Source organism: Podarcis filfolensis, assembly GCF_964270895.1.
Source record: "Podarcis filfolensis genome assembly, chromosome: 2".
Taxonomy (NCBI): domain Eukaryota; kingdom Metazoa; phylum Chordata; class Lepidosauria; order Squamata; family Lacertidae; genus Podarcis; species Podarcis filfolensis.
Window position 1 is genome coordinate 124,550,161 of NC_139605.1, and position 113,732 is coordinate 124,663,892.

General features: G+C 45.2%; 2 protein-coding genes and 3 long non-coding RNA genes across 9 annotated transcripts in view; 3 read left to right on the forward strand and 2 right to left on the reverse strand.

Annotated features, from left to right (window-relative positions):
• PBX4 (PBX homeobox 4) overlaps positions 1-15,975 on the reverse strand; it is a 40,811-nt gene extending 24,836 nt beyond the window's left edge. For all 4 annotated transcript variants that reach the window (XR_014544750.1, XR_014544751.1, XM_083599867.1 and 1 more), the window contains exons 1-2: positions 15,767-15,975; positions 2,211-2,284 (exon numbers count right to left, since the gene is read on the reverse strand). Coding sequence is in view for 2 of the 4 variants with exons in the window: in XM_083599867.1 (XP_083455993.1) it covers positions 2,211-2,284; positions 15,767-15,960 (268 nt within the window). In the remaining 2 variants the exon portion in view is untranslated. The remainder of the gene's footprint in view (positions 1-2,210; positions 2,285-15,766) is intronic.
• Positions 15,976-16,534: 559 nt separating this feature from the next.
• On the forward strand, positions 16,535-18,934 carry LOC310756191. The gene is made up of 2 exons (XR_014544752.1): positions 16,535-16,869; positions 18,283-18,934. It is a non-coding gene; the product is annotated as an uncharacterized lncRNA (long non-coding RNA).
• A 22,685-nt stretch (positions 18,935-41,619) lies between these two features.
• On the forward strand, positions 41,620-46,609 carry LOC310756193. The gene is made up of 3 exons (XR_014544754.1): positions 41,620-42,078; positions 46,131-46,213; positions 46,306-46,609. It is a non-coding gene; the product is annotated as an uncharacterized lncRNA (long non-coding RNA).
• A 4,287-nt stretch (positions 46,610-50,896) lies between these two features.
• LPAR2 (lysophosphatidic acid receptor 2) lies at positions 50,897-110,848 on the reverse strand. 2 transcript variants are annotated; one of them, XM_083599871.1, is made up of 5 exons: positions 109,894-110,848; positions 108,694-108,783; positions 99,804-99,915; positions 70,682-71,433; positions 50,897-55,161 (listed from the first exon to the last, which is right to left on the reverse strand). In XM_083599871.1, the coding sequence occupies exons 4-5, from the start codon at positions 71,412-71,414 to the stop codon at positions 54,860-54,862; spliced, it is 1,035 nt and encodes a 344-aa protein (XP_083455997.1). In that variant the 5' UTR covers positions 71,415-71,433; positions 99,804-99,915; positions 108,694-108,783; positions 109,894-110,848; the 3' UTR covers positions 50,897-54,859. The 2 variants fall into 2 exon arrangements, with proteins under 2 accessions (XP_083455997.1, XP_083455998.1); XM_083599872.1 differs by lacking the exons at positions 99,804-99,915; positions 108,694-108,783; positions 109,894-110,848 and adding an exon at positions 96,247-96,421.
• Positions 71,079-74,897, forward strand: LOC310756194. Its single transcript, XR_014544755.1, has 2 exons — positions 71,079-71,216; positions 74,592-74,897. It is a non-coding gene; the product is annotated as an uncharacterized lncRNA (long non-coding RNA).
• Positions 110,849-113,732: the final 2,884 nt, after the last annotated feature.

The following is a 113,732-nucleotide window of genomic DNA, read 5'->3' on the forward strand; positions in this document are numbered from 1 at the left end:
ATACAACTAACACATACACTCCAGCCTAAAAGAATAAACTGTCAGCTGAGAAGCTGCTGTGTCCCATCTCACCCCAGCCGTCAACAGGCAAGTTACTCTCTCTCACGGCCTCTGTCATACAGGGATAATAATGCTGGCTTACTTTACGTAGCTCGTGTAAGGATTAATGAATTACCGTGTAATGTAGAATGAACACAGTGCTATTACTAATTATTGTTAGGGAAAGACCTCTTTAAATATTATGTCTTTATTATTGTTTTCTCCACTATTATCATGTAAATAGGTGTGGCTTCATCGAACTTTAAGCTGCACTGAAGAAAGGAAAAGCTTCCCCACTTCAACTAAAAAAAGGTGTGTGGAAAAGAAATGGTTAAACTGGGCTGTAAAACTGTCACCATTGAGTGGAGATTACCACAGACTTCTGCGACACAGACAGAGAGCTGACCCACGAGGCACCATCAGTTTGCACCCATGCAAATTACACTGAAATGAACAGTGCCTGGGCAAGAAGAGCTCAGCCATACCCTTTCACCACTCCCCACAAATAAAGGCAGTCGAGTTTCCCGCATTTGGGGAAATCGCAGGGGTCAGCACACCCACAGTGCAGTGGAGGAGCCTCACCCTGGGAAAACCTCCTTCATGATCAAGGAATCTCCCCGGCCAGGTAAGGATACCACTCCTGTTCATCTGAGGGAGGCTTGTGCAGCACTGAAGCACAAGGATGTAGTGTCTGTGGGTCCAAGAGACTAAAGAGTCAAAATCAGAAACGATATCCATTATTGGGTGAGCAGGTGCAAAGAAGGACAAAGGCCCTGTACCTTTGGCCGTTGTGCAAAAGTGAGAGCTTCAGAAGGTACAGCTTCTCTCACTCCTGCATTACTAAACGCTCCTGCTAACATCCCCTCTTCTACACAATTATTTGAAGTAAAGAAGCCCTGGCTACTTTTGCATTTGGTCCATATACCAAGATCACTTGCATGTTAATCCTGTACAGATGGGAGACGATCCCAACCACAGTCCTAACCCTGCAGGGAGCCACTTGCTTGGGGGCAAACAAAAATTTATTCTAGGTGAGAGTTGGCCAGATCTACTGCTCATGCCTCGCTCTGGCATACAGGAATATGGAGACAGGCTGGAAAATATGTTGTACTCATCTGCAAGCATGCATGAATTATTTACTGAAAAGGCAAAGAACAGTGTAAGAGAAGTATAGTTCACATGAATTTTAGAAGACTGCCCGCCAGTCCAGGTTGACAGTCAACATTATCTGTCATTCACAGATCTTTGTGTCATGACATCTGCGATTGCTGTAATGGTTGCATGCCAGACCCAGCATAAAAAGCATCACCTGCCATTACCAAGCTGATTATGTTATTCTGAATATTATGCAAATTACATTCATTATGCAGAAATTAAATTATACAAATTAGCCACAGGTCTCTAGAGCAAGACATTTCCACTGTGGTCTTCCATGTTCAACAAGTTGCCTATCCCATAAAAGAGGTTTGTCTACAATCCAAATACAATCAACTCGGAAGAATAAATACAATATGGAGGTCATCAAAGTAGAAAGAAATATTGAGAAATGAATGGTGTTTGTCACCAAATAGCTGATAACACTGGGTGGCTTCAAGCAAAAGCCATTCACTTCTAGAAAGTTAGCATGAAGGGAGGATGATGTCTTGATATCTTGGCTAATGAGAAATGTAGCATACATGTAGCATAGGGGGTGTATGTGTTTAGATAGTCAAACAGCCATCCTTCATCTTTTTTTAGTACATACACTAGTTCAAACAACATACAAGTATTTTACAAGAATGCCTGGATATTTTCAATTTACTAATTTAGGTCACAAGCCTACACAGAAAGCTTGGCTGCTAAAATCCTAATGAAGTCAATGGGTTTAAACAGCGACTCTCTGAAGAGATGTACCCCAAAGTCTGTTCTGTTTTGTTTTCTAAATTGGTCCTATTTCTTTTCTCTTTTCCTCTTATTTGTGTGTCATCTTAACTCTGTGCACTTGTAATTATGTATTTTTTATCTTTCCATAAAGAAAGGACATGTACCCCAAAGTCTCACTGATATCAGCTTGTGGCTGGAAGGCTACAGTGAATTAATGGTAAATTTAGCACTTAAAGACAGTTGCAGCAGCCCATGTGCCAGAAAGATTAGTTTTCAGAAATGAATTTTGTATAAAAATACCAACACACCTGTTTTTTCTTTAATATCGCACAGCACACTGAAGAGAGCAGGTTTCATTCGGTGGCAATTCAAGGCATGTTTCCTGAAAAGGAGGAGGGGGAAACAGGATGAATGGCAAAGGAATATAACAGATAAGAAAAAGAAAAAGGTATAACAAAGAAACAGGCAAAACATTCCATTCAAAAGCCACAGTCCACATTGCACCAGAAAATTGCTCTGCAAGGTTCATTTACAGTCTGAAATGCCCTATTGCCTATACTAGCTAAGCACCAGGAAAGTTAAACTTGCATAATTATACAGATGCTTGTGTATTTTAAGAGCATATGGGAAGCCTCAAGGCTATATTCCACATTAGCATTCTTGCACTTCCTTTAACAAGGCAGCCTGCTTCAAAATGAGGAACGCTATGTAAAACCACAAAAGGAATATTTAAGCATCCTGCTGCTTAACTCTGCACCAGCAAAGCCACAGAACTGTCAGAATCCCAATCTATTATTCACTCACAAAACACAAGAGTGAAAGATCGCTCTACGAGTCTTAAAAAACAAACACTACAGTTGATATACAGCGGCTAAAGTCTTCACAGACCCTCTAACTCAAGGGTGTCAAATTCAATGGACAGGGGGAACAAATTCCACGTTCAGGGGATGCCCAGGAGGCCTGCTATTAGTTCTTCACTAATAAATGTCACTTCCACCCGAGTCCCCAATTTCACCGATGTTCTTCACCAAAATCAGTAAAATCAGAAGTTGTGTCAGCAGTTCTGGCAACTTACACAGCATTTATAGCCTGAATATGAGAGCACAATGGTGTTCTATTTTGCCATGCTGTGTCCTGGAGACCCCAGGAGCAAATGAATATATGAAACTGTCTTACATGGAGTAAGAGCATTGGGCTATGAACAGCCTTCTTACCTGCAAAGTGTTTTCTATTAAACAAGGATGTAAGCACCTATCACCAGGCACAGGCTCTTATGGAGTGGTGGCCTCCTGCACTGTTAGTCTCTGAAGGGCCTGACGATGTCTCTGAGCTGACGCTCATACACAAACTACAAAATAACTCACTCAACCACCACACTGGCCAAAAAACAAAGGTCATGTAGCCCAATGCCCTGCAATGCAGGAATCTTATCTACATCATCCATGACAGATGTCCATCTAAGCTCTGCTATAAACCCCCAAGAAAGGAGGGTTCACTACCTCTTGTGGTAGTCTGTTCCACTGTCAAATAGCTCTTACTGTCAGAAAGTTATTCCTGGTGTTTAGTCGGAATCTCCTTTCTTGCAACTTGACTCCATTGGTTTGGGTCCTCCTATCCAGAGCTGAAGAAAACAAGCATTTTCCCGCCTCCATGTGAACAGCCCTTCAGATATTGAAAAATGGCTCTCATATCTCCTCTCAGTCTCCTCTTAACCAGGTTAAACATATCCAGCTCCCTCAACTGCTCCTCATAAGCCTTAATCATTTTGTTTGCTCTCCTCTGCACACCTTCCAGCTTGTCAACATCCCTCTTAAATTGTGGTGCCCAGAATTGGTCACAGTATTCCAAGTGTGGTCTGACCATGGCACAAGACTATGAATTCCCTTGATCTGGACACTAGACTTCTGTTGATGCAGCCTAGAATAGTGTTTGCTTTTTTTTTTGCTGCTGCATCACACAGCTGACTCATGTTAAGCTTGTGGTCCACCAAGACCCCTAGATCCTTTTCACATGTACTGCTAGTAAGCCAAGTGTCCCCCATCCTATATTTGTGCATCTGGTTCTTTCTGCCTAAGCGCAGAACCGTACATTTGTCCCTACTGAAATTCATTTTGTTAGCCTGAGCCCAGTTCTCCAGTCTGTTTAGGTCATTTTGAATTCTGATTCTGTTTTCTGCAGCATTAGCCACCCCTCCCAGATTGGTGTCATCTGCAAAGTTGATTAGTATCCCCTCAATTCCTTCATCCAAGTCATTTATAAAGATGTTGAAGAACAACAGGCCCAGGACAGAACCCTGTGGCACCCCACTTGTCACTTTTTTCCAGGATGACAAGGAACCATTAATGAGTCCTCTTTGGGTTGGGTCAGCTACAAATTCACCTAACCGTTACCTCTTTCAACCCACATTTTACCAGCATCCTCACAAGAATATCATGGCGGACTTTGTCAAAATCCTTACTGAAATCAAGGTACACTATGTCCACAGCATTCCCCTGATCCACCCAGCTGGTAACACTATTTTAAAAAAGAAAGAAAGAAGAAAGAATAATAAAGATTTTTTTATTAACAAATTTTAAAAATCTGTTATGCAAAGTAGTGTGCTAGATAAGAACTTACATGTTTGGGGTGGGAAGGGGAGGCAAAGCAGCCCGTGGAAGGAAGCAGCCAGCAAACAGCTTCTGTACATGTGAGCGTCTTCTGCTGCTGCATGACTCAGCTGATTCGTGGGGCAGAGCAGCAGCAAAAGAGGCATGTCTTCGGCATCACAGCAGTGCCAGCCTGCCAGATGGAGATGTTAGGTGCTACCAGACAACTCCACTTGCTCGCAAAAGGCCGATTGCCGGTCATGAAATGTGACTGGTGCCTGGTTGGTTTTGAACACTGCCACCACCCTTATCTGCCCAACAGAAATGAGGAACCTGTAGCCGTTTAAAGGTTGTTGTACTGCAGCTACCACCAGTCCCAGGCAGCATGGTCAATGCTTAGGGATTATGGGAGTTGTGGTCCAGCAGCATGTGGCAACCAGTTTCCCATCACTGTCTTAAGCTACACCCAAATGCAAGTTTTCTTCTGAAGCAAGCATTAATATTTGCTTTCCGCTTCCCTGGACAAAGAATTCAGAAACCAAAACGCACTGTTCTGATGATATCTACCATCACTACAGCTGAGCTCCTGGCTGCGTGAACATGTCTCTCGAGAGCAGGAACTTCTGCATTCATATCAATATACAACATCCTAAGATATAAATGGAGGCTTTTTATATATTAGTCATGGCATATACAAGTACCTCTATTTATATCCATAGGCAAGGTGAGAAGACATGGATTCTAATGAAACAACCACCTGTCTAAGCACAAGCTATGAAAAATTTCTTCAAATACAAAATTAAACTGTACATGGATCATGTTCCTTCAAAACAGAGTATCCAAGAGTTACAAATAGACATGTGAAGACCTAGGGGGGAGGGGGAAATCTAGAAAAAATGGGGGGGTCTGCTTTTCCCAGGCCTTCACATCTCTAGATCCAAGTTAGCATTGTAATGTTTTCTCCAAAGATTCATTCCCCATGCAAAAGCCACGCAAGCACAAAAGCAGCCAAGAGAACAGACAAGCAATTGATTGGTCTCTGATGGTTACAAAAGCGCTTCCCCCATATTAAAATGCCCTTTCTCATACCCTGTATGTGCCATTTTTTGACAAATGCTTCACAAAGCACCTCGCTCCACCTGGTACCTGGCAACTTCAGCATCAGCTCAAAGCAGATCTCTTTTGAGGTCAACTCCACAGACCAGCAAGCAAGACTTTCATTTCCTTGGAACACCAGAGTCCCCAGAGAAACTGCAGGTGCGCCATTTGCATGGGTGATAAATACAACTTCCTGCCCTGGTCAATGGCCAGGCCTCACAGGCTCCTGGAATCTTGTTATCTATTGGCATGTGGGAAACAGGCAGTGTTTTCAAACTTTCAAGAAACAGCTTGTCTGTCAAAGAACTCCACGTTTCTGCCATGGTCTGCCTAACCACTACACTTGCAGAGGATTCTGGGACATTTCCTAGGGCAGACATTGCTTCTGAGATACTGGCCAAATCCATGGGGCCTCATGGTCACCAGCATGGTCACCTTCAGAGCAAGTGCATGCTCTGGAACCGACCCTTAATTACCGGGAAACACTAGCGATGGGCAAACTGTCTTTTCTGTTACTGAACATTTCATTGAGGAACCCCAGATAAGATTCTGGAAAAGAAATCTGAAGGTTGCCCAGAAAACAGTTTGAAAATCATGGGATTATTGTGTACACAAATTTCAGGTCAAACCAACAGCCCACTGCTAAATGTCTTATCTCCAACAGTAAGCCAGCCGAGAGTGCTTTAAAATATAATGCTACAGAACAAACAGGGCAATTTTTATTTTGCTATACAATATTTGTGGACTACTTTTCAATCATGCGGATTCTCAAAGTAGCTCATAATAATAAAATCAGATTCATAGTGGATTATACTGCCATCACAATTTTAGATTTGGAATACCACGAGCACTCAGAGGCACATGTGGCTGTGGCTCTTATGCTGCTTCGCTGTCAGTAATGTCCAGCCCCCGAGAATCCAGTGCATTTAGGGCCACCTTCATCATACTGTCTTGTCCACAGACTGTACAGTGGTACCTCGGCTGAAGTACTTAATTCGTTCCAGAGGTATGTTCTTAACCTGAAACTGTTCTTAACCGGAAGCACCACTTTAGCTAATGGGGCCTCCCGCTGCCGCCACAGCATGATTTCTGTTCTCATCCTGAAGTACTATTTCCGGGTTAGCGGAGTCTGTAACCTGAAGCGTATGTAACCTGAAGTGTATGTAACCCGAGGTACCACTGTAGCTATTTCTGCTAAGAATCTAACTTAATCTCCAGGCTCTCATGGATGGAATGTGAGGTTTCTCTTCTGTTATCTGATGTTGCATTCTTTACTTTTGCTTGGTATTTCATGCTTTTTGGTTTTAGATACCGGTACGTTTGTATTCTTATTGCACAACACTCTGGGACTTTTTGTGAAGGACAGGTAGCAAATATTATCTATGATAATTAAATTGCCTAACCTAATTGATGGACATGGGGAGTGGCTGGGGAAACCCAGCCAGATGGGCAGGGGAAATTATTATTATTATTATTATTATTATTATTATTATTATTATTACTACTACTACTACTACTACATTAAAACATTGGGCTCCACCATATTCCATGAATATAATAATGCAACAAACGGCAATACACCACCTTGTTTTTATATTGCTTTTCTATTAAGGCCAAAACTACATATCATGTGCAAATACAATCAGCTGTAGTCTGCTGCCTGGCAGCCCTTTTGTTTTAAGCACCACTTCAGGTGGGCACCATTCATACTGAATAAGCAAGGGGTGTTACCATGTCCCAGTCTAGCTGTTCTGCTCCAAATCTCCTTGCACTTAGAATACATCATACATTTTCAACCAGGAAGCGGGTCGTCATGGGGTGGAGTGGGAGGATTAATATTTAACTGGCACCACAACCTTCAGGATATGTCAGGTTGTAGCTCTAAGTGCAGCCTTGCACATCTCATTAAAAAAATTCCCAAGTTGGAGCAGTCACAGCAGATCAGTGACAATGCACCAAAATCAATGCAATTGAAAGCCAGCCTCTCTTTTATGCAGGGTAAGAATTTCAGACTGCACCACATGAGACTGCAGAAGAGCAAGGGAGTGATATTTCTGAAGGTTCTCATGTAGAGTATGTTCTCTGTATGGGAAACTAGCACAGCAGTGAGAATGTTTTAGTGTAGAATTCCTCTCCTTGGTCTAGTAGTTCCCCATTTGCAGGGAGCTTCTTACATAGAAAGTTTGAAGTGGTGGAGTCCAGTTGTACCACCAGTGTTGATATATTTAACAGAATCATATGCTGATACTTTTCATGGGCAGCGCTACTTCAGGCTGAAATTTGTGTTTTTCATGTCCCCCTCCCAAGAGCTTCCTATACAAACAAATCTAGCATGCCAGGAGGATGGATTCAGCAAAGCTTTCTCTAGGATTTATTTCAATATGTACAGAAGATGGGGAAAGTGGGGGCATTTAAGCAGGCACCCCTCCACCAACACTCTGAATATATAAATTGGCCCCAAGACTCTTGGAAGAAGAGACACAACAGTTAGAGCAACTGAGGCTGCAATCTTATACACACTTATCTGGAAGCAAGTCCCACTGAACTGAACTCAATGGGGGCTTCTTCTGAGCAGACATGTATAGAATTTCACTTTGAAAATACAAAGGAGAAACAGTGGGCCTTCATGCTACATGGTCCATCCCCAAAATCATTTGGCTAAATAAAATTATTACATTAAATGTTGCCTTAGTAAGCAATGACAAATACAAATAAACCATCGCTATCAGATTTCATAAAGTTCAAACTCAGTATAGAGATCCGTCAATGAATAATATTGAGCTCATAAATTAAACTCTCCAGAACTTGCTTAAATACTCAATGGTAGCCAAAGTTCATTACTCATTCTTGGGACAATACTCTTCCAGGACTTCTACATTAATCCCATAGTTCTACAATTTCCATAGCTGAAAGACTATACAGGAAGCCAGCCCACTTACTCCTGTTGCAAAATTTCTAAATGCAGGGCTGCTTTTGAAGACCGTCTGCAAACTACAGTTAATTCAAAATACAGCTGCAAGACTGTCAACTGGAATTAGGCGGCAGAACATCTCTCATTAGTGATTAAACAGCTGCATTGGCTTCCAACTCAGTTCTAGGCACAATCCATGGTGCCAGTTCTTAGCTTTTAAGGCCTTCATGGTTTAGGACTACAGAAGAATCATCTACAGTGGTACCTCAGGTTAAGAACTTAATTCGTTCTGGAGGTCTGTTCTGAACCTGAAACTGTTCTTAACCTGAGGTACCACTTTAGCTAATGGGGCCTCCCGCTGCCACTGCGCCACCACCACACGATTTCTGTTCTCATCCTGAAGCAAAGTTCTTATTTCTGGGTTAGCGGAGTCTGTAACCTGAAGTGTCTGTAACCCGAGGTACCACTGTATCTCCAGCCAAGTCTGCTGATACAGTACAATGACTGATATTTTGGGACCCTTCTGCAGCACTTGCAAGCAAGGACCACCTCACCCAGGGAGGTTTGACTGAGACCTACCTTGATATAATTTCTGCACTGAATATCTTTTTATTTTCACAGGTCTTTCAAATGTGAAACTGTACCCCTGATTATTGATTTTATGCTGGTCTTTTTACCTACTGCTTTTAGAGTTTATTGCTTTATTTTTATTGTGGTTTTATCTGCCCTTCTTCTGAAACCTGTCCTACTTTTTTCTTTAAACAGTTGAGTAAGTTAGGCTTCTTAATCAACAGATTTTAAACATTTTAAACAAATGCACGTTACAACGGGGGGGGGGGGTTTCAAACAGCCACCTCAGCTTTAGTTCAATGTCAAATCCATACTTGATTTTTGTGTATAGGGACTTTTGAAATTTAATGATGTTTTAAAAATATTATACACCAGAATACTTAGGTATCTGCCACCCTGGAAGGCAGACTCTTTAAACAAGAAAAAGAAAGAATCTTACATTAGAGTAAATTCATTCAACATTCCACAGCTCACAGCAGTCATCCAGCCCAGTCTAACCTAACAGACTTAACAAAACATGGCACAAATTGCCTGCTTCTATTGACATTCTGTTCCTCGAAGAGGTGGCACCCTGCTGAACACAAAAGGTAGTAGTTTGTGATTGCACAAAAAGTCAAATGCAAAGATCCAAGTACACAACATAACTTTACTTCCTCTGGCAGAGTGCAGGTCTCAAAGGGCAACACAAGCAGTAACATTCTGAATACAAGCAGAGGGTTCAGACTGCTACCAAGCAAGGTTCGCTCCAAGACTCAGATTAATAAGACTGGCCTTGACTGCTGTCAAAGAGGCAATAAGGCTGCCAAGTGGAACATAAAGATGCCGCCCCCCCCCCCAGTAGGAGAGTTCCTACTGACCAGGAAGTGCAAGAACCAATAACAGTAGATTTCTGGCTTTGTTTTAAGTGCTGAATTTCTTATTGCTAATACAGTGGCACCTCGGGTTACATACGCTTCAGGTTACAGACTCTGCTAACCCAGAAATAGTGCTTCAGGTTAAGAACTTTGCTTTAGGATAAGAACAAAAATCGTGTTCCAGCGGCGCGGCAGCAGCAGGAGGCCCCATTAGCTAAAGTGGTGTTTCAGGTTAAGAACAGTTTCAGGTTAAGAACGGACCTCAGGAATGAATTAAGTACTTAACCCGAGATACCACTGTACTCACAATACTTCATAGGGAACAGTAACAAACTGTTATGAGATGTAGCAGCACTGGAGCGTTCTAGTAACACTGAGACTTGTAGTAGTGTAGTCAGCCCACATTACATGGAGTGCTTGGATTTTGTTCCATAGGTACCTTTACACCCAGCATTGCAAACTTCAGGCCAGTACATGGCTCTCCTTTGACCAGCCAGGCTGAAGTTTTCCTTGCACAACTAAGAATAAATGTCAGTATATGCCTGTAAAAATCTTTAAAAGCAATCCTTGAGGACAGGTACCTGTCCGCATGCACCTGCTCATGTAGCTTTTCAAGTTACTGCACTAGTTGAGCATCCTGGTGTATTGCTGCACAAGTGTACACTACGACTCATGGTGCTGCACCTTGCAGTTAATCCTTTCTGCATTTCACCATGCACAGCAAATCAAAGGAATGTAGAAACTGGCACATGAATGAACTGAGGAGAAAAAGAAGGAACACACCACTGCACGAAGGAGGAGAGAACATCTAAATATGTATCCACGGATAATTTAGAATGTAAACTGGGAAATCGTTTTAGAGAGCAAATATACAGAGTGCTACTTTGTTTTACGGTGCCACAGATGAAGATTCTAAGCTGTCAAGATGAATAAATTAAAATTTAGTGTACCTTAGAGGTTCTCTTTTCATGTTTCTACATGAACAGAAATATTAACATAACCCAATACTTATACCTCAAATGTATCTGCTGTACACTGGCATTACCCCAGAGCTACTGCTGCAAATGCATAAAGGCTTCAGTCCTAAGGCCACTTATTAGGCCATAAGGCATACTAAGTTCAATAGCTTACTTCTGAGTAAGCATGGCAGAGGGTTACACCAAAAGAACAAATTACACACAGAGATGTACACACATATATACACCTAGGCATCCTAACCCAGCCTGGGTCCACAGTTGAATGTATGTGTTTTTGTTTATGGGTCCTCCTATCATTGGATGATTCCACCACATCAACAGGATGGGAATTTATTCTTGGGTTCAAGCAACACACTTCCACAGAATTCAATTCATGATGGAGCTGCACACTGCACAGAGCAAATATTTTGCTTCATGTGCACTGATGTTTCTTGCAGCAAACTCTCAAATTGGAATTTTGGCACCTGTGCTTAAATAATCAATGTGTTCTATTTTATTATCAATGCAGAAGAATTACTACCAAATCACATGCAGCATCAGGGCAAAGTGAATAACTGGAATGATGCTAATTCCTTTTGCTGTGCTCTTCCTATATCAAGCTTGTTACCTCCCATAATTAATTTTAGTCCCATGAGAAAAACACAAGAGAGGCCACTGCGCTCCTAAAAAGGATGCATTTCTCAAGCCAGCATCTCATTAAACAGAATCACCTTGGTTTTCTTGTGTTCATAACAATGGCATAAGTAAAGACAATAGGTTCTAAGATACTTTTTCACACAGAATTCTGCCATAAACGCACCCTCTTATTCAGGTCAAGATGTTTTTGTTTTCTACATCTGCACCTATCAAAGTGGTGGAGGCACAGAATATTGCCTCTGAAAAGCTGTGTTACAGATTGCTATGACTAGTTCATAACCTTACTTTTTAGACTGTTTACAAAATAAATGCTCAAAAATTCAGCATAGATAGTTAGCACCTTTTGTCTCCCAGCAGTAATGCAGTAATCCAGCCCTATATTACTATTTAGAGCAGGGGTCAGCAACCTTTTTCAGCCGTGGGCCGGTCCACCGTCCCTCAGACGGACTATATTTTTTTAGGAGGGAATGAACGAATTCCTATGCCCAGAGATGCATTTTAAATAAAAGCACACATTCTACTCATGTAAAAACACCAGGCAGGCCCCACAAATAACCCAGAGAGGCATTTTAAATAAAAGGACACATTCTACTCATGTAAAAACACGCTGATTCCTGGACCGTCCACGGGCCGGGTTGAGAAGGCAATTGGGCCGCATCCGGCCCACGGGCCTTAGGTTGCCTACCACCGACTTAGAGGGATAACAATACTAGACCATTATTGCAGAACATGTCATTCTGTTGAAAATTCAGTGGCATAAATGCTTAGAACCATAGAAGTGGAAGGGATCCCTAAGGGCCATCTAGTCCACAATGCAAGAATCTCAACTAAAGCATCCCTGACAGATGGCCATCCAATCTCTGCTTAAAAACTTCCAAGGAAGGAGTATCCATCACCTCCCGAGGGAGTCCCTTCCACTGTCCAGCAGCTCTTACTGTCAGAAAGTTCTTCCTAAAGTTTAGTTGGAATCTCCTTTCTTGTAACTCGAAGCCATTGGTTCAGGTCCTACCCTCCAGAGCAGGAGAAAACAAGCGGGCTCCCTCTTCTATGGGGCAGCCATTAAGATTCTATGGGGCAGCCGTTGAGATTTTTATATGTTTCATATCTCTGTTAGCCATTAATGCCTCAATTCAACACAGAATTAGACACACTTACAGCTCCTGCCAACCTAGCAGTTCGAAAGCACATCAAAGTGCAAGTAGATAAATAGGTACTGCTCCGCCGGGAAGGTAAACGGCGTTTCCTTGCACTGCTCTGGTTCGCCAGAAGCGGCTTAGTCATGCTGACCCAGAAGCTGTACACCGACTCCCTTGGCCAATAAAGCGAGATGAGCGCCACAACCCCAGAGTCAGCCACGACTGGACCTAATGGTCAGGGGTCCCTTTACCTTTAAGCTCAGTCCTGTGTGTGTTTATTCCAAAGTGTGTTGCCCTCTTCCATTGCACTCACATCCTAGTAAGTGTTCTTAGGGACTCAGCCTTAAGCTCATCAATCTCAGATAGCTTAAGGGCAACTAATTCTGTGCTGGCTTGTAGCCAGTGACTTTAAGGGTGATGTTCCCGTGAGCAGATAGGTTTAGGTAGTTCTCTAGGAATAACTAAGGAACAAGTGCCTTACTTCTGTATTGTTTATATGATCTTCATATACAGAAGTACACCCTCCACTTTCCCCCCCGCAAGGGAGATGTTCAGTTTAGTCCTGTTAGAAGATTAATCTGACTCACCAAAGGCTACCAAGGAAGTAGCTACAGCACTTACAAACCAACTCTTGGGTAAAGAGTTTCATCCTGGAACAGCCAGGAGTGGAGGGCAGATGCACACCTATATAAATAAATAGGAGCTTGCAATCCTGCTCCCTGATTTCTTTTAATTTCTCTGTCAACAAAACTAATGCAAGATAAAACTATATTATGAGTTTGTCCTATTGAATGTACATTGCTACAACTGTCCAACAAATATGGGCCACCTGAAGGAATTGTGAATTGCTGTTTCAAAGTAAAAAAGTTATGTATAACTTAGCAATATGCTTATTTTAGCCCCCAATGTACAGTATGGAGGAGCACAGCATTTTCTGTGGTGAGTAAACAGGAATTTGGTATTTGTATCAAATTGCAAGGAAACACATGATGGGGCAAAAATGTTCTTTTGAAGCTGCGGGACAATTTATATGAATTGCCACCACAGAGAAGACCAATTCTGACAGACAAAAGTGGATTGCTGACTTTTATATGCCCTGAATGAATTGTACATGGTTGCTTCAGCTTACAACTCAACCCACATTTACAATGCCACAACTCAATCCAGGATGGACAAATAGTTGATAGTCAGCAGATGCCACTTGACAGCACTTGTAAGCAGCCACTTGCCCAGTCACCTACAGCAAGTTAAGAATCAACTCCAGGCTACCAGGATGAGAAGTTGTTTCTTGTTGCCATTTGGCCACAAATGACTCACATAGGCAAGTGCAGACAAGGAAGTTAGTAAACATGTTTTGAGCCTAGTAACTTTTGTAAACTTATTTGCAAGGCAGCTGTATAGTTCTACCCAATTCACATTCTCAATGTACCAAGTTGGCTACATGAAGTGGGTCTTAGCAGAGTGGAGCAATGTTTGTGTTTATGGGCCATAATTTTGCTTGGGTTACAGATCAAACACTGCACAGAGGAACTAAGCAGGAATCCAAGAAGATGCAAGGGTTCCTCCCTCTCCTCTTTCAGACCAGTCTATTTGTGTGTCTTTACTAAGCAGAAAAATTATAATTTATGTTTTTAAACTCATTATTACACAGAAATTTCATTTAAATCAATGGAACTGCAAAATAATTTTCTGCAAACTCTTAAGGCAAAGACCATGCAACTTCATGGTCCTGTGCAGCACCCCAGCACATGACCTACATGACCAATGCAGAAATCAAAGTAATGTATTGAAAAAAACATAGGTATAAAAAGAAGTCAGTCACTATTCTCCCTACCTTATGCTGCCAGCCATTTGCAAAAAAATGCAGGTAATCTGTAAAATGGATGCAAATACAGTATGTTCCTCAATGTCAATGCATCACAGGCATAAACTAAGTAAAAACCATTCTCCTGGGATGACTCTTCAACAAGTTGCCAATTAATAGCTGTCTGGCCACAAATTCTTCACAAATGTGGGGCCACAGATAATCCACCATCTTATTTTGGTTCCTCACTCAACAAAGGCAAAAAGAACAACAAAATAAATGCAACCAGCAGGCTGCATCAAATCCCTGACCAGATTTTTCATTAGCGGGTATCTCAAGTAAGAAGCACAATATAAGGATCTGATCCAAAGCTATCAATCTTTTCCTTCTTGAACATACCATAGGCTTGTTTGCACTTACACAGAGTCCCTGTTCCTTGCAGACCTGCCCAGACTTGCTGCAAGTTCACTATTAGCCTTTGCTGTGATGCCTCATGGCCTGCCCACTGCAGCTACTGACCATGGTACCGTTTAAATAGCAAAACTATCTTCCCGCACCGCAATATATTATGCTAGAATTGCTTCTGCCTTAGTGAGCAATGGAGAAATAGCACCAATCCTCTGTAACTTGGGGTCTGACTCCTCCCTAACTAGGCTACACTCTTCCCCGACAAAGAATTATTCTCTCTTTCTTATACCATTTTACCAAGTCCCATTTAGTTCCCATCTTGCCTGCGAAACTAATTTACACATTGTTCGGGGCACTGGGACTCTTAGGTCACCTGGTGATCAACCTACCATGGGAGACCATTACAGATTATGGGATCCTTGACCAGATCCCAAGGGAAAGGCCATCTGTCACCAGACCAGGCTAGTCAGCAGCCCAAGACACTACAGAGATCACTGCATCAAGCTTCACACCTGACATTTTCAGGTGTGCACCTACAGATGCAGAGCATGAACGGAACAGGCTCGCGGTTCAGGACGTACCGAAGCGGAGACACAAACTGCCCGAGGAGTTTGGGGGCTTCGGGGCCGCGGTGCCTCTCCTGCTTTCCTCGGAGCTCAGGTGCTCCTGCCATAACCTCCCCCCCCCGGGAGGGGGGCTTCCCAGCCCTTTTGTCTATGGATTCCCCGCTGGATCTCGGGGGGGACCCTCGCGCAAAGGCAAAGTTTCCGTCTCGCTCCCCCCGCCCGGCCTGGGCCCGCCCCATCTCCCGCGCCCCCCGCCCGGCGCCCGTCCCAAGCCCGGCAGCCCTTCCCTCAGGCCAAGGCGGCGGCGCCCCCCCCTCACCTGGCCTGCGCCTCGTCCAGGCTCTGGTCGGTGATGGCCATGATCTGCTGCAAAATGTCCCCCGTGTCCTGGAGCCCCGGGGGCGCCTGCGGCGGGGGCGGGCCCGGCGGGGCGGGCAGCCGGTGCGGAGGGGGCTCTCCGGCGCCTCCCGGAGGGGGCTGCAGACCCGCCAGGAGCCGCGACGCCTCCTCCATGGCCGGCGGGCGGCGAGCGGAGGCGCCTCAGGCCGGCGGTTGTGCGGCCCGATCCCCCCCCCCCCGGTGGCGGCGGCGCTGGCTCTGGCGGACGCGCGACTGGCGGCGAGCAGGCCCCGCGACCCTGGCTCCTGGCGCGCGCCCCGCCCCGCCGCGCACGGGCTCCGCCTCCGCCGCCTCCTCGCCCGTCGCCCCGCCAAGCGGCAGCCCCAGCAGCAGCGGCGGCGGCGGCGCGTCTCCTCCCGCTCCCCCTCCCCTCGCGCGCCTGCCCTCCCAGCGTCCCGCCCCCTTCGGGGACAAAGCCAGTCTCTCGGCGGCCGCAGCGCCATCGCCGCCTCCCAGGGAGAAGGGGCGGGGCCGCGCCCAAGACGCCCTCGCTGACTGGCTGCCCGGCCCGCCCGCCCCCCGCCCCATCTTGGCCCTCCGGCGCCTCAGGCGGGGCAGTGGCGGGATCCCTTGGGCGCTTCTCCGCCCGGCGCCGCCCGCCCCGCCCCGCCTTCCTGGGTCTCCCGCGGCCCCTCCGGGGGTCGCCCGGCTGGTCTCCGGGCTTCGTGGAGGCGGCGGGCGAGCGGGCGAGCGAGCGAGGAGGGGAAGCAGCGGCCCCGAAGTCCCGGGGGGGCCCAAGAGAAGCGCCTGGCGGCGGGAGGCCGAGCCAGCCCTCGCTCCGCCTGGACCGAAGGCGCAGATGCAGGCAGGACGCTGCTTTCCTGTCCTCCTCAAGGGCCCGCAGGCCAGCCATGCAGGGCAGAATCGGGACCCGGGTCCATCCCTCACGAGGAACCCTGCAAAATGCACTCAGAACTCTGCATAAATGAGAGAACTTCCCGTGCCCAGTGAGGGAAGGCAGGATAACTTTTTGAAAATGAAAACAAATGGGAAATGCTCCTCATAATGGAAGATGTTTGATAGGTATGTGCCACATTCTGGATGATTTGATACTCCCTCTCTATTTGTTATTACTCTGCCTTCCTCACCCTGTGACAGATGGCTCCACAGAAGAAAGCCATCGTGGCCCGTCTTAGCATCTCTTGCAATATCACAGAGATTCATGCAACCACTTCTGCAACCAGGTTGTGACCATCACAATGGAAGTTGTGCTCCCTAAAATAAATAAAGTCATCATTTGTGTGCATGCATATATATTCTGGGAATCCATGCTTTGACCCATGCACCACATTTTTCTCTCTGCCTTTATTCACAAAACACAGAGTTTCCATCATTCTAAGCTTCAGTTACACTCTTCTCTGCACATGGTATTTTACCTCCCATACTGGTCACAGAAACATTGAATCTTCGAGTTGGAAGGGATCCCAAGGGTCATCTAGTCCAACCCTCTGCAGTGCAGGAATCTGAGCTAAAGTGACCATCCAACCTCTGCCTAAAAACCTCCAAAGAAGGAGAGTCCACCCCCTCTCGTGGGAATCTGTTCCACTGCTGAATAACTCTTAGAGTCAGAAAGTTTTTTCCAAACGTTTAGTCAGAATCTCGTTGCAACTTGAAGCCATTGGTTCGAATCCTACCTTCCAGAGCAGGAGAAAACAAGCATGCTCCCTCCCCCATGTGAGAGCCCTTAAGATATCTGAAGATGACCATCATATCTCCTCCCAGTCTCCTCTTTTCTGGGCTAAACATACCCAGCTCCTTCAAGGGCTCCTCATAAGACTTAGTTTCCAGACCTTTGATCATCTTGGTTGCCCTATTTACACTTTCCAACCTGTCAACATCCAGATCAAGGGAAGTCATAGAACATAGCAGTTCTATGACTTCCCTTGATCTGGACACTAGACTTCTGTTGATGCAGCCTAGAACAGCATTGGCTTTTTTTGCTGCTGCATCACACTGTTGACCAGGGGTTTGCAAGGTTTACCTCGCCTGGGCCAATTCACTTCAGCGGCGATCCCTCCGTGGGCCGGATCATGCGCGTGCATGCCCCCGATTTCTGGCAACTGCGTCTGCGCAGACACAATTTCCTGCACTGCGGAAGCAAGTCCCTGTGCCGCGCTGCGCCGGTTTAGCATACCATGTGGGATCTCGCCAAGAGGGAGGTTTGGGGGTGGCTTGTGGGCCAGTTAAATGACCCCCGTGGGCCGCTTGTGGCCCATGAGCCTTAGGTTGCCTACCCCTGCTGTTGACTCATGTTAAGTTTGTGGTCCACCAAGACCCCTAGATCCTTTTCACATGTACTACTAGTAAGCCAGGTGTCCCCCATTTTACATTTGCGCAGAACCTGACATTTGTCCCTTCAGAAATGCATTTTGTTAGCCTGAGCCCAGTTCTCCAATCTGTTAAGGTCATTTTGAATTCTGATTCTGTCTTCTGCAGCATTAGCCACCCCAATGGCTCAGGGAGAGGACAGAACCCTGAGGCACCCCACAAGTGAGAGCCCAGGAGTCTGAACACTCATCCCCCAATACCACTTTCTGAACACGGCCCAGGAGAAAGGAGCAGAACCTCAGCCCCTCTAGACAGTCCAGAAGGATGTCATGGTCGATGGTATCAAAAGCTGCTGAGAGATCCAGCAGAACTAGGAAACAGCTTTCATCTTTGTCCCTAGCCCACCGAAGATCATCGACCAGCACAAGCAAGGCAGTTTCAGTCCCATGGTGAGGCCTGAATCCCGATTAGATGGGATCCAAATGGTCCGCATCCTCCAGGTATGAGCAACCACCCGCCGGTTCAGCAACCACCCGCTCAATCACCTTGCCCAAGAATGGAAGATTTGAGCCGTTAGTTTATTTTGTTCAATTATTTTAGCATATTGTTATGGTTGAAATAAAAATAAAATAATAATAATAAATTGTCCAGTTAGTAGCTCCTTATAGACCAACTAAGTTTGTTCTGGTATAAGCTTTTGTGTACATACACACTTCTTCAGATACCTGTTGTAAGTCATTTGAGTGTCATATTTGGGCAGCAGAGGTGGGATAATTTTTTTTCATAAAGAAACAAAATTATACAAATATAGAATTGTAAAGATTTTCTAGTACCATTATTTATTAATGTGCTGCTCTTTGTAGTTCCAATGAAGGCTTGCTTGTTTTCATTGACTCTCAACTTCTGTCTTCTTGTTTCCTCTCTTTCTTTCCTTCCTCCATTTTGCCTAGATAGTCCGTGCAAATTTGAACCATGTTTTACAGCTCTCACGATTTTCAACCTATTAATTCTGTGCTGGATTAAATTTTGTACATTTTGTTGTTCAGTGTGGTTCAGTAACATTTGAATTCAGTCCCCCATCCCCATTTATAAATACACAGAAGCTCGCTCGTTTTCCTATCCATTCATACCAACTCAGACCCAGTTATTATAGTAGAAATGGAAAAAGCTAACTACTACATACATGAAGGTTTGATTGATTGAGAACATTACTTGTGGTTATTGTTTTCCCTGTAGATTTGAAGCTTGAGTCAGTTCAATCAATAAATGCACCAATATTAATAGGGAGGCACAGCGCTCTGCCTGGAAACCAAACATTATCCTCTGCAAGGAAGCCTGGGGAGTGCTGGGAACTCGCTCAACAACTGCATCTGCTGATTCCTTGAAATTTCCACAGATGAATATTCACAGATTTTTAGCTCAAAATGGTAAAGGCCACAGCGGCAGTCCTGCACACAGGCTGCTGACATCCCACTGAAAATGGAAGTTAAGCAAGCTGTGTTCATATTTAGACAATGAATGTTACAGTGATTCAGCAAAAGTACTCCATATATAAGATTTATGAGTATCACAAAGAGGAAACATTCTGAGTTAAATTGCTTTTTACATGGGAGTAGGAGAGAGAGCAATAGCCATAATTTCAAACTAAATGTATATATTCAATTGTGCTCACTGGATATAAGCAGAGAACCTGACACTCCTCGGTGCATTACAGCACCTGATATTAAGGCAATATGAAGTAGCAGCCGCAACACTGCCAAGAGCTACAGGAATCATGAACTAGACAGGGTGTTTAGCTGTCTGATAGGGGTAATCAGATGGGTTCTGTCACAGAACAGCTCTTAAAAGTATATTCTTCAAAGATGTTTCGTAAGCTTGATGACAGGCTGGACAGTCGATGTTAAAAATACCAAAAGGTTCATTTATATAATACCTATGCTGAAACCATTTCTAGATCAGAAGCTGCTTGCCTGTTGTTTGGGAGAATAATATTCTGCAAGTGAAAATAGGACCTGCTCTCTATATTTTGGATAGCTGAGGATACATAATGCTCACTGGTGATCAGTCCATACCCTGCCTTTCCCAACCTGGTGCCTTCCAGATATTGTTGGACTACAACTCTCATCTGTCCCAGCCAGTGTGGCCAATGCTGTGTGTGTGTGTGTGTGTGTGTGTGTGTGAGAGAGAGAGAGAGAGAGAGAGAGAGAGAGAGAGAGGGGTCACCAGGCTGGAGAAGGCTGTGCTAGACCCACGAAGACACCTGCCTGCCTGCAGTACCAGATTTACGGATAAGCTAAACAAGCTATAGCTTAGGGCCCCACTCACTTGGGGGCCCCCAAAAAACTCATAAAACAAAACAAAACTGGATGTACATTTCCAAAATATAAGATAAAAATAAAATAAAACCTACATACAGCAACAGTGTTTTGTGTTGTGTAGGCTCCTGTGATGTAAGTAATGGGCCCCACCTGCTAGCCTGCTCCCTAAAATACCGCTGGTTTGTTGTTGATAAAGCACAGCTGGACATATAAAGGGCCCCATTACCTTCAGTAGCTGAAGCAGGCTTCCTCAACCTCGGCCCTCCAGATGTTTTTGGCCTACAACTCCCATGATCCCTAGCTAGCAGGACCAGTGGTCAGGGATGATGGGAATTGTAGTCTCAAAACATCTGGAGGGCTGAGGTTCAGGAAGCCTGGCTTAGGGCCTCATCAAACCTAAATCCGGCCCTGCCTGCCTGGATGTGTCCATGGAAGAAGAATCTGGCCAGGGAGAGTGAGAGAAAGAACCAGGAGGTTTTGGAGCTAGCTGGCAAGAAGAAGGCTGCTCTACCCTGCCTCTTCTTAACACTTGGGGGAAGTCGCTGGGGCCGGGGGGGGGGGTGGAGCATGAAGCAATACATTTTAGGTTTCAACTAGATTGCTGTGGTTGGGGGAGGTTGCTGACACATTGCCTGAGCACCCGCTGCTGTGCCAGCACAGACATCTGATCCTATGAACTCTGTATAGATATTTCAGAAACCCATGCAGGCTGTGAGCCCATTCCTACCCTTGGGCTAGGGAGGGAGGGGAAGAAAAAGTCCAGGAAGAAACCTAGCTGTTTTCACATCTAACAGAGCAGCACACTGTTAAGCGGAAGATCAAAACTTGATTGCAGCAATGACTTGCTCTATTAAAATGTATCATAACCTCCTCCAAGGTAAGAAGGTTCAGAGCCCAGGGAGTGATGGTGGGACAATAATGAGTGGCCAGAGGGAAAAGAGGGAGAAGACTGGGAAGACTTTTTCGCTTGGAAAAAGCTCTGGAGAGGAGGGGACTTAGGCAGCTGTGCGGAGGCAGGGACTTTTAGTCTCAGCAACTGATGCATGGAGTAAGACCTACCAGGGATGAGCTGCTATGCTCATTAGGCCTGTCACTCTGCAAAATCTGTGAAGATCCTGGTTTTGCTAATAAAGAGTTGAGTCCAACTTTGAGCGGTGTGATTTACTGCTGGCTCTGCTGGACAGTAGGGGTTCCTGTGAGCAGGCTGCATGGACCCCAGAGGATTGGGGGGGGGTACAGACTCAGAAAAGAGGGAGATACAGACACACTCCCCAAGATGGCCAAGTACTTAGTCCCTTTCCTGGCCCAGTAACATTTTGTCTACACTCATATAACATTTCCTTTTAAATAAGTACGGCAGTTTTTTTCATATTTTTTTTAATGCTATACCCTTTTCACATAGTGGAGTGGGAATGATATACATAAACCACCTTTTCCCTGCTCACAGATAATCATGTCTCTACTGGATAATGAAATGAAAAGGAATTAAATTGTAGGGCAATAGTTCACATGGATACTGCTGAGGGAGCAGGGAGACCTATCTTCTAGTCCTGTGATGAATCACCTGCGCTTATACAAAATGGACAGGGGTATAATTAACAAGTGAATTCTTGCATGTCAGCACAACAGAAGAAAGTTCATTCTCAAGCTGAAGCCAGAAGCAGGCAACTGACCAAAGTACACAAACCTGTACATCTTGAATGCAGATCCACCCTCTTTCCTTGTGAACCACACCTTTCCTCCAAAAACCTCTATAAATTGAATTAATATTTAAGCCATAGGGAAAGATTTTTGATGCAGAAAATGAGTGTACTTGGATTATTCCAGTAGTCCATGGCTTTGTGCTGGGCCATGGGACTCATTCTTATTTTTTAAAAATAAATAAATACTACCTGCTGCTTAATTGCCCACTTTCTCTAGTTCCTTTTGTATGCTCCTGTTCCACGCAGGCAGTGTTAGTGTCACTATTGAATAGGGGCTTAACATCATCAGAGATGACGGGATGCAGGAGCTCCCTGTGCAGTTTGGGAATGTCTTCTGAAAATGTCTCTCCCCCATCTGGCAAAGGAAGATACCAGACACATCTGATCAGATGCAGCTGCATAAGTTAATGCTCATCTAATCCCACTGGACGTAATGAGCACATTGGATGCAGATGGGCTTGTCATTTCCCATTCAAGGCCACTAGGTGCCTGCAACAACTTGCAACTAGAGGTGGATCAAAGCACAGAGAGAGTGAAATTCAGCAAAGCAGGAATACCTGTGCTTTTGAGAATGTTCATGAAACTAAAAAATAAAATAAGATCCAGAACTTTAAAGCCAACATATTCCCACAATGACAATGCTTAACTATTCAAATAAACTTTTCTTACATTACAAAGTGTACACGGCATACGTTTAAAGCAAATTATTTCCTCCAAGAATCCTGGTAACTCTAGTTTTCCCCTCACAGAGCTACAATTTCCAGCACCCTTAACCTCTGTCAGGATTATTTGGAGAAATTCATGGGGGGAGTTCAATGTAGCGCTCAGCAGATGGCCCCATCAGCGCAATCATTTCTGCTCGCCTGACAAAAAAAATCTGCCTTCTCCTCCCTTGTTCTGTTGACCCCTTCCAGAGCCAATTTGGGAGGTGTGCAGGGGGAAATGGGGAAAGACGCTGTGCACTAGCAGAAGTCCTTGCATGGGCTTCTGTTGGCAGGACTAAGTAGTTGACCCCATCCCCATGTACTTTAAATGTGTGTTGTGTGTTCAGACTTTATTGGGGGGACTTCTCTCTACCTTTAGGACTGAACCTATCTGAAGCTGCCTTATACCAAGTCACCCTATAGTTCTTCATCTCGTCCAATATTGTCTGCTCTGTCTTGGCAGCGACTCTCAAAGGTTTCTGCGAGAGGTCTTTCATACCACCTTAGGACTACCTGGTCCTTTTAACTGAAGATGTCAGGAACTGACCTTGGGACTTTCTGTATACAGATAGTTCCTAAAGGGCCAAGATGCTATCCCCACTGTGACAATGTTTGCAGGGTTTTTAAACTAATGTTGCAGAATCAGGGGTAGCACTATCACAGCATAACGGGGACAAAGGTTAGAAAGCAATCCTCTGGGAAGGCTCTATGGATCCTTAGCTTTGGTGCCCAGAACTGATAAAAGAATGACCACATCTTTCCCATGTACTCATCCTCAAGAATGTGATGAAGGGTTCAGCTAAAGCATCCACAAACTCTCTTTAATTACTGAATGAGTGTCTGGCTTTAGAAGCAGAGAAATCTAGTTCTGTGTGCCCTTCCCAGATTATGTAAGACAAAAGCGTCATTTATTGAAAGAAAAATCAAGTAAGGTCAAAGGATTTTTATTTTTATTTTAAGTAATGCACGACAGCTCTTAGCTTCAACTTCTCTGTTTCTTAACAGGGGATGGGTTAGGGACAATCATTGGCAAGGCAGCAAAAGAAGAAACACACATTCACCAGAAAATTCCATGATCTAAAGCCATCATACCCTGAACTGGTCCAGTCATAGCTGCCCAGAGTAGAACTGCCAACATTTGATGCGAAAAACACTGTCCCTTAGGCAGGAACTGGAGGCAGAGAAAGGACAGGAAGAAGTATAACTGAGATAGCCTCCAGATGACCTGTTTACTGAGCCTTCACATTTAATTATTTGCACAATGTTTGCAGGGAGGTTGACGCTGCAGCCCGATTACTGATTTGTTTGAGGAGAGCCATTACGATGCTGTGTCACCCAGTTGTTATCCTGTACCTTTCAGTGCTTTGGCCCCTCACATTCTCATTGGAAAAAGTTGTGTTTGCTTGTTGTGCCCAGACTACTTTCAACTGTGCAACCTGAATGTACCAGTACAGTATGTGATTGAATCCCACCCGAAATACCAACAGTCCTGGAAGTGCCCAGAACCTGTCAAGTCAGGTGAAGCCAATATGGAATCTGGTGGGTTGAGGGCAGAAATGGGGAGAACCTGGGGGTGGAGCCCAGCACAATCTGGGAAGTCAGGGTGGAGCTTCCTGGCTTTTCAGATCCCAGCACTGGCTAGCAAATAGAACTGATTGCACAGAAAAAATACTGCCTGGTTTGCAGCTTTGAAGTCAGAGGTTTCCAGATGCATGCACGAAACAAGCTGGAGACTTTGAGCTCAGAATAAAAGAATATACTTAATGAGGAGACTGAAGCACAGAGATGGCTCCAGGAGGCAGAGAGGAGGAGTGTCCCCACAGGAGACCCACCACCCAATTTGCCACCCTAGCTTTCAGTCAAGTAATATTGAATGTTGATATTGGTATCTGTCTGTCTCGACAAACAGCGGAGTGAGCCTCTGTGTGCTGCTCCCGGGGGCTAACCGAGAGGCGAGGTCCGAGTCCAATCCGAGGTCGATGGTGCAATATGAAGGCAGTCCATAGAAGTTGAAGCTAGGTGCAGGGCAGGGCATCGGGTGAGGTCAGGAGCTCCGGCAGGGAAGCAGGTCAGGGATCAGGCTGGAACCAACAACCAACGATGTTGCCCACAACTTGGGACTGGGGCTGGGTGGCTTTTATCTCCCCCGAGGCATAGGGTGGACCCGATCATCAGGTGACTCGCCTCCCCTGGCCTGGAGGCAAGCACTCCTCCTGCGGGAACTTAGTTTCCTCCGCTTCTCTGCCCTGAGCCTCTGCAGCTCAGGAGAGGCTGGAGGGTTACTAGACCCAGAGGCAACCTCAACTTCCTCTGACATGGCTGAGGGTGGAGCACCTGCAGGCTATGGGTCCTCCATCCCCCCAGGAGCCAGAGCAGACTCAGCTGGTGCCTTCACCTGAGGATCCAGCACAGGTGAGGACCCTTCAGGCTCATGCCCCAGCCCCAGCTCAGCTGGTCCTGGAGGCGGGGAATCCTGTGCAGGCTGGGATTCCTCAGGTTCAGCCTCCGAATCTGATTCCCAGGCCATCACACTCTGGGGGTGAAGTTGAACTGCTATGTTAGCAGCACCAAAGTGACTTCCCTGGGGCACAAACCTGGGCAGTGTGTATGGAGCTCGTGGGCTGCCTAAACGACAAGGCTCTCCTCTTGGCCTCCTAAATGTGGTCCAGAGGAAAGGAAAGCAAGATATTGGGCACCAGCTTGGCTGCAGGAGTTGCCAGAAGGAGGCACACAAGGTGTCACCCAACCGCCTTAGGGACTTCACCCTGGATTTGTGTAGGTTAGCCTTTTCTTCTCCTGAAGATGTCCCACAAGGCAGCAGAGGTTTAGGATCAGAGTTTTCCTTCTCCTAGACGGGCTGCTTTCCCAGCTTGATGAACCCCATGTGCCCCTCACTTCCCTCTACAGCAAGTGCAGAAACCGCCTTCTTGACCCTTGGACCCACTCTTGGTCTCATCTGCTCGGACCGCCAGAGCTTGTCTTTGCACACAGGAAAAGTCCCTAACTCACTGAGGGTTTCAGACCCATTGGCTACCCTAACCTGGTTTAGCCAGCCAGTCAAAGCCATTTCCCGGAATTGTGGCTGCTATCTCATGCTGACAGCTTCTCATGGTGACAGATGAGAGCTGAGTGCAGGGCAGGGAGTACCAAAGTCAGACAAACTGCCCCAGAAGGAGCACAATGTGCCCCCCACCAAAGGTACTGCCTGTCCCCTCTGCTAACATTCCATGCACCCCTGAATGAATTTACTGCCCTAATAATAGTCTTTACCCTCTGCTTCACTCCCACAAACTAGTCCCCAGGTTGTCCCTAAAAATATGACAGACACCCCTGCATTGGTAGTTACTGTAAGATGAGAAAAATTAAGTGAAGTATTTACACTTTTTCAGAGTCACAACTAGTGGTCCAGCAACATCTGGTGGTTCCCCACCCCTAGACTAGCAACACTGCAATTACCTGGGGCCACACACAACTGGGAAACATTTCCAAGTGCAATGGATCTTCCTCTTCACTTCCTCATGAATTCATCCTCTGTGCCCCCAAAATCTGATCTGGAAGGTTGGAGGACCAAATTTGTGCTTGCACGGGGCGGGGGCAAAAAGGGATAGTTGTGTCACACAAAGAATCATAGAATCATAGAATCATAGAGTTGGAAGAGACCACAAGGGCCATCGAGTCCAACCCACTGCCAAGCAGGAAACACCATCAGAGCATTCCTGACATATGGTTGTCAAGCCTCTGCTTAAAGACCTCCAAAGAAGGAGACTCCACCACACTCCTTGGCAGCAAATTCCACTGTCGAACAGCTCTTACTGTCAGGAAGTTCTTCCTAATGTTTAGGTGGAATCTTCTTTCTTGCAGTTTGGATCCATTGCTCCGTGTCCGCTTCTCTGGAGCAGCAGAAAACAACCTTTCTCCCTCCTCTATGTGACATCCTTTTATATATTTGAACATGGCTATCATATCACCCCTTAACCTCCTCTTCTCCAGGCTAAACATGCCCAGCTCCCTTAGCCGTTCCTCATAAGGCATCGTTTCCAGGCCTTTGACCATTTTGGTTGCCCTCCTCTGGACACGTTCCAGTTTGTCAGTGTCCTTCTTGAACTGTGGTGCCCAGAACTGGACACAGTACTCCAGGTGAGGTCTGACCAGAGCAGAATACAGTGGCACTATTACTTCCCTTGATCTAGATGCTATACTCCTATTGATGCAGCCCAGAATTGCATTGGCTTTTTTAGCTGCCGCGTCACACTGTTGGCTCATGTCAAGTTTGTGGTCAACCAAGACTCCTAGATCCTTTTCACATGTAGTGCTCTCAAGCCAGGTGTCACCCATCTTGTATTTGTGCCTCTCATTTTTTTTGCCCAAGTGCAATACTTTACATTTCTCCCTGTTAAAATTCATCTTGTTTGTTTTGGCCCAGTTCTCTAATCTGTCAAGGTCGTTTTGAAGTGTGATCCTGTCCTCTGGGGTGTTAGCCACCCCTCCCAGTTTGGTGTCATCTGCAAATTTGATCAGGATGCCCTTGAGTCCATCATCCAAGTCGTTGATAAAGAAAGGTACATTGCATTTGCACATGGGCAGTGCTGGATTCAACCCCAAGTCTTAATCTGGAATCGATATGTGAAGTAGAACTGAAACTGAATTTGGAGAAACAATGAATTGGATCATAAATTTTCATCCTGCTGTGAAGTATGGACTACAGCAATATCAGGTAACTTGGATCGCCCACTTCATATGTTTCTGAGATCTCTTTCCGGTGTTCCGAGATGCGTCTCAGGTGCAGCCCTATGACTTGAGTTCGCCCAGCCCTCAATTGTAAAACGAGCATGGTGTCGAGCCATCTCCTATAGCTCCCACCTACTAGCATCGGATGCTCGAATTAGAGGTGGTTTTTCCAATCTGATTCTAAGAGATATTCATAATTCCCCTTGGAAAACTACAATTAACCTCAAACTCCGCTCTCTTTTTAATCTGAATTGCAAAACTGTTCTTAAATTAGAATGTATCAGTCTGGCGACCCTACCTTCAATTAAAAAGAAGCTACAGCAACTTGACTTCTCTAACACAGCCGCCGATGCAAGAGGGCCGTGTTCAGGCCTAGCCCTAGCTATTCCCCCCCCCCCCAAAGGAATCCCTCTATACTGCTTCACAATTTCTTCGGAGGCTAAGCGAAGGGCCTTTACTTGTGCCCGTCTCAACTGTTTTCCTACAGCAGTTCTGTCGGGTCGTTATTCCAGAGTCCCCATCGCAAACAGAACATGCACCTGTAATGACACGGCTCTGGAGACATTGGAACACGTAATGCTCTTCTGTCCTAACTGGTCAGATGAAAGATCTCGGTTTTTAACTCCTCTCATGAACAAGCTTCATCTCCCAATCCAGCCCTGGATAGTGTCCCTTTTTTTGCAGGATTCTGATTGTTGGATTACCGAGATGACAGCTAACTTCCTGCTCAGTGTGATGAAGAGGAAAGCGCCACTAACTTCTTTTTTAACACCACAGCTGCAGTCGATACGCTGCACAACCGAACGAAGTTCCAAGTAGCTTTATTGTACAAGGACAATGGAGCTAGGACAAATCTGAGGAGCTGAAGGACCTCTTTAACGATCCTCCTCCAGCCTCAGCAGTTTTTTGTCTTTTTGTTTCTGTTTTTTTTAAAAAAAAATATTTATTGGGATTTTACAAAAAACAGAGATTTACAGAATGAAAAAATCACAGAGAAATAAAAAATGAAAAAAGAAACAAAGAAAAATACAAAAATTCATAGAAAAACAAACAAGAAAAAAAATACAAAATACAAAAAACAAATAGTTAGGAAAAAATTAAAAAACAAATCCATTTTTTGATATCTTTAAGTTCATATGCTTGTTTCCTTGACCTCCTCACACCTCCCCCTTTTGTATTCCCATTTACATAATCAATTCAGCAAATTCTTACCCTTTTTCATTTATCTTAACTCTATATCATAGCATATTATAACTCAATATTTTCGTCCATTTATCAGTTCATTTTTTACATATTCTTGTTAACTTTTGTTGCTAATTACCACTTATTGCCAATCCAAACATAAATTTAACATTCATTAATTTTACAATATTTCTGAAGATATACTTCAAATTTCTTCCAGTCTTCCTCCACCGCCTCTTCTCCCAGGTCTCGGATTCTGCCAGTCATTTCCGCCAATTCCATATAGTCCATCATCTTCATCTGCCACTCTTCCAGGGTGGGTAGCTCTTGTGTCTTCCAGTACTTTGCGATGAGTATTCTTGCTGCTGTTGTTGCATACATAAAGAAAGTTCTATCCTTCTTTGGTACCAATTGGCCGACTATGCCCAAGAGAAAGGCCTCTGGCTTCTTCAGGAAGGTATATTTAAATACTTTTTTCATTTCATTATATATCATCTCCCAGAAAGCCTTAATCTTTGGGCACGTCCACCAAAGGTGAAAGAATGTACCTTCAACCTCCTTACATTTCCAACATTTATTATCGGGCAAATGATATATTTTTGCAAGCTTGACTGGTGTCATGTACCACCTGTATATCATTTTCATAATATTCTCTCTTAGGGCATTACATGCCATAAATTTCATACCTGTGGTCCACAACTGTTCCCAGTCAGCAAACATAATGTTATGACCAACATCTTGTGCCCATTTAATCATTGCAGATTTAACTGTTTCATCCTGCGTATTCCATTTTAGCAGCAGGTTATACATTCTTGAAAGTGTTTTAGTTTTGGGTTCTAACAATTCAGTTTCCAAATTATAGGCCTCTCTTATTTGATAATAATGAAGCCAATCTCGCACCTTTTGTCTTTTTGTTTCTGTACTATTCGGTCACTCGATGTTTTAAATCCTTTGTTGCTTCTGTTATCTCTTTTTTTTCTTTTTCTTTCTCCCTTTAAGTATTTGCCCAGGACGATATCTACCTTTATTTTCCCACCCCCATTTTATGTTGTTATTTCTATGTATATCATGCTATGGCCACACGGCTAATGCAATAAAATCTATTATTATCCTGCAAGTCAAACAATGCATAAAAGCAAGCTTTAATATCATCCATCCAAAATGTAGTTATGTAATCCTTCCCAGTGAAATGCAGATTTTGCAATGGGGGGAACTGAAGCCACCTGAAGAGAAATCTGAATTTAAGGTTTACATTTTCAATTTTGGAAAAAACTGAGAGACTTGTATTGTGTGACTCTTCCATTTGGCACTATGGTTATCCACCTGCTACTGGAGCAAGAATGGATTATTATGACCAAAAGTCATGGAGAGCAAATCCTAAACATTGTTTCTAATCTATCCTATCCACCCTGAGAGAATAAAGGCAGCTGCCTCTGGTTTATAGTTCAACAGTACTTGACTACCTTATCTACCAACAGGGTATCATTACGTTCCCCATAAAGTATGGAAAGATAACAGCTGCCAAAAGTAATTGTTCCCCCAACTGGTATTATAGTTCTTGTTTACTACTATGCATGCTTAGATGCTAGCACAGGGAAGGCCAGCAGGGTGAATGCAGGCTGGATCCAGCCCATGAAGCAAATTTGCCCAGCCTCTGGCAATCCTTCCAAATTGTAATCAACATAAACGTTTGCCTACAGCTTTGTTTTGTTTAAATAAAAATGTCTGTTTCAGCTTTACTTCGAATAAAAAAACCATTTTGCAAAAGTTGATAGCTGAAGATATTCCAAATTAGTGGTGTGTCTCTCTTTGTGGCCAAATTCATATGCTTACTGAACTGTAATACTCTTCCAGCTAAGCAACACCGACTATATTGTAGAATTTGAGACAGTTTCATATCAAACAAACCATGAACTGAAGCCAAGGTTTGGGAGAAACAAATCAGGAGCTGGGATGCGACACCAAGCTAGACACTTTGCGAATTGTCCTGCTGGAGGAAGGAGCAAAGTGGGAGTGTTTAAGCTTAGGGCACAGACTGACTGGAGCAGACACCTCACGGTGTGTGAGCATGGTCATTATCTCCCTATTCCTTACAGCAGCAATGCAAAGTAGGTTGGTCTTATTATTGCCATTATTGCAGGTGGAAGTGTGATAGGATACTAGCTTGCCTAAGGCGACTTATTTAATTCATGACAGAGGTGATATTTGAGGACTTCCTCATCCATGGCACACACTCCTAGGGGCTAACAAAATGTTATGGGGACAGACATGGCTGACAAGGAGCAGCGTCTCCTCAGTAAGTCTAGCAACAAAAATGCTTGCTGTGATGTCATTGTGTTTTGCATTTCTTGACTCCAGTTCATGGCTTCCCACTTGCACAGGGCAAGGGAAATACAAGATGCCTTGCTGTGTCATACAGCACATGATTATTTCACTAGACATTGCCAAGGGACCATGCAGAAGACATGCAGGGCAGCGGAAGCCACGCATTTCCCCGTAATGGCTAGTTAGGCCTACGCTGTACTAATTTTGGCCATCCTTGCTCTCATAAATGGAGGTTAAGTTATATATATATAGTTCTGAACGGAGCTACTCCTCTTTTATACCAACACCACTGGATGTTGGATTGTTTCCAGGCTCAATTCAAAATGCTGTTTAGGAACAGGATTGTTAAAGAATCGTCTCCTCCCTTAGGATTCTGACCATCCAGTGTGGCTGCGTACAGAGTAGTACCACTTTGGAAGCTGCAGCTAAACTGAAATGCATCCATTTCAGGGCAGCTGTTGTGAAGCTGTTGACAGCATCAGTGAATTGCAGTTTGGTGCTGGAAAACTAGCCAGGTACTGGGCATAGGGTGGAGACCTCCCCGTTGACACTACAAGAAGGCCTTCAACAGGGGGAGTAGCGGGCACAGCAGGAGCTGCTGCCTCACAGGTAAAATTAAAGGTTATGTCAACTGATGAACTTTTGGCCCAAGCATTGGGTAAGATTGATGCATCTTTGGAGAAGTTGGCCAACAAGGTGGAAGAGACAAATAGACAAGTAGCGGAGGCTTCTGCAAAAATTGATGTGAACACCTCAAGTATTAATTTGAATACTTCAAGTATCAACGAACTAGGGAAAAAGGTGAACTCTAATACACAGTCTATTGAAAGATTACTGGAAGAATCAGCTTCAACTAGAAAACTGGCTGAAGAGGCCAAGGAAATTGCAACTGCTGTTCAGGAACAGATTCCACCGGTATATAAAAAGTTAGAAGAGTATGATTTGACACTGTCCATGATAGACCTTGAAAGAAAGGCGAGAAATCTAAGAATAAGAGGTGTGCCAGAAAGTGAGAAAGATAATTTGGCAGAATTTCTCACAAAGGAATTGTCACAATTTTGGCAGAAGGATTTGGGGGAGGAAGAATTTACGATTGTGAGTGCTTTCAGACTCAGCAGAAGACAAGGAAAGAATAAAGCAAGAGATTGTCTGATTACCTTAAAAACAAAGGAAGAAAGGGATAAAATACTGAACCTACATTATCAAAGAACCTTGGAAATTGAGGATACCTTTGTGGAAATCTTCAAAGACATACCCAAACACATTCTGGAGGTAAGGGCCTACTACAGAGACCTGGTTGCCTTGCTGAGAAAAAACAAAATAATTTTCAGGTGGGAATTCCCCCAAGGCCTATCTTTTAAATATAGAGGAAAGAAAATAAGAATAAGGACAGTAAACGATAAGGACAAGTTTTTGAAAGATCACGAAGAGGACCTACAGAAGGAAGTGGAATCTGGTGAGGACTTATTGGTGCCAGGAAAAGGACTCTTGGAGATAGCAAATTTGATATCTGGACGCTCCGGCTTAAGGAGAGACAAGCCACCGACAGAAGAAGAACAACAACTTGGTGCAGTAGGAGGGAAAACTAACTAACTAATCATGTCTCTGCAACTTTTAAGTTGGAATTGTAATGGACTCAACTCTTCTAGAAAGAGAAAAGAGATTTTTCATATATTAAAGAAAGAACATTTGGACTTGATTTGCTTACAAGAAACACATGTTATGAGGCTACACAGGAAAATACTTGTTAATAAAAGATTAGGGCAAGAATTTATCTCGTCTTATAAAGTTAAAAAAAGAGGAGTGGTGATCTACGCAAAGGAGAAACTTTTACCGAAATTTATTCTCAAAGATGAACAAGGAAGATATTTGGCTATTGAAATTCAGTTTCAAGGAGAGAAATTTTTGATAGTAGGTGTGTATGCACCAAATGAGGGGAAGTCGGAATTTTTCAAGAAGTTGCATGAGACTTTGATGGACTTTATGGACTATAATATAATTTTGATGGGGGACATGAATGGAGTTGTATCCACCAATATGGACAAGGCGCAAAAACAGGTAGTCACCAAAGATGGTAGACTACCAAAAACTTTCTTTGAAATGACTGATAATATGGACTTGATCGATATTTGGAGAACTAAGAACCCCTTGGAGAGAGAGGGAACATTCTTCTCTGAAGCCAAGATGACATGGACCAGAATTGACCAAATTTGGATTACTAGAGGAATGGCACCAAAGATAAAAAAAGTGGAAATCTGCCCTAAAACTTGCTCCGACCATAATGCTGTAAAGATGGAGATGAAGCCAACAACAACCGGTACCTTCAGATGGAGGATGAATGACACCTTATTTAGAGATGAAGAAGTATACAACAAGGCCCAAAAGACTCTAAAAGACTACTTTGAATTAAATTTGCCAACAGATGTGGAGAAAAGAGTAATCTGGGATGCTAGTAAAGCCGTGATGAGAGGGTTTTTGATACAACAGAATGCATTAAAAAAGAGAAGGCAAAATGAGAAAAAAGATAAAATTTTGGAGAAAATTAAAGAAGGTGAGAAAAAATTGAGAGCCAAGCCAAAGTCACAAGAGATCCTGAGAGAAATAAAGGTCTATCAAATACAATATATGGAATTGATGAATCAGGAAATAGAATGGAAAATTAAACAAATGAGACAGAAGACATTTGAATCGGCGGACAAATGTGGGAAGTTACTGGCTTGGCAACTGAAAAAAAGACAAAAATTAAATACAATCACAAACCTGGAAGTAGAAGGGAAAGATATAAATAATCCAAATGAGATCAGAAACTGTTTCCAGAAGTATTTCAAGCAACTATACACACAAGGGCCACAGAACGAAAGGGACATTGATGGATTTTTGAAAACAAATGGATTACAAAAAATTTCACAGGAAAGTAAAGTACTCTTGAACTGTAAAATAACAGATCAGGAGATAGAAGGTGCCATTTCAAATATGCAATTGGGCAAATCTCCGGGACCGGATGGGTTGACTTCCAGATACTATAGATCTCTGAAGAACTGGTTAATCCAACCTCTAAAGGAAGTCTGCAACGAGATTCTAGAAGGGAAAAGGGCACCAGAATCGTGGAAAGAGGCCTACATTACACTTATACCGAAAACAGAGACTGAAAAGACCCAACTTAAAAACTACCGTCCCATATCCTTATTAAATGTGGATTACAAAATCTTTGCTGATATTTTGGCCAAGAGACTGAAAAGAGTACTGATTGAAGAGATACATAAGGACCAAGCGGGCTTTCTGCCGGGAAGACACATATCGGACAACTTGAGGAATGTAATTGATATTTTGGAAAAGTTAGATGTGAACATAAATACTAAAGCTGTTCTGATATTTGTGGACGCGGAGAAAGCCTTTGACAACATTTCTTGGAGTTTTATGAAAAAGAACTTACAGGGTATGGGGGTAGGCCAAGGTTTTGAAAATGGTATAAGTGCAATATATTCTGAACAAAAGGCCAAATTAATTGTAAAGAATGTAGTTACGGAGCAATTTAAGATTGAAAAAGGGACACGACAAGGGTGCCCAATTTCCCCTTTACTTTTTATATCGGTCCTGGAGGTTTTGCTGAATATGATTAGAAGGGACCGGTTGGTTAAAGGCATACAGGTCGGAGCTAAACAGTACAAATTGAGAGCATTTGCAGATGACCTAGTTTTGACGTTACAGGAGCCAGAATCTAGTACCAAAAGAGTTTTAGAATTAATTCAAGAATTTGGCCAGGTGGCAGGATTTAAACTGAACAAGACCAAAACTAAGGTTTTAGAGAAAAAATTGACATTGTTTGAAAAAGAGAAATTTCAGAATGAAACAGGTCTGACTGTGGTGAAGAAAGTGAAATATCTGGGGATCAATATGACTTCTAAAAATGGGAACTTATTTAAAAATAATTATGAGAAATGCTGGTCAGAAGTGAAAAAATATCTCGAAATATGGTCAGACTTGAAGCTTTCCTTGATGGGTCGAATAGCAGCTATAAAGATGAATGTATTGCCTAAAATGTTATTTTTGTTTCAAACATTACAAATTGTGGACAAAATGGACTGTTTTAAGAAGTGGCAGAAAGATATTTCTAAATTTGTCTGGCAGGGCAAGAAGCCCAGGATAAAATATAAGATTTTAACTGATGCAAAAGAAAGGGGTGGCTTTGCCCTGCCAGACTTCAGACTGTACTATGAATCAGCAGCATTCTGCTGGTTGAAAGACTGGCTGCTTCTTGAAAACACAGACATTTTGGATTTAGAAGGTTTTAACAATGTTTTTGGATGGCATGCATATTTGTGGTATGATAAGGTTAAAGCTCATAAAGCATTTAAAAACCACATTGTTAGGAGATCTTTGTTTAATGTTTGGATCAGATACAAGGATTTACTGGAAAATAAGACCCCAAGATGGTTGTCACCAATGGAAGCGAAAGCCCAGAAAAAGCTCAATATGGAGGCCAAATGGCCAAAATATTGGGAAATTTTGGAACAAGAAGGAGATAGACTGAGATTGCAGAGCTTTGAGAAACTAAAAAATAAAGTGCGAGACTGGCTCCATTATTTTCAGATAAGGGAGGCTTACAATTTGGACAAGAAAATTGGCTTCCAGGTGGAAAAATCTAAATTAGAAACAGAAGTGCTAGAACCTAAAACTAAGATTATGTCAAAAATGTATAAATTGCTACTGAAATGGAATACACAGGATGAAACGGTTAAGTCAGCTATGATTAAATGGGCACAAGATGTTGGACACAACATTATGTTTGCTGACTGGGAACAGTTATGGACCACAGGTATGAAATTTACGGCATGTAATGCCCTAAGAGAGAATATTATGAAAATGATATACAGGTGGTACATGACACCAGTCAAGCTTGCAAAAATATATCATTTGCCCGATAATAAATGTTGGAAATGTAAGGAGGTTGAAGGTACATTCTTTCACCTTTGGTGGACGTGCCCAAAGATTAAGGCTTTCTGGGAAATGATTTATAATGAAATGAAAAAGGTACTTAAGTATACCTTCTTGAAAAAACCAGAGGCTTTTCTCTTGGGCATAGTCGGCCATTTGGTGCCAAAGAAGGACAGAACTTTTTTTATGTATGCTACAACGGCAGCAAGAATACTTATAGCAAAGCACTGGAAGACTCAAGATCTACCCACTCTGGAGGAATGGCAGATGAAGTTGATTGACTGTATGGGACTGGCAGAAATGACTGGCAGAATCCGCGACCAGGGAGAAGAGTCGGCAGAAGAAGATTGGAAGAAATTTAAGGATTATTTACAGAAATATTACAAAATTAATGAACTCTGAAAAGATGCTGGATTGAATTTTTGTGGTTTCTAGCTGCTATGATAAAGATAATAGGGATTAAAATTGTTTAAGTCATAAAATTTAAAAAGTTGATTGGGAAATAAGGTGTTAATTAAAAGAAATGTTAAGAGATTAGGATTTGCTGGATTAACAATTTGAAATAGAAAACAAGAAGGGGAGGTATGAGGAAGTCAAAGAAACATGTTATTGAAAAATTGTTACTGAAATTGACTTGTTTTTAATATTTTTCTTTGTCTTTTTCTTTTTGTGTTTGTATAAAATTGGAAAATCTAATAAATATTTATATATATATATATATAAAAGGGTGGAGACCTCCCCACCCCTTCTGTGGGGTGAACAGAGCGGCTGAGGTGTGCATAGCCTTAGATCAGTTGGAGAGTCATTTTTGCGAAGCCTCCCTCCATCTGAGATGTGGATGGAAGGAATGCACAGAAACACATTCTTCGGACAGGCTTAGACTGCTCCATTGGGCCGCCCTTTCTATCCAACACCAAATGAGATAAAATTGTTCCATTACATCTCTGGCGTGTGTAGTTCTTGAATATTGTTATTCATCTGGCCACATCTGCATGTGACATTTAAAGCACTATTATCCCATTTTAACACCCATGGCTTCCTGGGAACTGTAGTTTGTGAAAGTGTTCCTGAGAATTGTTGAGATGCTTATTCTCCTCATACAGCTTTATCTCTCAGAGTTCGCTGGGGACAGATGGTTAAACCACTCTGGAAATGTGAGGGGAATGGTGAGGAGTCCTCCTAGCGACTCTCAGCAACCTTAACAAACAACCACAGTTCCCAGGATCCTTGGGGGCAAGCCACAATGGCTGCTTAAAGCAGTACAGTCGTACCTCCTCGGTTACATAAACTTTGGGATATGTAAGCCGCAAACCCGGAAGTATATTTCCAGGTTTTTGCCGCACATGCATGTGCAGAAGCGCTCTACCGCTGTGCGTGCGTGCGTGCGTGCGTGCACAGAAGCGGTCTCTCCAGGATCCAGCTGGACCTCTGGAACGGATCCCGTCTGCAACCGGAGGTACCACTGTATAATACTGCTTTAACTGTACAGTGCAGATGGGGCCTGAGATTGTCCATCTAGGTCAGTACTGCCTACTCTGACTGGCAGTGGCTTTCCATAGATTCAAGCAGGGGCCTCACCCAACTCCTACCTGGAATCGCCAGAGACTGAACCTGGGACCTTCTGCATGCTGAGCAGGTGCTCTGCCACTGAGACGCAGCCCTTCCCTAAGTTAGGGCCCTCCACTCCTGTCAGCTGCAGCTGAGCTGCATTCAGGAGTGCTAGCTTGGCTCCACAATAGTGGGTGCCCGGGGCTGTGGGTGCCATGCAGCATGTATGGCTCTGGTGCTAAAATGTGTGGGTGCCCAGCCCCTTCGTGGGGAATTTTGTGGGTGCTTGGACACCCAAGGTCCCAGGGAGCTGGCACCTATGGCTGTGCTGGTCCACTGCAGAGCAGGAAGATAGGAGGGAGATGCAGCAACATGAAGCTCCATGACTCGCCACAGGGGGCAGCTTCGCACAGATCCGAAAGTTCCCTGGTCCAGCTCTGCAAGGAGACCATTTGCAGTCTGCAAAAATGTCAAGCGGGAAGGAGATCGGAGGGTGGACCTTCAACGTTGCATCTCTTCTGGAGCAGCTCAATCAGGCTGTTTATAACAAAACCCTCAACAGTTCACTTTGCACTTCTTCTTTTTAAGCAAAAAATAGCCCAGAGAAAAGTCAAAATGGTTCCTCGCCCAAGTAGCATATGTAATTTTGTTTTTAATTGTTTGCAAAATCGAACATTTGTGGATCGGGGACATTTCAAAGGCCAATTGCAACTGTAGAGATGAATATAGCCAGGGCTTTAGGGGGCAATGCTACACAAAGTGGCAGGAAACTACCGTATATAGGGTAATCAGAAAAGACAGATTTGGATCTGCCTTGGAAAGGCCTTTCTGGCCATCAGAAGCAGCTTCCGGCTCTTGAGCTCCTGGGCTCCTGTTGCTCTGCGATTAGGACTCGCCGCCTGCACCCTGGCTGGCTGGCTAGCTTCCTCACCTGTACATTTTTAAAAAACAGTTTATTACAATTCTCACCAGGACTGTAAAGCTGCTGTTGGAACTGAGGGAAGTGGAGAGTGTGAAACAATAATTCAATACTCGCTCTTACTCAGTGGAAATTTCCCCTAATATATAACCCAAATCATCCTTTCTGCAACTTCAACCTTCGTACTCTTGCTCCACACTCATTGACAAGTGGGAACAATTCTTGTCGCTTTGCTTTATGGCAGCCTTGGCTAGCCATCGTGGGCCTCTTAATCTTCTTTACCCTATGCTAAAATGTATGGTTCTCTTGGCATTTCCTTATATGCAAGGCTCTGTGCATTCGCACTGTGAAAAGATTTAACTTCTGTGTCCAGGGAATGAAGTAAATTGAAATAAATGAGACTTAGTTCTGAATAAACCTGGTTAGAATCAGGCTTCAGGTACCGTAATTTTCATCATATATATATATGTATATCTGACTTGCATTCTAAAACCAGCCTCAATCATCTTTGTTTCTCTCCTCGGAATCTCTAATTTCCTTTTGCTACTTCTGTGAATTCAGACAGATTACCATTTTCATCATCTGCAGAATTTTAATATGATCAATATTAATCTTCCTATATGATGACAATGTGGTTTTATTGTCACAAACTCCCTCCGGGTTCAGTGACTTGCTAAAACAGATTTTGAGTAGGCAGTGCAAGAGATTAAATGAATCCCCTTCCCCAGCAGCGCTGATTCCCAAACGACATCCCCATGGGATCTCGGCAATAGGCAGGTCCTCCTTGCACATTCCACAGGCGTGAGGTCAGACATTCTTCTAGTAAGTCATTCTAGCACTGCACAGAACTCCTGACCTGCAGAGACATACCATGCATGTGTCTTCTGGGGATCCCCGGGGTGCCATCAGAAAAGAGCAGGGGGCGAGGCCCCAAACGCAGCAGAGATGGCTTGCAGCATTGTGGAGGGAGCGAAGCAACAACACATCCTAAAATAGTGCTGAGGCCCATTCTAAAGTGTTGTTGGAAGGGATGGGTGGATCCTAAAGAGGTGGGAGACGAGATTGGGGAGCTGAAGAAAGGCAACCAGAGCAGAGCCAGGGAGGTGAAATTGGGGCCCCAGGGAATGTGAGAGATGGCGGAAGGAGACAGTGATCTAGAGAGTCAGGGGCTGAATCCTGGAAGAGGTTGTCGGAGAGGAGTCCCATGCCCAAGGGCCACTGCCAGCCCCTCCTGTCAGAGTCAGGCAGATTGCCAAGGACATAGAGATGCTGGCACCAACCCAAACAAACCTCACGGGCCCAACCCACTTGCAAAAGGGCCCCTTCGCTTGCCCAGAGCAGAAACGCTGGCCATTTGCCACACCAATACTTATGCCCACTCTGCTCTTCAAAAGGAAGGGTGGGGCGCCTTTAACCCTTGCCCTGCCTGTCTACTGCTCAGATTTATGCCAGAAAGAATGTGACAGGAACCCAAATCCCAGTTCTTCAACTGGCAGCGAGGGCCAGGACACAAAGTCTAGAGAAGAGAGGGGCTCCCATAAGACCATTTAGCCCAGAGTCTAAAATTGCCAAACTGCACCACTAGGCTGCACTAGTACCATTGGTGCGTAAATTGGCATGTTTGTATAAGCAGATGAGCACAACCATGCCCCATCTCTTTGGCTATAATTACACAGCCTGTAAATCAGGGTTGGCTAGCCTGAAATTCAGGTGTCATAAATATCACAGGCGAAGAGTTTGTGGCAAGCCCAGGCAGCAACAGGAAGGCCTGCTGAGAGCATCACTTTAGACCTACTGCCACACCTGCTTCTCCCTTTCAGAATCAAAAGCAGCCTCTTGGGGCAAAGGGGGGCTATAGTGTTGTCCTTTGGACTAAACTGATCTCTATTCTATGGGATTCTTAGGTCCCACCTGCACCATAGAGCACATAGCTCCCCACAACCCCAAATCCAGGAACCGGTAGTTTGCTATAGATGCTGGGCATTGTAACTCTGTGAGGGGTAAACTACAGTTCCCAGGATTCTTTGGAGAAAGCCAGGTGCCTTAAACATTTGGCGCAGCTGTGACCTATGGGGCTCAGAACTCAGGTGTACTGAATTGTTCATGTCAGAAAGGAATTTCTTCCCAGACCTGACATATGCCATTGGGTTTTCCTACCTGCCACACCCATTTCTTCGGAGACATCAATAACTGTTTGCAGCATTGTGCTAGGAGTATGACTCAGGGTTCAAGTTCTGCCCCCATTATAAATTAGCTGCAACCTCAAGCTGGTGGGGAGGGATTGTGTTTGGAGGTTGAACTAGATGACCCTCAGCATCCCTTCCAACTCTACAATCCTTTGATCCTATAAGCCCAGTTCCACCAGCGTCCATGAGTCCTGCTTTACAGAGAAGATTCCTCTATTTCAGGGTAGAAGATATATTTTGATCAACCAGTGGATCTCTGCGTGATTTGCAGTCGACTGCCAAGAGGTTCTGACTCCCAATTGCTTAACAATGGCAGCAACACTTTCCCCCACCTAAATTAGGTTGCTAAAACAGGAACAGGTAGCTAGTTGGGAGTAAGCTGAAATTCATTTCAATTCTGGCAATGGAAACACATTTCTAGACCTCGAATGTGCTCAATGATCCTGTCTTTTGCACCTGGTTCTTGCTGGTAGCGCTTCATACAGCATCCACCCCCCTCTGTGCATTTGGATGTGCATCTGATTTACTTGGGCCCGTGGCAGCACTTGATCTAGCAAGCCATGGATGCAGGCAAGGGATCGTGTGGGGAAGGGAGGGTGCAAGGGGAGATCCAGGGATCGTCTCCCTTCTCTTCTTTTTTCTTGTTTAATAAAAACAAATGAAGGTAAGAGCCAAATACTGCATATAAAATTGGGTAAAGGTTCTTATAGCAACAACATCAACTGTTCAAGGACAAAACCCCTTAACCTTTAGCTTCCCTTTCCTTTGTATCACAACTTGTATATTCCATACAGGAAGAGAATCTTATTAAAGATTCAACCACTCCATAAAGCTCGCCCCACCCCCATTACAGTGAGTGGCAGCTGTCAGTCTGTGTCTTCCCTCTGCAGATTGTTTTATCTGTGTCTGTTTTTCTTAATTCCCTGTTTGTGTCAATGGAGACACTCCCTTTGGTTCCAGTAAAAACAAATCACAGGCTGAGGGTTTTTAAAAAATAAAAAAGGCTTCGTGTATTGGGACAAACCTTTAAAATGCTATCATGACAGTGTAAGTTTTAAAATCTTAGTGGGAGAGGCACGTAACCGTCATTGGGCAAAGCTTAAACAAACAGGGCATGCAATGCTTCATTGCTAATATTTATTACAGGGTTGTCACTTGAAGATTGCTATAAATAAATGTGTTGTAAAATACAGAAGAGTGCACAGAGCTGTAGCAAGTTGTTAAATAAACACAGAAACTGCCATTTTTATTTCTTCAAATGCTGCTCTAGCATCACTCAGCAGCCTGAGCTCACAGATCTGCACATGATCCACACCTCTGTGGATTCCCAGGCCTTCCTCTCCCCTTTGGGCGATTCTGCACCATTTACAAAGTTTCAGACATGCACAGGATTGTGCCACAAAGCAGCTTTGCTAGGTACTTTTGTTTTTTGTTTGTTTTTTGTTTGTTTTTTAAATGATATTTATTCAAAATTTCATCAGTACATAAACACGAAAAAAAAACAAGAAAAACAGAAAAATACAGCAAAAAAATAAAACAAAAAGAAAAAACCAAAAAAGAAAGAAGAAAAATACAAATCTCAGATTACAACTTTTCATTTGCTTATTTCTTGAACCTCCTCACACCTCCCTATTTGTATTCTAGTTTAATTTGTTATTCCAGCAAATTCTTCCCATGTTTCTCAATTTTAATTTAAATGATTAATCTTCACAATCTATCTTATTTATTGATTCAACATAACCTTTCCATCTTTTAATATAATCTGTTATTCAATTTACCTTAATCTCTTTAACCTTATCTTATCTTAAAAATCTTAAAATTTCAAAGTTTACATCATATTCATACATATCTCCTTAAATCATTTCTGCTAAAGCCAATTTAGTTCCTTTCCAGCATATTCCCTGATATTTCATTAATGTTGCACTAATTCCAAAATTAACAAAAGAATTTCCCTTGATATCTCTAATTTTTATCCAACGTCCCTTCTTCCTGGTTTCGGGTTATGTCAGTCCTTTCTGTCCATTACATCCAGTCCATCAATCTGGTGTTCTTATGTCCGAGGCCCTTAAATCTCTTCTAGGCCCCTTCTGCAAATTTTCTTGTTCTTGTTTGTGCTTATGCACTTCTTTGTCTATTGTTGGTTTCTTGGGGTGTGGGTCTCCGGAGGGCTCCATCAGGTAATAGTTTCCATTTTCCTTCGCCAGACTGGCCCCTTCCCCCCAGTCCCACTCCCCGTCGTCATCTTTGTAATCCAAAAAATATTTATCCAAAAGATAGTTATTCACCTTTTTCATAGTCCCACTAGAGTTAAAAGCTTCCTTGACTTCAAACACTTCCCAGCACTCTCCAAGTTCAATCTTCCAACGCAGTGGCTTTTGTTCCTGCAGGACTTTGGATCTCTCCATTTGTGTTGTTTGAGGAGTAATCACTGCCTCTTCCTTCTTCATCTGCCCTTGGACTTGCCTTGTTAAACCAGATTCCTGAATTGATCGCTGTATAACTTCTTTATCCTTATTCTCTGTTAAATCATATTCACTGGCCACAGCACTCATCAAGTCCAATTTTTCATGCATCAAGTTCATTTTCTCATGCAGCTGCTCCAGCAAAACATTTGTCATGCCAAGGGCAGACACCAAACCTTCCTTCCAACACATTTCTGTCAAGGTCAAACGGCTGGTCCCACGATCCAAATCTCGCAGCTGTAGAGTCTCCAAGTAAACTGTAGCAACAAACTGACAGGCTCCCTCTAGGGGACACAATTTCTATTCTAGCCGGAAAACTACCGTAACATCAGCCTCCTTTCGATTATAGGGAAAATTTATGCCAGCTTTTTGATGACTAAATTATTGCGATGGGTAGATGAGACTAACCAGATTGGCCATGAACAAGCAGGGTTCAGAACTAAACGCTCTACAACCGATCATGCGATAGTTCTTTATCATCTGGCACGGAAGTACTCCTCCCCCCCCCGGGGCTACCTCTGTGCTGCCTTCTTAGATCTAAAGGCAGCCTTTGACAGCGTTCCTAGAAATATTCTTTGGGAGAAACTTGCGAAACAGGGCATTGATAGAAGACTCTTATGGCTCATAAGCCAGCTCCACGAAGGCACCCTTGCCAGAGTGAGATTCACTCCAGCGGGCGACCTTACAAACTCAATACCAATAAACAAGGGAGTGCGCCAAGGATGTATATTGGCTCCCTGCCTATTCAACCTATTCATCAGCGACATGCGAGCACCCCTAGTCAACTCATCTCCAAGTACACACGCGCCTAGACTAGCGGATTACCGCTGCCCACTCCTTTTATATGCGGACGACGCGGTAATTCTATCCTATACACGTGTTGGACTAACCAGAGCTCTGAAGATCTTTGCCACGTATTGTCAACTCAATCAATTAACCATCAACCATGCCAAGTCCAAGATCCTGATCTTCTCCAGAAGCCGGAGATTATACAAATGGAAGCTTGGTGGGGCAAAAATAGAGCAAGTCCTAAAATTTCAATACCTAGGAGTCATTTTTCAATACAATTTGGGGTGGAAAGCTCACATTCAACACCTACTTAATAAGGCCAAAACCTTGTCATATGCGCTCCTCCGATTCTTCTTTTCGGACGGAGCTTTGCATGTTCCCTCGGCCCTAAAGGTGTTCAAGGCAAAAGTGGTTGCCGTGCTTGCTTATGCTGCCCCGCTCTGGGCCGTGATGACAGATCTTGCTCCCCTTGAGACTCTGCAAAGCCAATTCCTACGTCGGCTCCTAATGCTCCCCCTGTGCGTAAGCAACGCAGCCATGCGACTAGAATTGAAGGTCGCATCCCTAGAAACTTGCCTGTGGAAGCAAGTCTTCAATTACTGGTTATCATTGTGGCATAGATTACCAAACCATTACCTTGCCCAATGCTTATGGCGAGATGAATTCTCCAGCCTTTGGACTAGCAGAATTCATGCCAAACTCCTGAGTTATGGAATCTCTCCCTCAGATTCCCTAAAACTAGACCAAATCACTGCTCAGAGACTGATCCGCCAAAGACTGGATGACATCGATTTACAGCGAAATTATACGCTGGGGGGAGGTGTTTGTTCGCCCCAGAACATTGGTATCACTTTAACTTACTGCGTTCCATCATACCTCTCCTCCCTTTCGACTGTTGCACATAGACTGGCCTTCACCAAAGCGAGGTTTAACGTTTTTCCCTCCAATGTCCTGAGACATAGGTTCTCAAAGGGTCAAGCCCCCGCCGTGTGCGAATGTGATAAGGTGTCGCCGGAGTCGCTCCAGCACATTATGTTCACTTGCCCCTTGTTTAATGTGCTACGGGCAAATTTGTTGGGATCAATCATACAGAAACTAGAGGGTACCCCACCAAAATTCCACCTTGCCCAAATCTTGCAGGACAAGGATACCCACACGACCCTGAAGGTGGCTAGGTTCCTAGTTGCTGTCCTTTCCCAAAAGCGACGCCAAGGAGCTCTACAAGCTAATTAAGGCGTAGTATGCCTTTCCATTTTATAGTATTTTATTGTTATAGTAGTGTTTTAGCGATTGCTTTTTTTTCTCCTTACGGCACAAGCTGTTATTTATGTGTTGTTTTTACCTGTATGGGCCTATGGCCGTAATAAATGATATTCTATTCTATTCTATTTGTATCCATTTTTAAAATGTATCCAACAAAGGAGATTACTTTCGATTTCAAATCCTTTCGATTTTCAGATACTTTGTTTCTTTGAAATGCAAAAATGCAGAAAGTAGCGTTGAAGTTAATTTGTTTCTCTTTTTTTTAACTATCTGTCAAAAGTACTCCGCTTTCAATCAATGGACGTCTCAAACAATTTCTGTCCCGACACCCCGTCCCCAGGTTTGGGACGATGGAAACTTAAATTCCTTTACTCTCCTCCTGCAGGATTAAACAGTCAGATTCCCCCCCCCTTTTCTCCTGCTTCCAAGGGGGTTTAATGGTTGTGGATGCAGGAAATTTCCAACTTTAAAGCAGTTTTCCAGGCTATTAGGTTGCAAGGTCTTTGCTTCAGTCTATATACAAAAAGCGGAAGGCGGACTTCCTGTTTAAACCTTCCCGCTTCGTGCCTAATTCATAAGTTTTGTGAATTTCTTAATCCAATTCTCCGTTTTTACTCACGGGTACTTGATTTAGAGTCCAAATGTCATCAGGAAAAAGTCAGCGCTCTCCGGCGATGGCTGCGCGGCTTCCCTCCATGGAAATAGCGATCGGTTCGCAGCACCGCGCTGCTCACCCCGCTTCACTCCGGGGCCCCGAAAAGGGGTTTCCTCGTGAGTAGGGGAGGCGCACTTGGTGCTCTGCCGAACCCCACATTCCCAGGCTTCTCCGCCTGGGATTTCTAGCGGGGCCCCGCCTTCGCCGCGGCGGGAAGACCCAATTTCCACAGAGCCCGTTCCTCCAATCGGAGGAACTCCGCCATTCGTCGTTGGCGCTGACCCGGAAGTCTTTGCTAGGTACTTTTGAATGACACGGATGCTTTTTGATGGAAGGTTTTTTGAAGAGGTTTGCCTGACCATATGTCAGGGGTGCTCTGATGGTGTTTCCTGCTTGGCAGGGGGTTGGACTCGATGGCCCTTGTGGTCTCTTCCAACTCTATGATTCTATGATTCTTCATGGCCTGCTCCTGAGACTTTAACAGCAGCCTTGCTGACAGAAATCAAGCAACAATCCTTGTCTTGCCACAAGGAACAAATGTGAGGAGTTGGCTGCCTTTGTGTGTGAGCCAGAGTGCTGTTCAACACCCGGGAATAGTAGAAATAAAAGATAGCAGGCCTTGTTCAAAAGAACTGCCTTAGAATGGGCACACTGTTTACAAAAATTAGAGAGTGACAGGGAGTCTACTTCAGACTTATTCACTTTTATTTTAAAAGGGTATCTGGAATTGACAGGGGATATTACTGGGTCTGGAGGTAAGCCATCGATTTATGAATTCATAGAATCATAGAGTTGGAAGAGACCCCAAGGGCCATCGAGTCCAACCCCCTGCCAAGCAGGAAACACCATCAGAGCACTCCTGACATATGGTTGTCAAGCCTCTGCTTAAAGACCTCCAAAGAAGGAGACTCCACCACACTCCTTGGCAGCAAATTCCACTGTCGAACAGCTCTTACTGTCAGGAAGTTCTTCCTAATGTTTAGGTGGAATCTTCTTTCTTGTAGTTTGGAACCATTGCTCCGTGTCCGCTTCTCTGGAGCAGCAGAAAACAACCTTTCTCCCTCCTCTATGTGACATCCTTTTATATATTTGAACATGGCTATCATATCACCCCTTAACCTCCTCTTCTCCAGGCTAAACATGCCCAGCTCCCTTAGCCGTTCCTCATAAGGCATCGTTTCCAGGCCTTTGACCATTTTGGTTGCCCTCCTCTGGACACGTTCCAGTTTGTCAGTGTCCTTCTTGAGCTGTGGTGCCCAGAACTGGACACAGTACTCCAGGTGAGGTCTGACCAGAGCAGAATACAGTGGCACTATTACTTCCCTTGATCTAGATGCTATACTCCTATTGATGCAGCCCAGAATTGCATTGGCTTTTTTAGCTGCCGCATTACTTGAACAAATTACTTGAACTTGCCGAATTACTTGAACAAAGAAGGGGAGGCAAAAGGGGGTGAAATTGCAGCCAGTTTAGTTAGAGCAAGGGTTCCTAAAGGGCAGTGCCTGGACCATCCAGGGCCCATGAGCTTCGTTCACGTGATCCATGGCATCTCTGTGGATTTGTGGTTGAAGCTGGAAGCTGGCACATCAATTGCATTAAATACTCATATTGCTTTTTATTATATTTTTTTATTTTATTACTTATATTGTGTTACAATTTAAATTCTATAGAATTCAAATTGTAATACAGTAACATACAATATTTAAGAAATAAAAGAAGCAAAAAATTAAGAGTTAGAAATCATGCAGCACCTACCACCGTGCACTGCAATTGCTATAACGGGGGCAGAGAGGATTACGTGGTCTGCCAAGAAACCTCTGCAATTTTCAAGTGGTCTGGGGGAGGGAAGCGTGGGGACCACTGGTTTAGAGGATAGTTTGAATGTTCAAAATAGTTTTCCATTTGAGAGGTGGACTGATAGCAACCAAATGAAATTCAATGAGGACTAACCTTAAATGTTTACACACAGGAAAAGAGAGCCAAGAAGAGAAGTATAAGATGCATCATTTGTTTTAATAGTACCTTAGAGCATATGCCTTTTCTGCTCAGAGCACTGGCCAGCAACCAGCAGGGTTGGATTTGTGCCAAGCAGCTATTTTCAGTGCCACTGCTGACCCGTGGGACATAGAAAGCAAGAAGACCTAACTCTACCCACAAGCAAATGCAGAGTGCATCCCCCCACCCACCACAGAAAAACTACAATGAAGTTCCCATACAGCAGGGTGGGTGGGCTTGGGAAAAAGTCGTGGGAGATTTTCCTGATCAGAGGATGGTGTTTCTCAATAGACCGGAGCCACAACGTGTGTTTTTTTCTGGCAGTTAACCACAAGCATCCAGAGCACTTTTCAATAAATGTTTCACAATGGCAGCGCTGTGCTGATCCTTCTAGTTTATCTGGGTTATCAGCAAGCAGTGTAGGGGGAAGTAAGGTCTCTCTCTGGTGCCCCAGTTTTGAGTGTCAATGACCCACAAAATATGACACGTAGGAAAGCAGAAAGCAGCTTTCTAGCAAGTCAGCCCTTGGTCCATCTAGCTCTATATTGTCCCTAGTGGCTCCCTAGTTTCAGGCAGACCTTCCTGGAGAAGCCAGGGATTGAACCTGGGACCTTCTGCATACAAAGCAGATGTTCTGCCCCTGCCCTACAGCCCACCTGGAAGCATCATTTGGATCTGAATGGAGAAATGCTGACTGATGAGCTGATGTGATCAAGAAGCAAAGAAGGAAGAAACAGGTAAGGGAATTCTACAGACAAGGTGGTGGGTGAAAGTCCCTCACGTCTCCCATGTGTTTCCGTAAATCAACATCTGGCATCATCTGCTGGTCTTGCTTGATATACAAGGTTCCCTGACACCTATATCAGCTCTCTGTTTTCAGAGCTGGAACTGCATTTGGATATATTATCTATGCCACTTCTTTTGGTCATAGAGCTATTGGGGTATGCAGATCATCCAGTAGGAAGGATGGGACAACAGTTGCAGCCCTTTTACTCCCAAACCCAGTCTTTTTTATGAAATACAGTGGTACCTTGGGTTAAGAACATAATTCATTCTGTTCTTAACCCGAAACCGTTCTTAACCTGAAGCACCACTTTAGCTAATGGGGCCTCCAGCTGCCGCCATGCCACCGGAGCACGATTTCTGTTCTCATCCTGAAGCAAAGTTCTTAACCCGAGGTAATATTTCTCGGTTAGCGGAGTCTGTAACCTGAAGTGTATGTAACCCAAGGTACCACTGTAAAGAGAAGCTGAGCTAAACGGAGGCTGTAGCTTTTGAAACCCATGATTTCATAGAATCATAGAGTTGGAAGAGACCACGAAATCATAGAGTTGGAAGAGACCACAAGGGCCATCGAGTCCAACCCCCTGCCAAGCAGGAAACACCATCAGAGCACTCCTGACATATGGTTGTCAAGCCTCTGCTTAAAGACCTCCAAAGAAGGAGACTCCACCACACTCCTTGGCAGCAAATTCCACTGTCGAACAGCTCTTACTGTCAGGAAGTTCTTCCTAATGTTTAGGTGGAATCTTCTTTCTTGTAGTTTGGATCCATTGCTCCGTGTCCGCTTCTCTGGAGCAGCAGAAAACAACCTTTCTCCCTCCTCTATGTGACATCCTTTTATATATTTGAACATGGCTATCATATCACCCCTTAACCTCCTCTTCTCCAGGCTAAACATGCCCAGCTCCCTTAGCCGTTCCTCATAAGGCATCGTTTCCAGGCCTTTGACCATTTTGGTTGCCCTCCTCTGGACACGTTCCAGTTTGTCAGTGTCCTTCTTGAACTGTGGTGCCCAGAACTGGACACAGTACTCCAGGTGAGGTCTGACCAGAGCAGAATACAGTGGCACTATTACTTCCCTTGATCTAGATGCTATACTCCTATTGATGCAGCCCAGAATTGCATTGGCTTTTTTAGCTGCCGCGTCACACTGTTGGCTCATGTCAAGTTTGTGGTCAACCAAGACTCCTAGATCCTTTTCACATGTACTGCTCTCCAACAGCTCAAATGTTTCAAAAATTAGCATCCTGTAATGCCTAGGAAGAGGTGGGGCTGTGCGCAATTTGTGGGAAGGGTTGCCACAGAGAAGGTGTGCTGGTCAGTGTGGTGGGGAGCCTGTGCCTGCCAGATGTTGTTGAACTCCAGCTTCCATCAGCTGTGGCCAGCATGGCTGTTGGTGGGGGATGATGGGAGTTGTGGTTCTGCAACATCTGGAGGGCCAGAGATTCCCCACCTCTGGTTCCACATCTGCAGCCCAACAGAGCAAGGGTGAGGTCAGAAGGCTCTTGGAGAGCTCTCCTTCTCCAGTCCCAGAAGCAATACAAACTGCTCATTGGACCCTGCTGAAAGCCAAGTGAGGTATTTGGGAAGAGAACAACGTAGCTCATCTCTCACTACAAGGATCCATTCACAAACAGTGGAGAGCCATGGTTTAGGCAGCTGGTCATTTGGCTCTCCCACAAACAGCACACCCTTTAAAAGTGTCCACATGTCCTGTTAATAAATGAGGTAATCTGGAAAAGAAACACAAGAGACTTTCTAAAATCAGTTTGGCGTAATCAGCTTAATTTTTCCAAGGGTCATTTGTGGAAGCACCAAGCAACCTGTGCAGATTTGTCCCTGTGCACAACTGTCAAGCATCCATGACAGACTCTTGAGACTGAAGAAAACGCAGCCAGTTTCTTGTAAGCAGCTGTCCAGTTACCTTTATCCACATCCAGCTCTTACTTCCGTGCCAGAAAGCAAACTGGACTCCATTTTAAACATCAAGCTGCACTAGTCCCCCAGCCAGAGTTTCTGATAGCTCCAGCCCTGCTTAAAGCAGCCATTAAAAGGAGCCCCAAACATTTGAGGGATTGAGGACTGGAAGCTGACTGGAGAGGCCACTTCACAATCAACTGGGAAGTTGTCCTGCACACGTCTAAACAGAAATGGAAGTGAACTGAACAAGACCAGCGATCCCATCCATCTCAGTGGGGTTTGCCCTGGGAGGAAGTGCCAGTGGGTCATTTGCCCACGGGGCTGATCTGCCTGCTCTTAATGGTACCTAGACTCTACTCCAGCTCAGTTTTGGATTATCATTATTATATTTATTTAGTTATAGCCCACCTTTTCATCAGACAGGGGCTCAAGACAGCTTACAGATAGAAACAGCCAAAAACATAAGGGGGGGTAGTAATTAAAAAGCAATTAAACACTAATAGAATCAAACCACCATAGCCTGGTAGCAGTATTGCACAGCTCCTGTTCATTCCAGTGGGGCTTGTCTAGGAAAGCCTCCTGCTCTGTTGCACCCAGTGTATGAATGATGGGACCTAAAATCTGGGGAGGGGCTGCAGCTCAGTGGTAAAACCTCTGCTTTGCAGGTGGTCAGTCCCACGTCCCATCCCTGCCACCTCCAGTTAAAAGGCTAAAGCAGCAGATGAGGTACCCCTCATCTCTCATGCCTGAAACACAGACAAGCAGCTGCCAGTCAGCATAGTTGAGCTTAGATGGAGAGTCTGAGCAGCACAAATGCAGTTCCCTCTGTTTGTGCTTTAAGTGAAATGAGGGCAATAGCTTTGGGAACTGGTAGGAACCAACCGTCTCCCAAGGAGTATTCGCAAGCAGAAGACACAGAGACTGAGAGGGACAGAGCTTGACTAAGCTAGGACAGTGTCAGGTGGTGGAACATTAATGTGCAAGGCAGTAGAGTGCTGTGCTGTCATGCACCTCCTTTGCCCTGTGCCATGTTGGATGTTGAGGAGCCCCTAGTGTTCTGCAGGCTCTCAGTGCAGTTCACCCATGTCATCTGCTGCCACAAGGCTGCCCTTCCTTCAGCGGCATCTTCTCCCCTCTGGCAAGTGCTGCTTCTTTCCCCATCCCTTTGCTAGCAATGCCTACCAGGGATGAGGGAAGCTCATGTGGTGTCGGACGGCAGCTGCCATCACCCCTGACCAAGCTGGCTGGGGAAGGAGGGCCACAGGCTCCCTATCCTTACAGGTGCAAGTGGTGGGGACAGAATCAGCTGCATTCCACCTGCACTACTTTTCTGTCAAAGTGGGCCCTCCCTTTGTCTTGCCACTGCAGCCCAGCTCTCCCCCCCCCCCGGCATTTGCCCTTTGTACTGGGTTTCAGTTCCACTGCTCCTTCGCCATGCTGGTGCCCTCCAGATGCTGTTGGGACTACGAGGCACACCTGGAGAGTACCAGGTTGAAAGGCTGCATTCTGTCCTTGTCTCCTGATGGAGAATTGTCAGCCCTCCCTTTCCCCTTTAATCATTTTGCCTCATTCACAAAAATATTTTGGGCAGGCTCTCTCACCAGTAGCCTATGACAGAGCCAAGTGCTCAACCTACTTCCAGGGCCAACTGAAATGTAGTTTGTCATACAGTTTGCCTTGGAGTAACTGATTTCTCTTTAACAAATAGCCAGCACTGTTTGTTTGTTTGTGTGTGTGTGCTCCCAAGCTAAACCTTAGTGAGGGGGAACGGGGTATTTACAGAGGCTCACCCCCCAGCCCAGTTTGCAGCATGCTCTCCCCAAGGAAGCTCACCTGGCATTACTTAACTAACGTTACTCCAGTACCAGGCAAAGACTTTCCACTTCTCCCACACCTTTTGAATAAGCCTTTCAAAATAATAATAATAATAATAATAATAATAATAATAATAATTGTATTTAGTGTCTTTTATTATCATGCTTCCTGTAAACTGATGAACTGATGCTTGGCTCATGTGTTCATTTTCTGAGTTGCGCCGTTATATTGGATTGTTTTAAGATTGCATTGTACATCACCTAGAGGCTGCAGCAGTATTGGCAACCAACGTATGCAATAAAACACAGCTTTTATAAATCCCTTCCTGCTGCAGCTTTGGTAAGAATCACCGCCTCCTTCCACGGTGAAAAGTGGTGAGAATGAATGGTGGAGCCCATGACATTCTCTGCCCACCCTGAACAGCTTCTTCCAGTCACAACCACAGCAGGGACAAAACTTCCAGAGTGCACCTGTGCATGCACAACATAAGACACTTGCTGACTTACACAATGGTCTAGGCTCACCATCCCTTTGGAGTGAGGCCTGATCCTCTGCCTTTAACAGCAGCTTCTTCTGCAGACATTGACAGGGAACAGTCTTACCTCTATGCCATGAAAAGTGCCACCAGCTGATAGGTGCAGATCAGGTGGCTACCAAAGGCAGGAGGAGAGGCCAGTTTCCCCCCTTCCCCTGCTTAGGAGGCAACATGAGCAGAAGGGAGAAGGACACCTTCCTTCGCATCAGTCCAGGCTAACCATATTATTCCAATCACTTTTGTCAGTCTACCAACACATTATTTTATTCTTGGCATATATGATATATTAAAAAACCCTTCACAGTTTTCCAGAGAAGGTGTTTTGGGGGGGGTGTGCATTGCAAATTGTGAAATTTACACAGTGGGAAAAAAGCATGGGTTCTTCCAACTCATATTTTTGCATGTTGATGGGCCAACTCAGAAGACTGAATGCTTATAGGGCTGCTGGCTTTGGGACACCTGGGTTCAACTGTGCACATCTGGAAGAAAAGCTGAAGCACAGTTAGCATCGTAATCTCCCTGAGGGGGTGGGCTGAGTTCAGCCACCAAACTTCTGCCTGCTATGCAATTATTCAAGGCACAGGAGCAAACCTGCTGACTGACTCTTCACCCAGTGACTCTAAAGCAACTCAAGGCCAAGCCTGTGGGGGGAAACAATGGCATTTTACAGACAAGACCTCATGATGGAACCAGCCCTCTAACTGGGCATCATGCCTCTGTTTCAACAATGCAGGGGGTCCATTTCCTACAGCAAATGAGTTGTGGGAGCAAACAAAGCTGGGCAGAAGAATATGATACTTAGCAAGCTAAACTATTCAGTCATCAGCTGGTGGGTGGCCAACACAGGACCTTCCAGTTGTGAGACTACAAATCCCATCATCCCCAGTTAGCATGGGCAATGGGCAGGGATGATGGGAGCTGTAGTCCCACAACACCTGGAGGGCACCACACTATCTGAGCGTCAGCTAAGCTGCCAAACTCCACCTCTAAACATCAACCTTCAAAAAAAGAGAAAAGAATAATTGCTCTTGGCATGCTTAATTCTTGCCTATTGCTGCTGCGGTGTCTGTTCTTAGATAGAATGGGACCATTAATTCAACCTAATTGTTACTGTGGATGTTGCCAGAAGGACAGCTGGCAACTGGGCCATCTTGACCTGGAATCTCCAAGAGCATAAAACACAGAGGGGGGTAGAGGTTGTAACAGATTATTGGGGAGTTTGTGCAGTAGCAGAAGGCATGTGGGCTTTCGGGTCTCAGCCCTAGAATGGCTGTGCCAAGAAGGCAGTAATACTGAACAGGCTGGGGACAGAAAGTTCTTCACCCTACACAGAAACATTCTAGACGAGCACCTTGACATAGCAGGCGATGGCACCCCTCAGGACAGCTTGCTTAAAACAGCACTGTGCAAGAACAGAAAGGCAGGTATCCCGGTGGTTTCATTCCACCATTTTTCAAAGACTGTCCAAACATTTGTGTGCTTAAAAGAACTAGAAAAACAAGTCTGTCTTAAGAGCCCGCCCCCCGCCCACCCCGGTGTTAACAGACAGAGGGAGACTTGCTTGTTAGCTTGGGAAAGAAGCAGCTGTAGTACAAACCAGTTTTGAACAGGTTCTTAACACAGCAGCATTTTTAAGGTGCCTTTCAAGGTGTCATGCAAAGCAAGTGTGCTGATTCATTCCTTGGCTCTGTGAACAGTCACTGCATCCCAGATATGTGGTCTCTACAGTTACAATACAGCACCATCTGTCGGGGGGGGGGGGGCGCACATCGTCACAGTTGGGTGCTACAAACCAAGATGGCTGTCCTCATCCACACGTACAACAATGTCTCCTACAGACCCTGGCTGATAACCTTGGTCACAGTGCTTTCCCAGTCGCACCGCAGCCATGGTCTCTAGCCTCAAGACAGGCTGGTCTCCCATTGATTACCAAAAAGTTGGCTTCAGACAACCAGCATGAAGGAGCCTGAAAATGGCAGATTAGAGTGTGGAGTCCATCACTGGATGTCCATTCTGAGGCAATATCCTGTGCTCTGTGGTGCTGGACTTGACCGACGCAGGCGAGTACTTTGGCATCCTGTGACAGGCAAAGCAGAGAATCTTCCGGAAAGTGCTGCGCATCTCATTGTCCCGGTAGGAGTAGACGACGGCATTAATGAGTGAATTTATTTCAGCCAGAAGCAGGACATATTTCTCCACCGATAACACGTCACAGCTTTCACAGCCAAGGCCGTCCAACAGGAGCACCACCTGTCCAGGGGTCCAGCAGATAACAAAGGCACCTAAGAACAGGAGAGAGGAATCTCTTTAGAATTTGGAAGAGATCAGAGGCCTCCTGGTTCCAAGGGGCGGGACACTTCTTTGATATGCTCAACACTTTTTTAAAAAATGTGGAAAATGCTTGCGTGGTGGATGAGCACACACTTCTGCTCCCACACTGCTCTGAAAGCAGCAGGAGGAGCCGCCCTCAATGGTATTCCCCGGTTAAGAACAAGATTCTTGCATCAGTCATTCCATCAGAGTTCAGCACAGAGAAAGGGCACAGGATGACCCCATCAGCTCTGCTGCCAGGACCTCTGGCCATTCCTCTCTCAACTGATGCCTAGCCATTGCTGTTCAATAATGATAATGATAATGATAATGATAATGATAATAATAATAATAATAATAATAATAATAATAATAATAATACCTGCCCTTCACCAGCAGGTCCCAGGGCAGGTTACAATTTAAAATTCAGAATTAAAAAGATCTAGAGCATACTAGGCTACATGAACAATTTTCATCCCAGCTGGTTCTAATAAGAACTGTAACTTTTAAAATAACTGCTACTTTAACTTGCATTTCTGCTTCTCTCCCCATCCCTTTTTCCTTATGTGTCATGACTTTTGAGGGGGCTGCCTGACTACTGATCTTTGTGAGTTGTTCTGGGAGCCTTTTCAGCTGACGAGTGGAGTAAATATGCTTCAAAATGACAAAACCTGCAGAAATTCCCTCATCTACGTCATTATGAAAAGCTGCAGGAGCCTTGTCTTCTTCTCATAACCTGGTGATCCTAGACAGCTGCTGGGTAAACTTTGAGAGGAAAAGACTAGAATGCTCCATCTCTTCTCATGGCTATCAGACTTTCATGGTCTTTATCAAGAGATGCTTTTGCACTACTTTTTTATACAGTATATATATTTAGTGTTGAATCTATCTCAAAAATAGGGTCTGCAAAGTTGCACCCCTTATCCTCAGGTTGCCAACTGACCAGGGGAAAACATGTTCAAACCTGGATCTTGTGCCTCCACAAAAGTAGCCAGGAAACTTTTTGACCACATGAAAATAAGCATCACTATCCCTCAACACCACAAACAATCTGCCCTGCTCCTCTAAACACAAATAAGTGTGCATGAAAAATATCCATGCAAGCCTCCCTGGTGATTCTTTTTCTACTCAAATCAAGGTTTATTACAGGACCCCACCCTGTTCTCAGCTGGAGCTCATTACAGCTGGAGCTCCCCTCTTGCTTCAGCCCACCCCCACCCCGACCACTCAGCTTCCCCAGCAGAACTCATCCAAGGGTCCTTCATTTCCAAAGCCACTGCTGCACAGCTAGAGAGTAGCCTCTGGCCGACTGTTTAGGATAGCACAGCACACAGGAGCCTAAGAGCTTAGCAAAATCCAATCTTGGGCTTTTCTGAAATTCTGGTCATGCCAGAGGCTGGCGGATACATCTGTTGCAGAAAGCAGGTAGCCAGCCGCATGCCAAAGTCAAGGGCGTGAGAGCCCCATCCATCAACACCTGCATATCAGATTAAGTCAAGCTGTCCTACAGCTTGGGTACCAAACTGATTCTCCTTTGGAAGAAAAGAGGGAGGGAGGGAGGGAGCCCAAAAAGGGTCAGCCCACACACCCCAAGGAGCATACGGAGTGCACCATAACAAGCACATTCCTGCTCAAGAACATGTTATCTGCACTGAACCTCTCACACACAAATGCTTCCTCAGGACCCTTGGGATCTAAACCACTAATTTTCTAGGCACCAAGTACGTAACTGTGCTGTCAACTGGCTAAAGGACTCTTAAGACAATTTCTCAAAGACAGAAAACAGCTATTCCATGACCATATCATGGAGCCAAACTGAATTTCTCCATCCATCCATCCATCCATCCATCCATCCATGAAGCTAGGCAAGCAGATTGAAAGACCATGCCCCCCACTTAAAGGGCTTAGGATCCAGGATCCAAGGCAAGGGAAGAAACAACAGCACTAAAATAGTGACGATGAGGCAGGAGCACTTTCATGCTTTCTATCTTCTAGGAACACTTTCCCTGCTGGATTTGCCATGGAATGCCTCCTCCTCCATTGCTATGGGGGGCATGTTCTAAAGGGCAGTTTTCCCGTAGATCAGGCATCCTCAAACTTGGCCCTCCAGATGTTTTGAGACTACAATTCCCACCATCCCTGACCACTGGTCCTGCTAGCTAGGGATCATGGGAGTTGTAGGCCAAAACATCTGGAGGGCTGAGTTTGAGGAAGCCTGCCGTAGAGTAATGGCCAGGCCTGAACTCCACCCACCAGTCAAAATGTGTCATCGCCCCCGCCGGATGTGGAATCCCTGGATCCAGCCCCCACATGCCCTACATGAATTCACAGCACTCATTGAGACACACCTCAGTTTACTTCCCCTTCTACTGTTCTGGGGAGGAGAAACATCCGTCACAAGTACCCATTTGACAGGAACAAGTGAAAATGTGTCACCACGGCGGCAGCAGTGGCCCTCTGGCTCAGAGCAGAGCTTGTCCGTCTCCATTTGCTGTCTTCCTGAGGACCCTGCAGAGCCTTTCTAGGGAGATTGCTATTCCCTGGAGAAAGGGTCCAGAAAGCACGGGTGGGGGTGGTTCAGTGTGTGAAACCCAAACATCAAAATCCAGGGGTGTGTATTTATTTTAAAAATGAACTGAAAAATGAAAAGAGCCCTGCTTTGTTTTGAATAAAAACAAATAAAATCCCATCCACCCAACCCCCCACCCACCCCCCAAAAATCATTTTCCATTTACTTTTATTTGCAGCAATGTTTTGTTCTGGAAAGAGTCTGGCCCACTGTGTACAGTTCACAAAGAGGGCACAGAGGAAGAAAAGTAAAAATGATAGATTGGAAACCCTATACAGTTTAGATAGCAGTTGGACTGTGTTTGTACACCTTTTTAAACCGCCTATAAAACTGGGATTCTTTGCACCTGCAATTTGGCAGGTATTGTGGCTTGTAGCAAGTAGTCCAAGTTTGCAATGTTCCTGCCATCTGGATGGCGAACACCAAAATCAGGGCATCAGAAGCATGTTAGGATTGCCCACTGAAATAAACAGGGGAAACCCTAAAACAAATATACTGAAAAAGAACAGAGAAACAGCCTCCCCTGCCCTGCCTTTGCATAGCCCTTTTCAAAATCCACTTGGCTATGAACTTTGCCCGGTGGCCTAGGGCATCCCGTCGCTCAGCCTAACCATATTACACACAGGGGTGCTGTGGTTAAATGACAGCCTCTGCTCTTGGAAAGGGAGAATGGTAAGAAGTAACAAAGCAAGCTGCGCAAAGTGAGCCTCTGGTGGTCCAGAGAAAATGATGCAGACAAGGGGAGTTTGGAGACAGCTTGAAGAACCAGGAGCAGGTGCTGTCACTGCAGCAGCAGCAGAGGACCCAGGCGGAAGGAGCAGAATGGCAAAAAGTGCAGAGGGCATGAGAAGGGGAGTGGAAGATAAAGGAAATCTTCCAATATTGAACTATATTTGTACTTTGGTCTACGTTTTTCTGAGTTTGGTCTATACTTATCTGATTTATGTTTTTCTGAAGCTGTTAGTAAAAAGGAGTGAGTGTTTGTTTCTCTAACTTAAGAAGTACGTTTAAAGATTTTTGGGGGAAATGTCTCATCAATCAAAGAAGGGAAGTGATGTGGAAACCCCCACAGAGAAAAAGGGGTCAAAACAAGAATCAGATTTTAAAGCAGAGATATTAAAAATGTTTGGAGATATTAGGCAAAGTGAAAAGAATTTGGAAGCAAAATTAGAACAAGTGGATACGAGGATTGGGAAAATGGATAAAAAAATCGATGAGACAGTTAATGAATTGAAGGGACAAATCAAAGAGGTGTCTAGGAGAACACATTCATTGGAGGAAGGAATGAAGAGGACAAGACTGGAAATGAAGGAATTGAAGCGGGAAGATGAGAAAACCAAGGTGGGGCTATTTGAAATGAATAAGGTACAGGAAGAAATGTGGGACGCGATTGCCATGAATGAACTAAGACAGCGGGAAGTGAATTTAAGGCTGAGAGCCGTACCAGAGGTTCAAGGTGTTAATATCAGACAAAAATTAATAACAGAACTAGCACAATGGTTGGAATTACAAACTGAGGAAGTGGCAAACACAGTGCAGAATGCTTTGAGGATGAGAGTGAAAACGATTAAATCAAGGAAATTTCCAGGAGATTGTCTTATAACTTTCAAGGACAGAGAAATGAGAAATTTGATACTTCAGAAAAACAGAGAAAAAAGATTATGCATTGATGGAAGTTACATAATCATTTTTAAAGACATCCCAATCAGATTGTTGAAGCGAAGAGACCCATATAAGCCCCTGGTACAAATCCTTAAGAAGAATAACATCAAATTCAGATGGGAATATCCTGAAGGGATTTCCTTTGTTTACAAAAGCAAGAGGCACAGGCTGACCAGTCCAGAGGAGATAGGTAAATTTCAGAGAAAATACAAGGAATTAACAACAGAAGAAGAAGAAGTGAAAGGTGCAGTAGGAGGAATTGGAGCCACAGGCGGGAAGGATTCAGACGAAAAGGAGGAGAAGAATGGAGAAAAGACAGACGAGGAACGGGAAGAAGAAGTAGACGGATTATAGAAAAATAAATTTAAAAAAAACTTTTTAATCAGGAAGCATTATGGCGTTAAAATTATGGAATTGGAATATTAATGGGATGAACGAAAGGAGAAAACGGAATAAAGTGGAACAATATTTGAAAAAGAAAAATTTGGATATTATCTGTCTACAAGAAACACATGTGGCAAGAAGACATAGAAAAATCTTGATTAATAAAAGACTTGGAAACGAATTTATATCTTCTGATAAAGAGAAGAAAAGAGGAGTTGTTTTGTATATAAAAAGTAAAATTGAAGCCCAGCAAATTTTCAAAGATGAAGAAGGGAGAATTATTGCTGTTCAGATTATCTGGCAAGGCGAAAAATTAATAATTGTCGGGATCTATGCACCTAACGGAAATAAGACTGATTTCTATAAAAATTTGGAAGAAAGGTTGTTAGAATATATGGACCAAAAGATAATTGTGATGGGAGATATGAATGGTGTAGTTTCAACAGAAATGGACAGACTAAGAGATAAAGGGACTAAAGAAGGTAAACTACCCAAAACCTTTTTTGAAATGTCAAAAAATTGTAACCTGATTGATATTTGGAGATTGAGACATCCACCTGAGAAACAGCTTACATTTTATTCAGAACCAAATCAGTCAATGTCGAGAATCGATCAAATTTGGATTTCTAATGAATTAACTCCAAGAATCCTTCAAACTGAAATCCAACCAAGAGTAATTTCAGACCACAGTCCGATTAAATTGGAGATGAAAGGTTTTGAAGAAAGAACATTTAGATGGAGAATGAATGATTATCTCTTTGACGACCAAAAAATTGTACAAGATGCGAAAAAGAAGCTGACGGAATACTTTGTGGACAATTGTAACAAAGGTACGAAGATGAGTACAGTCTGGGATGCAAGCAAGGCAGTGATGAGAGGGTTTTTTATACAACAGAATTCAATCAAAAAGAAGAACAGAGAGAAAGAAAAGAAAGAAATTTTAAAACAGATAATGGACAATGAGCAAAAATTAATTAAAAAACCAAATAATTCAAAAATCAAACAAAGTATTAAGGTTTTGCAAACACAATTTGCTATGATAATAAATAATTGTATTGTATTGATCTTTATTACGGCCATTGGCCCATCACACAACAGTTTCCCATACCAACATAATGTACTTAAACCACCAAATTTAAAACTGCCAAAAACTTACAAACAACAGACAAGAACCAAAGCAAAACAAAAAACAAAGGACCAACATCATACATTACATAAAATTTGTAACATAAATATCACCCTCTGCTTATAAATTAGTAAAAGACATCCATGGTGATATCACCTAGTTACAACCTAAAACATAGATCATAGTTTAAAGGGATTATCCGAGCCGCACAGGAGTCCGTTTCTCTTCTTTAGGGATAGGACGCTGATCAAGAATCTGGCAACCATGAGTGATCTTAGGGGGTCATCATCATTTAATAGATATCTCAGTTTGGCTTCATTTGTATCATCGGCAATTCCCTTTAGATATTGAGCGAGAAACTTGCTCCTGGCCGATGAGTGAAGAGCACAGTCAAGAATTATGTGATGCAACGATTCCGGTACCCCACAATTACAATCACGTAAGAGCGATATCTGTCCATTGGAGAATCTATTTCTCAGCACGTTCGATGGGAAGGTGTTGAATCTTGCCTTTACAAAGGCATATCTATGAGCCGAAGAAGTCAAGGAGTTCAAATAGTTTGGGAGCCTTAAGAAGGGTAATAAACCAAGGTTTAGAGGTGAGCAGGTACCATTGCCCAAGATATGATAATAAATAAAGAGGTGGAGTGGAATATTAAAAAGTTAAGACAAAGAAATTTTGAATTCGCTAATAAATCTGGTAAATGGCTTGCCTGGCAAATTAAGAAAAGAAAAGAACAAAGCACAATCAACAAAATCATGGTGGAAGGAGAAGAGATAAATAATCCGAATGGTATTAGAAAAGGATTCCTGGATTTTTATAGACAATTGTATAGAAGCAAAGAAAAGAACAATATGAGGAAAATAGAGAGATTTTTAAAAGAAAAAAGAGGTGCAAAAGATCCCAACAGAAAAGAAAGACAGACTGAACACCCCAATTGATAACGAGGAGATAAAAGAGATTATAAAAGAGCTGAAAAAAGGGAAGGCCCCGGGACCAGATGGATTTACCGCAAGTTACTATAAAGAGCTGAGACACACCCTGACAGTACCATTGAAAGAAGTAATGAATAATATTTTGAAAGAAAGAGACATACCAGAGACTTGGAAAGAAGCTTTTACAACCTTTATCCCAAAGCAAGATGCGGATTTAACACAAATAAAGAATTATAGGCCAATTTCATTGTTGAATACAGATTATAAAATCTTTGCAGGAATAATGGCGAAAAGACTGAAAAAAGTACTACAAGAAATCATTCATGAAGATCAAGCAGGTTTCCTTCCAGGCAGGCAGATGAAAGACAATGTTAGGAATATAATCATTATTTTGGAATATCTGACAGCCAGGAATGAGAAACAAGCAATTTTGATGTTTGTGGATGCCGAAAAGGCATTCGATAATATATCATGGGATTTTATGTTAAAAAACTTAGCACATATGGAGATAGGGAATGATTTCTTTAATGGAATAAAGGCAATTTATACGGAACAAAGAGCAAAATTGATTGTGAACAATGTAATTACGGAAGAGGTGAAAATATCGAAAGGTACAAGACAGGGATGTCCGCTCTCACCACTGCTGTTCACATTGGTCCTGGAAGTCTTTCTGAATTCAATTAGGAAAAATGAGAAAATAAAAGGGGTGACAGTAGGTCAGAATGAATATAAAGTGAAAGCCTTTGCAGATGACTTGGTAATAATGATGGAGGATCCAATGAAAAGTGTAACTGAAGTGTTAGAAGAAATTGAACAATTTTGTAAAGTGGCAGGATTTATACTACATAGGAAAAAAACTAAAGTTATAGTAAAAAATATGGATCGAACTACGGCAGAAGTAATGCAACAACAAATAGGCATTGAAGCAGCAAAAAAAGTAAAATACTTGGGAATATGGCTAACCCCAAAAAATATTGATTTGTTTCAGAACAATTATATACCGGTGTGGAATGGAATTAAGAAAGATTTGGAGGTGTGGGGAAGGTTGAAACTATCCTTTTGGGGTAGACTCTCAACAATTAAGATGTGTGTACTCCCAAAGATGTTATTTTTATTTCAGATGATTCCGATACTTAAGGGGACAATGATTTTTAAAGAGTGGCAAAGAGTGATTTCAAGATATATCTGGCAGGGCAAAAAGCCAAGAATTCAATATAAGTTATTAACAGATGCAAAAGAAAGAGGAGGCTTTGTTCTGCCAGACTTGAAACTTTACTATGAAGCATCATGTCTCTGTTGGTTAAAAGAATGGATAAAACTAAAGAATACAAAATTGTTGGATTTAGAAGGATTTGATAACAGATTTGGGTGGCACGCGTATTTATGGTTGGAGAAGAAGAAGAGTCATAAAGCTTTTGAAAACCACATCTTCCGAAGATCGTTAACTGAAGTATGGGATAGATATAAAAATTTATTGGAATCAGGAATTCCACACTGGTTGTCCCCACTAGAGGTTATGAGTGTTAAGAAAATTAATATGAGAGGGAATTGGATCACATATGGAGAATTGGTGGTTAAAGAAGGAGAGAAATGGAAAATGAAGCCATATGAACAAGTAAAAGAATATGTATTCGATTGGTTGCACTACTATCAGATAAATGATATGTTTAAAAAAGAGTTGAAAGAGAAGGGTTATATAGAAAAAGACTCAAAATTCCAAATAGAAATAGTAAATAATGATAGTAAGATAATCTCAAAAATGTACAAAATGTTATTGGAATGGTATACGATGGACGAGGAAGTTAAGTCGGTAATGATTCACTGGGCCAGAGATTTTGGTTATAATATATATTTTGAAGATTGGGTTAAAGTACGGAATGATAACTTGAAGTTTACAGCATGCACCACCTTAAAGGAAAATGTTATGAAAATGGTATATAGATGGTACATTACACCAGTTAAATTAGCAAAAATGTTTAAAACTTGTAATAAGTGTTGGAAATGTAAAGAGAAAGAAGGAACATTTTTTCACATGTGGTGGGAATGTAAGAAAGTGAAGGGGTTCTGGGAGATGATATATAATGAGTTAAAGAAGATGTTGAAATATAATTTTGTAAAGAAACCAGAAGCCTTTCTTTTAGGAATAACAAGAAATGAAATAAATAGAAAGGATCATAAACTCTTTCAGTATGCAACAACTGCAGCGAGAATATTAATGGCCCAAAAATGGAAGCAGGAAGAACTACCGACTCTTGAGGAATGGAGAATGAAGTTAACGGACTATGCAGAACTGGACAAACTAACTGGAAAAATAAGATACCAACGAGATCACAAGTTCATTGAGGATTGGGGAAAATTTTCTGAGTATTTGAAGAGTGTATGTGATGAGCAAACAATGCTAGTGGGTTTTAAAGAAGCTTTGTGAAAGAATAAGGAATATTGCAAGAATGCAAATATGTTTGTAAAGGTATCTTAAAAGGCGATATTAATTTTGGAGAATGCGTAGATAATAAATTCAAATACGGATGATTGTCAGAGAAGCTGAGGGAAGTCCAAAAGAGAAAAAATATGTTAATTGGGAATTGTTAATTGGAGATATTTGTGTAAAACTTAATAAAAATTTATTAAAAAAAAAGAGAGAGAAGGGGAGCGGAAGCAGAGAGACAAATACAGCAGGAAGTATGGATTGTACCTGCTGGTCCCTTGCCCAGCTTCCACATGGTTTTTTTTTTTATAATAAATTTTTATTGGTTTTACAACATATATTAACACACAACAACTAACAATTCACAACATAACGCATTAACAAACAAACATATAAACACGTATAATTTCATAACCTTTTTTTCTTAAACCTTATTTCAACGACTTCCCCATACCTCCCTTTTCTGCATCCCTATTTTAAACTTTTTCAGCAACCCCTAATTTCAATTACTTATGATTCAATTTCTTTAATCCTTTTTCTCTTACCCAATCGTTTATCGTTGCAATTCTGTTTTACGTTACCCATGACATTTTAGCACTCATTAATTTTACAACAGTTCTTAAGATAAACTTTAAATTTCTTCCAGTCTTCTTCCACCGTCTCTTTCCCTTGGTCATGGATTCTGCCAGTCATCTTGGCCAGTTCCATATAGTCAATCACCTTCGTCTGCCACTCTTCCAGCGTGGGTTTCCAATACTTTGCTAAAAGAACTCTTGCTGCTGTTGTAGCATACATAAAAAACGTCCTATCTTTCCTTGACACCAATTGGCCTACCATGCCCAGGAGGAAGGCTTCTGGTTTCTTGTGAAAAGTACACTTAAGTACCTTCTTAATTTCATTATAGATCATTTCCCAGAAGGCCTTGATCCTTGGGCACGTCCACCAAAGGTGGTAGAAAGTACCTTCAGTTTCCTTACATTTCCAGCATTTATTATTGGGCGTATGATAGATTTTTGCAAGCTTGACTGGGGTCATGTACCACCTATAAATCATTTTCATAATGTTCTCTCTTAAGGCATTACATGCCGTAAACTTTATACCGGTAGTCCATAACTGTTCCCAGTCAGCAAACATAATGTCATGACCAATGTCTTGTGCCCATTTAATCATAGCTGATTTAACCGTCTCATCCTGTGTATTCCATTTCAACAGCAAGTTATACATTCTTGACAGATTCTTAGTATTGGGTTCCAAAAGCTCTGTTTCTAATTTTGACCTCTCCACCTGGAAGCCAATTTTCCTGTCCTGTTTGAAGACTTCGTTTATCTGGTAGTAATGAAGCCAGTCTCTTACTTTAGACTTCAATTTCTCATAACTCTGCAATTTCACTTTTCCCTCCTCATGCTCTATAATTTCCCAATATTTTGGCCATTTGGATTCCATATTAAGTTTTTTCACTTCCTTAGCTTCCATTGGTGACAACCACCTAGGGGTTTTATTTTCCAACAAGTCTTTATACCGAATCCAAACATTATATAATGCTTTCCTAACAATATGGTTTTTGAAACCTTGATGGATTTTAACCTTGTCATACCATATATATGCATGCCAGCCAAATCTGTTATTGAACCCTTCCAAATCCAAAATGTCTGTGTTTTCAAGAAGCAGCCAGTTTTTCAGCCAGCAAAAAGCCGCTGATTCATAATACAATTTTAAGTCCGGCAGGGCAAACCCCCCTCTTTCTTTTGCATCAGTTAATATCTTAAATTTTATTCTGGGCTTTTTGCCCTGCCAGACAAATCTAGATATGTCTTTTTGCCACCTCTTGAAACAATCCATTTTATCCACAATCTGCAATGTTTGAAACAAAAATAACATTCTCGGCAAAACATTCATCTTAATAACAGTAATTCGGCCTAACAAGGAAAGTCTCAAATTTGACCATATTTCTAAATCTTTCTTAACTTCTGTCCAACATTTCTCATAATTATCTTTAAATAAGTTCACATTCTTAGATGTCAAATTAATCCCCAGGTATTTCACCTTCTTTGCTACCATTAAACCAGTTTCACTCTGGAACTTCTCTCTTTCAGCAACTGTTAGATTTTTATCCAGTACTTTCATTTTCTGTTTGTTCAACTTAAAACCTGCTACTTGACCAAATACTTGTATTAGCTCTAAAACTCTTCTCGTACTAGTGTCTGGCTCTTGTAAAGTTAATACTAGATCATCTGCAAACGCTCTCAATTTATACCCAGCTTCCACATGTTTGAGGTGGTGTCTGCACAGGATCTAAACATGCGCACTCCAAGGTGCTCAGGGTCTGATCACATTATGTACCCTGAAAAATGGAGGACACAAGTGGCACATGCAGAGCCCACTTGCATGAGTCCCTGTGCATGTACACCCCCCCCAGAAAAAAATCTATGTTAGCCTCTCTGTTCATTTGAATTTGTTTCACTTCTGTCCACTCAGCTGGTCATAAGTCGAAATAAACACCACAGCAGGCAAAGCCCAGCATCCACACAAGCATTTGGAGGTTGTCAAAGCAACTACATCTTCTGTCCTTGCCTGCAAAAACTTAGACTTACACCATCATGTACAATGGTACATGTAACTTCAGGTTACAGACGCCGCTAACCCAGAAATAGTACCTCGGGTTAAGAACTTTGCTTCAGGATGAGAACAGAAACTGCATAGTGGCGGCGCGGCAGCAGCGGGAGGCCCCATTAGCTAAAGTGGTACCTCAGGTTAAGAACAGTTTCAGGTTAAGAATGGACCTCCAGAACGAATTAAGTTCTTAACCAGAGGTACCACTGTACTTGTGATATGAACTGGGAAATGAGGAAACCCAAAGGATGCTATAAAAAGCATATCTGTGCCCACCTATTTTTTAATTTTACTTTTTGCTCAGCGGCTCACCTACGAGGCAGTACCACACCATCACATTCAGTTAATCAGTTCCAGCCGCCTCCACATTTGCCCTGGAAGCAAGTCCTCTCTGCAAGTGGCTTGTGGGATAAGGGAGGGATGGAGGGGCACAAACCCACTGGTTTCTTATGCCTGAGCACCATCACGCCAGGACTGTCTTCCTTCGAAACCTCCTCACTGTTCCGATAAGTACTAGGTTTTCACCTACCATAGGTGAAAATGAAGCTCCAGTATATATAACAGCACTTGTTTCATCCCCAGACAAAATGTGCATTATAAATTCCTGGGGAATCTTCTGCTTTTGCTGGTGGTGCAATGCAAAGCAAACAGCTGGCAGGCCACAGGCTTGATACACAGTACAGTAAACCTAGGGACGCAGGTGGTGCTGTGGTTTGAACCTTCTGATCAGAAGGTTGGTGTTTCAAATGCACATGACAGGGTGAGCTCCCGTTGCTCCATCCCAGCTTCTGCCAACCTAACAGTTCGAAAGCACACTAGTGCAAGTAGATAAATAGGTACCACTGCAGTGGGAAGGTAAACAGCATTTCTGTGCACTCTGGTTTCCATCACGGTGTTCTGTTGCACCAGAAGCGGTTTAGCCCTGCTGGCCACATGACCTGGAAAGATGTCTGTGGACAAACGCCGGCTTCCTCAGCCTGAAAGTGAGATGAGTGCCACACCTCATAGCCACCTTTGACTGGAATTAACCATCCAGGGGTCCTTTAGCTTTTTACTTTACAATAAGGCTGCAAATTACACACATTTATCTTGTACACATTCAGCTTTATGTGTGTGGCAAAAAAACCAAACAAAACAAAACCCTAAGGGCAGAGCTTTGAGAAAAATGACTTTGGCAATCCCACCTGCCCTTGACCCAGTGGGTTTTGATTTTGGCTTTGATTGTGATCCCCAGAAAGTAACCCTTGTGTAAGTTGTGGGCTTACTATACACTGATGGCACTAAATCCGACGACTATCCCCAGTTCCAGGGTCCTGGACATCATGTAACTAACATAATACAACTTTTGCATCACTTGAATATTTGAACTTCGCATTTCTCCTCCTGGTTAACTGCTCATTTTGGCTCTGGCTGCCTAGTTATAAAAGTCCTGACCCGCCCCCCCGCCCCTTGGCCACCCTCATTGGCCACCCTCACTCTAAAGCAGCAATAGGAGCAAAGAACTGAATGAAGATATGGGACCACCACTCCGTCTGGCGGCACAAAAACCAGCAGGGCATGCTGCTCCTGCTGCTGTCGTCAATGAGGCTCATTTGGCGAGGAGTAGGGGTGGGGCCCTCTGGACTGGCTGGCACCACCAGGAGCAAGGCTGGCTCTGCTCCCAGTGTACAGCCAGACACAGCACCACAGCTTGGCTCATCCCAAACCTGGAGCCGGGCCTGTGGACATCCTTAACTATTCAAAGGGGAAAGCTGCTAAAGCCAATATTCTCAAAGAATCAGTGTGGTTACAGAGTTTGGCTATCCGCTTCCTAAAGCTTTATCCTCTGAGGAAAAGCTATTCTGTGTGAAGAATGAAATTCATTTCCCCTCTGGTGCTGTCATACATTCCTCAGATCATCATCATCTGGCCATTCCAAGTCCTCAGGGAGATCCTGTCACACATCCACATGCGCCATCACACAGCCAAGATGCTGCATCCACACAGCAGGGGACCTGACAGCGTTCTCCTGACTCCCTCCAAGCCCTCGGGGAGCCAAACTTTGGCAGACTTCTCTGGTACAACCCTGTCAAGGCCTGGCTCAATTCCAGCCCTGCTTCCTTTGGGCAAAGTCAAATATTGTGTGCACCACCCCACCAGAAAAAAGAAGAAGAAAAAGCTTAGCCACTTCTGGGGTGAATCATAGTAGCTGGCTCTTTCAATTCATGCTAACTTGGCTTTATGTCTTGAAAGTCACTAATTCAAAAGCCCACATCACCACAGATGCTTCCTGCTAGCTAGGGATAATGGGAGTTGCAGTCCAACAACAGCTGGGGACCCAACTCTGATACAACATGGCCCCTGCACACTTAGTCAATGGATGGCATGGATCCCACTTTACTTCTTAGCCCAGGCATTGCAAAGCCAGCCACTGCACACTTCAGTAGCCCTGTGAACTGGTCATCTTGGAGAATCATTTGGAGAAACACAAGCCAGCAGCTGATCACTACAAGGATAAACATGGAAGGAGGAGAGCACAAACTCAACCAAAGTCCAGTGGGGGACTCCATGCACACTTTGTGGAGGGCCATCAATACTCTTTTGAAGACCAAAAGGTTAAACAGAGATGAAAAATAAGTAAGACCTTGATCATCCCAAGAGTATGCATACAGACACATGGGATGACCTAGGGTGGCATAATGTACACCTTCTGGAAGTCAGTCTTGAAATTATTAAACCAGTTAGTTGCCTGTGGAGAGTAAGAATTACCTCCTGGCAGGTAAGAGTTACAGAAGCAAGTTCTTCCACCACCATTTAAGCCCACAGAAAACTAAAGTAAGGGTGTAGTAGACTCAACTAAAATAAGGCCGGGTAGAGGAAGAAAAAGAACAGTGTGGACTAGTACAATTTGTAGTGCAAATCCCCCAGTAACCACCATTATAAACTATCAAGGGTTAAACTATCGATTTCAAAGGGAGACTGCAAAGAGACAAAAAGATGGATAAGGACAGATAAGAAAATAATGTTTATATTCTCAGGATTGCTGTACATTCCAAGACAGTGGTCTGGGGGACAGAAGTGTATTTTGCCAGACAAAATGTCTGTTGCCTTGCAAAATAAACCCCTGGGTGTGCACGAGCCAGAGGTTCACTGAGGCTTGTTTCAGATAATCTAGGTGACAATTTGGCATGAGTGACTATCTTGACATAATCTGCTAAAGGCATAAAACCTTGCCTTGGTTTGGAGATGAGTGGGTTCAAAGGGTGGCTTCCCTGAAGGTAGCCCTGTTTAGCAAAGCTTTTAACATGTGACATTTTAATGTATTTTTAAATCTTTGTTGGAAGTCACACAGAGTGGCTGGGGAGACCCAGCCAGATGGGCGGTGTACAAATAATATTATATTATTATTATTATTATTATTATTATTATTATTATTATTATTATTATTATTACTACTACTACTATTGTTAAAGCCAGATTCGAACGGGGATCATCTCTCATTTCTAGTTTATGGGCCACCAGAAGGCAATCCTTGGGATAGACCCACCGAAGGATCAACCTGGTGCATTATATGTTGAGATTGTGACCAACAGACCAAGCTAATCTCTGTCTAGAACAGAGATATCCTCCATTCATTTTCATTCCTTGAAGCTGGCATTTCAAACAGCCAACAACAAGGGACACCTACCAATCCATAGCCAAGGAAGGTGTCAGCAGAAGCAAGTAGTCTGCATCTGCATCTTTCCCAGAAAGAAATTCTTGACTGCAAAGAAACTGGAGGTCTGATGAGACATTTACTTACTGAGGATAATGATAACTGTCTTGATGAGATTGATCATGGTCTCCCTGTAACGCGGATGGAAACTGGTGTGCCTGGACATGCGAGCCATCTTCCTCTTGACGTAGATGAAAATGTGAGTGTAGACGACCACCATGATGAGGAAGATGAAGAGGTTGGAGATGGCCCAAAAGGTCAAGTACCTTCGGCTGTAGAGCGGAGCCATCCTTGAGCAGTCCTTCAGGCTACACAGACAGTGCCAGCCATACGAGGGGATGAGGCCAAGCAGCAGAGCTGTTAGCCAGATGCAGACAATGAGGATTATGACTCGCTGGTTGGACATCTTGCTATGGAGCTGCATGGTGAACACTGTCTGGTGTCGCTCCACCGCAATGGCCAGGAGGTTGACCACAGAGGCTGTCAGGCTGGTATCCAGGAGGCTCTGCCTGACAAACCAAGTCTTGAGAGAAAGCTGGGCTGTGTTGGGTCCCGTGTGGAACATCAGGAACAAATACGCAATGCCGGCAAAGAGGTCGGCAGCAGCCAGATTCCCCAGCAGGTAATAGATCGGATAGTGGAAGCGCTTGTTGATCGCAATGGCTGTAATGACCAGCAAGTTGGTGAGAAGCACAATGATGCTGACCGTCAGGCCCAGAACAACCACCAGAACATCCTTGTTCCTCCAAACTCGGGACAGCTCCTTGCCACTGTTGTTGTAGAAGAACTCAATGGTCTCGTTGTAGTAGCACCTGGTCATCTTTTCAAATCGTCAGTCCCTGTGGTAGAGAGAGAAACAAAAAGAAAACAAGTCTTCTTGCTTGCCTTTAACCTTGGAGAGAGGGCAGGGAGGCAGGGCCAGCTGGCATAACATTTCCTGCTCATCTGAGGCACAAATTGCCCTCCAGTTTCTCATCACCAAGATAAGCACAAACTGAGTTCCCCCAATCTGGCTGGCACCACAGGGCCTGGCTCATTTAAGATAAACTTGTGTATTGTATGGCTGCCAGCAGCGTTGGCCCAATACATTTTGCCACTTGAGGCAAAACAGAAAATGGTGCCCCCTGCCTCCTCCTCCTGAGGCAACTGGAAGCGGCCTGGGGAAGCCCTGGGGTACTGGAAGGAGGCAGAGGAGAAAAACGACCAGAGAGGCCAGGTGGCAGCACCATCAAAGGTACTGGTGGGCACCCAGCCCCAACCTCCCCCCCCCCCGGGTGACATGTTGGCAACCCCTGCTGTTGCTTCATTCATTGTTTACTGCATAACTTTCATCTTTCTCCAATTCCCCTTCTCACATGCTTGATTTTTTTTTTAAGAAGAGAAAAAGAAAAGTACAGGCAACGACCACTTTGTGTGCATTCAAAGCACGTGTGATCATGCATGACTGCATTGCTGTGACCTCAAAGTGGCTGGAAAAGGGGGAAGAAGCAGAACAGGAGGGGGACAGGGCAGAGTGGGCAGAGTGGACTCATGTAAGCTCCACCCACGTGTGCAATGAACCACAACACAACCCCCACGCAAATCAACCAACTGAAAGGCAAATAGTTTAATCTATTGCCCCCCCAAAAAAAACCTGGAGCCCACCAGATGTTTTGTGCTACAATTCTGATCAGAACCAGCATAGTGCCAGCTGAGCCTGATGGAAGTTGCCGTCCAAAACATCCAGAGGGCACCCAATTGGGGAGGGAAGGCTGAGTTTCCTGTTCCCCAGAACTCTTCTATCTGGTGTCCAGGACATGTGCCACAGCCACTGAAGCCGTCCACACACAGGACAGGATGCAGTTGTCACAGATTGTCGCCGCCAATTCTGTTTCAAACACAAAAACCAGGATTAAACGCCAGCTAGTGAATGAGAGGTAAGTTTGGGAATCAAGCCTACATGCTCAGCCCCTCTTCTGTTTCCAAAAGATACCCTTCTAAAACCAAACCTATTTTTAAAAAATACAAATTCAAACCTTTATCTCAGCAAGTTCACAATTCAAGCTTTGTCATTTACCATTGCATACAAACAAAAAAGGAACAATCCCATGTATAAGCGAAATTATACAACTCCCTGGTATTCCATCATCCCTTTTGAATCTGTTCCACATAGATATGTGAGGAGAGGTTAGCTAGTAATCTTACAACTGCCCCCAACTATTTATTTATTTTTCAAAAAATGCTGACAAAAGAAGCAAAAAGAATTCTCTTTGGAATAGCCAATGGAGTAAATTACCGTAGCTGCCTGTTTCATTAAAAAATGGGCAGAGGTTTTAAATAATACACCTCACTGGAAGTAACCTTATTATGGAAGGAATTTAGGACATTGTAAAAGAGTTGGCGTCTAGTTATATTAAAGCTGCCATCCACAGCATGGATTGGGCAAAGTTCCAACTGAATTTAGATGTCAGCATGCAACAGATTAAGTGCTTTGCATGTAATGTGTTTAACATCAGGTTCTGTCCCTGTACTCTTAGCAATGCATGAAGGAGGCTATTACATGAGATATTTAATAATGGAAATTAATCTCTTGTATTAATAGGATTAATTAGCTGTTTGTGGACAAACTCCTCGTGGAACATTTGATCCCTAGGGCATGCATGTGCATGTCTATTACATTCCATTTAGTATTAGCTGAAGCAGTTACACAAAGGAATGCTATTTGGGGGGCTACATGGAATACTAAGTGTGCCGGGAGGAGGGGGACATAATAACTGTGTTCAGAATAAGCTGCACAACATTTGCATAACTGAAGTGTAGAAGCTGGGTGTTTGGAAGAATTGCAGATGTTTTGGCAGGGATACATAGTGAAGGCAAAGGGCAAGGAAGAGGAGACTCCAGTGTCTTCGGCACGCAGAGAAGAAACTTGAAGCCTTAGCTAATACCTCTTGTGGCTTCCTAGCCGTGTTTGAAATTAGCCAGGCACATTTCAACAAACTCAGGATTATTTCAAAAGTTGTTTGAGGAACTATGAAACACACCCCACCAATTATCCAGGAACTGTTATTCAAGCATCTCACATCCCACCTAGCTAGATCTTCCACCAGCCCATGGATCAGCCCAAACCTTCTCTCCACTTACATGGAAATGGGCGCAATTGGAGCACCAGGGCTGTTGTAAGGCTGCCCTTTAACAGGCTTACCCCAAAGAATCCTGGGAATAGGGATGGATTATGAAAACCATTCTGGGGTTGCTGTTCTGTGCAGAGAATAGGGCTCTCCTAAGAATGATCTGACACTTTCCAGGAGTGTGACGGAAGCCACTATGTGGTATAAAAACACTTTCGATCTCTGGTGCAGGTGTGGTTAAGACTGCTCTCTCCACTTTGATAGGTTCTGCTCAAGTAGCAGATGTAAAGCAGGAGAAGATTCAACCAGTCACCGAAAGTGCTCCAATCCCTCATGGACATCTAGCTGCTAAAGGCCCATCCACTCTTTGAGAGAGGGAAACAAAAAGGAGCCTCCTATGCTAGGAGCCCAACTCCAATTTGTACTTAAACATCTAATCTGTGTTAAGGGGAATAAACGGGATAAGAGTTTTCCACTTTGGGCCTAAATCCTTTCTAATCTTTTGCTAGAAGCCACCCAGAGTGGCTGGGGAAACCCAGCCAGATGGGCAGGGTAGAAATAATAAATTATTATAATATTATTATTATCCTTGAACTGGGGGGGGGGGACAGTCCCACCCACCGAATGTGGCCTGCAGAAAATGAGAAGCCTGCGGAGGATGAGGAACGCCAGACCCACAGTTTTGCTAAAGAGGCAAAACTCTTGGGACAAGATAGAGGCCAAGCCTGGAAAATTTGCCCAGATCTGATAAGAAGAAAGCCTTGCTCAGGAATATTTCTTCCCCAAGTTGTGGGTGTGGGAGATGCTGCCGCCAACATTTTCTGTTGCCACAGCTGTTCTGCCTCAAAAATTATCAAGCGGTAATGATCTGGGTTTGTTTATCTCTCCAGGGCCAAGCAGCAATCCAAGGGCACTTTGCTGCCTAGGGGGCTTCAGCTGCAGGATTTTCTCTGGCGTTCATGGCAAGCGGCTGATTCCAGGACAGGCGCCTGCTAAAGAGCCCCCGGGAGGCAGAGAAGGCAGAAGAGAGAATGGGTGTTTCAGGGACAAGATACTGGGTGCTGGTCAGGGTTTCACCTACATCATCCCTACACAGATGCAGGAAAGCTATTATGAAATCTATTCTGTATTTTTCATTCTCTTTTTTAATTTTAAAAGAAGAAGCAGCTAATAAAACAAATGGATAAGTTCCTCTATTTGAAAAGTGTGCTTGTTTTAATTCTATTTTTGCAGAATTTTAATACGCTTAACTGTATTTTATTGAAATTCCTAATTACATAAAAAGTTATACTACATAGGAAATTGGGATAAAGTTGACGGGTCATATGCAAATATCTTCACACACCCACACACCCTTTATCAACCATTAAAAAAGAACCCAGCACAGGTAATTTGCAAGGAGGACTGTAGCTAGGTAGCAGAGCACATGTGTTGTGTGCAAAAGGTCCCAGAGGGAGAAGAGTAGGGATGTACAGTAATCCTGCAACCTGCACACATTTAATTTGTGCACATTCAGCTTTACACGCTTGGCAAAACTTTAACAAATACAGTGGTACCTCGAGTTACAGATGCTTCAGGTTACAGACGCTTCAGGTTACAGACTCCACTAACCCAGAAATAGTACCTCGGGTTAAGAACTTTGCTTCAGGATGAGAACACAAATTGTGCTCCGGCGGCGGCGCAGCAGCAGGAGGCCCCATTAGCTAAAGTGGTACCTCAGGTTAAGAACAGTTTCAGGTTAAGAACGGACCTCCAGAACAACTTAAGTACTTAACCCGAGGTACCACTGCAGATAAAAAGGGGGCAGAAAGGAGGGGAAAACTTTGGCAATGAGTTTTGGCTATACATGATTTTGGCTTCAGGCGCAATGTTCGGCACACAACCCCTGCAAAGGTTGAGGGCTTCCTGTATGTTACTCATTATCAATTGCACCACAGACATTATGCAAGAAGTGTCTCGACAGGAGCACTGCAGTAACTAACCTTGATTCCAGTTTTTGCTGTAGAGAAATCATATCGCTCAGTTCACAGGTTATAGTTCTGACTTAGTGGTGAAGTACCACAGGATTCAACTATAACCACAATGTTCATACCATTATCATAATGTACAAATACTTCTCAGAGCTTCTAAGGTAACTGTGGAGGTCTGGTCTTCCATGCCATGAATGGAAGATGGCCAAGTATACAGTATTCTGTTCTGTATTTACATCTTCTGTTGAACCCATCCTCATGAGGTTCCTCAGCCCCCATACATCTTAAAGGTAAAGGGACCCCTGACCATTAGGTCCAGTCGTGGACGACTCTGGGGTTGCGGCACTCATCTGAATTTATTGGCCAAGGGAGCCGGCGTACAGCTTCCGGGTCATGTGGCCAGCATGACTAAGCCGCTTCTGGCGAACCAGAGCAGTGCAAGGAAACACCGTTTACCTTCCCGGCAGAGCGGTACCTATTTATCTACTTGCACTTTGACGTGCTTTTGAACTGCTAGGTGGGCAGGAGCTGGGACCGAGCAACGGGAGCTCACTCCATCGTGGGGATTCGAACCGCTGACCTGATCAACAAGTCCTAGGTCCTGTGGTTTAACCCACAGCGCCACCTGCGTCTTAAGTCTCAGGAAATAGTGTAAAAAGGAGACTTTTGAACGCTGCTTGAGCACAAAACCATTTCTCTGATCCTGTACATGGATTCCAAACCGTGCTGAACAGTTGATTCCTTTTATCAGAAATACCGCATATCATTCAGACTGATCAAGAAAGCAGAAACATGAAAATGTGGGTGCAAGGCCTGCCCCCCACTTGTAAATCAGTTTGGACCCAACTGGCTCAAAGCCAAGGATGCTGACTAAACCTATTTATGGATTGCTGTGATTCACCCCAAGTGTTTTGAGTTCCAGCATAGTGAGTCGTAACTCAGCTAAGCAGCCCTAACTATAAACACCCCCAAAAAAGAAAGGAAAGGAAAAAAGATCATTTTGTGTTATGAGCATTTTATCTGGGCTTGACCATTCACAGATTGGCCATGGGCATTTACGTTAAAAAGAGACAAGAGAGAGGGGCCTCTAATTCTTGGGCTTTAATTCAATGTGATTAAAAAAACAACAACAATTAAGCACATCACAAGCCTTAACAGCTAGCAATACAAAACTCCTCATTCCAGTCTGTTAGAGTCAGTACTAATTTGTGGCATTTTAAATGCATCTGCAACTGCCCTAACTGGCAATGCAACGTCCATCATTCCGTCCAGGGTTAGCAGAATCGGAGAGAGCAAGCAAGGCCGCTGCTGGGGGTGTAGAATTCCAGCTGGATAAGTGTCTTAGACCCACATTTTAGTCTCTAGCTAAAGTTTCCTGCTTGGCAGGGGGTTGGACTCGATGGCCCTTGTGGTCTCTTCCAACTCTATGATTCTATGATTATGGATGAACTGGAGATTCTGTATACGGAGTGTAGCAGTTAGGTCCAGATTAACTAATGTGGAGCAGAACTGGAATCCCAGTGAACTTTTTATAGTCTAACCTGCTATTATTTTGCTGCTGAGCATTCCATAATAATCCGGGAAGGGAGCCCAGTTCCAGTTTGCCTGGTCCCAATCCATGGCCTTGTCACAGAGAAGCCTTGGCCCTCAACCGCTGGGGCTTCCAAGGTCAGGGAATCAAATCCAGAACAGTCATCTGAGGGCACCCCTTTCTTTTTTTCTGATGCCACATGTGAAGGGGACATCCTTGGTGACACCCTTGGGTGGAGGCACACACTCCCACATGCCAATTGCCCACAGACACACACTTCAGCCCTCAAGGGGTGCACAACACCAGCTCCCCCCCGCACTGCACACCTGTGGCAAGATGAGGGCCATGCTAATAATCTTCAACCACTTTTATCAAATGTACTGTAAGTGTTGGAAGAACTTCTCTCTCTCTCTCTCCCTCTCTCTCTCTCTCTCCACACACACACACAGCTACCTTCACAGCAACCCTGTAAAATAGGTCAGTATCTCATTCTTACTTTTACTGTAAGATGCTGAAAGGCACCCACAAGATAAGGCTTTAATTTTTTAAAAAACAACAGCTACTCTGAAGTAGCCTGCAGTTAATCCCTGAGGGCTGGTCTGTGTATGAACTACAAATTCTGGCAGACTGTGTATGAACTACAAATTCAGTGATAACTAAATGCCTTCTGCGCATGCGTAGAAGCATAAAGTTAAAGGTAAAGGACCCCTGACAGTTAAGTCCAGTCACAGACGACTCTGGGGTTGCGGTGCTCATCTCGTTTTACAGGCCAAGGGAGCCAGTGTTTGTCCGCTCCACAGACAGTTTTTCTGGGTTTTGTGGCCAGCATGACTAAGCCGCTTCTGGCGTAATGGAACATCGAAATCAGAGCAGCGCTCAGAAATGCCATTTACCTTCCTGCTGGAGCAGTACCTATTTATCTACTTGTACTTTTTTTGGGGGTGCTTTCAAACTGCTAGGTTAACAGGAGCTGGGACTGAGCAACGGGAGCTCCCCATTGCAAGGATTTGAACCGCTGACCTTCTGATCGGCAAGCCCTAGGCTCAGTGGTTTAGACCACAACACCACCCACGTCCCTTAATGCCTAGAAGCATACTTACCATATTCTAGGGCTGACATCTAGCAAGATCCTCAGAGGGACATATAACAATGATATGAGGCTGACATCACAAGAATGCCAGTTCCACCAATAACAAAGCTGGTAAATAAATCCCAAAGCTATTCTGAGAAAAGCACCGAGAAAGGATCAGCCCAGAATATGAGGGCTATCCCTGGGAACAGTTTAAACTCACACCAGGTCTGAGAACCCTTAAAATGAGTTTTGCAGCTCTTGTTGGCTAGGCAGATAACATCCTTGCAGCAAACAACATCTGGGGCCAAATGGGATGAATAACTGAGTCTTTGTCCCTGGAGGATCAGTTAATCCCCTACCAGATAGAAATGACCTCTCCTCCAAATATCCCCAATGCAACAAGGGCAAGAAAGAGGCTTTTCTTATGGACAGTTGTGTCTACAGGCTGCCTGCCCCCTCTGGCCCTAGGATGGAGAGCAGGAGCACGGAAGCCTCCATCCGACAAGAGAACAGCCAAATAAAAACCTTCACTCTTGGGCCCCATCTGTACTAAACCTTTAAAGCAGCATCATACGACTTTAAACAGCCATGGCTTCTCCCCAAGATTCCCAAGTTTGCTGACAACTCTCAGCAGCCTTAACCAATGACAGTCCCTGGAAAAGCCAGGACTCTTTTAAAGTGGCATGAAACCGCTTCAAAGGGATAGGGAAGACGGGGCCTTGTACAGTTAACTGTACTGAATGGGAGCGTAATGGCACAGCACTGCAGAACATGAGTAGCATCACCTGCTGAAACCCTCTCCAAGATGCGGGACTCTGTTCTTCTTCCAGTCACCACGCCAACTACTCCAACAGCCACTCCCAAGGCACAGGGTGCCGACCTTAGCACACAGAGAGGGAACCTGCGGCCACCAGACATGATCAGACTCTGCTCCCATGAGCCTTGCCAGCCTTCTCAGTGGTCAGGGATGGAGCAGGCTGAAATCGGGCAACACCCGGCCTGCCACAAGGGTTAATTCTAGAGTTTATAGAGCGGAGATTGCCCCTGCCCTCAAGCTCACAATAGAAGAAGACATGGCATCCGGGGGAAAGGAGCAGGAGGGATGCTCACCTCCAAAATGTGAAAAGCTTCCTCTCCTGTTTTCCCTGCCAGGATCAGGAGCCTCTTCCAACCAGATCAGGAACTAATTGAACCAGGAGCACAGTTGAGGCTGCTAGTGGGTCAAAGTTTTGGGCAGGATTGGCTCCACATATTGAACAGGCAAAGGGCTCTTTAACTCCTTCCCTCCCATGGGAACAGCAGCAAGGAGCCGGGTGGTGCTATGTTGATAGAAACTCTTCTGCATGGTCACAAGTGAGGGGAAGAGAAGGAGTTAAAGCGCCCTTTCTGACAGAGTGAGGGTCCCAGTAAAGGGAGGCTTCTTCTAATGGACTTTGTTTCTTTAATTGTGTTATTAAATTACTACCCCGCCTTTTCTCCAAAAGGAGCCCAGGTCTGCGAACACCAACAGAAAGCAACAATATAATTAAAACTAAGAATAAAAAAATACATTTAAGACATTTAAAAACAATTAAAGATAATTAAAAACAACTAAAAACATGTAAAATGTCCACATACACTTACAGCTCATAATTTCAAGATTGTCAGGAACAGAATCTGTTGTTTCAAGTGCCTCATGAAAGCGAATGATAGGGACGGATGCATTGCACCGGGGAGGACATTTTGCCAGTGAGGAAATGCTACCCGGAGGGCCCTGTCATGAATCCACACCAACTGGGCAGCACCCAGAGCTTTTCTGATGCTTATTGGGGACACTGGGGCATGCACTCTTTTAGGTACTTGGTCCCAAGCAATTTAGGTCCTTGTATGCCAATATGAGCCCCTTGAATTGGGCCTGGTAGCTCACTCGCAGCCAGCGCTGAACTTTTGGGACTGGTGACACATGGTCCCATCAAGCTGCCCCATTTACCAACCTAGCAGCCAGTTTCTGCAGTAGCTGCAGCCTCTGAGGCATCTTCAAGGGCAGTCCCAAGTGGAGCACATGGCAGGAGTCTAGGAAGGAGGTCACCAGAGCAAGGACAGCTGAGGCCAAGGTGTCTGAATTCAGAACTGTCTGCAGCTCTTTCGAGACAGTGGCCAACTCCCTCCTGTCGTGAGGCATGAACAGCTCCCTGGCCCAATCCTGAACCCACTTGTTGCTGTAGACTGCTTGTGTGGAAGAAGGCAACCAACGGAGAAAGTCCTTGGGATCAAAGGCTGTGGTTGAGGCTAAAATGAGCCCTTGGGTTGCCAGTTGCTTACCCATTGCAGACAATTAAGTCCTAGAATGGTATCACTGCAGTCTACTATCTCAGCTGCTGAAACACTTGCAAAAGTGTATTCGCATTTACTGCAGTGGAAACTTACTTGTGAGAAAACAGGCTACCAATTTCTGTTTTCTTCTTGCTTGGTCTGAACAGAAACCTGAGCAGGACTGAGAAACCCATGAACACCCACAGTTTAGCTATGCGCTGCCTGAAATTCCCTCTCTACATGACAATGGCAGCATATGTACCATACCTTCAAAATGCATTTACAAATGCAGCTTGTTAAGGGTGCTGGGATGTGTACCTCTGTGAGGGGTACTCTGGTTCCCAGGATTCTCTGGTGGAGTCATGTGCTTTAAATGTAGGATGTCTTAAGTAAAGGGACCCCTGACCATTAGGTCCAGTTGTGACCGACTCTGGGGTTGCACTGCTCATCCAGCTTTATTGGCTGAGGGAGCCGGCATACAGCTTCTGGGTCATGTGGCCAGCATGACTACGATGTCTTAGCAGCCTATTAAAGATCCAGGAGCCTTGTATTTGGTACCCTAGCAAAGTCCCTTGGAGCAGCCTTTCTCAACCTGTGGGTCCCCAGATGTTGTTGAACTACAACTCCCATCACCCCTAGCTATCAAGGCCAGAGGTCAGGGATGATGGGAGTTGTAGTCCAACAACATCTGGGGACCCACAGGTTGAGAACCACTGCGGCTTGGAGTAAGGACAAGCTGTTGTAATCTCTCTCAGCCCTGGTGTGGTGCATTTGCTTCTTCCCTTTCTCTCCTCTGCCAGGGAGACAACGCATTCATGCTGAGTAACAGGAAACCCCTGAGAGGGTTTTGCCATCCCAAAGCCAGTGTTTGTTTGGTTGCAGATTATTTCCCTTGGCACCTGGCTTTCTCAGCCAAGTTGCTTGATGAACTAATTAGGTAGGCAAAGTACATTCTGTAACTGGGAAATAACACAACACAGCAAACAAATGAGAGGAAGATCAAAAACAATGTGCCAAACCCAGCAGCTCCCTTCTTTCCATCTCCTAGTGAGATGTCCCATGTGCAAATTCAGTTCAGATATTTGTTTGTTTTCAACTGGTGTCTGGATACCAGTGTTTAGTGGTTTGGTTTCTAAATGATTTTCGAGACCTGCCCAGAAGTACACCGACTGGGAAGAGTTGACTTAAGAACACAAGAAGAGCCTACTGGATCAGGCCAGAGACCGAACTAGTCCAGCATCCTGTTCTCAGAGTTGCCAACCAGCCGCCCAAGGGAAGCCTGAAAGCAGGATCTGAGCACAGCAGCAGCAACTCTGCCCACTTGAGATTCCCAGCTACTGGCCTCCTTGAGGGTAGGCAGAGCATAGCTGCCATTGAGAGGCTTCTCCTCCATGCATGTGTCTAATCCTCTTGCAAAGCCATCCAGCCTTGATTTCAGCCGTGGCTTTGTGGACTGCTCTTGAGCAAGTTCCTTTCCCTAACCAGAGAACCTAAACGGCATAATGAAAAGGATTTCCCAAGTTGCAGGGTTCATTTGAAGATGAATTTACCTGAGATGTGTACATGAAAATTGCTATCAAGTGTCTGATGACAATGAGTATCAGCCTTAGCTTCCCCAGGCTTTTCCACATCCATGAACAGATTTGCATAGCTACCTGTCTTGCCTGACAGAGAGTTCTGTAGAAGAGGACTGCTCCTCGCTTATTTTGTGACATTTGCCTGGTCCTAATAAAGGTACTGCCCAACTGTGGAATTTGGAGACCTTCATTTTTGTTTGCCTTCAATTTATTAGGATAGGACTATTTGGTTGACTGAAGGAGAACAGCAAATGACCCCCTCCCCCCATGCCAAGCTGCTGCATTCCAAGTGCTTGTTTTGACCTATAAAGTCCTTAGGGACCTTAGGAACTGCCTCTCCTCACAGGAACCTACCCTAATGCTGCAATTATCCTTGGAGGCCCTTCTTTGTGTGCACCTCCAAAAGGGGTGCTGAGAGAGGCAACACAAGACCAGGCCTGCTCAGCAGTGGCTCCTCAGCTGTGGAATGCTCTCCCTAGAGCAGCCTTGCCCAGCCTTGGGTCCCAAGATGCTGCTGGACTACAATCCCTGGCCACTAGGCCATGCTGGCTGGGCTGATGGAAGTTGCAGTCCAACAGTGCCTGAGGATCCAAGGCTGGGAAAAGCTGCCCTACAGAGATGTGCCTCGTGCCGTCATGATCAACTTTTGGGCGCCAGGGAAAGACGGGCCTGTTGACCCAGACAGTTGGCTCTTAACTGGAGTCATACCGTGTGTTGATGCCCTGGTGTGGTTTGTAGCTTCCATGTTACTACAGGATGAGTATTTTTAGTCAATAATCTTCTTTTACTGATGTACAAGCGACGGTTAACTTACACGGGGGTCACATTCTGGGGGTAACTCATAACGTCAGCATGGTGTAGAGTCCAAGCACATTGGGCTCAGAGGCGGGGGGGGGGGTTTGCCAAAGTCCTTTTCCATGGACACCCCCCTTCCCACCACCTTTTTAATTTTTTAATTTTTTTGCCCAATGTGAAAAGCTGAATGTGCACAAGTTAAATGCACGCTGCTAGTTTATATTATGTATCCTTTATCATTGTAAGTCACATAGAAGCGAATGAATGCAAATAAATAAGAATTAGATTATACCATCCAAGGCTGGTGAAGTTATTTGGGGCCCTGAGGCAGCGAATCCCATAACAGCTTTTCCCTGCTGGTCCTCCGGATAACATTGGACTGCAGCTGGTAGAGGCTGCTCCATCAGGGCACAGAGGGCACTGCTCCACCCCCCACAACCTGCCCTTAGCCAGCCCCTTCCTGGCTGCCCCAGGTTCAGGGGGCAGCACTGCCCGCCAGCTCCTTCCTCCTTCATTTCCATATTGCCCTGCAGAACTCAGGATGGGTGGGGGCAAAACTCAAATGAGTGGCTGTGCCTGTTGTTGGTTCTGGTTCTCCCTAGGTCTGGAAACCAAGCCTTATGAAGAACGATGCAGGGAGCTGGGTAGGTTTAGCCTGGAAGAGGGGAGTCTGAGAGAAGAGAGGAGAGCCATCTTCAAATATCTCAAGGGCTATCACGTGGAAGAGGGAATAAGCTTGCTTTCTGCTGTTCCAGGGGGCAGGACCCAAAGCAATGGCTTCTTGGCTTACAAGAAAGGAGATTCCAACTCAACATTAGGAAGAACTTTCTGATGATAAGAGCTATTCGACAGTGAAACAGGCAGCAGCAGAGCAAGCCAATTGGGCGCCTGGGGCGACATGCGTGCCCTGCGCCCAGGGGCAGGTCCAGGTGGGGCAGGATGCTCCACGGGGCCACTGAGGAGTCTCCCTGCCTCCACCCACTCAGCCGCCCTACAGCAGTGGGTGGGCTGTCTGGGCAGTGCAGAGCCTGCGGGCACTCAAGCCACCACATCTCTCCCAGGATAGATGTGTGGTTCAGGTGTGCTGCAGAAGGGAGAAGGGAGGCTCTGGCAAGTGCCACTGTTCTTCCTTGAAAGAAGAACACAGCTAGGCCTCTTCATCCCTGGCACCACTGAAGCATGGAGAAAGCCCACCAAACCTCGCCTTTCGGGTCACCACTCAAATCCTTCACACCTTACACCAAACTACCGCTTGATGCACTCAGCTCACACCACCCATTTAAAGCACATTGCTTTCCGCTGCCACCCAGAAATCCTGGGAAGTGTAGTTTATGGAAGGTGTTGGGGATTGCAGCCCTGCGAGAGGTAAACTGCTGCTCCCAGCCAGGGTTCTTTGGGGGAAGCCATGCGCTTGAGTTGTGTGGTGCAGACAACCTTGGAGTGCCAGGAAAGTAAAAAATAAGTAGAAAGGGCTGGATTCAACCATGAAACCCTCCCTTGCATGGGGCTGTGCTGGGAGCCCACAGGGTAGGGTGCAGGGCCCTGAGCCAACAGCTCCTTCCCTTAGCAACAGAGAAAAGAGGCTGCCATTGGTTCACTTCCCCGTGACATCCTAACAATGGCAGCAGCAACAGCCAGCACAGCAGGGTCTGCGCTGGAATGTGGAAAGAGCAGTTGGATGGGTGAGGTGGCAGCGTTTGGTTTTAAAACAAACTTTGCACTCTGCTCTGACCATCCAAGAACCGGGGATTGGTTTCCATAAACCACGCACCATCTGGCCTTCTTCTTAATCCCAATTATGCTTATTGGAGAGCTACTGTATGTTACAACCCTGAATGGAAGGAAGGACAGCTGGGTGAGTCAGATTTCTGCTCCCTAGTGTATTTCCATCTGAAGAGGGATGGAGAAATAGCAGACCTTCAAGGCAAGAATAAGATCCCTTTTCTGACTATGCCCTGCTTCATGGCCATGACTGATTTGACCCAACCGTACTGTTCCTGTTCCAGCTGTGCAAGCTACAGCCAGGTTTGCATGCAAGACTGAGCCAATCCATGGCCAAATGTGAATGTGCAAGTGTGAGGGTGTGCACAATAAAAATCATGTCTGCTCCATTCCTCCCCTTGTCCTGCTGCCACACTAACTAGAATTAGCCATGGCTTGGCTTCGTGTTACATCTAAACCTGAGCTTAGGGTTTGTCTCACTCTATACAAGCCACAAGCTGCAGCCAAGGTTTGCTGTTGGCTTGGTACTTATGGTTTGTCTGGGGGAGACAAACTATGAGCTTGGGCTTGGAAGTAGCACTGAGCCAAACCATGGCTTAGCTTGGGGGGACCACAGCAGCAGCAGGACGACTGGGGGAGGAGGGAAGCTGAAGGACTTCCACTAGCAAAAAGGGGCTTCCTCCCCCATCCTCCAAATGAGCTCAGGGGAGGAGTTCAGGAGAACCTGCACATGGCAGGGAGAGAGGAGCAATCATTCTTGCACTGATGGAACAATTGCCATAGCACCATGCTGAATTTCTGCCTTTGTGTGTGAGAGAATGTGGGCAGATCTACAGTTTGAACAACAAATGTATTTGCTGAGTGTTTGCTGACCCCACAGCAAACGTGCATGTGTGTAGATAGACCTTCAAAAGCCCAAGTCTGTGGACCCTGGCCCAGCCATTGCTATAAACATATGCAGCTATGTAGGTCAGCCCCACTTTCCAGATGCTGGTGTAGAAGGGGGTGACCTCAGGCCTGGGGCCCCTTCAACTGTGGCCCTTCCCTGTCTGGTCCTCTGAACTCCCTCTCAGGCCCACCCTCTCTCCCCAGGCCATGCCTCTCCCTGGCTTGACCCTCAAATTGCATGGTTTGGCCTGGCAGAAACACATCCATGAACTCTGACAGGCCTCTTTGCTTTTCTGGGTGGAGGATAGTGAGATGCTTGTGTTTGTGCAGAAATTGTTCCACCCACTACTGACATGTGGCCCCCCAAAAGGTCTCTCTGAAGGGAATGTGGCCCTTGGACTGATAAAGTTTGCCCACCTCTCTGCTAGTAGAAATTCATCAGGCAAGTCTGCTACTTAAGGCTTTGGCTTGGGGTATGTAGCCCACAGCCGATCGGCATCGGATCACATGGACCTCCAGTGCAAAAGAGGCTTCTTTGGCTGTCATGTGGCCAGGCTGGGCCAGGGACTCCTGAAGGCACATCCTCACATTGCAGTTCCTTGTGTTGCCTTCAGATCCTGACATTACAACGGCAGAGTCCCTGAGCAGGTCTGGATGTTTTACTTGACAGTCTCACCCAGGAAAGATGATGAAACATTCCAGATGCCAACTAACGCCATGGGATGGATGGAGTTCATTTTAATCGTTTCAGGGAAATAATAGTTCCATTGAACTCTAGGACCTACCCGTCACTAAGCACTGGGGAGTGAATGCAGCAGTCCTATAATCTCACTCCTTATAATCAGTACCACAAACTGTCATAGGGAGATATGAGGTGTGTGTTTTAAATAGCAAGGTGGAAACCTAGTCATGGTATATTTGCCAAAGGTGATGACAATAGGTATTAGTAATTCAAAGTTGCCACTCAAGTTTAAAAAGAGGAAGTGTTTGAGCTGATTTTTTTAGCATGTTTCTGTTGCTACCTGCTGATCCCCCACCCCCAGAGTATACCCGAGAACAGCAGTTACTGCACAGATGCCTTTGTGAGTCCCATAACCCCACCTCCCACCCCCGAGAGCATCAGCATCTACTCTGGCGTGACACCCTGAGTAAACACACATTTTTCTACAGAGCCTTCCTTGGTTCTCTCTGGGGACGGACTAGAGAGGGAAGGCTACACATCACCAGAGAAAGTCCCACGGCCGCTGCTTCTTACATTTCTCCCCCTCCCTTGCTTAGGAGCCAGAAATTCAGGTGGTGACCCCCACCAGGCTGCATTTGGTCCACAGGCTGTTGGTTACTGATCACGGCTCTATGTTTTCTTTCTCTGCTGCTTGTTATCAGCTTATCCTCTCAGATTCTCCTATGTCAAGGTCTCACCAACACCAACACTGGATATGGTCCTATGTGTCTGCACCGAACATTGCCCAAGCATTCCTCAGGCAGACCTTCAATGAGCCTCTTAGACATCACTAAGCCCAGAGCAATGTGAGACCCTTATTAAAACCCTGGTTTGGTTTTCTCCTTGATACACAGAAATGAGGAGGAAGAATCCTAAGGGTGAGACCAGGTGCCCATAGAATCCCCAGAAGTAGGACCTGAGCACCACAGCAGTTCCCCACTTGGGCTTCAACAAGCTTCCCCTGCTGAAATCTCCTCTGCTACATAACTGGGGAAGGGACAGGGCTGGTCCCTTTTGCACTTGACCACCAGACCTGATCCCCACACAGGGCTGAGAACACCAGCAGCAATGTGATAAGGAACTCTGCTAGCTGTTTCCTGCACTCTGCAAACCAGTCCACGCGCTTGAAAAATACAATGCAGAAAAACAGTCTTCCTTAAAAGGAGCACAGCTCTTTAAGTTCTTCCTGCTTCTCTTCAAACTACATTGGTACCCTGTTTACAAACTTAATCCGTTCCAGAAGTCCGTTCTTAAACCAAAACCGTTCTTAAACCGAGGCACGCTTTCCTTCATGAGGCCTCCCACCGCCGGTGCCCTTCCACGATTCAGATTCTGTTCTTAGCCCGAAGTAAAGTTCACAAACCAAGACACTATTTCCAGTTTTGCAAGAGTTTGTAAACCAAATCGTTCTTAAACCGGACTGTTCTTAAACTGAGATACCACTGTAGCTGCAAAAGAAAGGAGGGAGGATTTATTTGGGGGGTGGGGGAGGTGAAACGTGGAGTCAGGTGGAATGTGGAGTTATTTGGCTTAGAGTAGACACAGATCAGGGTTACCATTGTTTCAACCAATCCCCTTTGCATATCTGCTTGATCTCTCAGCATCATCTTAAGCCTTGAAAAGCTTCATTTGCAACTCGTACTGTTGTTTAGGGCAGTGTTTCCTAATTACCTAATTACAAAGGACTCCTATTTTTCAAGTGCCAAGTCACTGACCCCCCACTTCTGAATTTTTTTGTTAACTCTATGGTAGTTACCTGTGCAAAGCAATTTTCTGAAGAAAATGTGGGGAAGCCCCTAATAAGCAAAGGACTTTAGGTATATTGAAAGTGTTCTATGTGCAGAAGTATTTTTATATGGGGAAGTATTCAAACATGCTATTCCTTACTTGTAATCTGAGATGCAAAACTTTGCAGCATATGCTTCTGCTAACTGAGGGGTCTTGCACCTTCAAGACATAGGTGAGGGCTTGGTCAGGGCTTGATAAAGTATTGGTGAAGACTGAGTAGAAAACAGCTGGAATGTTGTAATGTTGGTAATAGTAGTAGTAGTAGTACCTTTTACCTAGTAGTAGTAGTAGTAGTAGTAGTAGCAGCAGCAGTAATAATAATAATAATAATAATAATAATAATAATAATATGCCCCTTTCATCCCTGGCTTAAAGAGATTAATTTTCTAGCCCATTGGCAATTCTTCACAACACCTCAAAATATTTGTTTGTTACAATTTTTGCAAGTGTAAAACAATGTTCTGAAATGTGGGCAATCATTTTATGCAATGCTTTAGGAAAAACAACAATTTCCAATACAAAATGTGGAAGATGGCTCAGAATGTAAGCTTGAAGTTCCTAGTTCAAATGTCACTTCAGCCATGAACTCATTAGACAGCCTACAGCAAGTCCTGCTGCCCTTTGTGGGGCTATTGTTTACAGAGACAGCATATGTGACTCTGACTCTTTGAAATGCATTATGTAAATACTAAGTATCGCTATTATTTGCATATGCAGACAGGTGTAGGAGGTGTAGGAGTGGCTATTGATGCTGAACACAGTGATGTGATTTTGGCATTGCGCTTCATGGGCTTACAGTCCTCTCCCTTGAGATGCGTCTTGCTTCACTTATTTCAAAGTGTGGTTCATCTGATCCCTTCTGCTCAGCTGGTGAAGGGATTCCTGGCCTTCTGCCCCCAAATCCCACCCTGCCCTGATGGTACCACTGACTGAGCAGAAGAAGAAGAAGAAGAAGAGTTTGGATTTGATATCCCGCCTTTCACTCCCTTTAAGGAGTCTCAAAGCGGCTCACATTCTCCTTTCCCTTCCTCCCCCACAACAAACACTCTGTGAGGTGAGTGGGGCTGAGAGACTTCAAAGAAGTGTGACTGGCCCAAGGTCACCCAGCAGCTGCATGTGGAGGAGCGGAGACGCGAACCCGGTTCCCCAGATTACAAGACTACCGCTCTTAACCACTACACCATACTGGCTCTCACAGGAAGCAAAGCTCACCTATACTGCAGAGAATGGATTGCACCCTTCTCTCTGCTACTACCAGGACACAAGAACAGAAAATACTTATTACGCGTCACTTGCCAGAAAAAAGTGTTCAGCAGACGCCTTGAACATCTAGCGTACGATGCCATCAAAAGGGATTCCGTCAAGGAGAGATTCAGAATTTGTAGAGGCCTCGGACCTCCTATAACAGTGCTTTCTCCAGGTGGGGAGCTCTTGTTCTGACTCACAGGTGCTCCAAAAGAAAGGCACCCATGGCGGTCCTGCAGCCACTGCTCATGCAACACTCAGACTGGCAACGGAAAATGTCAGCTGCGAATGAAGTTGCTGTTTCCTAGTGTGGTGACATATGAGATGATGATGAGATTTCCCACAAAACAAAAATTGGTACCAGCAGAAATGCTGCCTGAATCCCCCACAGCTGCCAAGTAAAAACAGCACTAAAAAGATGCTTGAGTCCCCCGCAATGACTATGGGGTGGATGTACACCACAAAAAAACAAATACCCACCTCCCAGTTTTTCTCAGAAGTCCCCGTTTCCTCTTCTGCCCCCCCCCCCACGGTAGCTCTGCTCACATTCTCAAAGCATATTTAAAGTACTGTTATATCACTGTTAACGGTCATGGAGAATCCTGGGAACAGTACCTTCTAAAGGGTGCTGGCCTCATAGAGCTGCAGTTCCCAGCACCCTTAACAAACTACAGCTCCCAGGATTCTCAAGTGGTATAAGAGTGCTTTAAATGTGTGCTGTGGCTGAGACCTCTGTGCTTAAGGAAAATCATTGTGGCTAGATCAGCTGATATCCACAGTCATCCGAGCACAACAAAGCTCAGAATGAGATCAGGCTTGCAAAAGAGGCTAACAACAACAACAACAACAACAACAACAACAACAACAGCAACAACAACAACAACAACGGTTTCTTTAGCTAAGAGGAAGAACAAGCAACTGGTAGGTCCTCTGCTTGGAGAAAATGGAGAAATGTTTTTGGGTGACAGAGAGAAGGTGGAACTACTCAACACCTACTTTACTTCTGTCTTCGCCCAAAAGGAAAGCAATGCCTAACTGGGTGATAACAGAATAAATGATGGAAAGAGGGAGCTGCAGACCAAAATAGGAAAAGAGGTAGAAAGGGAACACCTAGCTACTTTAAATGAATTAAAATCTCCAGGACCTGATGAACTGTATCCAAGGGTTTTAAAGGAGTTTGCAGATGTAATTTCAGAGCCTTTGTCTATGATCTTTGAGAATTCTTTGAGAACAGGTGAGGTCCCTGCTGACTGGAGGTGGGCAAATGTTGTCCCTATCTTCAAAAAGGGGGAAAGGGAAGACCCAAGTAACTACTGACCAGTGAGCTTGACATTGATACCAGGAAAGGTCCTAGAACAGATAATTCAATATTACTAAGACCAGCATGGGTTTCCAAAAAACAAGTCATGCCAAACGAATCTCATTTCTTTTTTTGATGGAGTTACCAGCTGGGTGGATCAGAGGAATGCTGTGGACATAGTGCACCTTGATTTCAGTAAGGCTTTTGACGAAGTCCACCATGATATTCTTGTGAGGAAGCTGGTAAAATGTGGGTTGAAAGAGGTAACGGTTAGGTGAATTTGTAGCTGACCAAACCCAAAGAGTACTCATTAATGGTTCCTTGTCATCCTGGAAAAAAAATGACAAGTGGGGTGCCATAGGGTTCTGTCCTGGGCCTGTTGTTCTTCAACATCTTTATAAATGACTTGGATGAAGGAATTGATCAACTCTGCAGATGACACCAATCTGGGAGGGGTGGCTAATGCTGCAGAAGACAGAATCAGAATTCAAAATGACCTTAACAGATTAGAGAACTGGGCTCAGGCTAACAAAATGAATTTCAGTAGGGACAAATGTAAGGTTCTGCACTTAGGCAGGAAGAACCAGATGCATAAATACAGTGGTACCTCGGGTTAAAAACTTAATTCGTTCTGGAGGTCTGTTCTTAACCTGAAACTGTTCTTAACCTGAGGTACCACTTTAGCTAATGGGGCCTCCCACTGCCGCCACTGCGCAATTTCTGTACTCATCCTGAAGCAAAGTTCTTAACCCGAGGTACTATTTCTGGGTTAGCAGAGTCTGTAACCTGAAGCGTCTGTAACCTGAAGCTTCTGTAACCCGAGATACCACTATATAAGACGAGGAACACCTGGCTTACTAGCAGTATATGTGAAAGAGATCTAGAGGTCTTGGTGGAGCACAAAGATTAACCTGAGTGAACAGTGTTATGCAGCAGCAAAAAACAACTAATGCTATTCTAGGCTGCATCAACAGAAGTCTAGTGTTAAGATCCCACTCTTCTGCCTTGGTCAGACCACACCTGGAATACTGTGTACTATTCTGGGCACCACAATATAAGGATATCGACAGAGGGCAACCAAGATGATCATTGGTCTAGAAACCAAGCCTTTTGAGGAACGGTAGAAGGAGCTGGGCATGTTTAGCCTGGAAAAGAGGAGACTGGGAGGAGATATGACAGCCATCTTCAAATACCTCAAGGGCTATCACATGGAAGATGGAGCAAATTTGTTTTCTCCTGCTCTGGCAGGCAGGACTCGAACCAATAGCTTCAAGTTACAGGAAAAAAGAATCCGACAAAACATCAGGAAAAACCTTCTGACAGTAGGAGCTGTTCAACCGTGGAATGGTCTCCCATGGAAGGTTGTGAACTCTCTTTCCTTGGAGGTTTTTAAGCAGAGGTTGGAGGGCCATCTGTCATGGATGCTTTAGCAGAGATTATTGCATTGCAGGTGGGTGGACTAAATGACTCTTGGGGTCCCTTCCAACTCTGTAATCCTATGATTCTATTTGATATTTTAAGGTGTTCAAAGGACAGAGGCAGGTCCATTTCCTCTCTTTTGTCCATTTTAATACCACCTGACATTGTGCAAAGTTTACTTTGTTCGTTAGGACCTGAGATCTTGCAAAGCTTATCTTTTGGGTTTTACAGTGCCATCCTTCACAGAAGGAAGAAATCCACCTGGATCCTTCCCAGGTGAAGTTGTATGGGACTGCAGCCTTAATCACCAGTGCCTTATAATGCAACCCTAACCATGGTTACTCAGAAGAAAGAACAGGGAACCAACCCTTTCTCAAACCACTTTCAACTTTCTTTCAATAACAAACTATGGTCTATCTTCATCCACAGATAAAAACATCTATGGTCTCACTTTATCCATCGATGGCAAGACAGACTTCACTTCCAGATACTTTGGCTGCTCATATGGGCCCTGGTTCCCTCTGTATGAAAGCATGCATCCTATGTGGTGTCTTTGTTTTGTGCCCAGAGGATTGAAAAGGATCCCAGGGGCTGCATAAGCCAGCAGCTCAGCTGAGGAGAGGAACAATTGCAGGAGGGATAGTTACCACATCCCTTTGAAATGCAGGGAAGTGAAAGAGCGGGGTGGGGGTGGGGCAGCCTCAGTGCTGACAGGTAAATAATGCTTCCCTGGCTTTTGTCTGGCCTTGCTTTCAGTTGGGCAACATCTGACCTTGCAGCTTAGCCTCAAGGGTGGAGGTGCTCACAAACAAGACTAGGAGACTCAACAATAAGGCTGCACAGCTGCTCCCTGGCTCTCAGGATAAGCCTACTGTTCAGGGTGGTGAAATCTGGGCCGACAATATCACCTCTATCAGTGCATCAAATCTGAGGCCAGCTCAAGATATTCTGGTCCCTGAGTTGTAAGATCCAAAAGGTCACTCCACCATCCCCAATTAGGATGGGGAAGTCCACTTGGAATATCTCTCTCACAAAGCCTTGCTGAAATACATGAGACCAGCAATGACCTATCCCCTCCAACAGCATATGAATCCATATGGCTAATGTGACCCAACAACCCAGCCGGCCTCCCTCACACAGAGCTACTCCACAATCTACTAAACATGACTAACCAAGCTCAGAAACCCCTAACCTCTTGCAATATCAATAAAGAAAAAATAAAAACACAAAGGACCTGCCCATGTGATGCTGGCACAACACACTAAGAATAGGCAATAGAAGGAAAAAACAATCTCTCTCTCCACCTCTCCTTTCCCTCAACTGCAAGATGGCTATGACAAAAATGTCTCTCACCAAATGTAAATGAACTGTGAAAAACTATGAATTGAAAGTGGAGACATTCCCTGTTTATCTGTTTGCTTTGTAACACAAAACCCCACAATAAAAACTAGTTTAGAAAAAAATATCCATGAGACCAGGACTACTGAGCTTTTGCAGGGCTCACACTCACATTGCCAGGGTTTGTTCAGGAGAAGTTGCTGGCTAGCTGCACCCCCATAGTGTCAGCTCTGTCTGTCACTCACCCTGCCACACTGAATGGAGAGAAAAAACAGACCCCCCCATTGCTCTTGGAAACACCCCTAGGGGCCAGCATGGCCAGCCGTGGCCCATCCCATTGGAGTATGCAGGCAGCTTTCCCACAGAAACTTGGAATTGTTTGCTGCTGCTGCTGCTGCTGACCTGGAGGCATTGGTTGCTCAAGTACCCCACGCTATTAACCAAACCAAGCACTTCCCCATAGTGGGCCAAACAGCTGTGCTAAAGTGCACTTGTGGGGTTTGTGCTCAGATATGGCAATAGGAGAAAGAGGCACATGCTCTTCCAAGAATGCTGAGGTTACACCCCAACTCCGTTTTACACTTACTATATAAAGACAATCATGTACCCCACAATTTCTCTCTGGTATTGAAGCACAACTTTTTAAAACAATACACAGCAGACACCTATCAGTCCAGTCGCAAGTTCCATCAAGATCCTTCAGCCCTCCCCATTCCTCCTCATGATTCACAAGAAACAAATTGTTCCTTGTTCCCCTGAGAAGACCATTGAGAAGTTGAGAAACAGGATTTCTGGGATCCATCTCCAGGGCCTCATGACTGGAAGAGTTAGGAGCACAGGTAGGAACCCAGGACTCCTAGCCAAGAAGCAGTTTGATTCAAACGCTGCCTCCCAATCCGGAAGGCTAGAAACCTTCTCCTTGCCCCAAAGAAATGCTGAAATTGTTAGAATTCCAGCCAACTGGGAAGAAGCCAGCTCTGGTTATGTGTGATCACAATGCCTCCCTCCTTTATGGGCTGGACAAACCCAGCCCATTCTTTAAACACTGCCTCCTGCTCTTAAACAAGTTCAGACTCCTTCTCCAAATGCAGCATTTTTCAAATACAGTAATCTCAAATTTCCATGCCCTTCCTGCAACTCCCTGCCCCCCATTAGAAAGATGCAACTCCAAGTAAAGAGAAAATGCTGCACATGGACACACTGACAACCACCGTCCCTCCTCAAACGGAGTCATTTGGAGTAATTCAGGAGCACCTTTCCACCAAGTCAGGCAGGAGAAGCCCACCCATGAGGCAAGGTGAGGCGACTGCCTCAGGCGAGAGGATTCACAGGGGCAGTAGATCCCAATGTAGATCTTTACCCCCTCCCTGTCCCTTTGTTCCTGATGTACAGTGAGGGGGGGGGAAGCATTTGATCCCCTGCTAAATTTTAATGGTAGGTTTATTGTAGCTGTGAGAGACAGAATAACAACAGGAAAACCCCCAGAAACCCAGAAGACAAAAGTCAGAGATTGATGTGCATTATAATGAGTGAAATAAGTATTTGATCCCTTTGCAAAAGATGACTTAGTACATGGTGGCAAAACCCTTGTTGGCAATTACAGAGGTCGACTGTTCCTTGTAGGTGGCCACCAGGTTTGCACACATCTCAGGAGGTATTTTTTCACACACTGAGATGTGTGAAGTTGTTAAACTGCCACAAGGGCCAGATTAAACCGACCAGTGGGCCGGATTAGGTCCCCAAAATGGACTTTGGACATGCCTGTTCTAGGCTTTCTAGAACACTTGCAAACCGCTCTCTGGCTGCAGATCTGGTGAGGGTTCACCACAAGGTGCAGCTCCTATATGGAGCTGTTTTAAGCAGCCTGCACATCCGAGGCAAACAATAATAGTCAAGGAAAACAATTCCCTGGACTTTTGCCAGATCTGTCACTGCGGTTAATTGATAGCGGTTAATTAATAGTTAAGTCAAGGGTGATTTGAAGTTTGCTTTGCCCAAATTTGTCAATTACTTTTCTGCTGGAGAAACAGAGAAGTTTGAGCGATGTCACTCTAAGCTGTTTTTGTTTGTGCAAAAAGAACAACAGTTCTTTGAACTGTTGTGTGAAAGGACGGTGAAAGACCATTTGTTGGAAAGGCGGATTTCTGAATTTTTGCTTCATGTTATCAAGATTACTCAGTTACCACTGAATATGCTGATCCTGATATCGAGCAACATCTGTGCCGCTGCCATTTGGTAGCACATTATTTTTGCAAGACAGGTAATTTTCAGCAGTGACTGCTCTGAAGACAAAATACAACCATATGAGGCGACTTATTGGCAAAATGCAAACTCTGGCACCCCACTGACACTTTCCCAAATGGATATTATTGTGAACAAAACTATGGCAAATACTCATACTTAGTTCTATCTAACACAGATTTAGCTCGTGAAGCGAGAATAGGGTTGTTCTTAGATTCTCAAGGAAGAAACAACCCGTGAATAACTTCTGTTGCATTTCTATTCCCGCCTTCCCTGCAAAGAGCTCAAGGTAGGGCGCGGAAGCCTGTCTTCCCACCAACTCCACGTTAATAGGACTGAGGAGAGAAGGTTTGCTTGGATGCCTCAAGGGATGGCGACCGCGCAGGCAGACCTGCAGGGAACCGGGGGCGGCCGAAGTCCGAAGGTCCAAACTCCGCGTCCCAGTGGGTCCCCTCCCCAGAAGGGGCCCTGCCTGGCCGCGGCTCCCGGGAGACGCCCGCCTTTGTTGCTTCCGCAACTCCTTCTCCCCGACCGAGGGCAAGAGCCGGTCCGCCCAGGCTCCGCTCCGCAGCCCCCGCAGTCCTTCCCCGCCGCCGCCTTGCCTCCCGCTTCCCGCGCGGCCCCGAAGCCGAAAGGCAGCGCTTACCTGCGCGCCCCGAGCCCGCCGCTCTCCGCCGCGCTCTAGTGGTGGGCGCCGCGCTCCCGCCGCGGCTGCTTCCTGGAGCGGCGCCCGGGAGGCATCGCGGAGCAGCGCCGGCCTGGCCGCTCTCGCGCGCGGAACAAAGCCGGAGCGAGAGGGAAGCGCCGCCTCGGCCCGCCAAGCGCCGACTGCGCCGCGGCCGGCGGGCGCGCCTCTCTCCGCCTCGGGCGGCCTCCTTGGGCCCGCCTTCCTCGCCTCGCCCGAGGCCCTCGGAGCCACCCAGCCCGGCAAGCGGGCGCCTCAGAGAGGATTGCAGGGGGCGGCATCTCTGTGGCCCCCAGGAGGAAGACGCCACTCGGGCCCCTGGCCGGCCACTTGCGGCCACGGCAGGTTTCGGCATCCCGGGGGGGGGAGGAATGGGGGGGGGAGGTCGTGGGATAAGGGGAGAGGGCAGGGGGCAGAAGAGATTTTTCCCCTGCCCCAGACTAGAGGGGCACAGATTCCCAAGGGCGCACCTGAATGTGATACTCCAATAGCACCCCCGCTTAGGCGGGGCTGAGCTGCATCCCTCGCTATCAGGCCAGTTGCAGTGAGGGCACAGGGTCCTGCAGCCGGAGGGGGTCCACAGGCACCGCCTCAGGCAGCAGATGTTGGGCGCAACTGAAGACCATGCATTTAAAGCACATGGCTTCGTCCCCAAATCCTAGGAGATCTCATTTGCTCCACATGGAGCTACAAGTCCCAACACATTTCACAAACTGTCATGCCCAGGATTTGGGGAGAAGTCATATGATTTAATTCATGATATATACATAGCAGGATGTGTGGGGTGTATGGGGGGTACCTCTGGTGGGGGACGTGTCATGTTCCTTCCGGGGTTGTTTGTCCACCTTTGGTCCCCACCCTGCACTCCGCTCTCACCTGTGGCTCCTCTCACCTGTTGGCTGTTGTGAACAGAGTGCAAAGCTTAAGAGACAAGTTGGGTTTACTGTTAGGAGGGTCAATCAGTCATGTTGGGATATTGTGGTTCTTGCCTGGCCTGATGAAGCTATTGGTTATGCAGGAGTATGGTTGCAGCCCTATGGCGGAAGCCCCACTGAACGCCATGAAAGGCCATAAGGCAGAATAGAGGAGCCTGTAGCCCTCCAGCTGTCGAAGGACTCCATCCCACCAGTCCACCCCGCCAGCCCTAGCCCAGTGGTCTGGGATGCTGGAAGGGCAGCAACAACATCTGGAGGGTGTCGGGTTCCCCATCCCTGCCCTAAGGCCTGCAGCTCATGTTTATTCCCAGTTGGTTTTAAAAGAATGTGCAACCCAGTCCTGGGTCTGTTTACCTAGAAGGACGTCCCACTGTGCTCAGTGGAGCTCACATCCCAGTTTGTGTGCATAAGCAAATTGACTCGAAAGTCAGTGAAACCCCAGAAGTCAGTGGGCAGCCTTAGGATCTTTGACCTACCTCCGGATTAGAGGGGCTTTAGAGCAGTGGGTGTCTTGCCAACCAGGACAATCCAGTCCAGGGGTCAGCAAGGTTTACCTCGCCTAGGCCGGTTCACTCCAGCAGAGATCCCTCCATGGGCTGGATCATGCATGGGCGCATGCACCTGCCATTTCCAGCATCTGCGTCTGTGCAGATGTGATTTCCCACACCACGCCATGCCAATTTAGTGCAGCGCGTGGGGACTCGCCGAGCACGTGGCTCGGTTTGGGGGCAGCGCGTGGGGTGGTTAAACCCCGTGGCCCATGGGCCTTGGGTTGCCGACCCCTGATCCAGTCTATCTGGGCGGTCACACACACAAACATGCAATTAAAAAAAACACCACAGTCCATGCACCCTCTGATTCTACAGTTTAGCATTGATTGTTTTGGCCTGAGCAGAGTAGTTAGGGAAAGGGAACTCAGACTCTTGGATTCAGTCTTTCATTCACAGGAGATGGGGGGGGGGGCGAGGAGGGAATGTTAATGTGTTTGGATGTGTACACATGTTAGATCTCGCTCTGATTGTAGGTTGGTTTTGGGGGGAATAGGGGTGATAGATTCACTGCAAAGACACACCTGTACTTGTGTATAAAATGTTTGCAGATATGTGTATTACAGTCATGGCAGCTAGAAAAGTTAGGAGGTAACAAAACAAAGCTGACATTCCCTCCATTGCATAAAACGTTTGCCCCGAGGATGAATGCTTACGAGAGAGATCATAATAGAGGGGCAACATTCTGGAAACTTCGAGGGTGGTTGTAATCACTTCTGTCTATATCTGTAGGAAAGGCTTTAGTTTGGGGGCAAAACAGGGCCAGCAGAATGAGGCATCTCCATCAGGCAGTGGCAGCCTCTGGCTATTCCTCCTGAGTCCTCCCCGCCCATTCCCAATGTTGGGGGGCAGAGCTGTGTGTGCCATATGGCTGGCCCTGCATCCCTTAAGCCAGACTCATACCCTCAGGTGCAGGGCAGGGCACAACCCCAGTGCCGGGGTTGAAGTAAGACTGGGCTGCCATTCCTATCCACTTCTGTGCCTGCAAATGAGCCATCTTGTCATTCCTCCCAGGCAGCATGATATTTTGGCCCAGGCCTGAGGACAGTTTAAAGGATAATTGTGGAGTGAAACCAGGCCTTCCCTTACACCCTCTGGGTGGCGGCTGCTACCTACACCCACTTCCAGATAGTGGTTCTCAGGCACAGAGACAATGGTGCAAAACCAGAACTCAGCACTTCTTTTGCCCACTGGTTCCTTGTTGGTTCATTGCACACTTACACTGAGGCAAGTGCAGCTGGCATCTCCCTCCACTTCTTACCCTGGAGACACAGGATGGGTAAATGGGAACTGGCCTTCCCATCATGCCTGCAGTTTAACCTTTGCAATGATTGAGAATGTTGCTCCCTCAGCCTCTCTCTTGCCTCCTTAGTTGGTCATCACTTAGCATGGGTTTGATAGGGTTGCCTCCTTACTGTTGTCTTTACTTGAAGGTGACTGATTTTTGCATCCAGAGAGAGCCTGCTGCAGCTCTGTTCATGTCCCCCACTACCACCTTTCTTCTTCTTTACTATCACATTTCTCTGTTGCTATTCAGCTCCTGGTAGAAACCTCAGCAGGAGTTTTTATTCTCCAGCTTACAAGTTTTCCGCTGCTGTCCCATCCCCCACCCTTTAACAAGCCAGTGAATTATGGCCCTCCTGCTGGCCAAAAATCTCTCCAGGGCAGGCAGGAAGTGGAATGGGGCTTTTCCATGAGGCCTTGAAGATGCTGGGGCTCCCCTCTCCGCTTCCCCACCTCCTCCCCATTTTAGCCAGCTGTAGCAGAGAGAGTAATTTAAAACCAGCTTTCTTTAATCACTGCCACATGTGTGAGGCTCCGCCATTCATCTTACCTTTGCAGGGTGTGAGTCACTCAGCTCCAGTGGGGGTTGACATGAAGAAGAGCTTCCTGAAAACAATAGCAATAACCAGAAGAGTGGCAGGTTTGCAGGTAGACCAGGGTAGGCTCCCAGATGGAAGGAGGGCCAGGGAGAAGATGCTCTGGCTTCCTAAGCACCAGCAAAACAATTATGTTTAGCCCCTTTATGCTCTACCTTTCTTCTGTCTTCTCAAGGCAGTTCATGTGGTCTCTCATCCAGACCCTGCCCAGACCTAGACCCACTTGGTTGTAGCAAGATGGTTGCTTCAGGTGCCTTCAGACCATCCCTGAGAAAGAATGAGATACAGATGCTTAGCAACTTACGAAGCACCCAATCCCTAGATGTCCAGGTTCTGATTTGGGATTCCTCAGCCCTCTGTTGCCTCATAGAGAATATGCCACAGAACAAATAGTGACCTGTCCATGTTTAGATGAAAAGGACAAAGATAACAAGACATTCTGATGCCTGAGATGGAAAATTCTAACTGATCTTGCCTGCACTCACAGGGCCTGGAAAAGTTCTTCCAGGCAAGTCCTGTTGAAACCAGTGCAAGCTGCGCAAGAGCATAGTGGCTTATTTCAGTGAAGCTTGTGCAGGAGAACTTCTCCATGGAATATATCGCACAGTTGGGTCACCTCAGTCTGCTACTCTTCTGGGCCTTCAAAATCTACAGCCTGAGTTGGCCAACTCCCCTTGCCCAGCAGAAGGTCTGAGTGGGACAGTTGTGATTAACTGACAGATCACTCAGTGTTTAATTTATGACCTCCCTTCCCACCGTATGGTGCCCAATGTGGCTTGCAACCAGCATCAGCCCCATCATAAAAATAGACTAAACCCATTTTGTTAGTGAGGTGAGCATTCCTAAGTTATGGCTGCTCAGGGCCCGTCACAAGGAGGTGGAGGATGCATTGTTGGCAGAGATGCTGAACCTCACGCAAAGGGGGTTGGAGATCCTTAGCCTTTCCCCAGACTAATCCCCTCTCCAGCCCTGTCTTGCCCCCTCCTTGATTGCTAAGCTTTAGCTGGGTGGAATATGTCCTTAGACGCCGACAATGCTACTTGTTCACCTGGAGGGGGAGACAGAGAAGGGTAGGGCTGTGTGCAGAAAATAACCTGCTGGACAAAGGTAAAATCTGCAGCCATTGCTCTGCCCACTTTTGCCTCTGACCCTGCCCACCCCTGGCATGTGCCCCTCCCTCAAAAAAAGTTGGCCTACAGGAGAATGTGGCCCTTGGGCCGAAAAGCATTGCCCACCCACCCATGCCATGGATCACTTGATTGCGTGAGCCTGATGCCCCGCTGGCCTTGCACTTGCTGCAAGCCAAGACCCTCTTGGTCAGGACACACAGCACTGCAAGGGGCTCCGTCTGCTCCCCTGCGGCAATGAGGCACATCCACCCTGATCAGCACCGAGTTCTTCCACACCAACATCCACATGGCTCCCTCTGCTTAGTTCACAGCCGTAACTGGAGGGCACTGCAGATTGTCTCAGGACAGTGACAACCATGTGCTGAAAGGCCCTGAATTCGGGGGCGGGGGCGGGGGCGGGCGGGGGGATGCTAGAGTGGCATGAATGAGCATGGGAAGGGGAGCAGAGTCTGTCAAGGATTAAGGCTGCAATCCTATCCAGGGTTTCTTAGGAATAAGCTCAATTGGACTCAGTGACACTTAGCATCAGAAGACTGTACACACCCATAGGATTGGGTTGCACACACAGTGGTACCTCGGGTTAAGAACTTAATTCTTTCCAGAGGTCCGATCTTAACCTGAAACTGTTCTTAACCTGAGACACCACTTTAGCTAATGGGGCCTCCCGCTGCCACTGCGCGATTTCTGTTCTCATCCTGAAGCAAAGTTCTTAACCCGAGGTACTATTTCTGGGTTAGTGGAGTCTGTAACCTAAAGCGTCTGTAACCTGAAGCATCTGTAACTTGAGGTACCACTGTATTGCACTGCCAAATGAGTCACCTCTCTGTGCACTAGATGTCGTTTGGGCTTCGGTTTGATCCATGCTCAATGTTCTTTGTGGCTACTGCCTGCTTGAGTTCAGTCAAGCAGTCAAGCTTTGTTGACTATCTGAATCCACCCATGCCGAGGGCTGGAATTTCAGGGGGCGTGCTCAGAAGACGGCCCCTCCCAGGTCCGGCTTCTAGAAGACTACAAGGAAAACATGACTTGACTAAACCTGGGAGGAGTCAGAAATGGGGCTCCTGGGTTTTCTAAAGGACTCGCTATCTTTCTCCCCATAATTAAAGCACTGCCCAGCTGCCAAGAGCACTTGGGGATGGTAAGCCTTCCTGGTTGCAACTGAGGATAAGAGGCTTTCGAGAAGTTCTGGGGGTGTTTGACTGCAGGAAATACCTCCATCCCAGACTAGAAAATTCCAGTTATACCTGATCACTCGCATTGCACTGGCATGTGGTATAAGCAAGCATCTCTGTTAAAAAGGCATCTATGTTTTGATCTCAACACACACACACACACACATTGAAAAAGGACAGTTCCTCATTTTTAAAGGCAACTTGTTTGATTAGATCCTGGTTCTGCCTCCCACACAGGCAAGCTGACTGTAAACACATTTCCTTTGCAGTAAGTGCTGTCTGATTCCCTGGACCTTGGATTGCATCCCTAAGGAGCTTTCCCTAGAGAGCCCAGTTTACTTCCTTCTCTGGAGCTCATCCAATTTCACTCTGCACAGTTTGCATTCTTGCACTTGAATCATTCCTATAGCTCTCCTCTGCACAACAGGCTTTGAAGATCTTGCAACAACATATGAAAAACATGAAAAACTGCCCTGTTGGACCAAGTCAAGGTCCATCTTGCCCAGCATGATGTATCTGACAATAGGCAGCCCCTGCCTGATTCCTCCCCCACTGTGTGAAAGCCAGTGTCTGGTGTTCTAAACTAAACTGTTCCTATACAGGGAGGTTCCATTGAGGCTAAGAGTAGACCTAACGTCCTTTAAAAGCTGCGGTGAGAGGAGAGTAGTGAGAACTGCAATGTACACTACTTGGTACACTGTTGTGTTGTGGGGTCTACATTGTGAGATTATGGCATGGAGGGTATTTGCAGTTTGCTGGCTCCTCCAAGTGTGAGATTTCATTTGCTCTGGTGGCTATCATAATTTTCTTCCATTTACACCCCAACTTTCCTTCACTGTGGAACCCAAGGTAATGCGAATTGGGCTTCCAAGGTGGTCTTCCTTCCAGGCATTAACCAGACTCGGATCTTGCATGTCTAAGAGCATGTTGAACATCCTTGCAGGCTGAAAGTGGGCGATATCTTTGCAATCAGCTGCTGAAGGAAGCTGGCAGTTCTTTCTCACTTGTCACTTCAAAGGCAGGCCTAGCATCTTGACTTCATGACATGCAAATTGCTAGGAGGGTGGGATCAGAGATCATTCACATCCCCTTCCCCAGGGAACTGTCTCTGATTCCAACTCCTCTGTTTATGAGGTTGCTTCTTTTTTGCCCATTTTCTGCAAATACATCTGAGTTAACTGCAGCCAGCTTGCCTTGTGACCTTTTCTGTCTTTCAATAGCGCTGTGCTGGGAATGACTGCAGTACTGCTTGCAGTTTGGGGATATTCTAAAAGAAAGAAAAGAAAACACAAACAAATACTCCAGCTCAGAGGTTTTGAGATTTCCCACCTGGAGTGGGCTCTTCTCCATATGGATTTCTTTCTAAAGCCAGTTCCTATCTGCAGGGCAGCCCAGGTATGTTAGAGTATGGCCACAGAGTATGGACCAAGAACAGGGCCGGATTGAGGTTTGATGAGGCCCTCAGCTCTGAAGGTAATGGGGCCGTTTATATGTCCAGCTGTCCTTTGTCAACAACAAATTGTCGCTGTTTTTTTGTGTTGAATATATGCTATATGGTAATTTATGGCCCTAATACAGTGGTACCTCAGGTTAAGTACTTAATTCGTTCTGGAGGTCCGTTCTTAACCTGAAACTGTTCTTAACCTGAGGTACCACTTTATCTAATGGGGTCTCCCGCTGCCGCCGTGCCGCTGCTGCACGATTTCTGTTCTTATCCTGAAGCAAAGTTCTTTTTTTTTTTAAGAATAATTTTTATTAACCGACCAATCACATCAAATCAAACCAAATGACATAAATTACAAATTACAAAGCCGAATTTTAAATTTTTGTTGGGGGTACCCATATTTCAAGTTCCGAAGGGGATCCAGTCATCTTCTTGCTTCTTATTACTGCTTTAATGTCCACAAATCTGACCATATGATGTTCACAGTACTATCCAGTCCTTTCCTATTGTTTTTCCACATCTCTTCTTATTATTTTCATATATTTTTCCTTTCTCTTTGTGACCTCTGATAGTCTCCACAAGCGGGTTAAAACAGTTTGTAATCCTGTGTGGATATTTTTTTTTATCCAAGAGCCATATCCAGACGTTTTCCGTATAACATCACTTCCATAAATCAAAACAGTCTTAGCTTCGTTAATCTTCACAAATCTGTTGCCTTTCTCAACCTCTGAGGAGATTCACCAGGAAAGCAGTCTGAAAACAAATCCATTCCTCCTCCCGGTTATAAATCGGCAAAACCTGCCAAGATGGCGACTCTGTATTTTTTGCTGCGCCATTCCAAAAGCTCTTGTTCTTTACTCAATCTCCATAAAGCATACTTTTGGTTAAAATTCATTTCCACACAGTCTTAATCATCCTGTTTGGGTCAGTTAACCGACGGTTCTAACGAGGAGGGGTTCTTGGTTAATCACATAGAAGAAAAGAAAAAAAGGTTCCCCCCCATCCAGTCCCGTTGCCGACATACCCAGCCTTTGATGCATCTTCTTCGTAAAATATTCCTGTTGCTCCAACCCGTCGTCTTCTTTCACAGAGGTCCCTTCTGTTAGCAGTCTTCACTCCTGAAGCAAAGTTCTTAGCCCAAGGTACTGTTTCTGGGTTAGTGGAGTCTGTAACCTGAAGCATCTGTAACCTGAAGCGTATGTAACCTGAGATACCACTGTAGGTATCTAAAGCCACTTGCGCATAACAAAATATGTATTTTATCAAAGTAATTGTTGAACTGAAACCAGTGATATTTTAGGGAGCAGGTGAGCAGGCGGGGCCCATTACTTACATCATAGGAGCCTACATGTACATCCAGTTTTTACCCCTTTAAATTTTTGGGGGGCCCTTGGCACTAAACTATAGCTTATGGCACTGACCAAGAGGCATTACATGTAAAGGAGTATAATGAATCTCTGACTGTGACAAATGAAAAGCAGCCCTAGGAGGCTATAATTTTTGGTGGGGTAGTTGTGGGGAGGATACGGCTATTTGTCCCTTTCCCTGCCAGTTGTATCTTCATTCAGAACTGTCCCCCAGCTGCTTTTCTTCCATGGGGTTCCCAATGCTGGTATGCATCTGTAGCCATGGGAGAGGAAGAGCAGGTAGGGAGGCGGCCTTAACTGGGAAACCATGGCTGCCTGGGAAAGGACTAATTATTCAGGGTGGTGCCCTGTAGACTTGAGGACTACACTTCCCATCACCAGCCCTAACCAGCATGGCCAGTGCTCAGGGATGATGGGGACCACATTGGCTACCCCTGGATTAAGCAGCCCCTGTCCTCTCACTGCTCCCTCCTGCCACTGTGTGCAAAAACCACATACTTCTTTTTTCAAAACCCTCCAAAAACATCAGATGACACACATCAGGACATCTAGCAGGGCTTGGACAGGAGACTTTCCTAGTGGATGATGGGGATCAAGCCTCTTGTTAATCGGTGTGTGTGCAGGTGCCATTTATCGCTTCTGCCCCAGACACCAAAATGGGCCCAGTGATCCCATTGGACTGTCTTCCATGTTTTGCGCCTCAAGCATGGATTGGCAATAAAATCCAACTCACTTGCTTCTTGGGCTTTGCAGTTCTCCCTCGTTGGCACATAAAGGCAATGCATAGTGTTGGTGCCTCCCCTGTTTAGAACAAGAAGTCTGCTGCTTTTGCACACAGGAGAGTAGATAAACACAGCATCTTGCATGGGTCAATATTAGTTCCTGGCACAAAACAAGCCCCTATTGCAGCCCTAATAAAGGTGCCTGTGTGCCTGAGGAAGGATCAATAACTTGCCTTATCACCAAGTCAACAAGGGGCCTTCAGACTTCACAGCTGATCGAAACTCTGATTGGGTGAAACATGCTGACCTCTGGTGGAATTAGAACTTGGTTCAATCGCACTCCTTGCAGCAGGGCCTGAGCGACCAGCTGAGCTGCCCTGGCACTGTCAGTGTGTGACAGAAGGGCAGGCGCCTCCAGTCTGCAAAGACGCAGAGGAAATGAGACCTACCAAAACGGGGTCAGGACCCATGGCTGTGTCTGTGCGCACTTTGCCCTGCCGCTGCAACCTGCTTTTGATCCAGTGGCAGTTGATGGCTGAGGCTCCTTTCTCACAAACAGCAGATAAGAGGGCAGACCTCTTTTTCTGGAGTGAACCACTTCAGGGCCAAAGGGCACCTGGGAGGTTAAAGGCATTTTGGCATCTAACCTGCAGGCTTACAACAAAATGAAAAAAGCATCAGCTGTGGGGTAGGTGATAATTAATGGGATCAAAGTAGGTGTGGAGAAAGATTTAAGCTATTGTCGCCTCCTGAGGGTGGGGGGGGGGTGCCTCATCTGAAGCCTGGGATTTGCTTTGGCTTCAGGGAGGCATTTTCCCCACATCCCCAAAGTAAGTACAGTGGTACCTCTGGTTACGAACTTAATTCATTCTGGAGGTCCGTTCTTAACGTGAAACTGTTCTTAAACTGAGGTACCACTTTAGTTTAACAGGGCCTCCCGCTGCCACCGCGCGATTTCTGTTCTCATCCTGAGGTAAAGTTCTCATCTTGAGGTAAAGTTCTCAACCCGAGGTACTACTTCTGGGTTAGCGGAGTTTGTAATCTGAAGTGTTTGTAACCCGAGGTGCTGGTAACCCGAGGTACCACTGTAGTGGCTTCAAAAGAGGGATTTTGCTCAGGAGGTCAGCTGGTGAGGGTTAAATTCCCCCCATTCCATGCTCTTTTTCTCATTAATTATTAGACTCCTACCTGATATGATTAAATGCTTTCTTTATATAAAAAAAATAAAGCAGGTCAGATGCAAAGAGGCATTTTATGTCAAGGGTCCTTTGGCCCGCAGAGTGCAGAAGAGGGTAGATCCCAGCTGACAAGGACATTCCATGTTAAGAAGAAGAAGAAGAGGAGTTTGGATTTGATATCCCGCCTTTCACTCCCCTTCAGGAGTCTCAAAGCGGCTAACATTCTCCTTTCCCTTCCTCCCCCACAACAAACACTCTGTGAGGTGAGTGGGGCTGAGAGACTTCAGAGAAGTGTGACTGGCCCAAGGTCACCCAGCAGCTGCAGGTGGAGGAGCGGAGACGCGAACCCGGTTCCCCAGATTACAAGACTACCGCTCTTAACCACTACACCACACTGGCTCTCGAGGGAAATGAATTTAGCCCAGCCATGCTAGGGATGCTGATTGACTACTGAAGAGAAGAATATTAATGTTAGAAAGAATAAGATGTAACTACAATTCATTCATCCTAGGGACGCAGGTGGTGCTGTGGGTTAAACCACAGAGCCTAGGGATTGCCGATCAGAAGGTCGGTGGTTCGAATCCCCGCGACGGGTTGAGCTCCCGTTGCTCGGTCCCTGCTCTTGCCAACCTAGCAGTTTGAAAGCACATCAAAGTGCAAGTAGATAAATAGGTACCACTCCAGCGGGAAGGTAAATGGCATTTCCGTGCGCTGCTCTGGTTCGCCAGAAGCGGCTTAGTCATGCTGGCCACATGACCCAGAAGCTGTACGCCGACTCCCTCGGCCAATAAAGCAAAATAAGCACTGCAACCTGAGTCGGTCACGACTGGACCTAATGGTCAGGGGTCCCTTTACCTTTACCTTTACAATTCATTCTTATATGCTGTCTTCCTATGCTGGATTGATTAATCAGTTGGAGACATTGATTTTTTTAAAAAATTGCTTGATAAAAAGTGCTCTCAAGTCTTTGACTTTCCCTTTCCCCTTTCTCAGATGTAAGGGGATTCTTCTCCTAGATAGAGCCTGGAGCCCTTGGATTGTACACTCCCAACTCTTTCCTCTGGAGTTGGATCACCTGACGTCATGGTGATGCCAGGTGTCTGTCAAAATGGTCCACAGGGAGGGAGGTGGCTCAAGATCTGGCCCCTCAGCCAGATCCTTTTCCAAACCCCTTCTATCCACCCCTCCTTGACAGAAAGCCCCATTGAGCACAGAGGGAATTTGTTCTGAGTAAACATGCTTTGGCTTGGACTCTATAAGTCATAGGATTAATACCAGCTGATGCATTTTGAATTGGGTCGGAATGGGTCACAACAGCAGGAGGAGAGGCTTCCCCAGGTACCACTCCCCCCCCCTTGCCCACCGCAGGGGTTGTGAACTTGGCTAGGTGCAGATGCGGACAGGATTCTTCCAGCATCCTTCACAGCTACGTAGGAGGCAGTTCAGCAAGGGAAACCAGCAGGACAAGCTGAAGCTGCTGAAATTCCCTTTTTGCCTGGCTATTAAAGGTCTTTTATTGCACCTGGTCTTACTACAGGGCAACTTGGTTACAGTGAAGTTTTTTTGTTTGTTTTTTAAGGGGTACAGTTTTACACGAACCCTCCGGGACAGACTCTTTGTCTCTCTAGCCCAGCTATGTCTGTTTGGACTGGCAGAGGCTTTTGCTATCAGCTGTCACTTGATCCTTTTTAAATAGGGTTGCCAGGAATTGAACCAGGGATTTTTTGAATGCAAAACATCTTGCTCTACTGTTGACCTAAGTTCCTCCCCAGATGAGGCCTCCTTTCTCAGAGATACCACTGGGTTCATAATATGTGGTAGCATCATAACCCCGTTGCAGGTTATTCTGTCCTACTGATGCTGAATAACCCCTAGTTCTCCTTCCATGGGTTTTACCCCCATTTTATCCCTAAAACAGTCTGGTGAGGTAGGTAAGGCTGAGAGAGAGAGAGTATGACTGGCCCAAGGTCACCCAAATGCGCTCTAGAGCTAAATGAGGATTTGAACCTAAGTCCTTGTCTGGCACACTGACCTTATCCGATGATTCAAGCAGTCATGTTCTGAGTCTTGTGGCTCCTTTAGGGCAAGGGACAGAAACTTTTCCTGGATTTGTTTGGTTATGCTATGACAAATAAATGCCTTTATTTATATAAAAAAAATACTTGTACATCACAATGTCATTTAAAAATCATTTTATAACAGTAAAAATACACACCCTACATTTTAAAATTACAGAGCAGCAGCTAATAACTATCGAAAATGTTTTTCTTAATTGTCTGCAAGAGTCTGACGACAGAAAGGTTTTATGGCAAACATGTAAAGGTTAATGTACAAGGCACCTGCCAAATCTCTCTGGGAAGATGATTTCACAGGACTGGGCTGATGACATTGAAGGTTTCAGTTTGTCAATTGAGTCTCAACAACCACTGAGGCTCCTAGAGATGATCTCAGTGGTCAAGCTGGGATAGAAGAGATCTAGTAGTCCCTAAGATATCCTAGAGCTCAGGGCTTTGTAGATGTATTAGTCTTTAAGTACTGTAAGTCTTGTGATGGTTTCTTTTTTCTTTTTTCTTTCTGTTTTGCTGCAGAATGTCTAATGGAATTAGTTAGTTATTAAATTGACTGCTTGTCCACACTTTTGTGGAAATCAAAAGCAGGGTGGAGGCGGGGTGGGGGGTGGAGAGGAGGAGAGGCCCAGCCCAAGAGAGCAATGCTGCTGAAACAGCCAAGGTTCAGCTGAAAACATAATGTATGAACCCCAGGACAGGACCCAGGAGAAGCTGCCAGCCGTTCCCTGCAAGGAATGTGGGTAGGTACTACCCTGTTCTGCAGTGTGCAAAAGGTGGCCCACACACCGGCCACTGCAGAGCACAGTCCTCTCCTTGAAGGGTTGCTGGGTCCAAGTCTGCTTTAAAGATAAAAGATAAGAAGGGAGAGCCTTGAAGCTGCCCATAAAGAGAACCCGGATGTCAGATTGAGCAGGTCACCTGGAACACAGTCTTCCCCAGCGTGATGGGATGCATGTTATTTCTGTTTAGATTATACACATTATTTCAAAGTGTGCATTAAGCCATATAAATTAGCAGATGCAATTTTGATGTAAAATGCTTTTAGAGTCAGGCCTTTGTTTCCCTTTCAGACTTAGCTGCAGAACTGACAGTCTAGTGTTCTCTTACACACACATGCACACACACACACACACACACACACACAGTGTGTACACTCCACCTACCTCGGGATCTCCTCTGGCTGCGCATGATTTCCAGCTGTTTGGTTTCTGGGGCAAGATGTTGCCCTGGCTTCCATTACAAAAGGGGATAGTACTTCACAGGCCTTGCAGAACTATTCACTTAACAAAAGGAAGGGTTTGATCATTTTAGTTGTCCTTTTCTGCAGGTCCCAGTCTGGAGGCAGGGAAGACCCTGAGGACATTCAGCCACAAGACAGTCCAGTTGGGTGGCATCAACAAACAGAAGAAGAAATACTTCGTCAGAAAAGAGGTCACAGATTTGTCTGAAATGTGTATATGCTAATTGCAAATTGGGAAATAATTAACAGGAAAAAAAATTCACCCATATGTGCCTGATCCAGGTGCTGTCTTCTTGTGTTGTGCTGTCCAGGTGTTGGCTTCTTTAATGTGGAGCACGTAGCCTTTCAAACAAAGGATATTTCCAAAGAGAGAGCTGTCCTCTGAAACCCCTTCCGAGAGAGGACTGTGAGGAGGACACAGGGCCTCCCCAAACACCAACCAAGGCTTGCTTGCTTGGTTGGTTGGTTGGTGTGTGTGTGTGTGTGTGTGTGTATCGCCCTTCATCTGTAGATCTCAGGGCGGCTCAGCACATAAAAATACAATATATAAAAAAACCAAATGCATAAAACAAGAACAAAAAAACTGTACAAACCAATATCCCCTCCCACAACCACATCTAAAAGTGTTTTAAGATGTTAATCAGCCCAAGACCTGATGGAAGGGGAATGTTTTCGCCTGATACCTAAAGGTGTACAATGAAGGCTCCAGGCAAACCTCCCTGGGGAGAGCATTCCTCCAATGGGAGGCACACAAAGAAGGGCCTCAGAAGACGATCTTGGGGTCCGGGTAGGCTTGGCAATGAGATAGGCTTTTCCTCTGGGATCTTGGGCAGGTACCATGTGAGGCATTCCTTTAGATACTGGGACACCTGGAGTCTGCATTCAGAGGCAGCAGCTGCATCTGACCTAAAAGACAGGATGGTGCAAAAGTTGTTGTTGTTGTTAGTAGCTATATTTTTACAGATGTCTACTGAGAAGGTCCATAAAAAGCAACTGTCCCAAAAAGGAATGATTGTGAAAATAAGAAATAGTTTGGGGGGCAATCATTTTTCCTAGCCCAGGGCACCATATTACCAAAGTCCACCTCTTACTGGAGCCCTTTTGGGGTGATGGCAGCAGAGAGACGGGCAATACTACTTATGGGAAACGCACGGAAACACCGTTTAGCAAGATGAGCACCACACCCCATAGTGGCCTTTGACTGGACTTAAGCGTCCAGGGATCATTTACCTTTTTTTTTTTTAACTACTTATGGAATGCTCTGCTAGGAAAGCTGCTGCATGCAGGTGGGGGTTCCAAAATCCCACAGTCATTTCCACAGATTTGGCAACAGCTCCGCTTACAAATCTGGCACCTTTCCTTCCAGGCGAATGAGCCTGGCAAACTCTAATATGGAGCCAGAGCTAACAATAAGGCCTGGCACTCCCAGGAACAGGATTGTCAGATCCTGTGGGTTGATGGGTTTCTGCAGAAGCCATCGCCTGTCATTTCTGCCACAGATTTAGAAAACGCCCTTGGCTGTTGTTTGCTTCAGCGAAAACAAGTTGAGAGTGTGCTGAAGAGCAGATTTGGAGAGGATCAAGTTAGACGTCCTTTTCAACCAGCTGTTTGTGGTCGCTCCTTGCTCTATCATTTATTTTAAAAAAAGAACTTGCAAAGCTGCAATTCTGGCTTTGCTTAGGCAGCAGGTTTCAGATCGTTAGCAACAAGGACCCTGGAGATGCACTGGCTTCACAGACAACACTTTCAGAACAAATTTACCTTTCTCCCTACGTGTCAGATTAATGAATGCCGTTGACTTGTTTCTTGCTGCCGAGCAAAGGAGAGTGGCTGTTTGTCACAGGGAGACGCAGGGCTGCTGGAAGGCAAAAATCTATTTCAGAAATAAAAATGCAAAAGACGATTTGAAAGCAGAATGAAATCCTTCTCGCAAGAGCTGGATGATCTTGTGTGTGTGTTTAGATTGGCTTCTATTGGGCAGAGAAAAGAAAGTCTTTTAATCAAGGATACTTACAAGGATACTACAAAATAAAATGAATTATTATGAATGGCATCATTCAGATGTATGAGAGACCAGCAAGCATTCAGTGTGTTTCTGTGGCACAAGGGTCAGATGAACCGCACATTAAGAGTTTCAGTGCTGAGTGCCTACCTGTAGCTGAAAACCCAAAGAGATAAAGTTTGAGTTGCAGCAAGACTGATGGGACCAGAATTGAAGTGAAGCCCTTGAGCACAGTCAGAGCGGTCCTCCAGGGGCAGAGTCAAGTCAGCTGAGGAGTCCTTCAAAGGAAGGCTAGAACAAGGATGGAGGCAGGCAGATGAGGGAGATGGCAAACAACTACAGAGCATGTGAGAAGGGAGAAAGAGGAGGAACCAAAACAAGCCAAGCCAGAGTCTGGCTGTGACTGAAGCAAAGGGAAAACTTGACTTGAACCCTTTATAACCAAGCCAAGTTGTGAGGGATCAGTGGATTTGCCTGGGGCAAGGGGGCCACCCCAGGAGCTGGGAAGATAATACCCATCCTTTACTCTGCAGCCTTGAGTAGGTCATCAGAAGATGCATCAGTTCATAGACCAGGGGGGCTCAAAGATCACGTTCCAGCTGAGTAGATTTTATCCCTGCAGATAAAATCCACATGGATATGTCTAGAAGCAGCCACTTTTCTTCTTGTGGCCTCCCCACCCACCCCAGGACAAGACTGGTGCCAGGACTGAGGCACAAAGTGCCCTACACTGGAAGACCCTCCTGGGGGCTGTTGGTGGTGGGATCTGCAGCAGCATCCCATTTGGCTGGGGGCCTTTAAGCCGCCTGCCAGTTTCATGGCTCCCAATGCCTTTGACATAGCATTGCTTCAAGGTGGTGTTCTTTTAATGATGGTGGCTATTCTTTTAATGTTCCACAATGCTCTGGAGCGATTCTACATCAAGGGCATTGTAGGGAATTAAAATGGCAGGTGGCTTATAGTCCCAGCCTCCCGGTGCCAGCTGCGGATGCAGCCATGGCTTGGAAGCCCCGGCAGCTGCCCAAAGGGTGCTGACTCTGCTCCTTTTGCTACCTGTTCTCTCCACAGCTGAGCACATCTAAAGCACATCTCCCTACTCACATGATCTTGTGAATGGTAGTTTGTTAAGGGTTCTGGAAAGTTTGGCTCTGGGAGGGGTAAGCTGCAGCTCCCAGGATTCTTGGGAGGGGGAAAATGTGCTTTAAATGCATGGTGTGAACATCCCAGGGCCCAGCTAGGAGAAATAGAAGCATCGAGGTGGATGCAAGCAGCTGGTGGAGGGAGAGTTGCATGCCCCCCTGTGAGCAGTGATAATGTTGCTTTTTCACACAAGCTGCAACGGCTAGGCAACCACAAACGGCCTAGACTGCTTATACTCATAGTTAGAGCAGCTTGTGGCTAAGATACTCGTTAATAGGACAGCTTGTGGCTGGAATATGATTTATTCATAGGCCTCAGTAGATACGAAAGTCGCTTACGCTTCTAACACCCCCTTTGCTCTTTTACATGGATTTGCAGGGGCTTCTTTGCCTTGCGTTACCCACAGACATGCTTTGGGCCTAAGCAAAGGAGGGGCCTGGCTCTTTCCACCATGGGGGCCAGCGCTGCAGATTTGCCTGGAGGGCTGTTCTGCAGGAGACAACTTTGAAGGCGGTGAGTGGCGTCCGCAGCTGAGCCAAGCCAAGCGAGCATCTCAGTGTCCCATCATGCATTTGGGGAGGGAGGGAGACATATTTATGCTTTAGCCTTCTGGCCACCGG

What these genes read in the sequence shown, in the direction of transcription:
- LPAR2 (XM_083599871.1), bottom strand. Translation starts at nt 71,414, where the DNA reads ATGACCAGGTGCTACTACAACGAGACCATTGAGTTCTTCTACAACAAC. An exon ending in GACAGTTATCATTATCCTCA is followed by an intron (nt 55,162 to 70,681) that starts GTAAGTAAATGT and finishes TCCTGTTCTTAG; the next exon opens with GTGCCTTTGTTATCTGCTGG.